We start from the raw sequence: 115,733 nt of genomic DNA on the forward strand, positions 1-115,733 counted from the left end.
TGTGCACTGATTGCATTTTTCCTACACACATGCACACACACACACTGAGTCTGTCAGCTTGCTGGATTTGCCACTTTTCTCCTGATTTGAAATAGTCTTTTCTTACTGGAAAAAATACTTTTGTACCACTGCCGATAGCTTCCCAAATACTGGTAGTATTCAGGGAGCAATGACAGGGAATGGTTTATTCACCCTGTGTGTTTCTGTTGCTGATCATACCTAGAGACTGAATCCTGTTTGAAATAGAGATGTGTTTCCTGACTGCCTGTGTGCCTAGAAAAACAGGTATCTGAATGGGAAAGGCTGAACAGGAACGTGTGATATAACTGTAGCCTTTACACTTTTTACTGGATTTTAAGTAGGAAGAATTTTTCTACAGTGTTACATGGCACGGAAGTCCAGGAGTTTCTGGTCAGCACCTGCTTGATGGCTTCGGAGCCCCAGATCCCAGGAGTCAGCCTGTATGGAGTCTTCTTTCTCCCTGTTCTCTGCCATACCTGAGCTAACACCACTGAATGTTTCATCGCCTGTCACTCCACAGACGCCAGGTAACACCCTTTTGTTGGAGTTTTTAAAGCACCCCTAAGTGCTTTTGCACATAATTATTTCTACAAAAACTCTCTTCAGCTTCTCCATTCTATGCCTACTTCACTCTCCTTTTCAAGTCAGCTTTTGCTGAGTGGCAGCTGAAACTTTGGCATGGAAAAGGGCACCTGCTGTTTCTGCAATCGCTGTCTACCACCCCTACCCAGAGAAGCTTGTCAGCTTATTATATTGTCCAGTGGGGGGCAAGGATGGCCTTTGGTCAGCACCCAGCATGCAGGGATCTTTCTCTGTGCAAGCACTTCTGAGCACAACAGCAACACAAACATATTGACAAAACAGTACTTGAAATAGAAACAGGATTCTGCCACAAACACTCTCAAGAGCTCCTTTCCCCTCTCTGTTATTGTGAGGAGTTTGATCTCTCTCTATACACTGCCTTCACCACATGTCTTTCACAGCACACTCAGGGGGTTCTGGGTAATTTCAAGAGTTTCAAGTGCACTCCTCCTATGTTTTGAATGCAGACATAATAGTAACATCTCCTCCTTGATTTTCTTGAAGAGTTTTGTTAATGCATTTCATAGTGATTTGATTTGCTGTTTCTTATTTTTAGGTGTCTTTCTGGCAATAAAGATGTATTTTCCCTCATGAGAGAGTGGAGAGTGTTTACTCCCCAGCTCTTTAGATCTGCGTCACCTTACCATCTCTTTCAGGATAAGCCATTGATATCAGGGTTGGGGAAACATAGTGCATTAAACTTTCTGAAACAAGGCAGGAGAAAATAATCTGGGGTGTGATGGTTCAAGCATGGCGTGACAGAGCACTTGTGCTATTTCTTGGTGTGGAAAGAAGGATTCAGCAGTTGTCGCTGCTGAGGCCCTCAGAGACACTTCTCACTCAAATCTGGAATTGGCATCCACAAACTGTTTCCCAGAAAACCACTGGTGGTTACACACATGGCAAACTATAGCATATGCCTCTTAATTCTTGAGAAAAGTACTCAAAATCCTTTATGTAGGGATATAACAATCCAAATTCCCTGAAAGGAAGGAGAAATGGGGTAAAATGCAGCATGGATAATGAAGCAAGAGGACCAGATGGGACAGCCACCCTGCCAGCAAGAAGTGTGATCAGTGAAAGGGTCTCCAGAACATGTGGTACACCATAACCCTGAGCATCAAACATCACCTGACCATTGACCAGATGGCAGTCAGTTCTGTGGGGAGGCTTCGTCCTGAAAATTGCTTACTCATTGCTCCACATCTGGAATAAAAGCAGAGAGCCCGAGGGAAGTTTCATCCCCAGAGGTTCAAAGGCCTTCACATAAAACATGACTGGAGGTGCCATCAAAGTTCTTCTTGTCCAGCATTTGTCTGGTGATCCAGCTTCCCTCTTGCCACTCCAGACTCCATTTCCGTCATCTAGAACAGGCAATGCATCATTCCTTCATGTTCATATACAGATAATGGCCCAGAAGGCGTAGCCACTATAGTAGCTTAGATTTGGTTCCATCTGAGGTGTTTAAAAATAATTGTGGTTTCAGATTAAGCCAAGCTTAGCTTTTGTCCCAAGTATGGACCTCAGACCAACTCAAGTTACATGTAAGCTCTTTGTAAGGCTGGTTTTGAACTTTCCAGTAAGAAAAAGTCTTGTTTGGATACAGAACCGTGTCACTGCATCTGCCTTGATATGAACTGAAATGATCACTAATCTCTTGAATCTAAAACATATTTTTTGCTTCTTGAACTTAAAAACGATGGAAAAAAGGGTTTATTGATAGCTGCTGTTAGGCAAGAAGAGATCAAAATGTGTTAAAACAGAATTTCTTTAGCAGTCTGCCAGAGCCTTCAAATTTTTTTCACCTAGTAAAAATTTGGGATATTAGCAAAGACTGATTCACACTGTTACTGTAGGCAATTAAGGAATTTTTATAATGTTTTGCCACTTTTTGAAGTATCTTAAGCCGTATGTAATTCACTGTAGTTCTAACATCTGTCATTTCCTTGGGAATACTTCACTTGTCAGAAATTAAAATGCATTACTACTACTGAGATATTCTGATTTCAGATTGTCATTTCCAATTCTAAATATAAAAGTAATTACCAGCACATATGACCCCCCACAACTGAACAATTTTATCATCATTCCCAGAAGTAACATCAGTACTTTTGTTTTTTTCTTGTAAAAGAAAAGCCTTTACCATAATGACACCCTGATAGTCAAGTGGAAGACATTACATAGAGACAAAGGAATTAAATAATTGCATCAGTGATTTAGCAATATTTTCTACATAAAAGAGAGAGAAAGAAAGAAAGAAAGAAGATAGTAATTTAAGTTCTTATGTGCAGTCATATAAGGCAGCTTTTGGTTTTGTTTCCAAACGCATGGAAAAAAATACCTAAAAGCAGAGTCTCTGAAAACTGAGTCTCTGCTTAGTCTCTGAGAACTGCAGCCAAAGCAAGCAATGAAGTTTGTGCTACTTGTAAATCTCAATAAAATAAATGTCCTTTCTTTTCATCCTACCAGTATCTCACTTTGCAAACTATACAGCTATTCATGAGGCACCTTTTAAAATACAAGCAGCATATTTATAAACAAGCTGGATTTCAGGGATAAATTTGCTAAATGCAAACCTCATATCCCTCTCCTGCAGCATTTTTTCAGCAGACCCCTTCCATTAGGTAAAATTTTCTGTTGTCATCATCATCCATCTTGTTTGGCCCTGTCAACTTGTATGCTCTGTATTGGATATCCTGTATTTGATACAGAGTATAGGATGTCTTGGAAGGGAGTCAACAAGTAAGAGACATTTATAGACTCTCCCTTTGTCTAGCACTCGTAGTCGGAATTATCTAAATAATTGCTGGGTTTATACAGCCTGTTCCTGTTCTGTAATTTAATTCCTCTGCACAAGTCTATACATTATAACACACCTCTGTATAGCCCCTTCAATGTTTTGCAGGTTCTATTTTTAGATGAGTATTAGTAAATGCATTGATAATGGTGATTAAATAAGTAAGAATATCTCTTCAGTACTTACTACTTGGTACTGAGAAACTGTATTTTGAGCAGATTGTTCTGGTTTATTCCAATAGGAAAGTACTTCAGAATAAAGCACTCTACTGCATAGCTAAATAGATCAATATTCAGACAGACACTATGTCCCCTTTTCCCATTTCATGCCCATTTGAAAGATAAGAGAATTTGGTGGGTTTTTGCCCAAATTCTTTTCCTCTACCTAAGGATAAGACCATGTGAAGAGATTGATTAGCAGAGAAAGAACCTTCTTGGATCACCAGATCTAGTTTTCTGTTATCTCTATTAGCCATGTCACACATATTTTTCCATAAAGAGACAAGTATCTAAGTTTATTTTTTACTCATATCAGTGATCATCTACTGGTTAGGAACATTGGGCTCATTTCGACTGGGAAATTATTCTTGTCCTTGTTTATTTCCAGTTGTTCCTGTATCAGCATTTAGGTCTGTTAAATGCAGTGAGGTCCTTTGGTTAGCTGCCAGAAAATGGGTTTTCCTTTCTTCTGATTCTCCTCTCCTTCTTACCCTTGTTCTTACTCCTCTTCAGAAAGGACAGATCATCACAACCATGTGCTGTGTTTTGGGTGGGACCTTACCAGTGGTTCCCAGAGGGTAAATAAGACTTTTCCAGTGTCTGCTGAAAGTACTCTTCCTGATCCAGCCACAGGCCCCTTGTTGGCCTTCCCACAGTTGCATCTCAACCTGCTTGCCCTGCAGCTGCTTAGAATAACAAAGTCTTGTTCCTTCTTCCTTTGTTTCCAGCTGATGAACTCCAGCTTACAGCAGGAATTTTAGCTACTTAGCGACCTTGTAATTTTGACTTCTATAAGGTCATTATTTCTTTCTTATGTCAAGATTTAAGGTCATCCTTTTGTTCCTGTACTGTTCCTACCTCCCAGCTGTTACCACCAAGAACTCATCAGCATGTTTCTACTTTTTCGGCCAAACTCTGAGGTATTTCTGAGTCCCATATCCAGTACCTAAGGAATTCAGTTCTTGTTTTTTCTACTACTGATTAGCTCCCCTCACCCCTTGCAATCTGCTTATCAGACATTTCCTTAGTTATCACATACAAATTAACACATAAAACTTAATTGAATCATGAGGGATACACATTAGGTTAGACTGACATAGTCTACTGTCAGGAGATGGCAAATCTATGTTGTGTTTTATACTATTCCCCATCTAATTCCTTCCCTTTAATTATTCTTTTAGAATTAGGGGATGAATATTGCCTAAGTTTCTAGTTTGACTGCATTCGGCATTTTGAATTCAAATTTGTTTATGGGAATTGGCATATTTTATCATCAAGTTAAGAATTACTGGATTCAGCTGGAAACATAATAATGTTTAATTATTTGTAAGGCTTTCTGTGATGTAATATGTCCACTTGGGCACCTATTCTGTTGAATAAACTTCTTATTTGCTTTAAAGTACATTACAAAGTATAAATGAACACCATTTTTCTGCAGTCATAATCTTGATTTTCACATTGTCTTTTTTTGTTGTTGATCTACTCTTTCATTTTTGTCTGATCAGTCTAAAGAATGCCTGTTTCTCTATACAGAGCAATATACAGAGAAAATCCAGAAAAATTGTTCCTCACTGTTTTTTCCATGGTTCTTCATTCTTCATCTGAGAAGGGAATTTCCTCATTCATATTGCAATTCTTAAAATGTTTTTAATTTGGAGAAGTACTCAAATATTAATCTACTCAAATGCATTCACACAAGCAAGCACAGATATAAACACTAGGGAAAAAAAACCAGCCAAAAATGTATGTGAATTAATTGCAAATCACATAGTACAATAGTACCTTTGTTAATACTAACACAAAAAGCCTTTCTCATTGCCATTCTAACAAGTGTGTCTATAATCACCTGAAGTGTTTAGCTTCACATGTCAGAGAACTAGAGGATTTGATCTAGTTGCTAGGTTTAAGAAAAGCAAGACATACAAAGGAAGAAGCTAGTGGTTTTCAAGACAAGATGTTGCCAGGGTTACAGGAATTTTCTCATGCAGTCCTCTCCACCACACTTGAACTATTCCAGAACTGTTTCATGTGCCTGCACACTGAAATAAGTGCACACACCAAGATCTTGAGAATGTCATTTATAGAAGAGGATTGAAATACAAGAGGCTGTGTTCAGTGCTGTTTTCAGCTCATTTTGTTCCTTATACCTTATCAAAGCAAATATTCTATGTCAAAAAAAAAAAAAAAATGAATGAGGTGATCTTGGTTTGAGGAAGCTAATTGGGTGGTTAAGATATTTTGGTACTATTTCCAGAATGACATAATTTGAGCAGAGTCTTAATAGTTCATACTGGACTTCATGGTAGTACTGAAGAGTTTCAGGAAAATAAACCTACTTTTTAGGTGTGTATTGATTCGCCTTATCAGCATCCAATCAAAACAAAATACTTGTTACAAAGCAGTTCACTGTAAAACTCCTTTAGAGAAAGACAAATGTTAAGATTTGAACCATGCGAACCAGGAGCTTCCCTGGCCCTGCCTGGGCTAACACCACAGATCCCTGTCCCCTGTGGCACCCCTTGCTACTTGGCATCCTGGTCATTGTCAAGTCCCAGTCCTGCCTGGCCCTGCATCTTGTGTGAACCTCAAACTCACATTGCAGCAGTGTCTCTGCTGCTGCCAGATGGATTCTGGACATGAGTCACTACCTTGCTTCCTCTGGGACTGTTGGTGGATCCTGCCACTGTCACCAACCCACCCTTGCTCAGACCCTGTGGGATAGTGCCCATTGCAGTGGGAAAACTAAACCTGAGCTCCAAAGGCACCAACAAACAACTGACAATCGACAACTCTGTGCAAAGAAAGCTCAAGTCCTGTGGGAATTAAGATGAGAATGAGTCTTCCTCTCCATTTGATTCTTCTAGACACCTCTGATTTTCCAGGTTGGGGATCAGTTCAACTGGGCACAGCCTGTCTGAAGCCTGCCTGGTACAGCTCTTCTGTTGGACTGTCCTTTGAGCAAGAAGAATTATGGTAGCATATGCAGTAGTTAGCCTTGCAAGCCAGCGGAGAGGTTTCTTCTGCCTGGGAAGGTGCATCTCTTGCTGTATTACAACCACCACACCATAGCAGCTACCAATACTGCCTCCGAGCTTCCCTGGGCATCCACAGGGCCCAGGAGAATCCAGCAGTATGTGAAGCTTGATTTCATCTCAGAAATATCCAAGAAGGTCTCTGGATGCTGATTGCTACAGATTCTTATCACACCACGGGGTGTAAGAAACTAACTTCAGTTTCCATGGGTGCCCCATAAAGCATCCCTTTCCTCAGATTGTTCTTCTAGTCTTTGCTTTGTTTTTCATGGCCAGTCACTAACTATCCAATTGATTGATGCAGAAGGCTGTGAGGACAGGTTGCTTTTGGCATCAAGCAACTTTTAAAAAAAAGAACTTGCATTAAGGAAAGCCGGAGATGAGGTTTGTCTGAGGCCCATACAGACAGAACCAAAAGACCTGTTAGACCCCCTAGTAAGGTTGAGAGCAGAATGATGTCATGTTCTGTATTGTCATTAAGAAAATGCACCTCAGCAGAGGGTTAACATTACTTGAGCATGTCTTACCCAGGTCTTTGTGAGAGCACTTAGTGCACTACCCAGCACACCTTAAGCTTTGAAGGGCTCACACAGAAAGGGAACAGAAACAGGTTCAGCCTGCTGCAGGCACCCTGCCATTGTGACTGAATTGTGGTGTTACACAAGTGTAATCCCAACAGCCCCAGTGCTGTTCAGGCATGGACATACAAATGAAATGCAGTGTTCAGAACAGAGGCATTACGCCTTGCCTTGCATCACAGCACACAGCCCAGCCCAGATGCCTTTTGCGCAACCTGGCCCCAGAGCCTCTGAATTCCTGACTCCACAACAACTCCTAGTGCTCAGCAGCAGAGCAGAAGGGCAGAACTCGAGCTGTGCATTTGCCCCTAAAGGCAGCTTTCCTGATTCCCAGCCCAGCCTTATTACAGAGCAGGGTTCCTGTAGGGCACAGAGGAGGGTTTCTGAATCCCTGGAGGAGGAGGAGGAGGAGATGAGGTCAAAGATTATGCTGGAGCGAAGAGCTCGGCAAGAGAACTCATTGTACGACCTGGAATTGCAGTGTTCACTGTGGAGACACATCACAGGCTCACCACCTCTCCTTTGTTCCTGTTCCAGCTGAGTACTCAATGTTCCAGTTCTCTCCTAATCAGCATCATCCTTTGTGAGCAACACAGAAAGTTTCACATTTTCTAGATACATCAAAATAATGCCTTGATTGAATCTCCTCCCTATAGAGAAGCAGAGGGAGAAAGACCTTCTTCCCTCTCTGTCCCCATACTAAGAGCCCTTTAGTGCAGCCTTATAAAAAATACTCAGAAAAAAATCTAGCTCACTGCCTTCAGAGCTGAAAAACAGGACAATCGGGAATAGCATAAAATCTATGCTGTCACTGCTTTAAAGTGCCCTTTAACAGACAGCTCTTAAACCAAGCATCAGAACAGAGGCATGTCCAGGCAGAGAATGACTTAAGACGCAGTGCGACAAGTTTACAAAACCTAGGCCACTTCATCTCATTTGTTCTGAAGTTTATCTCCATAGTCTTGGACTCACTAAGTAACTGCAAACACTCAGTGAACACAGATTGTCTTCTTAAAATGAGGGTCTGGTACTGTGTGACACTCAGCACTAGTAGAACCATAGCTAAAATACCCTAGTTGGATAGAGACAATACACGGCTGCTAGGCAATAAATATATTTTTGCAAGCAGTTCCTCTTGGAAGTCTTGAAAATCATGCAATATGGTTATTTAAACGCTTGGCTTGGCTACTGCAAAGAGACAACTTCAGATATAAAAAGATAGTACCAGTTTGTGGGAACTTTATTCCATGGTCTGATGGTCTTTGGGGCAGCATAAGAGAACCTGTTCACGGAACAAGGAAACAGGCAAGTAATCGGTGATCCTGACAAATTGCATAGCCATTTATTCTAATTAACTAAATTTAATTGCTGGAGTCAGAGAAACTGTCTTTCTACAACCAGCCAACAAAATCAATACCAAGGATTTGTCATAGCAAATTTAGTAGTGAGGCCTGTTAGGAAAGTGGCTGGACATTTCATATTAGAAGACCTGCTTTTGAGCTAATTATTCCTTACACAATTTCATCTGTCTGAACTGAAATTGTCCATATGTGATATCTAATTTTGACTAATTCTTCCAGAAAATTTTATCAAGAAGAGTACAACCATTTCCAAGAATCAAAGCAGTGAACAGGATACTGCTTAGCCGTGTAACCTTCCAGAGCCTTTATTTCTACCTTCTTATCCTTTGCTTCAGAGGAGGGACTTAAAATGCAGTAGAAAGTGGAAGCTAGCATCAGAAACTAGAACTATCCTTCCCACAGGGTCTAGATAAACTCAGCTAAGCTTCACAGTCCTCAGACACTCCACAGATGCTCTGGAGAGTTTGGCAGCTGAAATGCCCAGAAGTGCAGCCCTCCCTGAGGACAGTGCACCCATTTCCCTCACTGACACAACCCAGAAAACCTCTCAATGTGCAGAAGCACTGGGAAAATCCTCTGAACAGCTGCTGTAAGTCATTTGGGACCTACCTGGGATAAACAAAGAATTCGTACTTAATTGTACCTTCAGTGGCACTCAAGCAACCCGAGGGAGGGACCAGCTCTTTATGAATAAGGATGCAAATCAAAACAACAAGAAATAAAAAGATTGTCCAGGTCCAGCAGAGTCAGACCTAGGTCTGGGACAGGAAGAAGAGGAGGCTGGGGCAGAGGAGCCAAAGGACCAGAAGCTCAAGAGCTGGGGCCATGGAAACCTCATGAGGTTCAACAGGGCCAAGTGCAAGGTGCTGCACCTGGGTGAGGGCAATCACCAGTATCCAAAGGAAAGCTGGACATGAGCTGGCAAAGTGCACTTGCAGCCCAGAAAGCCACCTGTATCCCAGGCTATATCAAACACTGTGTGACCAGCAGGGCGAGGGAGAGGCTTCTGGCCCTCTACTCTGCTGTCATGAGACCCTACATGGAATACTGCATCCAGCTCTGGGGTCCCTGACCCAGGAACGACATCAGCTTGCCAGAGAGAGTCCAGAGGAGGTCATGAAAATGATCAGAGGGCTGGAGCACCTCTCCCATGAAGACGGGCTGAGAGAGCTAGGGTTGTTAGGCCTTGAGAGAAAGTTATGGGGTGACATCATAGCATCTTCCTAAAGGGAAAGGTACCTAAAGGGAGCTACAAGAGAGCTGGGGACGAACTTTTTACAAGGACATGTAGAGATAGGACAAGGCGTAATGGCTTTAAACTGAATGAGGAAAGGTTTTGATTAGATACTAGGAAGAAATTCTTGACTGTGAAGGTGGTGAGGCACTGGAACAGGTTGCCCAGAGAGACAGTGGATGCCCCATCCCTGGAAACATTCAAGGTCAGGCTGAATGGGGCTCTGAGCAACCTGATTTAGTTGAAGATGTCCCTGCTCACTGCAGAGGGGTTTGGTCTAGATGACCTTTAAAGGTCCCTCTCAACTCAAACCATTCTATGATTTTATGTTGAGACAACTACCCGAGTGGTGGCTCAAGTCCATATTCTGTGGAGGCTCTCACACATATCAGTGTCCTCTCCAAGGTGGTTTCCGTGTGGACAAAGTTCCCTGGGTGCAAGCCAGACAGAAACTTCAGTGCAGTCCAAGAGGTTCCTCAGGGCAATGAGGAATGCCAGGACAAGGGGAAGAACGGGGACTTGAAGGAAGCAGAGGATATGGCACATCACTAGGCAGGAGAAAATACTGCTGTGAGTGACAGAAAAAAGATTAATATTTCTTATAAAAGCAAAATTCCAATCAATACATATTAAAATGTCAGTAAGGCAAAATAAACACATTAATTGTTATTAATCCTCTTCTCTTCTAGCATGTGTGCTGACTATTCCGGGCCCACAACAGAAGAGGCAACCAATCTTTATCCAACCAGGCAAAGAAGCCATCAATAACTCTGTTGCCACAATGCCTAAGGGAATTCTCTCCTAACCCATTTAAGTCCCAGCGAGCTTAGGAGTAGCTGTCAGAGCAGACCTTGATGATCTTTCTAATAATCTTTTCAGGCCACTGGGGAAGAAATAAAACTGAACATTTTATTATCTGGCTTGCTGTGGGTTTGGGCTTGGTGTTTTTTCATTTCTTGCTTGAGAAATCCAGCCTTTCAAGGACTGTCTTCAAAATGTTTCTACTCATTTCCTTGGGTGGGGCCTTCAAAGGGAAATATAACCATGGTCATACATGCTCTACAGAAATGACTGTTGAACCATTTTTTATCCCTTCCCTGCTGAGAGGAACACTTCTCCATCCAAATGAGGAGAACTGATTGGAGTTCTTTTTAATCAGTCCTGTACCAGCTGCTATGTTGATTTAATATTCACTAGAAGAGAATTTTACCTGCTCTGGCTTACTTTACCCTGAGGTGGACAAAAAGACCTTGTATTTGCTCCACCTGGGGGAGCAATCCCATCTGAAATCATCACAGGTATTCCAGCAGGACTGATCTATCTCCAGCTTCAGCTTATGTTGTGCAAATGTTTAGCACAAGTTTATGTCCCAGAGCATCTGTTTGCTGCCAAAATTTAGTCCTAGTAATACCAAAAAAAAAAAAAAAAGAAAAAAAAAGAAAACAAAACAAAACAGGTGCTGCTGTGTTTCAGTAGTTGAGTAGTTGTCAAACATTTGGGCTGGAGATGTTGGGTGGCATACAAACACTAAGAGATAAACAAAGTAAACTCCGGTCTTTATTCACATTAGGGTTCCCTGTCATACCTGTCTGTTATGGGAGAAAGCCAGCTTATTGCCTGTTTCTCCTCTCCTGTGAATCTGAATTCTGAAAACGTATGAAAAAAATCCAGCAAAAGCAATTCAAACATGAATTAAATCATGCTTTGTAAAAAAAGTGACGAATTTGCATGGACCAAAAAGGCCACACACAGAGAAAACATTAGAATGCAGCACACAGGCAATTCTCTCTTTTAGTTTAATCTCAAAATAATTTAGCTTTAGTGTTCTTAAAAAGCAAGTGTCACTGTAGAATACTGAATCAGACATGCAGAGCTGTGGCTGATGAGAAGCTCAAACAGCAGTCCAACCTGGCATTCCTGCTATTTTGCTTCATCAGACAGAGCCCCTGATGTGTCTGCTACTTGTCTATAGCAGTCATGAAAACAGCAGTGTAATTACCACACCATCTCCCTTCAGCTTCCCTATCTGCACTGGTGGGAAAGGAGCCATGAAGCAACTGGAGACACACTTAAATTCTTAGAATCTCAAATCATTCTTCACAAAATAGGTTGAAAACCTGGAATCTTGTTTCAATCTATGCTAGCTATCAGATAACCTGATGTTTTTCAGGGCAGGTTTTTAGCTGTCTCACATCTTGGAGAAAAGCCATGGTGCAAGGAGTGTTCCACAGCCACATTTAGAAAACTGTGGTTTCAGACATAGCAAAGGACTAATCCCATTTCAGGCAAGTATAAGGAGAGGGAGGGGAGAACAGAAACCCACTTTCCTTTCTTCATCTCAAAATGCAGCATTTAATGGTGTAAGCACTGCAGTGGTCAAGTCTGGCTGAGAGCCCCTCACGTAAATTGTTCCATGGAAAAGAAAGAAGTTCAGGAGATGAAAGCCCAGGCAGGCATCACACCTGTGATTCTCTTCCCTTGGGAGGCACTTCTGGCTCTAGAGAGTGTAGGGGTCATCTTAAGGAAACTACAGCAAGCAGTGTGAATAACTTTTTCCGTGCACTAGTTCATTTTAGATTTGCTGCCATTTTTTTTATTTTGAGCATTGCTATAACACTTTGATACAAGAAAATAATCACTGATGGGAGCTAGTAATTATCTATTGCAGAGATCACAAGGAGAAAAGAAAGAAATGATAAAACATCGGCTGTGTCGTAGCCCATTACCTTGATGCCTTCAAATTCTCCTCAGCTTTCATCTCATTTTTTTTTTAATACTTTCTGCAACTCATCTCTGTGTGGCCTCCTATGGTTCCTGATCTCTTCCATCCAAAAGGCATATATTAAACCTCAGAACTGTGTCAGGCTTTTTCCCAATGAACAATTGTCAAAAAAAAAGAAGAGAAAAATATGACAAATCAACAACTTTTTTAAGTCACTGCATAACCTTACCCTCTGGCTTATCTTACTTCCAGCTCCAAACATCTCTTATTCATGTAAGAATCAAATAGGGAATATCTTTTGTTTTCATACAATGTGTCTTCCTGGTCTTATTGCAACACGCATTTGTTGTCATCCTTGTAGAAATAAAAAGTGCAGCTGTTCATTATAAAAACATGAAGCTTTAGGAGAAAAAAGCCTCATGGGGCTCATATATCTCTGTTCCCTCTAGTCCTAGTCACTCCCTATGATCCTTGGGGTGAGGCTACAGACAACATGGCTGTTTGAAGGACACTATGACCTTATCTTTTCAAACCCCAGGTGGCTACACTGCTCCCTGATTAAGGCCATAAGGTGTCCTTCCTTGCAGCTGTCTTGATGCACAGATGCTTGACTCTCTCCACAGGACTGGTTTGCTGGTGACAGGACAGACCTGTGTGCTCTGTGCCCCAGCCCCTGAAAGCCACCAAATGAACCAGAGCAAGGATTTAGATATTTAAGCAGCACACACTCTCTAGCCCTGAGCCCTGTGAATAATGACGAAGTTTAAATACCAAAGCTCTCACAGCCTCATACCTTTGTCATCATGAGTTATTTCACTTTGATAAACTGTATTAGTGCTTCTGTGTCTCTCATGACCAAAGCCAGCCTTGATCTAAAGACTCAGTAATTCTTTTGGTGACACTTATGCCCAGATTTTCACAGTGTGCTAAAATCTTTGTAATATCTGGATCCAATTATATCGAAGAGGAGATCTGGCCTCTTAATGGGTGTATCATAGTGAGACTAGAGAAAGTCTAATGAAATCCATGCTGGGATATTTCATTATCTTGCAGGCAATAAAGCCATCAAAACAAAGCCATTCATTATCTTTCCTATTAGGGAAGAAAACAAGTGATCTATATCATTTAGATTACCTCATTGTCCTCCCTGTTCAAAAATGATAGCAGCATAATGAACATTAAAAAAAGCAATGTATATTATTCACTTGTTTCTTTCCACAGTAAGAAAGCAGTGCCTTAGAAGGAAGAATAAGCTTGAGGGCTCAGCTGCATAAAAATTGCCTATTTTACAGCTCATTGCATTGTTAAGTAACATTATAGTGTAATTTGGCCTTTGGGATATAGTTTTACATAGGGTAGACTAGCACTTGCAAATTTTTTAAAATATTCTTTTCCCCCAAATATGTTACACATAACCAAATTCAATATTTGGATTTTCAAATCTGCACTAAGTGGAAATGACTATGAGCATACATGACAGTAGGCTGCTTCTGGACTCCAATTCAGAAAACATAATTGTTTCTAAAGTGATATATTAAACACTTCAGAATTGCTCATCTCTACTGTCTATCTTTTTAAAACAGATTATAGGGTCTTTATGATAAGAGCTCTGTCACATTGACGCGCCATAAGGCTGTGATTGTAGTAAGAGATTTGGGATGTTAAAAAATTACAATTATTATAATAATTTTTGTCCTGTTTTCATAAGACAAAAATTATTTCTGTGACTGCAGCATTTTTCCCTATCCCTTCTCAGTTTGTCAGTTCTCACAACTTCCAGGAAGTTTTCAAACAAGCGCAACACAGAAACCTGTGTCATAAATGCTAAATTCCTCAAAATCTTGTGGAAATAGGCTAGAAATGCCTAGGTAACAGGCAGTTATTGCTGCCAAAAGAAACCAGAGAATCAGGGAAGTGCATTGGCTCCACTGCTACCAAAGCAAGCCTTGGTAGGAGCACTTCTGGCCTGAAGTCACAGGCAACTGCTCTGGGCTTTCCCCTCATCTCTGATGGCAACGAGAATGCTTAAACAGGGCATTTAATGTGCTCCAAAACCCACATCTTCCACAGCTGTCTAGAACACTGGGGACAAATAAAAAAACACCTCAGCTGCAGAATCGCCATTGGCAGCATGGGAAAGACACTCAGTATAGACACTGTAATGAAGACTACACTAGAAGTAGACCAAGGCAACAGTGAGGTAGGTTTAGCCAGTATTTGAATTCAACAAGGCTAGGATTTTACATCTAGGGAATGCCTTTTCACAGTTTCCATGGCATTTTTATTTCAATTAAGCCAAAATGAGATTCTGGTCTCCTTGGCTGTGGGAAGTAAACCAAAGCCAAAATCTATTGCTTAGAGGCAGTAACTGAAATCAAATGGAAATTCAGAAGAATGCATCATTATATTGCCCATTTCTAGATGACTAAAGAAAACAGCATATAAAAGAGCAGAATCATAACTTTTACTTCCAGACTGGATTCTCTTACAAATAAATAGCTAAAAGTCCTGTTGGTAGTAAGGACAACCAGACTGTGTGAAAGCAAAAATGTTCCAGGTTCCCCCTAATAAGAAATTGCTCTACAAAGAACATGACCAGCACACATCATTTCTTTAAAAGCTCACTTGCAATAAGGTATTTTTATTTAATAGAAGAAATTAAAATTAGGAAGAAAATAGTGGTATTTCATCTCACAAGGGGAGTGGAAAATCTGGATTATGTTCTGGAATTCAGTTCTTAATAAACAAATGGATTATTAAATAATTATTAATTCAGGCAACTAAAATGGTTATCCTGTGGTAGCACCTTAGTCTTGTATTACAGATTCACCATAATATACAAATCTTTAATTGTAAGTTGGCAGTAAAAGGTCCTTTGTGGTAACTTAGCTTTAAATCAATTAAGTTCTTAATGCCACTGTAACATGTATTTTCCCTACCATTTTCAGCTTAGCTGAAAGGAGAAGGCCAAATTTTGCCTTCGGGCACCTGAAGGTGGAAGTAAGGAACGGGGTTTAAAAAACCTCTGCCTTGGACTTCCAGAGGGTGGCCTGTTCAGGACACTGGTTCAGAGAGTTCCTTGGGAAATAGCCCTTAGGGGTCCATGAAGGCTGGACATACTTTAAATAAGGAAATCTTAAAGGCACAGGAGCAGCTCATTCCGATGTGCTGAAAAACAAGCCAGTGGGGAAGACTAGTCTGGCTAAACAGGAAGCTTTCTCTTGGACTCAGGGGGGGAAAAGAGAGTTTACGGTATTTGGAAGAAGGGGCAGGCAATTCAGGCAGAGTACAAGGACGTCGTCAGGTCATGTAGAGAGAAAATCAGAAAGGCAAAAGCTCAGCTAGAACTCAATCTGGCCACTGCTGTGAAAGATAATAAAAAGTGGTTTCATAAATACATTAACACCAAAAGGAGGGCTAAGGAAAATCTGCATCTTTGGTTGGATGTGGAGGCAAACACTGTAACCAAGGGTGAGAAAAAGGCTGAGATGGAAAGGCTGGAAAATGCCTTCTTTGCTTCAGTCTTCAACATAAAGATTTATTAGCCCCAGGGCAACTGGGTGAGCTGGAGGACAAGGATGGGGAGTAGAATAGACCCCCTGCAATCCAGAGGAAGTAGCTAGTGACCTGCTGTGCCACTTAGATGCTCACAGGTCTATGGGGACAGATGGGATCTGAGGAACTACAGGCCTGTCAGCTTTTCCTCAGTGCTGGGGAAGGTCATGGAACAGCTCACCTTGAGTGCCATCATACAGGTCAACCAGGGGATCAGGCCAGCCAGCACGGATTTAGGAAAGGCAGCTCCTGCTTGACCAACCTGACCTCCTTTTATGACAAGGTGACCTGCCTGGCAGGAGAGGGAAAGGCAGTGGATGTGTCTACCCAGACATCAGTAAAGCCTTTATAGGTCTCCCACAGCATTCTTCTGGAGAAGCTGGCAGCCCATGGTTTGGACAGGTGGACTCCTCACTGGGTTAAGAACAGGCTGATGGCTGGGCCCAGGGAGTGGTGGTGAATGGAGAAACATCCAGCTGGTGCCCGGTCACCAGTGGGGTCCCTCAAGGCTCATTATTGGGGCCAGTCCTATTTAACACCCTTATCAATGCTCTGGACAAGGAAATCAAGTGCACCCTCAGTCAGTTTGTAGATGATACCAAGTTGTGCAGGAGGGAGTGTTTATCTGCTGGAGTGTAGGAAGGCTCTGCAGAGGGATCTGGATTTTTGGGGTGAAGTAGTGTTTTTATTATATCAAGATATATTGCTGGGGAAAAAAACCTAAATTTCAGGTACACAGGCTCTCCTTCAGATGACCCAAAAGCTTGTCAAAACACTTCTACATAAATATTTCCATTTCATGAAGACAGTTATATCTGCTATCAAGTTTGCTTCTCCTCTAACTTCACAGTCAAAGTGTTAACCCATGTGCAAAGAGTCAGCACAGCAGAGGGTATTGGTTCAGACAGCAGCAGACACTCATTCTTTTATCAGATTTATGTTCCTGAACACTACAGCAAATATTACCAGAATTTTTTAAGCCTGTGCAGTAGGAACAAAAATGACATAAATTAGCAGCCTTGTAAATTAGGGCTCCTTATTGTTAAAGAACAAAACAAACAGACTGAGTCTTTTATCTTTTTCACGCTCACATATTCTTCTCACACAATGAGACGACCAACAGATGTTGAACAAATCATCTTGGAAAAAGCAGTTTCAGAGGACTGCCACTGGCACATTTTGTACCTAGATTTTTACTTTGCAGTCATATTTTAAGCTATGATCTTGGCTGAACTTTTACATTTTTATGTACATAAAAAGTACATAAGCATGAACTTTGTGTGATTCCTCTGACCCGCCCTAGTAAGCTTTCTGTCAAAAGTCTCAAATAACACAATCGCCGTTCCTCTACACACTTCTCCAATTAACAAGCAATCATGTCTTTGTTCCCCAGCAAACTCAGAGTAAAGAGCAAATCATTACATGTATAATCTCATCCCTAATTCAATTAGTTATGTGAGTAGCAAACCTCCTACTTCATGCCCCTCAGGAGGTCTGATTCTCTCTAGCTCACAGTATTACACTGCTCTCTAACTTCATGTAGTTAGAGGAGAGCTCTGTATCTTCAATGAGTTGGAGAGAAACCTTTGTTGGTCAAAACCTTTCTTTCTTAAAGGTTGTGTAAAACTGAGGAGAGACTCTCAAGAGTGATATCCCTGTAAATTTGTAAACAAATGTCTGGCAGTAAGATAACATACACAGAAAGACCTTTAGATTTTGAACCTGCTTTATATTCCACTATACACTAGTACTGACCAAACTTTGTAAAAGATGGCACATTATGCTCCCAAGACTAAACACAGGGAAAGTACATTAGCCAGCCACAAGCCCTAGAAGTCAATGTTCAAAATTTTGGATGCTTTCTCAATTTCTCAAACCTAGAGACTCAACCAAGGCATATTATTAGGCAGCTATGTCAAGAAGAGTTCAAGCTCTTCCAGGCATTGGAACGACACTGAGAATAGTTTTCTTTTATGTGTACAGGCTTCCTTCTATCCCTTTTTGGAATAAACTAAATTAAAATCCTGGGTAGGACAGATGATGAGTAGCATATCCAGCAAAGATAATAAGCTAGTGCCTGAGGCTGGCACTAGCAGAAGTACAAGCTGGCACAGGCTCTCACAAGCCAGCAGGAACAATAACTGGATGGACAAAGCAATGATGCAGCAACTTCCATCCATAGGAGAGAAAAAAGAGGTGAGGTGCTATCACTCCTTCCTGTTCAGTCTGTGCCACCCCAGAGAACAGGGTTGAAGACTTACTTGCCCAAAACCAGAAAGACTTTGTTATGGCACTGGTTTAACAAATGAGAGTCCTGTGCTCTGGCTCCTTTTCCAATCACAGTTTCTGTCTTTTGTTCAGTATCTACTTAAAATTCATACACAGTCTAAAGACATGGGCTCAGGTGCTCTCCCTCCCTCCCAAGGAACCTCTTGTTGCCTCACCATATGCTGGCTGTTTCTCCAACACAGGACCAGTGAGGAATTTGGCAGATGGTCCTGATACTATGAGAGCTATGAATGCTGGTACTGAGAACTGGCTTTAACCTTGTGGAGTGGGCAGCCCCCAGAGGAGAGGGGGCCTGGCTGCTTCTGAAACTCAGGAAGAAATTGGTCATGTCTCCTACATCCTGGGGGAGTGCTCTGGGAAAAGGATTATTATTTGTCGAGGGAGGAAGGCACTGCACAATAACTCATGACAACAGACACTGCTGCTGCTGTGTCTTGTGTGGAGCTGGTCCCAGCAAGGACGGTCAGAACATTTACCCAAGCACCCACACTGGGGACACACAGGGACAGGCGCCTGGCTGGGCTTCAGCAAGAAAGGGTTGCTAAATTCCAGACTTTGACTAGCACGAAAATGGGTTTGCGGCCCAAGAGAAGAATGAATTTTGTACTCTGGGGAAGTTCAGGCTCTTCAGGGGTGAGACTGTAATACTGTCCCTTCCTGGCTCCGTGGGGTCCCGCGTGCCCCCACAGATGCACGGGTGGGTTCAGTGCTACAGTCGGCAGCAAAGAGTCGAGAAGGGCATTTGTGTGCGTTCTGCCAGGAGCATTTATTGCTGCTACGCTGTCGAAGGGTGCAGAGGCAAATCCAAACACGATCCCAAAGCTCAGTTTTATCTGGGGGTGGGGAAAAGGCGGGACTGGGGAACAGGGACCAATGGGGAAGCTCTGGGGGAGCGACAAGGGGTAGAGGCTGACAGGCAACCGGGGAATCCAAACTGGGACAGATTAACATAACAGAACAAGCATCCTGGGAGAAGCCTTTCTGGTCACCCTAACATAAAGTGGTTCTTGTGGTACTGGGGACTTGTCTTACTGAGAACTCTCTGTCCCTTGTAATGTATGTTCACTGGCCCACCACAAGACTGCTCAACTGAGCACCCAAAAACAAGGGAGACAGATATATCTAGCTGATTAGTAACAATGAGCTGATGGTAATGACTGATTCCCAGTTCAGCACCTATACATCAGAAATAGAATCATCTCACCAAACGTATGTATCTCAGACATTTAGGCCAGGCTCTTTAGTAAGGTTCATGCCAAGAAAAAAACAATACCCACAGGTGATTGATCTGATCTGCTAAGGATGACTGAAAAGTTCCTGGTTTGTCTGCCAAGTACAAAAGGAGCCTGCGGTGAGGAGCTCATATATAGGCATCAATATTTAGGTGCTTATGTAAGCCTGGCCCACAAGGCCCACAAGGACTGTCTGTGATGCTGCATTTTGCAGTGTCTCATCACTCAAGTAGGACACTTACCAAGCTCAAAGAGGACTCAGGTCAGGGGACTCCAGGATTGTGCTGCCTGGTTTCTGGTCTTAGTGAGAACACGTCCCCAGCAACTCAGAGCATGGTGCCTGTGTGGAAGCTTGAAGAAGCTTTCAACAAGAACGACAAAATGAAACAAATCAAAACAAAACAAAACAAAACAAAGCTGATAGGAAGGTGAATACAACACCCATACAGGATAGAAAACATTTTTGGGTATCACAGGAACATGCCATGGTTTGAAAGCTTTCTATTGGCACACACTCACTGGATGCACGTCAAAGGCATCTGTGGCAGTGTTCTTTCCTTGGGTGGGTTCAGAACCGAATCACACCAGGTTTTTGAACGAATCTTCGAATTTTATTTCCTCTGAAAAGATCTGAGGTCTGGTGCACAACAACTGCTGTGGGAAATCAATCACATGAAGTAAGACAGTTTGCTCCAATACTGCACTATTTCTCCAAATTGCAAATCTATACTGAGGCAATGAGGAGCATGTTCTAAAGGTAGCAAAAGTGTTATTCAAACAAAAAGACGCCTAAAGTCGTGGTTTTATTGCTCTGATTGACTCTGTGATATCAGGGGTTTATTGAAGCTGCTGTTGGATGAGGACATGTTATGCAGAAGCTCAGAGCAAACTATCCTAACTACTCCTTTAAACATATGGAGTCTTGGATTATGCTTTAATCCAAGACTTGGGTCAGTACTTAGGTGTCTTGGTTGGAAAGACAGGTGTCTGCTAAGGAAGGCAGAAGCCTCCCTTGGAATGGGAGATGCAACCCCCTTCCCTCCGAGTTATTATAATTTTGAAATCAAGGGCTTTTAGGCAAAGATGTGGGAAATAGGAATAACAGTTCTTTGCTATTATATATCTATATGTGTATAACCAGTCAAACAAGCAGCAATAACCATGGCAGTAACAGCGAACAATCACAAACCCAGTCCCAGCCTTCGCGGCTGTCGGGCCCTTTCCCCTCGGGTGCAGTTCCGCTCGCAGCCGGCAGGGGCGCTGGCGGCTCCCGGTGAGCAGGGCAGGTGCGATGGTTCCCCCGCGGCTGCAGGGGGCGCTCCGGAGCGAGCTCGGGGAGCACGCGGCACCGGTGCCCGGGGATCCCGGGAAGAGATGGGACAAAGGCTTCACAAACCCCTGGGCAGCCGATCCCGGTGTCCGGCCGGACCCTCGGGAACAGCAGGCTGGAACGGCAGGGACGAGCACAAATCCCGGGTGGCAGACGAGATATGTCCAAACGGGGAACCCCCCGGCGGTCTGGGCAGGCAGGGCGAGCACGGCTACAGCGCAGCGAAGGCTCGAAGCAGCGGCGGGGCAGGGCAGCCACGGCCCGGCTCCCAGCGGGGCAGGGAAGGCGGGCTTGGGATCCCGGGGCTTCTCCAGTAGTGAGGAAAAGCAGCCGAAGAAGCAGACTCCTTCTCTCTCTCGAACGAAGAAACCGACTGCCCCCACACCCAGGTGAAACAAGAGTAGCCAGGCGCACCCCACCCCCAGTGGGTAGCTCTTTGTTTTCCTTAAGTACCCAGCGATTTGTCCTCTTAGCAACAGTATGGGGGGGGGGGGGGGAAATTACTTTAACAGAAAAAAACTAGAACTCTTAAAGCCCCAACATTAGGTTATCCAAACTATGCTATTGTTAACTTCTCTAGATTCTTCCGTTAACTTTCTTAAATTATTAACTTAGGGTCCATAGGAGTAGAAAAGATAGCCTTACCTTTCCAGGAAAATTCCCGAAACACAGAATGTTGTCCACACTTCAGGAATAGCTGGTTTTCTAGACTCTGATCCAAATTTGTGAGAGCATGTTACCAGGAGTCCAATAAAGCAACCAATTTCTCTAAATGAATTAGGATGTTACAAGCAGAGAAAATATTCCATATACAAACAAATCATCAAAGTGTAAAGATTAAAGTACACAATTTTTACAAGATGAAAGACATTTGAATAGACTTTATTCTAGCAGTAGGTCAGCTAGGTCACAGCAGGATGTCAAATCCTGCAATCCATGAGGTATTTTAAAGAGCAAGAAACCAGACAGTGCTGAAGATTACTTACTTTTATACGAATAAAAAACAATAGAACTGGTCCACTTTTGTGTTTTAATGAAAAGTTAATTCACATTAAAAAAAAAAAAGGTTAAAAAAAATGTTTACAGATAAAATCAAGACAATCAACCAGAGACTGGAAAATCAGCATTTCTGGAATTGCTATTCAGAGGGAATTTCCAACTGAGGCAACACAGACATTTTCTTTGGACATCTAATAGTCACTGATATAAAGATTCTGAATCATTTTAGGGGAGCTATACAAATATGAGCCTTCTACATAGTAAAACACATGTAGACTCTTTTAATAGAATTATTTTAGATGAGTTCTTAATTCATTTCACCCTGTTAGAACATGGTAGTTACCAATTCAGACACAACTGAACATCTGAAAAATCTAGACAGTACCCAATAAAGGGAGAAATATCTGAGATACTAAGTTCACTGTCATCAAAAATACAAAGGCTGCTACCTGGGAAACTGTGAGAAATCCTTGAACAAAGTCCCAGCCAGTGGGGACAGGGTGAAGTGGTAAGAGGGAGAGTTTGTCTGGAAGTTATCACAGAGCTAACAGCTACCAATTCACTTTGCTAGCAGGGAAAAACTAAGCACTGTATGGGATAAGATGCCGAGGCACAGAAATACACCACAACTCCCATGCAGACATCCCAGAGAAGAAGCCTCCTACTTGTGTGCAAGGATGAGGTGTTATTCAGCCCTAGGTACATAAACAATTGTATCATTTGTTTACTTTCCCTGTCATGTTGCAGTGAGTTTCTGCAGGATGCTGGAAGAGGCCACATGTTCTCCCAAGGGCAATATTATTCTGCTTCCCCCTTGCTCCACCTCACTCCCTTTCTCAGCAGATTTTGGTCACCTCATGTATGCAAACAGTGAAGTTGTGGGAAATGAGCTTCAGCCAGTCCCACATAGGTTTGCACAGCTCCTGTTCACTTCTGTGCTGATCTGGCTTTGCTGCCAGCTCAGAAGTCCTCTAGGCTGGAATCAACACTCCCTACTGTCATTGATACACACAGGGTTTCAAACTTTCATTTGTATTGCCATGGCAGCTGTAACACAGCTCTCATGAGGAGGTTAGCTCAGGTTGGTAAGTCATTTGTTGCTTTTACACTTGACTCTCCCTTATCTCTTCCACATCCTTTTGGGCAGCAAGCCCCTGCCCTTGTGATTGTTGACAATCTGCCTTTTCTTTCCCAAAACCTTCCTTTAGCTTGGGGCTGCAATTCCTGCTTACACAGGTTCTTGCAGAGATCTCAACCTCTACTTTTAAGGCATTGCTAAAAACCTCCAGTGTCTTCCTGGCAAGCCAGGGCTTAGATGCCTCTAGAGGGTTTCAGGAGAAGTATGCCAGAGTCCCATGAATCTCGGGTCACAGAAAGTCTTCTTTGGTACTACTCTGAATCAACAGTCACACTCTGATATTAATACAGCTTCAGAAAAACAGCAACCTAATGCATCTGGCCCACCCTCCCACAAGAACTGCCTGGTGAGGAATAGTCTATTTGGTCAAGCAAATCCTCCTCAATAGATCCAACCTCTGCAGGCATTAAACCCTAGCACATGAAGGTTATCTCTGAGCAGGTAAATAAGGGAAGGAGGAGTGGACGCATACAAAAGATCCAAAAGGATCTGAGGTCTGGTGCACAACAGTTGTTGTGGGAAATCAATCACATGTAGTAAGACAGGTTGCTCCAAAACTGCACTATTTCTCCAAATTGCAAATCTATACACAGGCAACAAGCAACATGTTCCAAAGGTAGCAAAAGCGATATTCAAACAAAAAGAAACCTCAGCTCCAGGGTAGGACATGCTAAGTACGTTAGGCAGGTGCTAAAGGACCCCACCTGTAAAACTGACAGTGAAACAGGAACCCATGCTGCTGAGATGCAATACTTGACTGGAGATACTCACTTTCTCACAGACAATAAAACTGGGACATGATTAAATGATGAATTCTCTCCTTAACACCACAGTTCACAAATGGCACCATGATTCTTTAGTAGATACCCAAACACTTCCGAATAACACCATTTATTGAAAATGTTTTGAAAATACATTTGCACATTACAGACAATCTTAGGAAATCCTTCACTTTTCACAAAGCAGTGGCCAGTGTCTCTCATGGGGGAAGACATACAGTGACACCAATTCTGCTGTCAGTACTTCTAAGGCACATATTCACGAACTACTTGAGGAAAGTGCTGCCATAAAAATACATTTTGTTTCATTACCATTAAAGCTTCTTTTAGTGAAGAGACAAATTTACTGTGTAACCTGAGATTTTCGAGAGCAATGCACAGCCCTCAAACTCGCTGTTTTACAAAGCTGTAATAATGAACATGGTGCTTTTCATTTTTGTGCAGATACTGACTTTTGATGAATTAAAGAAGCCACTTTGCCCAAAACCAAAATGAAACACAATGGTCAAAATTCAGAATTTTTCTGTAAAGTATGTTCCAAGCATCTGGAGCCCATCAGTTCAGCTGATGTGACACGTTTGATGATGCCCCACTGCTGATGGGATCCAGCCTTACACCTAGAACAGCACCTCTCACCTTACTCTTCTGTCCCAGTGGCTCAGGCTCCAGCCCTGGTTTGCAGGGCTGCCTGCAGTTGTGATGCAGTGGAATAACCTGTGATTTCTAAATTAAAATACATCATTCCAATCTACAGGGGAATAAGTGCCACGACGATGGAGTGGTCACAGGATGCAGGAAAACAAGGGTGAACCTTACTTAATTTGCTTCATACATATTTACTGCAATTAACTAAGTGTGGCACAGCTGGAGCCCAGATAACACCCCAAGTTTATGACTGGTTCTTCTACGACTTTCACACAAGTGTTCAAACTAGAGTTTAACATATGAACGTATTTACTTTCTCTCTTACAAAACACAAATACAAAACCACCTTCTATTATCACTTCTGTAATTTTTGTAGGTCAGAATTACGTTCAGTATTATCAGGCTTCCAGGAGAAATAGAGCAAATGAATTTATATGAAATGAAATTGCTTATCAAAACGAAGTGAAAAATTTTGTATCCAACATTAATTATTATAATCACAAAGAGCTGAAATACAGCAACCATTTTTCATTTGTACATATTGAACAGCAAATAAAGTAAACAATTTATATACAAGCTTAATAGGGAAAAAACCTGAAACAGTTTTCTACTGCTCAAGAATACGACAATCTTCCCTTAAATGTTTTAGTGCATTCCCCCTCATTCCCAAGAACTAATGCATTTTGTCTTCCTGTTCTAAGGCAAACTGAAACCAGTCAAATTTTCCTTCAAATCAAGAACAGCTGCGAACCAGAGAATTGATACATATTCACCTGAGATCACTCTGAAATACAGGACAAGATGAATGATGATTAACAGCTAAGGTGCACAACCGTTTGGTAATTTTTGAAGAGAAACAGCATTTATACAGAACAGTTTTTGCTACAGAACAGTAAAACTGTCATCTGTAATGAGAATTATTGAAAACAGTAGACAAAGAAACAGTATGAGGACTGCAAGCAGCTTACTCTTCTACTTTTGTCTATTCAACATTGTCCTGTTCCCAAGTTTCTGTAACATAAAAAGAGGGAGAGGAAGGAAAAATCAATGCAAAAAAAAATCAATTATTAAAACTATTTCATCTGTAACTCAGTTTATTTCATGCTTCTGTAATTTTCACTCAAATTTGTTGACTGATTTCAAAGTAGTCCTATGTAAATAGCACAAGTAGTTGCATTTCATCTGGATCAAACAGCAAAAAGCAAAACCATGAAGCTAAATGCAGTCTACATGTGTATCCAGCTCTGATTAATGGGTAGAATTAATCACGAGATAAAAATAAATGAGACAATGCTTCTATCATTCTTTTATATCTGGATTTAGTTATTTAATCCTTTCTAGAGTAATTCTGTTGAATACAATTGGTATCCACTAGTGACGTGTTCCAACAAAATCAGCTTGGCTACTGATAACCATTTAAAAGCATCACAACAGTACATTCACCCAAGCAATGAGCAAGTCACTCTGAGACTGTAAACAGAGAACTACCATTCATAAATTCCATTGAGGGAAGCAAGGGCTTTTCCAGAGGGACTATCCTGTACCTTGTGTTGCTCTCAAGAAACAGAACCATTGTGATATTTGGACATGGGAAGGATCCAGGAAAGAGTGAAAAGGAACATTTTGTCTACTTATTTATTGGTTATTTTGGGACAGGCATCAGTACTGTATGTACATGTACCAGGTCATTAACTCATTTAACATTCTGTTCTTCACTCTCATAGTTTGGGGATGGATAATTATCTGTAACACATGGTACATGAGAGCGAAAAAATTCAATTGAAAATCACAGAAGAAACCCATGCTGCATCTAAGGACTGAACTCCAATTTCTAGTATCTCATGCCACTACTTTGATCAGGAGACCATCAGGCAGAAATGCATCATTCATATGTAGCCTTAATTGTCTGCTTGGCACAGCTGCTTAGCATCTACACCATGTGAAACATAATCAGAGGGGAAAGCTGTGCCCTCCTTACAGAAGTGCTCAGAAATACTGAGAAGCTGAATGAGTGCCATACCAGCCCCAGCTCTGACGAATCTGCATAGGAAAAATAAAGTAAGACTAAGTTTCAAGTCCAGATCCTGCAGAGATCAGGTGTCTCACAGGAAATACAACCTCCAAATTGAAAGGAAATGTATTACTACCATGCTTACAGGTGAATAAACAACCAATCCAACACCACTCTGGCAAAGCCTATGGCAAACAAAGCTACAATTTTATAAAACTTGTTTGTATCTCTATCACTGCAGATTAAAACCAAGCGTTTATGTTGGGATATCTTTGTGGTATCAATGCATCAGATGTAATTACAGGTGAATATTAATGCAAAATTCAAAGTCATCTCTATATAGTGTACTTGAAGTGAATCCAACTTGTAAACTGAAGACATGAACTGTCCCCGTCCCCCCCCATAATTTAAAAATGTATTTTTAATGTATCTTCAAACTCTAACACATCTTGGTTTTGTACAGCATCCTACACATAAGATGTACCCAAAACACTTAGCAGATTTTAGCATCTCAATTGCAGATTTAAGCAGCAGAAACAAAAACAATTAAATGCTACAGACAAGAAAGAAGACATAAGCTCTCAGATGGGACTTTAAACAAAATTACAAGAATTAAGTCAACTTTATCTCCTGTTTTAAGTCTAGAATAAATCAGTGTCATAAAGGAGTACCAAAACATTTCAGCTTACCTCAATAGCATCATCCATTTCTGTGCTCTCATACAATCGTTTCAGCTTGTGTCAGAATAAGGAAACTCTTTTTCTGGAGAGCTGTCATCGCTTAGGTCACTGTAGCTGTCACTGTTGGAACCAATAAGAATTCAGAAGGATCTAAACCAAATATTTTATTACAAGCCCTCCAACCCATTATGCATATGAAAAACACTTTCCTCAAATGCAACCCATTTCCAGAAAACTTCTTTAAGCTCATGCTTGAAGTACGGTATTTTAGAACACCTTCCTCTAAAGGAATGGGGTGAAGTTTGGAGTTTAAGACCTGATGCGAAAGAATGTTCTACCTAATAAATAGTATGTTCAATTTCTTTTTGCTTGGCTCCTGTACTTTCGTTCTCCATTTTGCTGGTACTGTGTGTCTATGATTGTGGTTAACAACATAGAGAATAACAGGTATTCAGAGCTAAAATAAAAGGAATTTCTCCCTTATGGTAAAGAAAATCATTGTTTTAACAAAAAAAAAGTTAAGACAACTTTACTAGCTCAGAATTCTTCAATTTACACTTAAATTATAATTCTTGATCTTCTAGTCAGAATTCAAATAATTTTCATTGCACCAAGCAATATCCTGACAGCTTTTCTAGAGGTTTTATTCCTTTTTGCTGTGTCCTGCAAGAAGCAGACTGGTTTTCACAGACCAAACTGCCATGCAAGTGATTGTTTTGTAAGCAGCGAGAACAAGGAAACTGTGAAGAACAGGAACACCACAGTGACTGAGAGAAAGAAGTGCCCACAAACCACATTTTCAGTCAGTATGGTGTTTATTGGATCTCCAAGTTTATCTTAAACCCAAGTGCACTTCAGAAGTGCCTCCAGCCTCAACCCCTTCCTACTATACTAAACTTCTACAGTCTGCTTCCCAGATACTTGAATTTCCCCAGATGAGAAGCCAGCAAAGGGAGCCCAGGAAACTGACAAATACATTTGAGCAACAGTAATTCTGGTCAGTCCTGTGACCCTTCAGAGCACATGGTTATTAGCACAGTACAGGTGGGGATCTCAGACCTCATTTGTGTGGGAACATTGTGACAGCCTTGGGTACCAACTCTACCGCACATCTGTCTTGTCACATCTCCCTTTCACCACACACCCCTTCATCCTCCAGACAACAGGAGCCCACTCATGTCGAGTTCTCCATCTCTGGGGATCTCCTACTGAGACATCAAGCACATGACCCACGCAGACAGAGCCTTATCAGTGGATCCCAGTGACTGCCTGCTGGGTAGTGCTTCAAGGGAGCCATGCAGCCCCACAGCTGGAGATCTTTGATCGAGACTGCACTGTGGAACAGTGAACAAACTGCACTCAGCTTCTCTGGTGCTTGTTACTGAGCACTGCTTGGTAGCCTGAATTTCACCCCCTCTTCTTTGAGAGAAAAGGAAAACCAAAGAAAGAATAGGTAAAAAACCAGACACTTAAACAGAGTGGGACAGGAGAAATGGCACCAACAGTCACCTTGTTTAATTTCTACTTCTGTTAGGAAAGTCTCCCACAGTTACAGCAAGTCACTGTACCAAATTTGTGTAAAACAACACAGATATTCTGGCTGTCCTAACATTAAGACTTTGTCTACAGCACTCTGCCCTTTCTCTGCATGCCACACACACTGTTGATGTGGTTCTTATAAAGAGTGTGTCATATCAGGCTAGTGTGAAATGCTCAATTTGATCATTTCACCAGCTGGTGATCAATTACACAGTTCAAGTGAGGAAAGTGTTGTTAACAGTATGATCAAGCAGGCCAGATGCACACAGACAAACACAACATCACCAATGTTCTACTTACTTTTTTCTGAAAGTATCCATGGAAACAGGGAACAAAAATTCAGTATTATTAAAACAGTTTTGCATTTTCACATCACAGCAAAATAGCAAATACTGTCCACAGAACAGAGAGTAAAACCAATTGTAGAGAACTGCATAATCTTATGACAGCCCTGATTTAAGTCCAAAGTCTTCAGAGAACTTCTCTTTTTTAATTAGCTCTGCTGTCCACTGGCAATAGCAGCCCAAAAACATGCCAGAGCTCTGTATACAACACAGTATGGGAATCAGATGTTCAAGTAAAAGTGCCCATGGACCAGTGAGGTGAGTGGAGAACTGCCAAGCTTCATCTCCTGGAGGCAGTAAGGCGCTGATCCCCACCCAGCACTCTCATCACAGGTCCTCCCCCACTCAATGACACAGGTTTTAGAGGATTTGCCCACAGAAGCAGTCATACAGCCTGGATTCCTCTGTGATTTCACTGACTTACCACCCCAACTTCCTAAGCCTGTTTTCAGTTTGCCGAAGCTGAGGCTCACTTGGCCACTAGCACAGAGGCTGAAACACTTACTCAGCTGGTGACAATTTTGCTCCTGTTCCTACACTGCCCAATTTCTGTACAAGATCTGACACCACATCCCAGAGAAGAGCTGTCATCATCACATTCTTGACTTCTGCAGTAGTACCTCACAGTCTCCCCTACTTTAGGGCTGCTCTATGGGGTGTAAGTCTCACAAGCAGGCCACAGGGCAAGAAAGGTAGGGGAAATACCCAGGTTAGGATCAGCCCTTGGGCTTCAGACTCAGGTAGCTGTCAGTCTCTCAGTTTCAGCTGCTTGAATGATATCTCTAAGCACACCCAGAACCTGTGGCATCATCTTAAAAATAACAACTTGGACCCCAAGGAAACCAGAACTTCAAGAGTTAAGCTGCCAGTGGACTTGAAATCAAAGAGGGACTTGTGAAACTTGGCATACCTACATCTGTGTGTTACAGCTTCAAACCAGCACTGGTGTCAAGTTTCTAAGATTTATTCTGATGTCAAACATATTAAAGTCACGTAATCTGAAGGAAAACGGCAGGTGGCATTAACCATAAACAAGCCATCTTTTCTCTTTGGAATAAAAATGTGTACTTTGTTCCAAATTACAATGAGTTGTATACAGATACTAAACACAAAACCCAAATCGATGCTTCATGCTCACAGTTGGTAATATTAAGTAACCTTTAAATCTGCTTGCTGTGAAAGTGGTAGGGGTGAGAAATCAAATAGACCCAGCTTCCCTTTATGAAATTCTTTTTCACACTGAGCCAACTACTGAAGAAATATACTTACATTTGCTTCAGCAAGTTTTCTCTCAGTTTGTGTTCAAATAAATTATCTTCGGCAGGAGCCTGACACCCACTTCATTTTATTTGTGACAATTCTTACAACAGTGGACTCCAACAAAAAGAAGCTGCTGAGCATATTTGAGGCCACCAGTCCTAAAACCTAACCCAAATGGGTTGGTTTTTTTGGTGGGGTTTTTTTTGTTTTGTTTTTTTGGGTTGGTTTTTTTTTTTTTGGTGGGATCTGGAGTATAAAGAAGTGGCCAAGGATAAAAAAAAATAACAAAACTCTATGCAGTGTCACTGCATCTAATCAGTCACTTTAGTTTTTAAGATAAAGAATTTTGGTCACTTTGCTCCTGTAAAATGGGTACTCTTTGAACATTCTGTTTTTCACTTGGAAAATCCAGATCAATATTCTTTAGAAACAAAGCATTTGGCAGTTTCAGGGGAGCTTTTCTTTCATTCATTTTTAATGTAAAATTGACAAATAACTCCTTTTCCAGAAACATAAGGAATTTAAACAATTATTCAGTAATGCTATGCCCTGCAAGGAGCCAAGCAAAGTGCATTTCTTCCTCAGTGCAAATTAAAAATACATGAAGTAGAGATAAATTTAGTGCAGGCTGCAGTTGTTTAAGTTGTTTAGCTTTTGAGGACTCACTGAAAGGAAATCTGTAAATTACTATCATTTATTTCTCCCCAAAAGCTGAATTATTAAATCGTTAAAACATTATTTTGAATAAATGCATACTTGATTGTGCAATTGTTACAACTGCAGTCACCCATACCCTTGGTGTGTATTTTTATGATCATTATGTGGTCATAAAAATCATAGATATAATTTATGGTCATAAAAATTATATATATCATTTATTATGATGGTCATGATGATACAATCATATGCTTCCATAAAACATCATTTCATTTGGGAGTCCCTCACCACATACCCAAGACTCCCCAGTTCTGACCTGCCAGCCACCTGCACTCACATAACTGGACTTAGGATAACATCTTCATCTGGGATAGGCACCAGCAGCTCCCTACAATCACTGGAGAGAAACAGGCACTTGCAGCATGTAATGCATAACTGACCCACAGAACAGTTATAATGAGCTATTTGCTTCTTTAAAGTGCATTTTCACTTAACAACTAAGTGACTTGAGGTGAGTCTAAAAAGACTTGAGGTGAGTCTAAAAAGACTTGAGGTGAGTAGCTCAGAAGGGTTTTCACTGTAAACATCTAACATTTAAATGACAAAGTTAGCTGACATAACTAACCATTACTAAGTACCGGTATGGCTCAGAAAGGATTTCCTTTAAAACTTTTCCACAGTTTTCTGTAAGAGCTCGGAGGGTAACAGGGTCTTCGTTGCCCCAACAGGGTCTTTGGTGCCCTCACCTGGGACCTGCACCACTGGAAGGTCACTGGAGCCAGAGCACTTGCCTTCTGTGGTGATTGTGTTACTGACTCCTGCTGGTGAGGATGCCATCCCTACCAGGACAGCTCACACCCCCGGCTCCTGGATTGCCTTCTTTTGTGGAGCAGCCCTTCCCTTGCTGCTCTCTTGACAATCTTCAAATCACATTTCCTTCAATCATATGTCTGGATTTGGCCAATGCCAGAAGCATGATGCTGTGCCAAATGTGTTCTTGACTGGGGACAACATACAGGGGACATCAGGCACCAGAACATTTCACACGGGTTGTTTTCTGTTCTGTTCATAGGTGCTTTCCTCCACAGCTGATCTGGGAGATTAGCTGGACCATGATAATGCAGTAAGCACCATATGGGCAAATTTTCTGAGTTTTTTGGTGTTTTATTTAATGCACCACTCCTTCTGTCCTCTGGCCACTTTTGTTCCTTGTCTCTGAACACAGCTCATATGTCATCTTTCATTAATAACCTGCCCAGAACTCAAGAGTCCTCTGTGACTAGATGGCATTGGATTGGTGCCTCACATTAGCATATTCACTAATGCTTTGCGAAAGTTTCTTCTGGCAGCAGTCAGAGCTGCCCACGCTTACTTGCCTAGGAACACCTCTCACTTCCTACATTTCCTCCCATGTACTGGACATTTGTGTTTAAATTATTTATCTTTAGCTTATCCTCTTCCTCCAAAGATGTCATTATATTCAGCAGAGATGACTAAATTCCCTACATATTTTTTTGTTATTTCTTTGTTCTGAATAGCGCTTTCAGCTCTAATTCAAATGACATTATTTGAAAATATAATTAATGCACTCTGACTTACTCTTGCAGGCCATTAATAAAGGTGCTGGTTTTAGACAAAGAAGAAACAAAGCCTGCTGATGCTAAACTGGATAAGGAAAAAAAAACAAACCAAACCAAAACAAGCAACATGGCTTTATTGTACACCAGTGGTTTTGCAACCCACATTACACTGTTCCCAAAGATAAGTCAGTTTTTATTGATTTTTTCAAATGAAACTATGTAAGTCTCAGTAAAAGCCAACAACATTACATGTGAAGTTCTCCTCTTCATCCACTAGTTTCCTGTTAAAACCTTTTGTTTTCTCTTATAAAGCAGTGTATTTTTGGGTATTGTACACTTCAAGTCTCATGTGGTTTTTTCTCTGTCCTTGAAAATGCAAATGTAAACTAGCAGCCTCCCACCATCTTACTCACTTCTCTATGAAATGGTGACTTCAGTATTTCCATGGAAAGGTTTGGAAAAGGTCATGATCTAAAACCATTCACAAGGAAATGAAGTGCGCAGCATTGTTTGATGGTTGGGCACTCGTGCCATAAAGCACAAGAGGCTGAAACCACAAAGACAACTTGGGTGCCCAACTACCACTTCAGGTAAATAATTAACAATTAATCATCAAGTTACTCTGATCCTTTTGGTCAGTTCTTGACTGCCTCTATATACACCCAAGTTTCTGGGAACTAAATTTACCCCAGAGAATGCATTCCAGTCTCAAACTAGGTATGCTCATGCCTATGTAGGCCTGTATCTGTACCAGACTAGGCCTCACAAAAATTTAAGAGGGTTTATTCACTTTCATTTATTTAGGGCACTCTCCTGGAAGTTGTAATGCATCTTTAAATTTATTATTAGCTTTGCTTACAAGCTAGGGCTTCTGTCCAGGTGTCAAATATTCTAAAATTGCACCCTAATTATGGGGCTGTTAAATGTTCTGGAGTAATAGTTTCCTGTTAAGACACTCATGCTGAAATACCTATTTCCTTTTGTCTCAGGACTTCATCATTCACTCTCTTTTTAGTGTTTATGGTAGCCTTGCATAGGTAATCTGCTCAACTTGCTGGTCTCCACAAATTCTCTTGCAGCTTCCTTTGCTCTAGTCAACAGCACAACCACAACTCATGTGGGCAGTGCTGGCTGAGGTGTGCAGAAAATCCTCTCCTCAGATTTCTTTCAGCCTTGTTATGACATGCCTTAGCTTTACAACTCAATGAAATCATCAGCATTCCGGGGTTTAAGGGTTTACACTGGCAATCTTTCCACTCAGCAGGTGGGTATGTTAGTATGACTGGGTGTGCTGTAACTAGCACTGACTCCCTCCTGAACATTCTTCCCTACAAAATGTTCTCCTTTTGGCCTCAAAATGCTTTCCTATTCCAGTGCTCTTTCTCAAGCCACAGGGGTTTTGCTTGATTGCTGTGTAACTAGGTAAATAGCAAAATCTGTCATTTTAGATACTAAGTTTTGGGGTGTGGATTTTTGTCTTTGCTAAATGTTTTAAGATTTGGTAGAAGTTTATTCTACGAATACGAAGAAAAAAGAGATGGGTATACATTTTGAATGGTTAATTCAAGTAAGTCTAAGTGGGGCACATTCAGTAATGGCTGAAACTTTAGGTCAAGGTTAGATAGCATAGTTGCTATAATGCTAAGGGATATAAATTAGCAGGACACATGCAGATCACTCATTAAAAAAAAGTAATTTTTCTATATCTCAGAGAAATAAATAGGTTTACTTATGAGACAAAGCAGTGTAAGGAAGTATACTGGGAGCTATGAAGCAAGATGAATTGTGAGCCAGAGTGCCCACCAAGAGGGTAAGACTGAAGATAACTGTGATGGAAGACTCTACCTTGCCAAGCACCACAAAAATTTGATCTGTGTATTGCACCAGCAAAGATTTTAAAAGGTAGCTAACATTCTGACCACTACTAACAATGGCAGGCTAAGGTAACAGGAGTGTTTCAATCCAGCCATAGTTCACAGATCAGAAATTCATTCTCTTTGTATGTACGTCATTCCACAACTGGGCAGAGTGAATAAAGGAGTAAGGAACCAAAACAGATTGGTCTGGCCTGGCTATTTTCCCATTACTACTCAAACTTGAATAAAGTTTCTATTTCTCTCTTAACAAATGGACCTCATTTTAATAAAACACAAGACTCAGGAAAAAAAAAGAAAAAAGCCCAATCCACAGCATTAATAAGTTTGGTGTCTTGTTTAGAGGAAAAGCCAACATGCCAAAGTTGGATCTGTTCAATGTTATTATTCAGTCATTTTATGATTTTTTTTTCATTTTTTGTTATTGTGCCCAAGGCTTCCCTCTGACTTATTATTGCTATTATAATGAAATTGTAACTGCTATTAATATCATTGAAATAAACAAGAATTAGTTAACCCTGGCTAAAAAAAAAACACATTGCCACATTCAATAAACCAAAGCCTCTGTGTCTAAGAGACCAAGGACAGAGTTTTGGCTGAACCATCCAGTTCTGACTGAGATCCAAACCCTGTAAGTCTAAAGGTATCCCAACTGTTTTATTTAAGGCCTGTCTCTGAAAGACAGTATTTATTATTTAGCTACTGCAAAATAAAATCAGTGTTTTCTTTGTTATTGCTATCATCATTCAAGTACAACTAGGTAAGAATTTCACTTCATTGCTTGATCCTCTAGCAAATCTCTTTCCCTATGAAGCCATGGAAGTTAACACAGGAGGCTGCTATCTTCATTTGAATTTACTAAAGGTTTTTTACTTTTTTTCTGATTGTAATGTGGGGTTCTGGCTTTAGCCCTAATAACCTCTGAAAAGGAAGAAGTGAGGAACTGTACTTCCTGCTTACAGGTTACTTTACACCTGGGTTTATGACAGGCACACACAGCAGCAAGCAAATCAATACATCCTTTTCCTCTTCTGGGCTTCTGAACTGAAGGATGGGATAGTCCCTCCAAAAATGTGACTGTCAAACTGCAGGCAAGCAACAAAGAAAGATTACCTTGGAGACAATTTACATCCACGCTGCAGGTATGCATTCAGTGTCCCAGTTGCTGCTAGCAACAGTCCAAGGTACGGAGGTGAAGGCTTCATAGGTCTTGAGGAAAATTCTGGGTGGAACTGAACTCCCACAAAATATGGGTGATCTACAAGACAGACATGAAGGAAAATTACACAATTTAGGAAGAAGATAGTAGAAAAACTTTCAGGAAAAAACCTTATTGAAGATTTCAGGCAGGTGTCCAGAAGCCAGAGCAGCACATGTCAATTTAAGGGTGAGGCAGCAGCAAACTTCTTTCCACAAAAAGCAACTGACAATAGAGGCAGAAGGTTAGTAGGTCAAACTAAGGAAAAATCATCCTGTGATTCATAAAAACTGAAAAATAAACCTGTACCAACATGTAAGGGTGGGAGGAAGGGGGCACAAGTGGAAAAGTCACAAAGTTTACACTTATTTATTTCGATTCCCAGTATCTATTTAGGCATGTCTATTCAGAACAATATGCTGCTTCATCCACTCTTACATCTTCACCTATTTCTCATGCAAAGCACCTTTTTACTACTGCTTCTGCTTCCTTTCTGTCTTCTTCAAAAGAATAGAGGAGGAAGAAAGTTTTTGTACTCTTTCATGCTGGGAACCTGTTCCTTCTCTGTTTTAAAGGAGCTAACATTAACCACTTCTAGTTTTGTCCAATGCCCTGGCACTAACTGCAGATTCTTGTTCAACAGTTTCCAAAATAATTCCCAACATTCAAGGAAATACTCTGCAGTACAGAGTAAGTGATGAGAAGAAATCAGGGGTTTTCTTCTAGGAAGGTAATGGTATGGTCTAATATACTGTTCTCTCTGCTGCTGTATATTAAAGAGAACCTGGATCCTAGATTTATCCCATAACTTCAACAACAAAGCACCAAATATTTCCTGTGGGGATATTTTGCTTAAAAGTATGGCCTAAGCTAGCTGGTGTACTGTTATTTCTATGCTTCTACTCCAACCCACTCTACTCCCTATGATGATTGTTTTTCTTTAGTAACCCATCTCCTTGCAGCCCATTGTGAAATGATTTCAGATTTTACTGCTGCTTTTCTTTCTTCCACAGTAACGTGCAATTTAAAATTTCTGCCTGATTGATTTCTCAGTGCTCTCTACAGAAGTTTTTTCATGCAGGGCAGACAAAATAACCTCCCAACACCAGCACGTGTAACAGAGATAATCTGTCAGGAACAAACTAATCCAAGAACATCCATGACAATTAGTAGTTCACGAATTCGCATCTATCCTTTGCTCTCAGATTACTCTCTGTGGCACAGTTCCTTGACATTATATGTCAGTGTCCATATTCCAACCCTGGTTCAAAATCACAGCACTGTTCTTCAACATACCATGGAATGTACTAAATGAATTCTCAGGTGCATCATGCCACAAGTAGCACTCCATAGGCTAATAATGTATTCTGATTATGATTTTATGTTTCTGTGCATGGAATTTATCTTGACCAATGGCAATTAGGGGTCACATAAGAAAGGGGAATAAAAAAAACTTGTAGTCTGCATCTTCAGGTGCCTGATAATTATCTAGCCAACAGTGACTTAACACTAAGGAGTTAATCAAACATCCAATCAAAATCAAAAAGATAGTTTTGAAAAGCTACTCTGTGTACCATTCAACAAACATATGCAGTGTAACTCTTTTTTTATTTCAGAACCTTTTAGAGAAGACATCAAGTCTTACTTGGTAAAGTAGTACTTCCAACGTATCAAATACTCATCTCTCTGAATCTTCTTCTTCTTTCACTTCTGTGAAAGAAAGGAGCTTGCTTTCTATCTGACTTTCATACTTTCATTTATATGATTCTAACCAGAGGGTAACTGAAAGAGACAAAATGATTGGATGGCACGTTGGGAGGTCTCTATTCCCTACCTCCAGCTCAAAGCAGGGACAAATTCAAAGTTAAATCAGGTTGCTGACAGCTTTGTCTAGTCAAGTTTTGAAGGTCTCTACTGCAAGAATGAAGATTTCACAGACTCTCTAGGTAATATACTCTGTTATGACAGCTAAATATTGTGCCTACATGTTGTTTAACAACCTATAGTTTATACAGTTTTAACAGATGAATAAGTATTACAAACAAGTAAGACACTCACTCTCCAGTTCAATAATTTCCATCCTGTTCCCTTCTGTATCATGGCCAACAAATTTCAAACCTTTCTCTTCAAAGCAGTGAGTCAACTCAGGGTTCACCTGAAACATTGAAAGCAATAATAATTGTCGTTCTGTTTATTTTTGGATTTAACAAACAGTAGCAGTTAATTGTAATGTTTTTTTACATGCATACAAGAATGAAAAGAATTGGGTAAGGGTTGGGAAATTTTCCTTTCCTGTTTTAACAACTCTGGCATAAATTTGTAAAAGTGGGCATGTTTATTAAATAAAGATATTAATCAGTAAAAGTTACTATGCAACATTCAAAAATTAAAGCCAGGGTCCTTTCTGCTTGCTGCCCACCTGAATCCAAGCAGCCTGCATTCCCCCTTTTTTAAATGGCCCACTAGATGTAGGTGTAGACTGACCTCCCCTTCAAACACTGCATTTCAGTGGTTTATGACAAAAGCTGTGATTCAGCTCTTCCTTCAAACTGAGGAGCTCTGCAGTGAGCTGTCTCATTTCCTTGATGATGTTCTACCCACTCAGTTAACAGCCAAACTTTGCGCAGGTTTACCACCATCACACTTTCCTCCCTTTTAAGGAAGGTTAATACTGTCTGAATCAGTTATAGCATGCACCTATCTGATAGTTCACATCCCTTTGGAGACACTGATGGAGTCAGACCCCTTTTGAGCTACCTCAGAGATAACTCCAGAAGTCCACCTCTTGCCTGTCTCCTTGAATGACAATATTTTGAAAGTATTCAGGCACCTTTTCTCAGATATTTGCACACAGAGGAGTGGTCCCATACAAAGGAGTTGGATGGCAGGAAGCAAGTGATCTGAACCAGCCTCTGAGCTGCAGATGCCTGAAGTCTCCCCACATTTAGACCACAAAAGAATGTGCACTACCCAAACATAATCTGTGCCTTTAAATAAGCCAAACTGGCCAGCACATTTAAGCATTACAAGCCTTTACTTTTCAAATATTTCCCAGGAGGCCAAGCCAGGTAATCTCTAACACTGCTTTCCAAGACCATTTTTCTAGATACTGCATCTTCTCTCCCACAAAAACTGCATACAACATTATTCCCCTCTACTGAACAACTGCAAGAACACCTCAGCAATAGCTTGGGTGGTGCCAGGCCCCTCAGCACAAGAAAGAGATTGACATGAGTCCATAGGAGGCCCAACCACAATGGTTAGGGGCTGGACCACATAAGAGGAGACTGGATGAGCTGGATTTGTTCAGCCTGGGAAAGGGAAAGCAACGAGTGGATCTCATGGCTGACTTCAGCTATCTATAGTATAAAGAAACTCTGCTCAGAAATGCATAGCATATGACTGAGACCAAAAGAGAAACACTCAAGGAAGTCTCCTATTAGATACAAGGGAAAAGGTTCACAATGAAGTGGTTAAGCGTCGGAACGAATTGTCAAAAGATGCTGTGGATTCTCTCTTCAAAGAGATTCAAAATTAGATGGAACAAAATCCTGAGTGATCTAATTTTACAGATGGCTCAGCTCCAAACAAGGAGTTGGACCAAAAGACTTATTGAGAGAGGTTTCTTTCAATCTAAATTATACTTTCTAACCACTACTAAATTTTGGTTTATGTTTATGTAAGAAATCTCCCACTAGCTTTTTTTCTGCCTACCAAGGGAAACACAATATGTCAAGCTTTACTTTTGAGCACAAAGTACATTAGCAGTGCTTACCTCATATCGATGCCTGTGTCGCTCCTCTACAAACATTTCATCACCATAAAGTTTCTCTGAATATACAACAAAAGAGAAATTAATGCCAATGTGTTGCTTTAATAGTTACTACAATTATTTCTTGTAATTTAAACCTCAAAAAAGTCACATTTAGCACATGTTAAACATAACAAGACATTATTCATCTCACTGCACTTTTCAGTTTTTCCTGAGTGATGACCAGTCTCTTTTCATTTACTGTTACCTGAGTTTATTCAGGATCCATATTCAACATTCCTTGACTCGAAATATCTTAGGCAGACTAGAATCTAAATAGGCTTTAACTAATTTAAATTGTAAAGCTCAAAGAAATAAAAAAATGTCTGAGTGAACCAGCAATGTAAAATCCCTTTAGGGTTTTACAACAGTTGCACACAAAAGATTCAGGGAAGGAAGCCTTAGCATCTGTTCCATTTTAATAGATTATGCATGGCACCTGGCATAATACCTCCAAAGAACAAACAGAGAATATTGCTTTTCTCTGTTTTCCTGATCTCATTACCCAAATGACTCTTGCAGTCCTCTGTGCGTAATCTTGAACATTCCAAATTTCACAGCAACAAGGAGCAAGTCAGAGGTAGGCAGTAAACCAGATCTTAATCATATCTCTCACTTATCATCATGGCTCAAACTTTGCTCTCAATTTATCCTAAGATCATTAGGATTACTACCTTGCTAGGGGGTTGGTACAAGAACTAGACTGCCAGGAACATCTTCAAAAATTGCAGAATAATAGTACTGCCATTTAAAAAAAAAATGGTGTATGTCTTAATTTTAAGACAAATTACTTATGGGATAATACTTTTTTTCAAAAGTATTATTTCCATTCAAGTTGTAGAGCATAACAAAAAGAAATCAGATTTCCTGATTGAACTACCAGAACTTTTTGACTCTTTCTAAAGAAAGATCTAAACAGACCTAAACAGCTCATAACATTGGTCAAGAGTTACAACACATGTTAATTTTTATTAACTTTTCCAAGAAGTGCTTAGGCCACAGAACAACTTGGACATTGTGATATGCACATCTGTATCACATGTAAGCAAAGCATCACCCAGGTTCGTTAGATCACTACTATGGCCATCTCTAGGAACACAGATTTTTCATTAAATGTGCATATTTATTACACTTTGGTCTCCTGCTGAAGTAGATGTCATTTTTACACACTCAGAAGGATATATTCCTTAACTTCAACATAGCTAAATAGAGAACAGCTCAGCTCAGTATCAGGGGCAGGGCAATAAAAGAAATATGCACATATTTAATCAATAGACAAGAAACTACATTTGACACAATTGCAGCATCACCTGTATTACTACTGTATAAAGGGCTGATTAATAGGAGACAAGTATTACTTCAATTTTAAAATACACATAGATCAAATTAAACAATTTGTTCTATATTCTGGGGTTTTTTTATTTTGTTATCTGAAGCATCCTGTTACAGCAAATCATGTGCCTTTCCTGCAACAGATACTTTGCTTTCCAAAACAAGACTGCTTCCAAGGCCAGGCTAGAAAATAGGAAGAAAGTGCTCTGACCTTCCCAAGAATATAATGAATTAAACTGCCATGAAATGCATTTCAGTTTTCTCAACATTTTACTCATTGTTTTTAAAAAAGCATTAGACCCTAACTGACAGTTTCACTGGGAGTTACGGATGTCTCTCATTTCTTTTTTACATTCCAATTCTCAATAAATGTAAATAACAGGATCAGAATGAATGAGCTCAGGGAAGCTGTCACCCAACTGTTTGCTTTAGGTTATAGCATTTTTGATTTTCCAGGTTACAAAGTTCCTATCCAAAAGGCAAGTCATAAGAGCAGAAAAATAACTTACTTAAAACAGAATTTTCAGTTTTGAAAACTGTCCTCCTCTTCCCCAGTCTCATTGTTCCTCCCATATCTCCAGGATTGTGTTCTGGCATGTCAATAACCTGTAGAGAAAAGTTGTATAGACACTGTTTCATTCAACAAATAAAAAATCCCTAAAACAAGCTTGCCTTGCAAGCTGCACAGATGTGTAAGTGGAACTTTATGTATTTTACCTCCAATTCCCAATTATTATTTCTCTTTGGTTTTTCTAATGCTTTGTTCTTCAGTACTGGCAGTGTAATAGACTGACATTGTTAACCAATTGGTGACAAACTTTTTCAATTAATGTTAAGGTTAACAAAAGCAACTTACTAATTTCTTATTTTAATTTTTGGGGTAGAAAAAAACCCCTTCCTTTTAAATATAATACCCAAATGTTACCAGTAGGATAACTCTGCCCAAAGCTATTCTTTGTGCTAGGAGTCCACAGATTTTTAAAAATTCAAATTCACAGACCAAAAAAATCCACCAAGTGATAAAGACACCATCTCTGGAAAAACAAAGTCCCTGAACCTCACAGTGTTAGAGGCTGAAAGATTATCCTGAGCAAATATTCCTGTAAATTCTGCCATTTCTTATATTGCTCTTTCTTATGCTAAGAGGCCCAAACAGCTGTGTTATCAAGTGAGAAGACAATCTCCTTCTTGGGAAGTGGGAAGAGGGAAAGGACAGGCAGCAGCAGAGCGAAGAGGAAAGAGGACACTTGTAGAGAGACTGTAATGTTGTAAAAGCAGAGTATGAGAAGAGGTGACTCCAGTATGTGTGTGCTATTTCAGATTAGAGATGTAACTAATTTATCACAGGAAATGGAAAACAATTCCCCCCCTGCATTCACCTCTACTAAAGGGTTTCTCAGCTTGCTGAAGAGTTCACGGAATACTGGGTTGCCTTGTATGAAGAATATGCTTTTAACATAAAACTTAAAGACAAGGATATACAAATACTGGGTTTGAGGACTGAAGCAGATGGGTCAAATGGCTGCTACGTGGGTCAAGTGAAACCCAGGCTGGTGGGATTCAGGGTACATGAGAAACCACAGCTTAGTGGAAGAAGTGCACTTAGTTTTGCTCAGTTTGAAAAATCCTGCAGGGTCTCACAACCCAGTTTAGAGGAAACCCATCCAAGAGAGGTAAAACAATTCAAACTTGTAGAAAAATGAGCCGAAGCTTTGACCTACATACTTGTATTCACATATACACGGTCAGTGAGGAATGTAATTGACAAAGAAAAGTTCTAAAAATACAAATATTCACATATATGGGTAATCTAGAATGGATTTTTATTAACCTTAATTTGCCCTCTGTGAGTAATGAAAACAATTTCTGATGATACACTTCATAAAGTGAAGTTATTCAATATAGGAGGGATGGTGGAAAGTGCTTAACCTTTGGCCTTGTGCCAAAGAATTTCAGCTGTGTAATTATCTCTGTACAAGCTTATACCTTCAAAATGTTATTTATAAGCTATATACTCATTATAAAATGCTATGAGCAGGAGTTGTGATCAAACCAATGGGATATTACAAATCCTTCAATTACCACTCAAATCACAAAGGTGAGGACTGTGGCAAGACACTGAGCTACCCACCCTTCCACAAATTCAAAAAATATAAGAAAACCCACTAATTGAATCCTTATTATTTTAAAAGTATGAAATTTACTGAATTTATTTTATTTCCTTTCATTTAATTTCACTTTTTTCCTGAAGTAATGGCCACCAAAAAAAGAGGGTATCAGAAACAGAGCATCTGTTCTGCTGAAGCCTTCTGTCATCCTCTGGGTCAGACACCAACGTGGGGCTGCAAGCCCTGCAAAATGGCCTCATAAGGAAGATTCAGGTGAGTTTCAACACCAAGTGTGTGTGTGTGTGTGTATGTGTTTTCAGCTCTCCATCTTTCCCAATACTTTTAGATTTATAGCAAAAAATGGACAAGGTTTGACATATTAACTTTTGTAGTCAGGTGACAAAAGGAGCTACTTATGAAGTAACACCTTGGAACTACTTTGGCTGTGTGGCTCAGATGAACTCCAGCAACTACAACAGCACAGCCCTCAATGTTTACGTATTACTTGAGTTTCTCTGCAACAAAGTCTGTCCAAGAAGCTTTTGAAACCAAAGTGGCACTGCTGCTCTACACCCCAAAGGAAGTAACGAGAATCAGAAAAGCAACTCCTATTAATGAAATATTTTGCCATATTATACAGAATTTATTTGATCAGAAAAAGGTGAGCTTTCAAATAGTGGTCATTTTGAATAACTGTGCAACTGAATAGATTCTTCAAAGAGCTTATGCTTCCTGGCACAGAATAAATCAGCTCTTCCTATGCATTAATTCTTTGAAGGGTAGAGAACAACACAGAACAGGCACCACAAGCAACAAAAAATATCAGTAGGGAGGATGTAAGAATAGACAAGGCATCAATTAGGTCTTTTTTACCCAAACCTCAACTGACAACACTACAGGGATTTTACAGAGAACATGTATTATACCAGCCAGCAAACATGAAATTAAGAATGAATCACTGTAACACCATACAAAGCACATTCTAGATATAAAGCAATTTGATCAGTATTAAATCATGTTACTAATGAATAGTGACTTCAACTATTCATGAATAGAAATCTTCTTTCAGATATCTACTGCTTGGATTGTTTCATTGCTGTTAGAAAACATATAAAAGCTAATGAGAAAACCTTTCAAGCCCTGACACAACATAGAGCAGCCAAGGCCCTGAAAGCCCCACACCTATCATTTTAGTAATCACCCCAGGACCATTACATTTTATCTTTGTTTTGCCTCATGTCTTGCAATGCCATTTTGAGAAATACATCTACTCTGGTTACCTTGGCAGGGGAAGAGGGGGTGTGGGGGGTGTCTGGTTGGGTTTTGTTTGCAGGCCTGGTTTTTCAGGAGTTGGGGAGGGAGACGAACATTACTTGATTTGAACAACTCATTGCTGAACAGCTTTGGAAGCATGTTTTTACAAGTTTGGGGTCTGGGTTTTTTTGTCTTTTTACCCTGCCCTTGACTGGTGAGCAAAAGATTTATCAATGCTGAAATAAATTACTACACATGTAAGTGCTGATCAAAGCATCCAGAGATGCCACGACCCTGGAGATTAACTGAACCCTGAAAAGAGGCTCTAAACACTCAGCACACAAGAGATGTGTAGAGAGAAAGTTGACAGGAGCAGGGAATACAGTGACAGGTACTGATGAATACTAATCCCTGCTGAATACAGCTGTGAAAAAAAATGCAGCAGCACAAACTGACAAGGACTCAACCCAAACTTAAGGAACTAATCGTTTTATTGACTCTTCCATCATTTCTCTGCAGGATTTGTCAGGACTTGCTAGATTTGATCTGATCAATCAATCACAAGTTCATCAGTAAACAAACCCAGACACCTACAAACGGGATGTTTGTATTAACATCTACTCTGTTTTAGAAACCAACTTAGTACAAACATTTTAAAGAAAAAGCTGACAACTGCAACACTACTACCAGTGGCACTGAGAGCTTTCAACTTGGCAAGGAAACCAAAAAGACAGACTTTCCCTGTTCATTAAAAAAGAGGGTTACATTTTCAGTTACTGAAAGAATGTGCAAATATTACATCTGCCTTTTCCCCCAGAGATATCCTAGCTCCAAGCAAACCCCATCACTGCCCACCCATCTAAAGCACTCAGCCCACTAGGACTGAATCAGCTGCCAACAAAGCCACTTGCAGATTTCAGACTACTCAGTGCTCCATTACTCTGACTGACATAATTCTGTTTTTAAAAAGATGACCACCATCATGTATAAGATCAAAGCAGAAATCATCAACAGCTGATCCGTGCAGTTACATACTGATATGAGTAACCAGCTTGAAAAGTCCTGTTCTCTACTCTCTTTACTAAACTACAGCACAGTATCCAAACATTCCAGCAAATACCAGTTTAAATTTCTTAAAACTCCTAAAATCCCATAGAATACTACTGTCAATTATTTTCCAGTTTGGGTGATCATCTTCTCCACAGATTTGCTGTTTCCTATTTTAGAATTAAGTAACTGCCATGGACCATTTATTTATAAAAGTCTAAAAGCTCTCTAAGGATTCTCTCTGAAAAAGCAGAAATTCTGCTACAGAATGTTTTGTAACATTTTCTCTAGAAGAATTCATAAAGGGTGTGGCTTCTTTTCAAACAGTGCTTACTCACTTGTATGCAGAGTGCAGCGAACTGAGGAAGTTAATGGAGATGTTGATATGCAAAGCCCATACAGATATTGCTTAACAGCATTTTGAGAACTCATTCAAGTTATTCCAAATGTATGTCACAGAGTCAGCTGAAAGACTTAATCAAGCAGAAAGCTTCAGACTGTTAGCATTAGTGAAAAGCACAGGACTGGATAGTGCTGGCTATAGAAACACACTGGAGTGTCAGTCACGCCATGCCACGAAGGGCAGGATTTGCCACAGACTTGAATAACTAAAAAGAATGTGGAAGAATGTTCTCAGACTTCAGACTGGCCCATCTCACATTATCATTAATCACTGAATACTAATTTAATTTCAGAAAGATCAGCAAATCTGTAGCTAGGAAAAATCCTTCATCCTATCACATACATCTTTAAAAAATTAGAACTCTGTTACTGTTTTTGAAGGGGACTTAACCAGCTGCAATTCCTAGTAGGTGAAATTTTGCCCTTACCAAATGCCCTTAAATCTACATCAGGTATATCAGAAAGAGGAAAGCATGAAGCAAGTCTGTGTCTCTGAGCATCCTAAAGCATCCTAGAGAGTGAGATAGAGCCTGGTGCTCTCATCATCAAACATCCCAGCCACAGTGGTGAGACAGGAACAATCAAACACAGCCTGTTTGAACAGTACTGTGCTTGGATGGTCTCTGACTCAAGAGAATTATTATATCCTGCAGGCAACTGCCATGGAAGACAGCGCCACGGACAAGCCCCATTACCTAAACCACAAAAAGTAGCCACACAAGCACGAGATTGTCCCTGGTAGAGACAAAGAACAGCACGTGTTTTACCCTCAAAACTGTCCAGTGTTCTATGCTTGCCCTTCCCCGAGTTATCATGCCTGAGCAAGCATCCATTCCACTTGTTTCTCGTTCACTAATAGAGCTGTGCTAGTTAGAACAACTTCATTATCAGTTATCTCTGCCTTCTGCAAGCAAGACAGAAGGAAAATTGCTTACTTGAAGGAAAGTAAGCAGGAAAACAGATTATTTCAAGTGTCACTGCTCCAGACCTTCACTGAGGAGAATTACTGAGATCAGCTTTCAGGAAATGCTCAGTGCCATGTCCTACACTATCCTAGTACTTCTTGAAGAAATTCTGTTCATCTGTCGTAAAAACGACTATCCTCACAGGGAAGATGAGAAGAACTAGCAACTGTTCTTCATCCCATTTCCCTAAAGTAATGACACCACCACCAGACTTTTAAGAAAGACTGCCTGGATTCCAACCACTGATCCCCCTCACAGAATGGTGTCACCAATCATTCTGATATTCTGTCCACCTTACAAATGTGCTCAGTGATGATTTGGTACTTGATAACCAGGGACACAGAAACTGAGGCATTTCTTTTAGAAAGCAAGTGAATGGGCAGCAAGTAGAAAATTACAGATTGACCCATTTTAATTCTTATTCTAGTTGGAAAGTACTTTTGTTGTAGTGTAAAACTTCCCAGATAAATGTAGAGCTGAGAACAAATCCCTGAAGGAAGTCCTGGATCAGCTGAAAGACATCCGTGGACTATTTATTTTATTTACTGGATATGGAAAAACATCCTCTCAAAAGCACAAAATTCCTATTTGAATAGGAAAAAAATATATATATAAGGTACCTTAGTTGAAAAGTTGAGAAACAGACTGGAAGTTTTCAAGTAAGAGCTCTACTCACACAAGAAAAAAGTGCAAATGCTATCTAGAGCGTGAAATCCATGTCAGTTTTAAGAACACAAACATGAACATCTGTACTTTTTGTGGTTTTGCTTCAGTTTTAAGAGAAATTACTTTTTATGTTTCAGCCTGATAAATTATTTTTACATTATCAGACAACACATGCTTGATTGAAGATTAAACAACTTCTAGCAGCTAAAGTGATTTCACCAACTAGGTTTACTTGCATCTGATTAATATATCATTAAATTGAGGTTTTGAACTGAAAGAAAAAAATACACAATCACACTGGTTGGTACTGACAAAAGAAATTGCCTTACTTAAAATTTGGAGTAAATTAATGAAACAGAAAGAAAGGATTCTAGCTCCATAAGGATTTCTCTGCTACAGATATGTAGGAAGCAGCCCAGCACCACTCCTAATTAGGATATCTTGCTTCATATTATGCCCAAAGATCAGTGGCTGACCGTCAGCTTAATGGCTGATTGATCACCTTTTGAAACAGACATCAGAATTTAAAATCTGACATTTCCATATTAAAAAGAATTTTCTACTAGTTGGACTAAATTGGTATCTCTGATGAACATTCTATGAAAATCAGATGAATAGAAGGATAAACAATACATTTATGCAGAAAAAAATGCTAATTTTTAACTCTTTTAAGAACAAAATACCCATAATACAATTCAAGATCCCAGGGAAAAGCAAAGTAGTGAGAAAATATCTTGAAATGTGTTAAAGACACCACTGAGCAAGCATGCTAAACTGCTACAAGGTATTTTGCAGGCTGTATGTCTTTGGGAAAAAAATCCCACTAAAGATAACTTCAGACAGTTGTGAAAGTAAATCTTGATCTACACCCAGTGCCAAAATCTTGCACCAATCTGATTGCTTTAACAAGCAGCTCAGCTGAGTCCACTCTGGAAAACCACACAAAGCAGCCAGCTCATGCCAACCACTGTAACCTTTAATTGAAGCAATTTGTTCTCATACACACGTCTATTTTCTCTTCAAACTGTTCTTTTACATTTAAGCTGCAACTTTTTAGAAGTGAAAATAGATGTAGATAACGAAGCAATGTAGATAATGAAGGCTGGAGTAGTTCTCATATTAATTTACAGTATAGTCATGCCTCTTCCTACCTTCCACCCCATTCTTTTCTTCATTTACATCTTTGCATTTTGAAACAGCATCTCACTAAGGATCACAACCAGGAAGAATACTGTGCAAGCTAAAGTAACTGGTGTGGAAAGGCATGCAGGATCACTTCAACTGTTTAAACCAATTCATAACTACCATGTAGATATCTTGAAATATTTTACATGCATTTTTGTATTGTCATCCTTCTCTCTTCCTCTTTGAACCCTCCTGGTTTGGTTTAAATCCTGTGTCATGCCAGATGTCATGCCAGTTCCCTCTGCTACCTACTCCCCATAACAAAGCATACAAAATGAAAGGCCCTCTAGAACTGAACCTGACCACTCCATTATTTAGGTCCTCCCACTCAATTTACTAATTTGAGAAATTCTAGTAATGTTAATCTTATGGATTAAGAGCAGAACAGACATATTATAACAGGGAATTTCTAGGAAAACATCACTCTGGCACAATCACTCTAATTTTAATTACTATTCTTGTCTTCCATTGCATGCCCAGAACAATAAATGTACTTTGACCTATCGGCTCCTTCATGTCTGTAACTTTTCCTAAATTACAGAGAACATGAATGCTGGGTGTCTTGTTAGGCATACAGTACTGACATTTATTCTTCTGGAAAGCTCTCCAGCAACAATGAATGGGATTTTCTTTCCCCTATGAATTCAATAGCAGATTACTTCCATGAGTCCTTACCCTCCCTCCCACATATACATCATCATGTCTCTCATTCCAGCTGAAGAACTGGGAGAACTAAAGGAAGAGCTGGATATCATATAATGGCAGTCAAGGTGCTGACTTGTAATTCTAGGATTTTCTAAATCCTATCGTTTCCTATTGTAAACTATATTAGGAAAAAAAGATAGCATAGGGGGATAATTACAGTGCCACAATTTTAAACAGATTATCTTGCAAGTAAGTACTTTGGCATTTTCCTTACTGTCTATCCAGTAACAGTAAACATCAGCTTCAGAAAACCAAAAGTAATGATATATCTTAATATCATAGCAGAGATTAATTACCTTGATTACCTCTGCCAAGCATTTCAGGGATGCTTTGAGACACATGCTCTACTTTACAATTAATAGCTTCCTGCTTCCACTTCGGAAAAGCTTCAGTTGGCCAAAGACCATTGTGTCTGAAAGAATCTTAATTCTGGTAAAATACACTAATTTTTATAAAATTCTGAAAAAAACCATTTATGACCTACAATCCAATTTTTTTTTCTTTCAAGTAGAAACCATGATGTTTTCCTTCTGAGCAGGATCCCTCCTGTCTCACTTTGTCTGTCCTACTTCCTCCAAAAACCTGATAAACATCACTGTTCAGATCACAATTTAATTCTGCACTTCCTGTGATCTTTTCCACCAGCACATTAACTCTATTTCCTTCACCATGAAATGACAAGAATTCTTTGGAATTTGCTTTCCTTAACTGTGTTTATAGGGTACATCAGGGGGTCAAGTTCAGACAGCATTTAAAAGGACAAGTGGCTTGACCAGTTGCACCCGTGCCACCTAGATCAAACACTAATCGCTTCCTCCCCCAAAAGGGCACCAGTCAGCACCACTGGGATGCCTGGATTCATGTAACGAGGTCCAGAGTTAACATGACAGTACTGACATGCCTTTGCAGTTCTTGTTTGCCAACAGAGCATAAAACCAGAATTGCAAATCTTCATATTCATTTTTAGGGATGAACATGGTACACGCTTTTAAAATATAAACCAATAGGAAGAGCTACATGTGAGGAAGTAAGAAGAGAGAAGCAGAGAGGATATGTGCATGCATATGGCAAAAAGGTCAGAGAGGAGGAGAAATGGATCTTCAGATCACTTCTTATTTACCAACGAGATGGTGAAAGCCTATAGGAAAAATTTTACCAATATTGTTTCCAATAAAGTAACAACTATAGAATCAACTTATACTAATGCAGATCAAGCAGGCATTTAATTAGCATGACATCAGCCCAACACACCCAGCAGAATTCCAGACACCCTCTGTGAAAAGTGTGGGTGGCCAGGTACAGATTAATTCAACAGATAATGCAGTGATCTACTCAAATGCTACAAATGTTTACTAAGCAACCAAAAGACATTGCCACACAGCCAAAGTTCCAGGCTGTGTAACCACAGTGGCAAACAGCAGGCACCTAGCACAGCCAATCTCACAAAGACGAAGTTTTTCAATGGTGCCCATACAAAAATCATTTTTATCCTTCACCTGCACCCCAGATAGTCTCCAACAGCGGAATGAAGAGTCAGAGAGCATGAGAAAAAACTTACTTTAAAAGCACAGATCTACAGTGAATCACTGTCAAACCCATTGCAAATGCAGTTCTGTTGTTTAGTGCCTAACTCTCCAGTATGGAACATCATATTATCACATACCATGAAGGATGGAAGGCAAATAAATACAGAATTAAGAAAACAGAAAACCTCACTAACAAGAAGGTCTTCCTTTCGGGGAACTTTCATACTTTTATTCTATTTCACGTTAATTTTCTTCCATCAGATTAATTCCGAGGGGGGGGGGGGAATGGGAGAGGGCAGAGAATTTATTAAAAATAAAACTTTAGCTACTAGCTTCTCATTCATTTTTAATAAAAATTAAATACTTCACAACATAATGTACAAGCTCTTCGCATCTCATAAAATACACCCTCCGATACAACCATTCAACTGATTTGAATCCCTTGGTTTTTATTGCCCATGCACTTCCAGGCACATGTTCAATTCCAGTACTCACTCCCAGGTGTCTACAAGGCTATTAGGAAAAGGGTGGAAGTCCTCAGCTGCTGCACAGACCTTCCTCTGCAGCTACCAAGCCACTTTACAAAAGCAAGTGTGTTTCATTTCCTCCATTTGGTATGGGAAAAATAAGGTAGATAAAACAAATTTTTTTAACCTAGCAGAATCAGGACTTCTGTGATATCTAATCTTGTTCCTACACTTTAGAAACAAGGCAGCTAAGAATACAGAAACCACACATTCCCCAGTGAGCTTCTAACAAGGCCAGTGCCTTAATATAACTTCATCCCTTATCTAGGTAAAGGAAGCTTCTACAGAAATGGCATTCATAAAATTGGAGAAGACTTCACGCAGTTTTCAACATATGAACTCCAGTAACGTATTGAATTATGCAGAAATCTGTGAACAGGCAACCTAGTTCATGTTCCTTAATTTTTAAATTTTTCAGTAATACATAATTTCTGCAAGCTTGTTTTAAGGCCAGTGGGTGGAGGAGATGTTTTGGAGGTGTTACATTCATCATTAAGGGATCTGGACAATCCCTTTCCAAACTTCCTTTCTTTACATTATTAACTTGTCAAACAGGACAATGGTGAGGAAGTTGTCACTAGTTAGACTGCTTCCCCTGTGTATGGGAATCATCTCACATAACTTCAGCTGCATAACCTTTAGATAAATAATTTAAGGGAACCACCTGAGTGCTTCTCTCTGTTGGGACCAGAACACAGACAGGGGCCAATACATTCCAAATCACACCAAAACATGTGGCAGCTTGAAATGCTCATCTAAGCCATGTGGTAAGGAGTGCTGTTCTGCCCTAACATGTACTACACGCTTGCACAAAAACAGATTTGTGAATGTCCCTTCAACATCCATTCTTTGTCAACACTATATATACCATCCCAGAGCATCCTTAGTTCATTCTGAAGTGACACACAATATATTGCAGCATTACCAATGCAGACTTGGGCATACAGCTCTACATTAAATACAATGTTCTCTGCTTGTTAAATCAAACACTGAGAGACACTCACCTATGTCCACTTCATCCAGAAAAATGTTTTGTACGTAACATAAATTTCCCTATTTGTTTTACAATTAGCTACACATAATTCGTTTTGTAAGTACTGGAAAGGGCAAAGCTTTTTTGATAATTCGACATGCAATTCTTCTTAGAAAAATGCTTTTTTATGAAGAAAATCTTAAGAAAGGAAAAAGGTGGGAGGTTATTAACAGGAAGAAGGCATTTTTCACAGAAACTGAATGTCTAAATGAAGAAATGCAAATACCTTTAAGTTAAAGATACAAATACCAAATCATTAATCTCATCCCCCAAATATTTAAGAAGAAACTTGTAAAAGGCATCAATAACTGAGATTTTTAATTATTTTCATTTGTTTTCATTTAAGGACAAAAATGGCATTGTGAAGTTAATCAATTATCAGGACTAAAAGATCAAACTCATACTCAGAACTATGACCATGGCATAAAAAACATGAGCATTCTGCTTGTGTGCAGTGTCAAGGAGTTGAAAGACATTCCCAAGCTAAAACCCATCCTCAGGGGAAACTTGGATGTGCCCATCTCAAATTGGAGTGTTAAAAGAAGTGGTTCCAAAACAGACAGTAAAGAATCACTGGAAACAGATGGTACTCATTCAATTTTGAGGCAGTGGAAGGGTGAAACAGCTGATCCAGTACCTGTGGTGAGTTAACTGCCCATTGGCCTTGTCACCCAGAGCTGCCCAAGTGGCAAATGCCTCAGTGGAGACACAGAGACCCACAGTCTGAACTACCTGATGGCCATGCCAGGCAATGTAGCTGATGCTTTAACAGAAATGTAGAAGTACAGGGCACCTCGGCAGCTATAACAGTTTGGGACACTGCCAACATAGATTTTGTAAAGGGAGAGACAGGTCATGGGCCAAGTGGGCCTTTGGTCTAGATGGAGCTGTGGTCTTACCCAGTGTGCTCTTCTTAAAGTAAAGGGGGTACCATAATATGCCCTGTAGAACACACACATTGCCTTTCTGTGATATAATCATAGGTGTGCTTAGACTCATCAGCTCAGTTTGGGTTCTAAGAGAAAAGCAGGGTTCTCTCCTTTTAATTCCTTATCACAAATAAAGGTCCTCCCAAGCGCTGTTTGTCACTTGACGTTCAGGTTTTGCTGAGTTTGCAAGTATGTGGTGGAATGAAGAAAATAAGTTCACTGACAAAAGGATTTTTAGAAACTTTTTCAGTTGTTTGCTTAAGTATTGGCTCTCTTAATGCCTCCAAGAAGACAGATTTTATTAAATGTCTCATTACTTAAGTTTCAGCTCAGAAAATGCAGGTAAAAATGAGTTAAGTTATATGAGAAGGTAATAATATAAATATATTCACCCCATAACGGTGTTAATGATACTAAATCTCAAAAATGGTAATTTACTTTGTAATAGTGAATTCATGTATTTTCTTTATAGTATCACTTACAATTCCACATTCACAGTGAGAGAAACAGCAAGACAACACAAACCTTGCAAGAACTCTAATTATCTCTACTTAGAATGGATTATTCTGAGAAAGATTAGAATATTTCTTTGCCACAAGACAAAAAAGTTGTGCACAAAGTCAAGCTGTGCAAGAAAGCACTGTCACTGATCTGTGTTGATTGCAGACGCAGCATGTCTGCTGTGATTTGTCAAAATTAATTTTTCATTTTACAGATTGAGCAATACTGAGGTTTTGGTGTTTTTCCCAGGCTCTTGGGCAACTATTGGGCTTCCTTCTCATCAGTGAAGACCAAAGTTAACAGTTTCATGGCAAGGTTACGTCTCTGATGCCTACACAGGCTCTCCCTAATTAGCCAGGCCAAATGACAATGTCAGTAGAAGCCACGGCTAATAAATCCTATTATCTTTCAGCTGAAATGCAATAATCACCAAGTGGTTTTAGACATATATTTTCCTTATTTTCAAATTTATAATTCCAGACTCTTCACAGCTAGATATTAGGGCTTTTTAATACTAGGATCCAGTGGGCAATGGAAGGTGACTGTGCAGAGGTGCTGGGAAAAATAGACTTTAGTAATGCCTCAGAGGAAAACCAATGTTTCTCCTTTTTTGACATTTTGGCATAGCATGCACAGGTATCTTGGGGTTACACATCAGTTCCAAACTGATGCCAGCCTTAAGGCTGAGCTCCACATGGCATCTGGTGCACAGCCTTACAAGCTACAGACACTTAAAACTTCCTTATAACATTCTCTCCACGCTTGATTTTGAATCCTAATAAATTACTTAAGGCTCCAATTTGTTACAGCTTAGCTCTGAACTCCTGTGTATTACAGGAAGAAAAAAAAAAAAAAAAGCAAAATCCTTTTGTGTTGAAGTGAAGACTAGTCACTAAACTGGCTTTAAGGTAAACTCAACTTAATTGATAGTTGGTTTCCCCACCAGCACAGCCGAGAAGTGACTTATGGCTGAGGTGGATAATTTGTTAATTTCAGTTTACAACAAAATGCAAATTTACTTCTTCAGAAGTTCTAGTTTACAGATGTTTATAAATTCCTCACTTGATGCAGTTGTGTAAACTGAGAAATTCCAAACTGCTACTGCTGTTACTTATTGAACTTAGCATAATTTGATTTTGATTTAATAATCAAATTGGGTAATTAGAAAATCTAAAATTAAGATAGGTATACAAGCATTATCCTTTCTTGACTACAATTACTGTAAGTAGCAATAACTTAATTTCTTTCAATAGGCCATAATCACTTATAAAATAGTTAGAAAACTGATTGCTCTATACTGTTAGTTAGACAACTGCTACTCTTCTCATAAGCCTCACTAGTCCCTCTAATTTCTTCAATTTTCCCTCATATCCCACTCTTACTTGGTCAAAACAGAGGATGGGGGGGAGACTTTTCTAGCAGCTTCTTGCTTCCATTGTCCTAAATTCCCTTATCAGAGAGATCTGAAAGTTATTAATGGTAATTTTGACAGTTTTCCTTTGGAAGTAATTTAGCAAACATCTATTATACCTAGATATTGATACATCAAAATGCTAATAGGTGAGGGATTTCTATGCCAAAGGTAAAGCCATTAGTTTGTAGCATCATTTTTGTTATGTTTCCCATTGGTAATGAAACATACCCCAGAATAGCACTAACAATCTGATTTTACATGGCATGGCTTACTTGTAGACTACTGACTGAGAATTAGTAACTTCTGGAGCTCTACTGGTGCATGTAAGTACCTCTTTCTTTGAATCAAAGAGAGAGCTCCACAGTTCTTACCACTGTCCTATTTATTCCCCTGCCTTTGCATTTTGTGCTGCTGAGTCTGATCAGGCCAGCAAGGCTGACCATGCAGGTACACAGCGCTGAAGGTGAAGAAATTGAACAGAGATTCAGATGTTTCTAGCCAAAAATGACCTCCATTTCTTTCTCCCTAAGGGCACCTCTCATGGTTGCTGCTGTTTTCCCAGACGTACCTGTTCGCAGAGGAACGCAGGCGGTCATTATCTAGCACAAGCGCCTTTAGCTCAGTGTTGTGGCACTATCTCAGTAATTCCCTTCCACTTCAGCAGCAAAGTCAGCACAGCTCCAGCAGGGTCACAGGGACTAAAGGGTCACTGCAGCACAACTCTGATAAAAGACCTCAATCTCTGATTTCTAGGGGCTTGAACATTGTTAAATGTGCTGAGAGCCCCCTGTCCCTACCCGGTCTACACCCACAGAGGAGTGCACACTGGTCCATGGGGTCAAAACACCAGAATACTCATTCTCCTAGCTTCTGCTGTTTAATAGAAAAGCCAAAATTTTTTTAGAGAACCTAGAATCCAGGATTCCCCATCTTTCCCACATGCACACAAAGCGAATCAAGAGCATCCTATCATGTCACCATACCATCATCTCAAACTGTAGGCTTTACAAGAAAGTTACACAAACTCAAATGGTATCAGATTCCTGTCTGTCAAATCAACTTTAAATAAATCCTAAGGATACAAAATGGATTATACCCTTCCAGGATCAAGACAACCAGATACAACATTTCTGACTCACTAGTAGGATTATTACATTAACAGACAGTAGTCCTGGATTCACATGAAAACAGATTATGACTATTTCTAGCTAAAAAGTATGTTGGGCAGGGGAGTTTCTTAGCAGTACATTTCCCCTTTTGAGAAGAGGCATCTCAGTGTCATGTAATCCCTAAATTATGTGCCCATGTGCCTTATTAGATGCACCTCTAGACCTCTTTTAAATAATCCATCAGGTTTGCATTGTTGAGAGCAACAACATGCTCTGAAAATGAATTACAAACTTGATTCCAACTCTCCTCATCGATTCTTTCTTCAGGATGAAGAAAGGTTTTCAGATAAAGCTGTGACATCTAGAGACTCCAGGCATCTCCAGTGTCAAAGGAGAGCTGAGAAAAGACCTAATCTCACCAGAAATAACAAACTCACTAGTGCCTCTTGTACAGCATTACCTTAACTTTGCCCTACCTGAAAACTCAACCACAGTCACTCCTCCATAAATCCATGTATGTTTTGCCGGAATGGAGATTTACACATTTTTGAACACTCTAAAGAATTTCGAGAAACAAATCCAAGTTTAGTATGGAACAAAAAGGTTTAGGGTTTTAGCAACTACATAACTGTAAATTTCAGCTGTGGCAGTAACAACCATATTGCACTGCTGCACAAGTCAAGGTTCACAAAACGGAAGGATAAAATCTGTTATTGAAACACATTCTCCCTCAAAACTATCTTGTGCAATATAGAATACCTACCTCACAGGGAGTTTCAGCAATAAATTAGTCTGCCAGATGTGTATGTATGGCAGCAACAGCTGACACATATAGCTACAATGAATAACACATCACCAATTTAAAGCTGACTACAAACAATGCATCTTATTAAATCATTCATCCCCGTAGCAGTCGCACCCAGTCCTGGTTAGGGAGACACCTTCAACAGCTCATTAGGTATATGTCACAAGGGAGGGTCTGCAAGAGACTCTTGTCAGGATAACCCATATAGCTCAAGTTTAATTTGTGAGATGAGACAACCCTTTTACACATCGCCACTACAGGTTTTACAAACAATGACAATTTTAACATAGGGAATGCATCACCTGTGACACATAAAGGATTTTACAACTCATCCAACTTCCATCTAACAGTTCCATCCCTCAAAGCAATGCCATGTTCTCTACAATGGCTGTGGTGCAGTTTGCTGAACTTCTCACCCGTAATTAATTCATCTTTTTCAGAAAGTTTGTTCACTGGATATTCTTTTTCTCTCAGTCAGTCCTTTGTCTCCTCCTAGACTAACAGTAAGAACCAACTGACAACACTGAGAAGTTCTATCACAACTCCCCTATTTCCACTACAGAGCTAGTTCCCACATCTGCCAGCCACCACACATCTTGAAAAAGTTACCCATGTGTTAGACTGGCTCTCAGTATCCCAACTTTAAAGCCTTTTCCTTTTTGCAGACAGGTCAAGAATGTCTGAAGATGACTGCCTGCAGTTGCAGGACTGATTCTCCGCAAAACTCACCAAAGCCCTTAGAGCTGAAATGAATACATCCCGTGATAGTAGCAGACATCTGCATCTCCATGGTGTTCATTATTTGCAAATTATCTACAGTACAGTGCATCCCATATTTAACTTCAGATGCAGCGTGGGGATCAGTAATTTACACAGGCACAGACACATGTACATTGTTTATACTAGCCCTAGTTCTATACAAATTCTGCTCTGCTTTTTCACTCAATAAGAACCAAACTTACTTGACACCTGTGCAGGATTTCTTTGCAAATCAGATAGGACTCGTATGTTCCACAGAGTCCCTGATCCAACCCAATTTACTTTAATTGTCCCATCATCTTTTTCCCACTACAGAAAACAAGCTAAGTCAACAAAGGGCTTTGATCTAGCAATGGATGTCTGCAAGCTTGAGATGATGCACAAGCACTACATAAGTAGAAATAAGTGAACACTAAGCACAAAGCTGCTTCCTGCTCTTTCAAGTGCTCAGCATCCACAAAGGTATGTTCTCCATTACAGCAAACTTCACCTTGACAGCAGGTATTTCAGTACAGTGGCCAGGCTGTAACATAAACCTCACAGAGATTCCTCAACTAGCTTTAAAGCTGCTGGGGTCACATACGAGTAAGCCTGGTGCTGCTACAATAAAATATACCAAAGAAGGTGGAAAAATACTGGAGGGTTAGGGCGTTAATCCATCACCAGGGGATTAAACAAGATAATGTGAGATAGTTGCTGCCCTCAGGTGACGGCCCCACCCCTGTGGACAGTGCCCTGTCCCTTCCAACAGTGTCAATGAATGGCATAGAAAACCACTTGCAGACCAACCCAATTTATAGTCCAGTACGTTAAGGTAAACAACAAGCACAGATCCACATAACATTCAGCCATCAGTGGTGGCAGGAAGGATGTGACAAGGGCAAAAGAGACAGCACCTGAATTACCATCCCATTTAATCTATCGTTAAATGCACATGACTGTGATGCCATAAACTTCACCCCTCCTACCACTAGTGGTGTTGCCCAAACTTCAGTCATCCTTGCAGCTTGTGTTCTCTTAAGTCTCCAATGTGACTGGAATTGTTTACTCCAAATATGCCAACAAACCAGTTTACTAGAGAAATATTCACCAGTGGCCAGTCTTGAGTGAATACTGAATCTGCACACACCATCACTGAAAGAAAATTACACACAACCATCACAGGGACATGTGATGTGCATCCCTAAACAAACTTAGAAGACATCACCCACTTAGTCCTCTTTTTGCTAATGGCTTTGTGTCTAAACTAAAATAAAAATGTCAATTCCAAAAGGATACTGTGCTTACTAATACGACTTCTCTAGCCCAGGGCAAACTCAATTGAATTATGTCATGGAATGATATATTTTCATACATGCAGGAATAATATATTTTCATACAAGCGAGAAAGAGCAGCAAGGCACTGTAACCAAAACTGGATTGCTGCTTCTATGCTGGAAGTCAGCTTGCACAGACTTAAAAGCTCCAAGTGCTGTTCTTTAGCACAGATAAATGCTGCTGTCTGCTAGTCACACATCATCTAACAGCAGCAACAGTAACATACTATCTTCCTCTACTTTTGTTCAAATTCTTAGTGAGCAACCAGAATTCCTTACACCTGGATATCATTCTGCCATTGCTGGGCTGTGCTGCGTAAGACGGACGTATTTCAGAACAGCACTTAAGTCCTACAAAGAGGTCTTCTGGAAAAGACAATGTACTGGGGCCTGTCAAACTGAGTTCTGTGGCTGATTCCAATACAGAGTTCAGAGATGCCACAAACTATTGGAGGAGGGCACTGCAGGCTAAATAAGAATGAAGAGAACAAAGAGTCAGGAGATCAAACTCTAAATCCCAGTTCCACCAGTCTTTCACTCAAATAGCCTCATAGATTACAGTGCCTTGTGAATAAAGCTGATTTGAGGATACTGGATTCATCCCCAGATTTCGCACACAACTCTTGAGGAAATCACCCAAATTTCCAGACGCTAGTCTCTCACTTTCATGGGAAGATGTTTCAGTCAAACCGGTTACGCTATTTTGCAATTAGGTGGTGTTCTTTAATCAACCCTTAGCAAATTAACAAGGCTAATGTGCTGAATTTCCCGAGTTGTGATCCCTCGAAATGCAGCTTTTCCATACTACTAAGCATCTTACTACTACATTTTATACTCAGGGAGGTGCCTTAGGTACAAAGAGAAGTCATTTGAATACTTAAAACAAATCTTGCAAATACTGTAATGTCAACAATACAGAGCAGGCACACCAGCTTGCCAGCACTGCTTCCAAAAGGGATAAAGCAGTAAGGATGGTGAGGCTACAAGACAGGAGCTGCAAGGAGGAATTAGCAGATCACCTGGTCATGCAGTACTACTAAAATTTCACCACCTACCAAAGGTGGAAAAGAGGATGAAAGGAGAAAGAGACAGATATTTCTTTTTCATTTTGTTGGCAGAAAGAAAAAGAAGACAAAAGGACTTATGGTTATCTTACTGTCATGAATGACCACAGAGTTCATGCCCCAGTTTGATGTATGGGACTCACCCTAACCCATACAATGCATTCCAGGCCATGAGTCCCACACCTGCTTGCACTGCTACTCCCATATCCCACAGCAGCAGGAGAGGTTCTGCAAGTATAGACAGCAGAAGCTCCTGAATTTCTGTAGAGCCAAAAAGCAAACACTGGAGAAAGTGTATTTCCAGCTTTGTCCCTCAACAGGACTGGACAGATACTGGGGGATGCCTTGCCTCAGTTCTGCGAACCTCAAGCTAATGCCAAGCTTTTGCAACGAATATGAAATCAGTGTATTTGTTCTCTCCACAATCTTGAAATTAAGTGTCAAGAAACTTGACAAAGTCTTCCACTGTTAAAAACCTGTAGCTGGATACCTCTGTGTAAAATAACATAGAGATTGTTCTTATCAACCAAATGCCTCTGAACTATTTAAATCTGCAACACCATCAGCACCCAGAGTGGTAAACGAGTGGTACAACTTTGGACATGGCATCTCAGGCAGAATAGGAACCAACGGAATGAAGTCAGGAAGAAATTACCAGATCTAAGCAGCAGAACTCACAAAGGAAGCCCAAACCAGCAAGGATTTCTGAATCAAAAAAAAAAGAGGACAGGGAATTTTGCTGATGTCAAAGGCCATTTTAAGAAGGAAGATGATAGGTCTGTTCTGCCTATCTGTGGAGACAAGGAGAATCAAAGGGCTTAAGTGCAGCAAGGCTTGTGGAAATAAAAAACCCACAAGGAATAGACCAGATAAGGAGGTTGTGGATTCCCCATTATTTAAGGTACTTAAGTTCAGCAGGCATCCAGCACAAATATTGGTGATCCCACTCCAGGTAAAAGGAAAGCATTAATTATATGATCTCTAGGGACTCTTCTAATACTCTTCTGACACTTGGAAGTCAGTACAAGTACATTCAAATGGGCAGCTAATGCAAGGTATCTATGTAATTCATCTACCAAAGTTTGCCTGGTCTTCTCAGGAAGACTCTTACTATTATGGAATCCTACCTCCATGCACCTGCAGTTCCAAAAACAACCCTTCTATCCTATCCATCTCCTACAGACCCACAAAGCTCTTGGTTTAGAGGTGTAAGTGATGCAATGACAACTGGTTCTCAAGAAGTGATGAACAGGGTGAAAAATCTAGTCAGTGGGTCTGGAGCCAACCATAAAAAAATTACAACAGACAGCAGGCAGATTACAAACCACAAGGAGAAACCACAGCCAGACCCAGCAACTCAGTAGTTGCAAAATTAACAGTGTTGGGTCATGAAGCATCAACCACAGGCTGATTATCAACTCCAGGATGTTCCACAGAGAATCAATGGAACATGATAAAACCACTGGAGCATTTGGAATGGCACATTCAGAACCTGCAGAACACAATACTCAGTTATAAAGGTGTTCCTGAGAAGGGACTGTTTTTCTGAACCTTACATTCAACTCTCTCATTTAGAACGCTTCTGGCTTTTTCCATTAACATCATGGAATATTTTGATTCTTAACGCTAGCAACCAGAATTTTATTCCAGAGGAAATTCATCTCTTTCCAGTGCTAAGAAATAGTACAAAATTTGGGTAAGTGTGATTATCTACTCATACAAAGAGTGAGTAGCTTCTTAATATTTTATTTACATATCTGGATATTTTTAAAAAACCCCTTATATTTGCAATTTTCCAAAAGACCACTGTAATAACAAATGCTATACATATCCCCGTAGGAGTCTTCTTCACAACTCTTTGAGTGTAGTTCATCTTGAAGTGAAGAATACACAAATTCAAGCAAGAAAACCTCTCCAGCATCACCTATAAAGACCAAGTAAATATACATCAAGTGCAGTGGAGGATGATGACACATTTCAGAGATAAAAAAAATATTACTCATTTCTACTGCTAAAGTATCCAATTCCTTTGACTACTGAAAACACAATAACTAGTGCACTGACTCAATGACACATGCTAGTTTCATAATTAGGGTGGAGCATGCAAGCAACTATAAAGGTTGCCCCAGTCTGAGACTCTCACTGCTGGATACATCTGAAAGCTCCGGACTCTGAGTGAGGTAAGCATAACCCAAATATATTGGGTCTTTCAAATCCTTAAACCTAACTTAGATCATTTCCTTTCTTGGGAAAGTTGATCAATTTTACAGAAGAAAAACCCCAACTCTTTTCATCTAGGTTAAGTATTATTCATTAAACGGTTAACTAAACAATGGAAAGAGTGTCAGATATATTTCAAATTCTGATTGTTATTGTCTGCTTTGTTTGCAGTTATTCTTCAAGACAACACCTGAGAAAACATGGAACATCTACTCAACGAAAACCTTCTGAAGTATTTTACCCAGTATGCTTTACAGGAGGGCAGCACCAGTGCACTGTCCATTGATGGGCTGAAGAATCTCCTTCAGAATCAGTTTGCACAGTACCTGAAGGTAAGTTTTGCTCTCACTGTATTCACTGTGCTTCCATGAAATGCATAGAAAAAGGAAATACAGGCAATGATGTTCAGGGCAGATTACTGTGCCCAAATGGTTTCACTAAATCCCTAATTCTTAAATAAGGTTTGGCTTATAAAACTTCATTTACAGTGATGAACAGTAGCTCCAAACAGATATTTGAGCACAGAGTTTTAACAAAGTCCTATGAAACAAAATGGAAAAAATCTAAGAAGCTGTTCTGTTTGGGTTTGGTTTTTTGGTGTTTTTTTTAATGCAAGCCAAATTTCACCTGAAATATTGTAGCTGAATCTTATAAAGTATTTTTCATTTCAGTCTAATTAACTAATCTTGAATCTATACAATATATAGGAAAAATATCTATAAATCAAGTAAAACAGTAGAACACATTTAAAAGCAAGAGACCTCAGCCAATTTCTATCTAGGTTAAATTACCACCATCACAAAATAAAAAAAGTTTTGCCATTCCAGAATGATGCCAAGTAAAGTAATGAGATGCCACCAAGCTAGAGAGAGAAATACTCACTTCCTTTAGCTTGAAAAAAAATATATGTTCTGATTTTAAATATATCCTCTGCCAAATCTTTCCTGAACTGCATTAGGACTCAATTTAGATTCTTTTGCTAGACAAATCTGTAAATACTGTGGTTTGGATATCTCACAAAAGCAATTTTTGCTGAAGATCTGAAATAAGTGGCACTCCCATAGAAAAATACGTATTTTGAGAACTACAATAATCCAATTTAGTCATTTCAATTAACGTGAAATGGCTTATTAACAACAGACTCCCCAAAAAACTGTAATAAAACACAAAGGGTTTTTTCTTTCCCTTAAAAGACAGCTTAGAAATTAACTGCCGAAAATTAATAGAAATGTGATGGCAAATTCAGAAAAATAATGCTTTTTGTGTTAGCTGAAGACAATTCAGCATCATACCCATTTTCCCAGATATGTGGAAATGGAACTGTTCAGAAAAAGCAATACTGATGTTTTCTATCTGGACCTCAGACATTTTCAAGCAACCAGTCTGTTTGCAGACATTTATGGCACCATAATAAATCAATATCAAAACATAACAGGATGTTACAAAACATGCAGAGATTCATGGTATGAAAAAAAGAAAACATTTTAAGAATTTAAATTATAACTCCAGATTTGGTTGATATTATTTAATTAGCCTGATCAGGGTTGTTATCAGAATATTCACTGCATACATAAGTGCTACATGCACTCTTACCAGACACAACAAATAAAAGAAGCTACTAATCTAAACTAGATTTAATACATCAGCAAGATTTTTTTCAACAGTGAATACAGTATTCCTACTAAAGAGGGGGGAAAGGGAGGGAAAGAGACCCTCAGATCCTGGCCCAAAGCAGAAAGACAGTAGCAGTATGTTTTTCAAATAGTGCATGCAGGGCCCAATTTAATACCTAACAAAGGATTAGGTGGCATGCATATTAATTTTTACTGGTGATTATGTACCTGCTGCAGCTATTTCACCTGCTCTGTTTCCCATATTCCAAATTTACCCAGAAGACTGAAGTAACCCATCTGAGTAACACTTCATATTTCTCAAATGGTTATTTATCTTTGTTAACATTTTTGGCAGGCAATAGCAGACACTGTCCTACTAGTTTAACCAGTCAAACTAGTAAACACAACACCACCAGTAACACCTTCAAGTAACACTGTTATTGACTGAGTCACTTCTTGGCAACACTCTTCATAGAAAAATGCTCATGGAGATCTAATTATTTCATTCTTTCTTTTTTTTAATTCTCTTCCCATAAAAACAGGATCAATTCTCACTTGATAACATAATTAAATCGTTGGACAAAAATAAGGATGGATCTGTCAGCTTTGAGGAGTTTATGATGATTGTAAAAAGGATAACTAGCACAGGACAGTGAGGCATCTGCAAGAACGAGTATCACTGCTTTGAAGAAGAGCCTGGCATTTGTTTACATTGTGTGTACATCTAAACCCACAGATTTGTTATTATTTTGAAGCATATGGAATAAAGATTTAACAGATAACACAGTATGTCTGTATTGTGTTTCCTCCACAGTCACCAGCCACACATTCCAGATGAAATGCCTTCCAACTAGCTCAGAACTACTGTTTCTATTTCACGCTACATTTGAGACATTATTTAACAAATCCTGCTTCACCTGGGCTATTATTTGGACCTCTAGAGAAATTCAAAGCACACAGTTTCTAAAAAACACAGTAAGAAAGGTGCAGCATTCCATTTCAGGAGTGTTTCCTAGTGTATACTATTCAATTGTCCTCCCAGTTCAGTTTCATCATTCACAAAAGATGACACTTCATACAACAAGCAGTTCAGATTTTTAGAAAATGAAGTACTTATCTTCAATAGCAATGTAACAAGGCCAAGTATGATAACTGCAACATTAGATGCTCATTTTAAATTATATTTACCTAAGTATGTACTTTTTTTGTTATGACTCTGTAAATGGGAACACGAGTATTTATTTATAAACTGTTGTTGTAGTTAAAATTCATTAGCTTTATTTGGTGCAGTCTTAACCTTTTCATTGCATGATGCCTGTAACAGATGTGTTTTCACACATGTGATTCATGGGCATTATTATTTACTTCAAGAAGAAATTAGTGAAAGAGAAATATGAAGAACAGACATTTTGAAGACAAGTAATCAGTGGATTAGGCACTAATCCTACTAGATAACGAATTTTGGACTGAATTTTAACACCAACATCATCCATTATCTTGATAAATCACTTAGATCTCAGAGTTACTTAAGGACTTAAAGACTCAGCTTAATTACAAAGCCTGTCAAGTGCATTCAATATCCCATACTACTGTGGTTCCTAACCCTGAATTTCTCCCCCATTAAATGAGAAATATAGTACTCCACACCAGTGATGCACGAATAGAAGCCCTAAAAATATGATCTTTAAACATGCTATGAATGTCCTAACATGCTCCCAGGCCATTCTTTTACAAAAGCCCTTTAATTCATGAAATGTATTATTTCTTGGAAGAAAGAAAATCATATTTATTACTTTTTTTCTGGTTTATGAAAATACTCTAAATTAAGAATATGCTATGATTTCAAAATTAAATACACTACATGCACATCATGTTAACTAAGCTCCACTAGGGACTTTACACACACACCTAAGTACAGTAACAGAATTTTAAGAGGTGCTTTTGCATGTGTGAGACATACATACCTTTTCATCTCTTAGACAACCTTAGAAATTTTGGAATTCAATCAGGTTACTGACACCCTGAATAAGAAACATGGGCACCAGGAAACTAACATGTTTTAAGAGTGTCACCTACTGGCAAAATATACTTCTGCACAATTTCTTGAACATACAGAAAATGCAGTTATTTTACCCAGTGCACTTAAGTCCAGGTTCATGATCCTATACAAGGTGGTCATGAAGAACAACAGTCACAATTAAAATTAGTTTTTTAATCAAAGAAAAAAAAAAGGAAAATTATTTCCAGGAAGAGTCTTTTTTTATTTCAGAACAGTATTAGATGCAGTTGCAAAAAAATTGAAAAAGAACATAATTAAAAGGATCATTAAAAAAAAAAAAAAAAAAACCAAGTTTAATAGTAGAGGAAGATGAGGGAAATGGAACAAAACAAATAACTCTTCATCCATCCAGCGAATCCACTTCACTAGCAGTTCAGACTATACAGTTTCCCTTTTAAAGGAGCTCTTTTTGAAATTACCATTTGCATGAGAAAATTCATACCAAGCTCTATGCTCAAGCAAATGCATTACTTTTCTGAACAGCCATCCTCTCCTGCAAAGAATACTAAAAATTTTAAAAAGGCTAGAAAGCAAAGCAGAAAGCTTAAAAATACATAATGGGAACATCACCTGCAAATAACCAACCAGGATGAGAACACGAACTTGGGCTGTGCTCAGAGCTCACGTACTTCCCTCATCTTCCCTACCGATCTAGGGCAACACTCCAGGCTTGGGAAAGAGTGGCTGGAAAGCTGCCCTGGGGAAAAGGACACTGAGGTGCTGCAGCATGTCCAGAAAAGGGCAACAGAGCTGATGAAGGGTCTGGAGCACAAGTCTGATGTGGAGCTGCTGAGGGAGCTGGTGCTTATCCTGGAGAAAAGGAGGCTCAGGGGTGACCTTATCACTCTCTCACAAGTGCCTGACAGGATGTTGTAGCCAGACGGGATCGGGCTCTTCTCTCAGGCAGCCAGTGACAGGATGAGAGGAAATGGCCTCAAGCTGTGCCACGGGAGGTTCAGGTTGGAAATCGGGAATAATTTATTCATTGAAAGGGTTGTTAAGCATTGGAATGGGCTGCCCAGGGACATGGTGGGGCCATCCTCTCTGGAGGTGTTCAAGACATGACTGTACGTGGTACTTAGGCCCATGGTCTAGTCAACAAGGTCGTATTTGGTTTAAGGTTGGACTTAATGATCTTGGAGGTCTTTTCCTATCTAAATGATTCTGTGATTCTGTGTAATACTGAGTTACGTGAGTACTTCATAACTTGTAGTTTTTATTTGCAACAAAAAGGTTCAAATTTCCATAGATGCAGACAACAAAGGAAAACAAAGGAGACTGAAATATTTTCTAAGCCCTTTAGAGGAAAAGATCAACTTCAGTAGTACAGTTCTGAGTACCTGAATGCTTAGCAAATTAAGAAGCAATGTAAGCAGCTGCATAGTTTATGATGCTCCTCAGTTCCCCTGCCAAACTACGTTTCAAGTTTTGTCTCTTTTTAAAAAATAAAAGGGAATGTAACTACTGCCTCACCAGTACCTTTCTGCTCCCTCTTCAGTTTCCAAAGGAGGGGAAACCAAAAGAAAAGTACACTGCTTCAGTCCTAAATTAGCACACAGTGGCATCACAAGATATTATCAATGCTGATATATTCCAATTAACTTTCTTGGATAATGAAACATCTACATCAGTTTGGTAGCTCACAAGCTTCAGTAATCTGCTTCTCTCCCAACTGTTTTTATTGATTATATAGAATATCCAAACAGCTTTCGCACAAGATGGACTCTGCTAAGGCAGATTATTTAGCAGCTCTAATTACTGGCAGTGCAAATCTCCCACTTGGAATGATTTACATCTGTTTCTTGTCCAGAACTGAGGTGTCAAAGATCAGATTAAGATGCTGAAATATGACTGTCGATAACCAATTTCAGAACCTTACTGTAGCTCAGAAAAATAGAATATCCATTATACATACTGCAATGATGACACTTCCATTGTAAACAATGTATTACTCTTCTACAACACATACCTTCACTCCATTATTTTCTTAACTTTATGTCCACATAATTTTCTCTTTAACATATCTACCTTACTTGCCCTTGAATGCAAACTGCAAATCACCCAAACACAGTTAAATAAAACTGGCACTCAAAATGCTCTAGAAACAAGGATGCCCCAGAATCAGTTTTCTATTTTGTCTCTTCTTACAACCTAGAATTTTACAGTAAGCTTTCAACATCTTCCACATTTTACAACATATTGCTGTTATGAAATTGACCCCTGCAGTGAAAGAGTACATGTTTGTACACATTCAAGGAGGAAGGAAGAAAGCTCTAACTATGGCAAGGCCACAGATTTGATGCCAAAAGCAAAGTTTACCTTCACACACCTGAGGATTTCTCCAAACTCCACCAAGTTTTAGCAGCAAGTCTCACATTGAAACTCTGAAGGTCTTTAATTTACCTTCAAAAGTTCAGACTAGATTCTCTTTTCTGTGGAAACAAGCAACTTTGACAGACAGGGCAAACGCTCTGAAAACCCTCCTATTTGCAAATTTCAGACTAAGCAGACATGAAAAAAAGTATGTTTTACTTGCAAATCCCAACAAAATTCTTTTGAAGGAAATTCATACAGAAATAGTAGGTCACTGTGAGCAACCCACCTAATTTGTCTCTAGAGCAGATGTTTACATCTCACACCAAGATAATTGTTTTATTTCTCATATTTATTTCTGTTCATCTTCTTAAAAACCGTCTTTCACTGATCACTTCTAAGTTTTACTACATTAATAGTGTGACGAAATCCACTCTAAAATCCTACCATCAGCCTATGATGCAGAGAGCCTTGCCATATCTGGGGCATTGAAATTTTTGTCAAAAAATAAGATGCATGGGGAGGAGGGGTGTAGTGGTTATTTATACTATATATGTAAAGGAAATATAAGAATTTTTTTAACCCATTCCATTTAATCCTTATCTTGTCATATCAATTTTTATTTTGGTAATAGCTTTGTGCTACACTTTTCAGTTCCCTTTTATATTTTATTCCCTAGTAAAGACAACCTAATCATTATTGTCTACTCCCAGCATGAGTTTACAGACAAGGAAACTATTAGAAAAATAACAACAATAAAGCTAAGGCAATTCACAGAAGCAAACAAACAATAGCAAGAGACTATCAAAAGAAAATACCTTTTTAAATAATATTGAGTAAGGACTGGCACCATGAGATACCACCTCATGTCCTACCACATAAAAATATAGATAGATTTTAACTAACACAGAGGTAACTCCTTTTTTAACAAAGATGTATGCTCACAAAACACATGCAGGAAAAAAACAGTACTTACAACGGGGTTTTTTGTGTCTGGGTCAAATTCTGTAGAATTTGCATCTGGAATAGAAGTTCAAAGTAAACACAGTACATTTGCTCTACATGCACTACAAACTCATAACAGCTCTGTGGCATTTCAAGGCCTGTCCACATCTATGTTACAATGTCATGTGCTGAAACGCATCCTGCGCCACGTTTGAAGCGACCACAGGAAGCATATGACCTCAGACACATACGTTCCCTTTCCTGCTTTACAAAACACTTTCCTCTCAGCTCTTACTATTAGAAATTCATTGATAAGTTAAATCTCTTCATACTACTACTGCAATTGCTCTTGTTTGGCTACTCTGGGAAATGAAGGCAAGTGAGAAAACCACTTCTCACATTTTACTCCTCACCGCCTGCCCACTTCAGAAAGAGACTACAGAGGTAACTCTAAGCACACTTTCTTCTACACTCTTTAGATCAAGAAGCAGGTTTCAAGCAAACTGCATAACAAAGAGTTCTTACTCCCTTGCACAGAGAGGTAGCACAGGGTACTTAGCTGAAAATCATCTTGCTGCAAGAGCTAAGTATCTAACAACCACAGGATCTGTAAATGGTTCTAAAAATAGACATACATTTCACATAGAGAATAAAAATTCTTCTAAATAAATCATATCCACACTAGCATACTAAGCTCACCTTCCCAGTTCAAACAGTTTCTTGCAAATTCCACAACTGCTAACTGCATTCCCAGGCAAACTCCTAGAAGAGAAAACAAAAACTCCAGAACTTACCAGGACAAAGAGTAGGACTAAGTACTTGCTGTTCTGTCTTAAACTTGACTGCTTTGAAATCTTGGTATTCATTGCATATACACAGACTTACAAAAAGTTAAACCAAAAGTGGCTGCTCAATGTAAAACTCACACTTCAAACTTGGCACACTATAAATACATGTGATACAATTATGTGCTTTAAGCCCTTTCAAAGGTATTTTTTTCCTCTCATCTATTTTACCAATAATTACTGCAAAGACAAACAGAAGCTGAAAGCCTGGGTATATCCAGATTCAAACTTTGCTTTGGCAACTACTCAGACACTTAAAAATAAGTAAGAAATGTGGAGTAGGAAGCAAAGCCTCAGCAGCACTTACACAAACAGCACTTAGCTTATAGGCCAGTGACGCCTTTAGACTTTCCCATAACATAAACCAGTAAATAAAAAAAAAAATCACTTAATATAGCAAAAGTGGTCCAAAGATACCTGTGATTTCTGCACACTGTTTAATAAAGGGAATGATACTGATTTAATTACAATGAGAAGCAAAGACTCTCCATTTTTGTACGTAGCAAATTAAACCTTTGCAGTAGGGATTGTCTTTTTTCCTTCCTTAAACAGCAGACGTGGTACACAACTATGATCTTGGGGATTCTTTACATGGCAGATAGTCACAACAGCACACACACTTCCCAAAGACAGGATCCCTCCCTAATGTGGGGATTTGGGGGGTTTTTTTATCAAATCAATTAGTTTGCTATACATCTCCTAAACACAGTCATTTCTCACACTAATGATCTTACCAAGAAAAGGTTTTTTCTTTGTTCTTGCCCAGGAGATAGCTTGGAGTTTGCCTTCTGTTCCCCTAATTCCAAAACCTCCTGGGACCAGAATGCCACTGTAATGACAGCCATATATAAAAGAACCAACATGTAGAATAAAGCCAGCAGAGTAATCCATACAACTTGAAGGCTTTTGAGATTATAACTACGCAGGCACAATGCATGAAAGGCATGTTTTATATGACCACTCAGAATACAAAATTAACTCGAAATTTGGAGATTTGTTTCATCTACCCACCCTGATTCTCATCTGACCAATACCACACTTCACAGTGAAATTCCCGCTGCTTAAATAAATACTGCTCAAATAAACTAGCTACATATTCACTACTTAGAATCTTAACACCCAAAGTTTAGATCTTCTAATACCAAAAAAACTGAATGCATCTACCCAAGAAACAACATCCCTTTAAAAATACAAATTGAAATCCTGGCAATGATTCTTAACAGAGACATTTGCAGTGTGTCACTAGCATTTACAAGCACCTCTCAATATGCTGAACGTTGACAACAAAACCTTTGTCAACTGACCTGCACTGTAAAGAAAGTCCAGATATCTCAAAAAGCAAAACAACAACAAAAACCCCCAAAATCCTTAACCAACAAACTAAAAACTACTTTTCCAACGATATTAGGCAGAGTTTGAGGATATGGGTTGATATTTTAATTTGCTGAAGCTTGTCACCAACCATGAAATCTATCCTTTAGTGTAAGTAATAGAAGTTTGGATGCATTGAGAAATTATTTGATTTATTGAAGCATTTTCATCACATGAAAGAAATATCATGGTCTGCACCTGGGATACAGAATGCCCAACGTCACTTACTCTGCTTTGCATAGTTTGTGCCATGCCTGGTGATATTTCACTGAGTTCTCTGCTTCTGTAGAACGTTCAAGTTCTGTTGAATCTATGTACTAACAAAAGAAAAATACGCAATGAAATGGTTTCTTCTTCCACAGAAAGAGAAGCAGACAGTATATAATCAACATTAAGAGAAATTATTAAGAGTTTCAAGTGAATTGGCCAATAAAGCTGTAACGACTTCACTGAAGACCCAGTATTTGCTTTTAAGACCGAGTGTTTGCTCTAATTGCAGCAAGCTGTGCCCCTTTCTTTGCACATACCTTAGGAGTTCTGCCTGCCTTCAGCTCTGTCTGGCACCCTCCAAGCAGGCAGACTTACTAGAATGCTTTGTAACTGTGAACCCAGGTTATCTTCCTATGGCAACCAGGGCCAAACAAGGAGTGGCGCTGACCTAACTTATCCTGTTACCCCAATGGGATGTGGCCAGGACGTTTCTTTCCTGGCTTTTGGGTGCCACAGCTTATCCCATCTTATTATGAGACTGGAAAAATCTGTATTTTCTGTGAGAAAGGAGTTCCTGAGGCCTCTTCGGGAGAAAGAGAGACAAACTCATTATCTATGCCCTACTAGAAATACTACATTAGAATCCCCAGTGCCATTAAAAAGCACCGCTCCTGAGGCACCCCTAGAGCGAAGTGAGGGGATAATGCACTGCATTGGGGACACAAAAGATCAGAGTCTGATTCTGGGTTTTGCCAGTCTTTTTCTCAGATTAACATAATTAACCACATCCTGATGTAGAGTCCATCCTCTATAAAAATGACATCATCTGAAATGGCAGAACTCACCTGTGTGCAGAGAAATGCAACTGACAAGGAGATTGCTGAAAGTTTCCCAGACAGGACTGCTTTCTAGCAAATATTTTCTACTTTTTCCACATTCCAGAAGGCATCAAAAATACAACAGAAAAATAACTACTTTTGAATGTTGCTATTCTATACTAGAAGGATATTACAGGATAAAAGGACAATATGATACTGCAAGGTTGGAAAGAGAAACTAATGACAGTTGGAGTTAATTGTATTTTCTTTGCCAAACATACTGAGAAAGCATATTTATCAGTTCAAGAAGTATCAACATTTCATCATTCAGATTAAGCAGTTCCTTCAGAGCAAGGGATTATACTGAGAGCCTTTGGGCATAAACACTAAAATGAGGTTTGGACACACAGGTAAGTACAGTGGGAGTTGTGTCTGTTAACATTTCAACACTGCACTGGAGCTCAGCAACCATCAGTTCTCATGCTTGTTAATGCAGAAGCCCCACCAAACTTAAGACCAGCTGCACATGAAGCTTGCCATGCATTTGCAGACAGGGCACCTTTCACCTTTTTTGCTATAAGCAAAGCTATTTTTCATATCATAAAAATTTCCCACTCTGCAGCTGTCAGTACAACACACTACAGTGACACAATAGCTCAGAAAGGACCCTGGGAAGTCTCAAGCCCCCCTCCCTGCTCAAAGCAAGTCAAATTAGAGCAGGCTGCTTAGGGTCATTTCCAGTCAGGCTCTAAAAATCTCCATGGATCAATTCTAGCTGTTCCCACTTTCTTGTTTTTTCATGCACAAAGAAACAACTTTTTGGAGTATTTGGTACTAATCTTTTAGGGAACAAGGAAAGGCTGACCACCTGCCACTTCCCCAAATCCTAATTTTTGCGCTATTTTAAGATTGGTACATTTGCCCTTCTCTAGTCATAATTAGACTGGAAAGGATCTCTAAGATCATTGAATCCAACTGTTAACCCAGGATTGACAAGTTTACCATAAAACCATGTGTCATGAAAACAAGTGAAATCTAACTTTGATAGTAAATACAAATTTGCAGACAAAGTCTGCTTTTTCATCAGATCCAGTTTTGGGTAACTTCAGTGTTCCTTTCAGATAAGTTTAGTTACAAATAAAATAATTAAACCTGTAAACATGTGTTTTTAAAAATTAGATGCTTGGCCAGTCTATTTATCTGCATGATCCATTTTCTAATTTTCACATGAATTAAAACTGCCTCACACAATGGGAACTAGTAGGTTACCAAAGAGTGATACAATAGTAGATTCAAAGTATCCTTGAAAGCAGAAACCAGAAATATCCTCACCATTAAATCCAGTTTGTAATTAATTGCCAGCGCAGAGTGTTCCAGAGCTTTGAAAACAGATGCATAGCAGTCACTTAGTTTTGTGTACTTGCCAACGAGAGCTATGGAACACACCTTCAGCAACCTTTCGTATCTGACAAAAACAAGTTCTTCAGTTACTACACCAAATTTCACCAAAGAAAACCATTTTAACAGTGTTTGCTTTTTCTTTAACTCAACAAAACATCTCCTAAGATTTCTGAACTGCCAATGGTTTTAAGCCCAGGCCATTCACATGTGTTGATCAGCACTATCCCCTGTCCAGTTTCGTGACTTCATAGTAGCTAAAAACTAAATTAAAGCACTTCTAGAGAAGGCAGCAGGATGTAGAATACCTGCAAGCCATTTTCTTCCACTTCATTAGAAGATCGCTTGGCTGGTCATCAATAGGTAAATTTAGCCTCTGTTTAAAATACTTAATGATGCCTTGCTCCTCCAATAGGATTGGTACTCGGTAAGTAGAAGAAACATCATGAATAAATATCACCTGAGAAAAAAAAAGCAGAACATAAAAAACTTACATAAATTTTTCATAGGAAACGTTCATTCTATTTTTGGATATTACATGCATTTTTTTATTCTACACACATTCTGATTTCTAAATACCTTCTTTCTGAATGAGCCAGACAGCACAGCTAATATTGTAGGCTCCACTAAATCTACAAGAACAAAGTTACTCGAAAGGCAAAAATGTGTTTTATTTCTCCTTCATAACATCATACAGGCTTGTCAAGCCTATCAATGCATCAGTTTCAATGCAAACATCTGGCCCCACAAGCACTCATGCTTGCTAGCACTTCCTCCCCCCTCACAAACTTGAACAGTTATTAACCATGATAGCAAGAAAACAAATTAAATCTAACAAAACAGACCCAATTTGATTGTGATAAAATCTCCTAAATATATTTTGTTAGTGAAGTAGGCTATGTAATTACTGAGTACAGCCCATTTAAGGACCTTTTTGTTAAGAACACATTTATAAACTGCATCCAAGCTGCCAGCAATTAAGGTGATTGTGCTTGGCTTACCTGAGATCACAGAGCTCAGAATCCTGAGCACAAGTGTTCTCTTCCCTGACAGATATGAGCAGTAGAGGACACTCGCTTTGTTACACTTGAGCTGCTTCTGTTCATCACATAACTTTGAACATGTGCGTGCTGCCCCATGCCTCCCTATGTGCCCATTCAATTTGAAATGCCACATAACCACTTGCATCTGTCCTACCTTTAGTATTACTCATTATATTGAAGAGCAAAATGCTCTCACTTGCAAAACTATTAAAGAGCAGTCAATTAATCAAAATTAATATTTGAATAGCAATTAACTGTGAATTATTAAGGGAAAAAATCACACATGAATTACAAAAGGACATCTACCTACATATTGGATGCATGCTTAAGGGCATAAATAGCCTACTACATGTTATCACAGTAAGAGTGCCCATGTGACTGTGACCATCTGCGGACATAAGCAAATCAGTTAGCTTTAACCACACTTTGTTCATCCATTATGATCACCTGAGATGATTTATGGGCAATAACCAACCACAGTTGTGAAAACTATGCAGTTTCATGCTATGTATAACAACTAACCATGCACTCAAAATCTATTCCTTTTATTAGCTTTTACACAATATGCATTTAAATCATAAATGACGGTTTGACATAAAACTTAACATAGATACTCCAGATATTTTGAAAATGCTGTAACATCCATAATAGCAAGACAAGAATTATAACAACAATTACATAGTTATGAAGCAGTCTGAAAACAGAAATGCACAGAAATATTTGTATACTTTCCCACATGTAGTATTGAAGTACAGACCTGCTCAGGCTCCACATGACAAAACATGGAAATCTTCTCCTTCACGGCCATCTCTATAGGTTTTGCACTTCTGCAGACTATCTGTCGTAACAGAAGGAAAAACTTCAAATATTTACTAGGCAAACCAATAGAACATCCTCAATACTTCACAGAGAAAGTAATCTCCTTTGGAAGCAGAGCACAAACAAATGTGCCTTTTTCTACTCTTTCCCCTCTTTTGGAGCTCTATGATATATCATAGCTCATAAATATCTACCTAGCCAGGCAGAAGTACATCAGTCACTTGCCCATACGGACCCATTTTCATTCATCTTTCACTGACATTCTCTGTCATACTGCTTCCTCGTGTTCTCCTTTCTTGCAGCTACTATTGTAATACTCTTTGCCTCAAGTCTAGCAGCTCTGTAAGTACTAATATGATGAATCAAAAGGAATACTGTAATCATATTGGGATCAGATTTAAATTGAAAGCAATAATACTTAGCTTACATGCATAAGTATTTCAGCATCTTTTTAATTTACACATCATGACAAAAAGGAAGCCAAAGAAGAGAAAACTAACTCATAATTGTATGGAGTTTTTACTGGTGCAATTATTCTGCTAGTATTTTGCTGATACATTTAAACCCGAGTAATTTTAGAAAATACTGATAATTTTTAACCAACGAAGAAAGTAATTATATGTTTTGGTGTTTCTTGGAAGGGGTCATTTTTTACACTATGTACCTCCAGGCAACTAAATCAAAATGCAGGACTGCTCTATCAAAGTGCCTATTGATTACTCAGTCTACTCCCTTAAGTTATTTTGAAACCTGAAAGTATAACAGAAAGTAGGATGATCCTGTTACAAGATTAGTTCATTACTTTCTCCATCCCTCTAGCAAATTCAACTACTTAACGCATTAAGCCCTTTTGTTCAGAAACTTGCAGCTGACCTTTGATCACCTTGTTAATGCAGCTTTACTACACTGCTACTGATGGAGTCTAATTAACTTACCCTACCCTCACAAGTAATTCCAGAAACAGAAGAAAAATGCTAAGTATATGGGAAAATTAGCACACATTCAAATCAAAATGTAATTAGGAAACAATTCGTACATCCTATTCACTTAAGCACAAGTCATACTTAAAAATTTTGTACAGTTTGAAGCTGAAGGTATAATTCATAAACCTTGATAGTATGAGCACATGACTAAACCCACTTTGAAATCTATCGTCCATCTTGTGGAGACAAATTTAAAGTTAATGCAGACACAGAAATCAAAAACATCACAATCAGCATGAAAATAACAAAACTACAGTAACAGTGGCAGAGATGCACCACAAAGGAACGTAACACACAGAAGACGAGGAACAACTGAATCCAACCAGGCAGCACTGACAAGCACATACTCAAAGTGCTGCATCAGAGCACATGATCTCTGCAGCTCCAGCGTGTTCATTTGGCACTCACAACACCCCACAGAACAGGATGAGCCAGGCTCAGCTTGGCAGCACAGCTCACCAAGGAAGCTTTCCTGGCTGCTGCTGTAGGAGCTGCCCCATGTGCTGCCCTGGCAGCAAGGATTTAAATATTGTCCTGAAGCAGAGCTCAAAGACCTTTATGAGGGCGCCCAGAGGCTGCACCTCGAGTGAGATCTGTCCCTGCTTCAGGTGTCAACAGCAGCAGTCAAAAGCCAAAAATGATACTGTGCTCCTGGCAGTCCCAGAACTGGCCTGTGCAAGGACCCAAGATGCAACACAGTGACTATGTTTGTCTATTCTCCTTTTATTATACACACCCACTTAGCAGGCTTTTTTTTAAAAAATTGTTTTTTGGAGGGGAGGGAGAAGTCAGGCCTTAAAGGCCTTCAAAAAGCACTTGCAACTTTCCCTATGCAATTAGCACTTCAAGAGGGATTTTGGAAATTAGGCCCTGAAACTTGGAATACAGTACAGCATTACATTAATAAAGGTCTCTCCTTCCACAAGCTGGTTACAATTACCATGTCACAACCATCTGACACCAAACACATCTTTCACATATCCTGTTTACAAATCCATTCGTTTTTAGTTAAAAACACACTCATTCATAAATGTAAAATGCAAGAACTCAAAAAAAAAAAAAACCCAGAAAGAAGAACACAAAATTTAGTTCTGTGACTATCTTCTTAAGAATCATTTTTCTGTTTTGAGGATATACACATTGCTTCTTCTTAATAATGCATTAAAAAAATTCTGAATGTTAGAAGACAGAAACATTCTAGGTCTTCCTACAAAGTGAACTGAGATTTCAATTACTTTTAGCAGTGAAGAACTATTTTTGTAAAAAGATGCCTTAAAAAGAACATAGCTACAGTCCCAAGATATTACAAGAAATTAGTTGAATTAAGTTAGCTTAGAGTGATTTTGAGTAATATGATTTCCTGTGGCTTTAATGGAGCTATGCAGCACATACTTTGCATTTTTTATAGAAGTATCTCCTGAGAGACTACGGCTTGTTCTATGAACACAGGTTATGCCAGGACATTTCTAGATGACCTGTAAATAAAATTGACTCACCAAATAATAAATATATTATATTATATATATTTTTTTATAAGTACTTATATATAATAAATATATTTATATATTTATATATATTATATATATTTTTATATATATATAATATATTTATATATAATAAATAAAATTAAATAAAATTGACTCACCAAATCTGGAGACAAGCCTAGACCCCTCAGTGCTCGAACACTGTTCTGTGTTGGTTTTGTCTTCTGTTCACCAGTAGCATTAGGCTGGAAAGGCACATTTTGAAAGCTCAAATATCAACTAACATCTACTAACAAAGAAAGCAGCTACAGATTAAAAGAGAAAATCATTGCAAGTAACAATATTTGCAAGAAATAAACATATCCAGAGAGAGCCATAGTATGCCAGAAACAGAAATGGCACCACTGTTATTACTCCTACATGAAATAATGTGAAGAAATCACAGGGTCCCAATTCAGGTCAAGTTTATTTTGTTGTTTTTGTTTTCACAGAAAAATTTCCATATAATTGGCTCAGGTAGAAGAAGAACAATATTCCAAAAGTTGGATTTGGCTAATAAAAGGAGACTGTCCAACACAGCACAAAGCCTTCAGTGACTGTCCTTGGAATATTCAGATGTAGTAAATAATTCTGTTCTCAATTACATAGAATTAATCGTACCAATTGCTGTTCAATCCTCTAATCCACAGCTGTAGTTGGTATCTTTTTATCTAGAGGGTGAAATCTATCATCATTACAAACCTTTGCTTACCAAAATCTCCCCAGTGAGTAGTGAAGTAAAATTTAGAGTTCAAATGAAAAAGTACTTTTAGCCCTGTACAAAGAGTTACAGTGGTCTTGACTTGGCTCCAGCATGAAAGGGTTAATGAGACAAGTAAACAAACATAAAGCCAATATGGAGCAAAATTTATTTATTATAATAACTTACCTGTGGCACTAGGCTAACATGGATATTACAGAAGTTCTCTCTTTTTGCTTTGAACTGAAACTGTCTAAATGCTTCAACAAATGGCATTCCTTCAATATCTCCAATGGTTCCACCCAGCTGAAAAGGAAATGGATATGTCAGAGTGGCAGAAAGCAAAAACAAAAGAAAAAATATCTCTTACCTGTTTCAAGATGTTTTCTGAAACTTTTATCTCAAACCCCTGACAGTTGAAATTTGCAAGCATACTCTACAAAGTGTTTTCATCTACTCTGCACATTTTGTTTCTTGTGGAAAACATTAAACAACTTTCCAGTTTTGTTATGTTCACTTTACACCAGATACATAAGCTTCCCATGGGAATATGTGTGGTGCTGCTGAATAATACATGCTTCACACTGCCTTCAAAGTGGTGAACCAGTAACCAACAGTTAAGCTGATGTGAAGATTTTCATATGGAAAAACTTTATTTCCTGTCAGATTCACAAACGTTTGTGATTAACAAGAGACAGACATTTCTCAGTATTATCACGGCTTTCCAACATCAATAATTGTTTATTACCAAACCAAAATGCAAGACTAAGTCCATGCTGAAATTTATTTACAAAGACAGAAATCAGATGCCTTTCGAAGACACAGTGAGCTATACTAGACTAAGCACTGAATAAAGCAGCTTTGCACACAAGTCTGATGAAATAGTTTTATTGCAGAATGATCTTTTTGTGCCACCAAGTGGTTTTTGACAGAATTACATATTCCTGTTCATCCAGTACCAGAAAAACTGACAACTGCATTTGTACATCACCCACATGTTTAGTCTAACTCCTTCAGGATTTTATAACGGAAAAATGTTACAATTATTTTTAGAGTACTGAAGAAAAATAATTTTATCAGGCTGGAAGTATAAGTGTGTAACAAAAAAAACCCAAAACAAAACAAAAAAGCTGAAGTTAAAGGACTGATATGGCCATCACTTATTAATGTTCTTGTGTGACTTTTGTATTTACTTTTTCATATTTGTTTTAAATGAAATAGTTGACTCTCACTGTGCACATCATAAAAAGATCTATAGCTATACTGGTAAGTGTACTTCAATAAAGGCAGATTCTTCTGCATAAGAAACACTGAGCTGGGTCACAAAGTTTATGGCACTACTGATTACAGTGGTCACTCCTGGCATTAAATCTGTGACATATTCTTCTGTCAAATCCTTAAGTATCATCTTTTTCCATTATTATTCCATTATTCTGTGATTCTGTGATTTTCTGCTGTAGTAGTAATACTAGCAATTACTGGCTTTCATCCAGTTGTCTCAGTGCCCTACAAAGGGTGGGTAAAACTCATTGTTTCCACTGTGCAAAACATCAGCAGGTTAGGTGATTAACGAAGTTGCCTCCAAAGATCTTAAAGATAACATTAGAAAGTGGGAAACTAACTTACACATTGTTCAAATGCATTCTTTTAAGCATGACTACAAGCAACAAGATGAATATTTGAAGTTCTATGGAAAGCTAGAATGTGAAAGGCTGTCCTACTGACCATAGGAGATTTCAGGTACTACACAAGTTTTCTCAATACTATTAACATTATAAAGCTTCAGTCAAACATCTGGATCTTGGAATAGACAGTTCACATTACAGTAACTGTCTGCTTTAATTCTCTAAGTTAATAAACTCTTAAGCAGCTCAATTTCAGCCGTATTCTAGAGTGGATTTAGTCAAGTAAATGGAAGCTGTAGAGATAAGACTATGCCTATCCCTTTCAGAACAAACCAAAGAATATAAAATGTGTCTTGAATTTCTGCTCTCCATAAAACTTGAGTCTGACCTTTTCACAGTAAGGAGCAAAGAGAAAGCAAACAAGCTCGTTGTGTTCACTGCAGATATACAACCTAGAAGGTTCCATACTTACCTCAATTACACAAATTTGTGGCTCTTTTTTGTCATCATCCACTGGAACTTTTGCCTGATTCATTACCCATTCCTGAACTGCATCAGTAATGTGTGGAACAACTACAAAACAAAACCAGAGCAGGCAAGCATAGCTTACTTTAGGCCCATACACTAACTTTTGCATGCAAAAGGGGTAAAGAGAACAGAAAGCCAAGAGGAAACTACTAAGTCCTTTCTCTAGTTCTTCTTTCCTTGAGCCCAGAAGCCAAACATTACAGGAATATGCCCATATCTTTTGGAAGAGAGAAAGGAGTAAGGTGGTGCAGCACAGAGCAGCCTGTTTTAGCTGATCCCATCTTTTGTGAAAACTGAATAGACTAGTAGCCCACAAAATTAAAAATATTACCTTGAACGGTTTTTCCCAAATAATCGCCATGTCTTTCTTTATTAATGACATGCTGATATATCTTTCCAGTGGTAATATTGTTATCTTTATAGAGATTGATGTCCAAAAATCTCTCATAATTTCCTAAATCTAAGTCAACTTCTCCACCATCATTCAATACAAAAACTTCACCTGAAAAAAGAAAGTGAAAACAGTGAAAACAGACAGAAAAACAATAAAATAATCAGAAATTATTAAACACACAGCAGGAATATCACAGACATCTTAAAATAGAAGAAAAAAATTTTAAATTATATATGACAACAACACATCAATAAAGCCCATACTGGAACTCAATCTGCACTGTCATTCTATATGATTTAATATCCAAGTCATTAGTTTTACATCTAATGTCTATCCCTCAGACATATCTTGTTTTGCAAGTAAATGTAAATTATATTGCCAAAATATTTAATCAACATAAATATTTAATCAGCATTTCAACAGCAGAATAATCCTTCATAGGAAGAAAACAATCTCTAGGAATCATAAATTGGAAACAAATAAAATATTAACTCACTTGCAGGAGACAAAAACTATGCTTTTATAAGCATGAATTATTATGCATGTACAAAGTGTTTCACTATAAATTCTTGTTGTTTGGATCTATTTTAATGATTAAGGCTTGCATCAGGAGTAAAGTTATGATGAACATAAATGCTTCTTCAAACATGATCACCGTTTCTGAGTTGGCTGTTCCATCCAGTATATTTGGTTCACTATGTCCACAGCAAGGGTTACTGCTGACCCTGAAAAATCTACTTAAAATACCCTTCAGGTTCTGACTTTTCTTAGCCCTCTAAAGAGTCTCTAAATTCTGAATGTAGTCAACTTCCGACAGAACTAAAGTTGCTAGATCTTGAGGTAAGGCTGGAAAGCTCTTCAGAAAAACTGTAAATATTTTGCCATGACCCAATAAATCAATGGCTAAACAAGTTATGTGACTGATGCATAAAAAAAAAAGTGGACTACAGAAATATATATCCCACCAAAGTACAACACTACACTTCAATGAACTGTGTAACGAATCACCCCAGTGTGTGCAACAGAGTGGAAGAATTATGCCTGACTCTGTGAGGCACTTGATACATCCTCTACACTAAATCATCACTTAAGCCAACAGAAGCAGAGTGGAATCAACATTTCTCTTAAGCAGGCCTTGGAAGAGAAGAATCAAAAAAAATATTATTAAAAAGCCTCTACAGTTAACTGGAAACCACTAAATTAATCATATCAGTCATATTTCTGTCAAAATGTTAATGAAGGAGGCTTGCCATTCTGGGTCATGTAACTTCCATGTACTACCCAGCAAGCGAGTGTTTCTTTACAAGTAGTAAGAAAATTTTCAGTGAAAAAAAGAATTACATGCCACAGTGTTCCCTCCTCCCTGTACCAGGTCTAGGGAAGGAATACATCCTCCCAATCTCGAGTCATCACAGGAGTCTTACAGCCCACTCAACTGCCTAAGTAGCAGCAGATGTGCTCCTTAAAGTGCATTAAATTTTGCTTTTTAAGAGAGGTCTGATGTGCTCTGCTCGGTCTACTTAAAAAGCAAAGTAGTGTTTTTTCAGTTAAGGAGATACACGTATTTATCTTCAGTACCAAAAACTGTGGTGTGGACTAAAAGTAAGCAAATAAAATCCAATACATAAAAATAATTAGAAATGTCTTCTGGCTGAAGGCACTTTCAAAACCATTACTTTTAATAAATGTACAAGTAACAAGCCACACAGCAGAAAGAAAATTCAATATTATAAATGCAATGTCTTGTAACCATCAGCAATAGTCAATACAACCGACATGGCTTAGAGAGCCAACCAACCAAACTCGGCATCTACTTTAAAATCATATCACTAGTAGGCGCTCTAAGCTTCACTGATGTTTTTGACTAGATTCTTTTTTCCTAAAATGAGAACTTAAGCTAACTCATGAAGGCACTTACATTAGAAAGCACTGATACCCAGAGAACAGCATTCTCGAGTAACTGTTAAGGACTCAAGTTTCAAGTAAGTTTTATAGCACTGTTTAAAAGGGGTTTTCAATAAAGTTGAACTGAAGATAGCACTAACTGAAAAAGGCTTACAGCTAGGATTTTCCCAGTAAAGTGGTATTTTAGAGAAAGGAAGCATCTGCTCATAACAGTATCTTCAAAAAAAACAGGCCTGTGTTTCTTAACTTAGAGCAGTGTCCTTGAGAACACACAGTAAGCAATAAACTTTCAAAATAATGATAAAACAACTAGTCAACACCATACTATTGGTTTCTAAAAAAAACCAAACCAAAACATGTTATTGTAAATACCAATATTTTTGTGACAGAGAACAGCACTAATCTTCATACCATGTTCGTATGGTGAAAAGGTTCCAGCATCTATGTTTATGTAAGGATCAATTTTGATTGCAGTGACACGTAGACCACATGATTTCAGAATGGTGCCAATGCTGCTTGCAATGATCCCTTTGCCAATGCCCGAGATGACACCACCAGTTACCAGGATGTACTTCATTGGAAAATCAGCACACACGCACAGACCTTGAGCTGGAAATCTAAAACAACGAAGATGTACATCTGATGAACATAAATTCATGTCTGGGAAGATTACAACTCAATCTGCAAAGAATCTAAATTGAAATGACCTTCAGCAATATACAATAAAAATGACCATTTTGGAATCTGGGAGCAGGATTCACCTGTCCCAGCTTAAATACTAATATGTAAGATAAACACCTATGTTGTCCCTAAACAGGTTCTGATGAGGCTGATCAACACACAGAGTTGAGGTATTAATTTACAGTTCTATACAGAAAGGGCTGCTGGGTGTGAAATGCACAAAAGGACTACCAAAACTTTTTACTATTTATACATTTTAGCAAACAAAGGCATGCATTTTTCCACCCATCTGAAACAGGATGATGTGTATCTCATCTGTAAATGAATTCACATTCCATTCAGGTGGCTGCGGAGGCTAATCACTGAACAATTTTCGAACAATGGCTCAACACAGAGCAAGAACTCTAGAGTCAAGAAAATCTTTCCTTACTTAAACACCCAATTGATCCAAAACAACATGCAACAGCACATGATTTAATGGCCCTCATATAAATATGTAGTGTAAATCAAAGCACTGTGGCTCTTCAGCTGCTGGTATCAAGCAGTAGCTAGTCAATAACATTTTAATGCTCCCCTTTACTATACTGAAGTAAAATAAATAAGGCCTGGATCTCCAGCAGACTGAGGTCAGGAAGGTAACAATGGTTGTTATCGATGCTCTTACATTTCTGGTAATAGGAATTAACAAACTCTTTGCTTGTCAATATGGTCAAAAGGATGACCATAACCAGCAAATGTATTTAACTCAGGAGAAAAAGGAACATCAGGGATTAACTTTTCCCTGCCATTTAATTTTAATATGTATTTTTTTTTAATAGCAAAGATTTTAAGACTTGGACCCTAATACTGTGGGGTATGCCCAGTCTACTACCTTTGTTTCAGGCTATTCCTTCAGACCTCAGACAACTTAGTTGTCAACATTTACATCATAAACCTCTAAGCCATTTTCAAAGCTCTTTTCAGGAAAACTGGGGGTATAATTTCAACAAGGGTATAAATCTTGAGTACATGCCACTTTAGAACTCTTAAACCTTGCTTACAGGAACCAAAATGAAAAGCTCGCTCTGATTTTAGCAAAAACAGCGATTTCGCAGCAGCTTCAGGAAACGCGTTTACTTGAAATAGATACAGAGAACTCCAGGCGGTCTGACAAGCCACTTGTAAAAGATGAAGGAAACAGAGTTAGGAGAGGGAGAGCTGAAAGCGAATACTGGAAGAAATCATTTTGCTGGGAAGTGGCACACGAATTACTCTCTCCAGCCTTATCTACAGGAGCTGCCGCCTCCAGCAGGGATTTGTGGGCGCTGCACCCCAAACGTGCCGCACCACGGGAGCGCTCGGGGCGCTGCGGCCGAGCAGGAACAGGCCTCCGACTTACGTAGGGGTTAGAGGCGGCTGCTCCGACCAGAGCCCGGCAGCGCAGACGAGGAGCGGCCGCTGCCCACCGCGGGGGAGCCGAGCCCGAGCGCACCGCCGGGGGGGAGGGGGCGGCACCCGCCCGGGGGGCGCAGCCCCGCGGCAGCGCCCTGCAGGTACCGCGCCTCGGAGCGCAGGCCCGGCAGCCGCGCGGGCGCGGGCACGCGCGGGGACCGGAGCCGCTCCCGGCGGGACAGGTGCCGCGCGCCCCGCTCCGGCCGGGCCCGCCCCTTCCCGCGGCCGCTCCCGGCGGAAGTGGCGCACGCGGAAGGAGCGCGGAGCGGCCGCCCGGGTTTCCGCAGCAGCGCCGGCACGGCCCGAGCGCGGCCGCCGCCCCTGAGCCATGTTGCGCGGCCTGGGCAGCTGGCTGGGGCTGGAGCGGGCGGGCGAGGAGCAGCTGCTGCCCGCCGGCAAGAGGGGCAGCCCCGCGGAGCAGGAGCAGGAGGAGGAGGAGGCAGGGCCGGCCGGCCAGGAGCAGGGCGAGCTGCAGGGGGACTCGGAGGCGCTGCTCAGCCAGGCCAAGGGAATCGGCAGTGAGTGTCCCGGGGCTGCCGGCTTTCAGATACAACTTAGGAAACAAGGCTGCAAATGTGTCGTTCGGTTATCGCCTCTTTCAGAGCTGTTATTAAAGGAGCAGCACTTCTTTAAGTATCTGCTCTGTTGGCACTATGGGAGGAGGTCTGTCTGTAGAGAGAATAGGTCTGTCTACGTAGAATAATATACTTCATTGATTGCTGTGGGGTTTTGTGATTTTTTCATATGAAAATAATGGGGATTGATGATTTTGTTGAACATGTGTGCACTGTTAGAATCATAGAATGCTTTAGGTTGGAAAAGACCTTCAAGATGATCTCGTTCCGACCCCACTGCTATGGGCAGGGACACCTTCTGCTAGACCAGCCTGCTTAAAGCCCGATCCAGCCTGGCCTTGAACGCTGCCAGGGATGGCGCAAAGCTGTAATTTGCTATAAGTAAAATTCCTGCTTTACCGTAGTGGATTCTTGGATAAAATTAATCCGAAGTACAGATCTAAAGGTTTTGGGGTTTTTTTAATTGATGCTCTGAAATTCTCAATCAATATATTTCTGGGACGTTAGTCTGAGCTGGTTCTTACTGTGCTTTGTCTTGGGCAGTCTGAACGGCAGCAGTTTAGTCTGTGTAGTTTGGTCAAATATGCCTCTAGTTGTGGTAAAGTGATTCTAATCTGCTAATTGCTCTGATTGTTCAGGAAGGAAAAAGGGCTTTGAATTTCAGGGGAAGAATAAATATTGACTATTATCTATATAAAGATTCATCCCATAATTTTCTCTGTAAGTGAAAATTTGATTTAGTGGTCCATGGGTTCATTGTCTGTGACACCAGGGTAGATTGTGGTGGAAAGGCTTTCTTGCTGTTTTACCACATAATCCTAGAAATCCTAGAAATCTGCATGGCCTACAACCTGGGTAGCTGTATGAAAAGAATCCCCTGGCAGATAAAGAACTTTACTGGTAAAACCGAAGCCTTATAGGCATTATTTTTCAGTCATTATCATGCCATTATAGAAATTATGACTGTTTTGCCAATGTGAACTAATAAAAGAAATCTTGCTAGATACACATTCTTAATACAGGCATAGGCTTGTAAGATGGAGGGTGAGTTTCTTAGTCATTTGAAAGTGTTATTTTCCCCCACTAATCCTATTTTTTTAAGACTAAGTACCACCCCTTCAGCAGCCTTATGAGTACCTTAGTTCAAAAGAATATTTGCACTTAGTGAAAATAAAAAGCATTTTGCTCTTCAGCCTGCTTCCAGGACTGGCCAAAACCACTTCATGCAATAATGCCAGAATATCACAGCAAATATCTCTACATATTTTGCACCTAAAACAATTGTATATGAGAGAGTTTCCAGGGCTACATGAAACAACCAATAAAAGCTGGTATGAAGTAAGCAGTCCAGTAGGCTGCTGCTTCCTCTGCTCTCATAAGGGGAATAATACATGTCTATATCTAAAGTATAGAAGTTAACCTTTTTTTTTATACTTGAATCATGTGATGGGTTGTAAACCCTGATAACAGGCATAAAAGATGCTAGTCAGTACTTGAAGGATGTTTGGTTATCCCCATTCTGTGACTTGTAAGTGAAAGTTACATGTAAAAAATTGTCTTGCTTAAGGATTGGCTAGACCTCTGCATATTTTGGTATTGATTTTGTGATATCATAACAAGAGAACATTTTATCCACTACAAAGAATACTCAGCTTTCCAAAAGGTGACATCAGTGTTCCAAAGTAACTCATTCTACCAGTGGCTAACAACCACATGTGTTAAAGGAACTTTTTTTTTTAATTCTTTTTTGCATTATAAGATTATTTTTTCCATTTCTAACCCATAGGGAAGCTGGATTTTTTGAGAGTTCTTGAGAAGGAAGGTGGTTTTTTGTTTGAAACAGAAGTGCTTGGTTTGTTTGGTTTTTTGGTTGTTTTGTTTTGTTTTGTTTTTTGTTTGATAACCCCCTGTATAAAAGTCAAAGGTGATTTTCTGGAATAACTGAAATATGTGACTCCTATTGAGCTGACCAGCAGGTAGCACCCCCTTGATCCCTTTCTGCAGGGCTGTTCTCTAGACACTCCTGTGCCAATTTATATTCATCCCACGTGCAGAATCCAGCATTCATTCTTGTTAAATTTCATTCCATTGATGTTTGCCCAAATGTTCCAATCTATCTAGATGCCTCTGCAATATTTTTATTTACTGCAGCACTGACATAATGTGTGTACTGTAACTGAGGTACTGCAGTCGTAATGAACCATTCAGATAGGATAAAGTGCTTGTGACATCATGTCATCTGAGAAATAGTACCAGTGTTTTAAAATCACTTGTCTATAAGCTGATCTTTAATGTTTCTGAAGGTTTATGATACACATCTTGCTTCTTGCAAGTTTGTTCTCCTTAATTAAAACAGAATAACACAGTGCAGATGGCCATGCTATGTATACGTAGTTCTTTCCCTGCCACCTCTCATCACTTCAGCACTGCTAATATAAGAAAAGTGAGTCTTTCAGAATATTTGTCGTTGTTCTTCTGACACTGAATATATTCAGAAAAATGAGCCAACAGGGCCACAGTGCTTTTCATGGAGATAAAGAGAGGAAGACAATGCAAAATAGATAAGGGCAAACATCAAGAGCAAGCTTCTGTGCTAAGACTTTCAAATGAAGTGTTACCTTCCTGAAATTTTTCATGGATTTGCTGCCTCAGTTTATGAGACTTTATTGTGCATGTCAATTTTCTTAAAAAATAATATAATTCTGTTTTAATACTGTGGCTAAGTTACTTTATAGCGTAATGTCTCCAAAATACTTACATGAAATCAGGAAAGACACATTGCTTCAGAAAACTCATTGGAAAGGAGTATTTCAAGGACCATTAAGAATGTTTGATTTAGTAAACAAGGTTCATGTATAAATACTTGATTTACAGAAAGTTGTGATCATCATCATCGTCGTTAAAGATTGTAAACTAGAAATGGATAAATAGAATTTTAGGAGTTTTTTGTAGGCCAGAAGCTGTGTTATTTTGAAAGAAACTTCTAAGTAGGTATCCAAATGTCTAAAGAGAAGGAAAAATAAATGTAAAAAGGGAACTGGATGTAAAGAAATCTATTCTCGGGTCTTTCTTTTTTTGTCTATGAAAGGTTACCTCTTCAATTTTGCCTCTGCTGCTACAAAAAAGATATCTGAATCCGTTGCTGAAACAGCACAGACAATAAAGAAGTCTGTAGAAGAAGGAAAAATTGACAGTATCATCGATAAGGTAATTTATTTCTAGATACTGGATCTGAAAGATCTGTTTGCTTACCATTGTTACATGTGGCAAATCTGACATTTGGTAACATTTCTTTAAGCTGTCTTTAGATATTGCCTTTCAAGAGATATTATGTATCTCCTGTCATGATGATGTGACTGAAATGTTTATTCATGGTAGACTTGTCAAAAAATCGTCACCTTGCTTTTCTCAGTGCTGCACCTGTGTTTGTTCAGTTCCATCAGGACGCTGATACGCTGGAGAAAGACCAGAAGAGATGATGAAAAATGCTGATGTAGGTGGAAGGGCTGGAAGAATTTGAGACAGGCAGTTGGGGAATACCTGTCTCAAGATGTGTGGACTGGTTTCTTTTTGCTCCACAGCTTATTTAGTTGGAAAAAGGGATGAGGTAGCTTGCATCTTAAATGCATCTCTGCAGCAGAAGTCAGAATTAGCTCGGCATTGTGGATGTTGTATCCTAAGACCCTAGGGGTATACAGGTACAGTTTCCCCAGAACCAGTGAGCTAATGGAACACCTTGTTACTGTCCTGTTCTTTTCCCCACCCTGACCCTGCCACGTACTTCTTGCCCTCTCTGTTCCTTTCTGTCAGCTCCAGTTGCTTAACTTGTGCCAGCAAGTGTTCTTCCAGTGCTTTAAGCCACAAACTTGGCAGAAGGCAAAGAAAAAAAGAAAAAGGCAGCAGTAAGTGCCATGTAGTGTTCTGTGTTTGCTATTGAGAGTAGCTTGGAAGGGAAAGGAAAGGGAACTGGCCAAAACCATCCCAGCTGTAGTAGGGTTGTGCATCCAGGAATGTCTCACATAGGCAAACCCCTTTTCCTGCTCCCATCTCTCAGACAGCCCTTCAGGGAAACTACAGCATTGCCTGGTTTTTTTTAATACAGTAGAATTCTGTTTCTTGATATAATTACTGTTCATCTTGTCTTCCAAACAAATCATCGAATGACATCAAATGAAACTCTATTATGATCACATTTTACATTTTGTCTTCAGATTTCATTGACAACTGTCTGTATGATAATAGCAGAGATTTATTTCTTTCTGCAGCATAGCAGAGTCTAATGTAATTTTGATCCACGTCAAAGAGGAAAAATCAAGTAACAAGGTTATTTGTTAATTTAATACACTATCAAGAATGCTCCTAAGAAACTGTAGCTAAGTACCTACAGCGTATTTTATGCCTAAAATACCGTTTTCTTTTTTCTGTGAATGTCTTAGAGTAATATGAATTCCCTGTTTCAATTAATAAGTATTACATATAGGAGAAACAAGATCATAGTTGTATTATAATAAAGCTTTCTTCTTATACCATATAAATTGTTTTATTGCATAAATAGAAAGAATTCACATAACTTAAAACCAGAAGGAACCACAATGATCTGTTGTATAACTGACACTATTGTAGTTCTCTCACTGGTAGTAATCTTAAACTGAAATACTGGGACACTGAAGGGAAAAAAAAGTATAGGAATTTTATCAGGATTTAGCTTGAACACTTCTGTGCATTTTGGCAGCTTGTTGGTCCACAGACCTCACTGCATAAAATTTGTATTTTGTGAGTGGTTTAAGTATTCATTTCTAGCTTCATCTTTTTTGCCTCTGCTTTCAACCACAGAACATTTGCATTCTTACTTCTAGATTGTGGCATGCCAAATTCTGAGACCATTCTCCACTTTTTAAAATTCTAAATTCAATGTAGGATATTTCTAAATACGATTTCTTTAATAAAAATTTGTCAACAACATAAATGGGGAAGTATTTTGTTTCAACTAAGCAGTTTGATTCTGAAATCCAACTTTACAGTTTTGGAAGTCCAGTTTCTTGAAATGGATCTATTTCTTAGGCAACTCTTGAAACTTCTGTAAGGCCAATGGTATCTTTCAGTGTTTAGTGCTTTAAAAATACTTTTAAATAAGTCTGAACAGTCTGTGTTGTCTGTATTTGATATGGTAAAACAGTAAGGGGATATGCATAGTATGCCAATGTTCAAGTTATCAGCTAAGATTTTCCATCTTTTTTCCCTGTCCCCTGAACTTGATAAAACTATAAATATAATTTTGAAGCATACACAATAGTTTTAAATGTAAAATTAAATGCTTCAGTAAAAGGAAATGTATGATTGACATGAAAGACCTTTAACTTACAAGAAGAGCCACTATGGATATAAGAATATGCACTGTATTTGAAAGCACTGACTGAACATAAAATAAGAAGAGTGAATTTTTATTTTTTTTTTAATTGTGATTCCCTAATGTTTATTTTAGACAATTATTGGAGATTTTCAGAAAGAACAGAAGAAATTTGTCCAAGAGCAACAAACCAAAAAATCAGGTAATGTATGCTTTTATTGGGGATGCCTGACATCACATAAGTGAGACCTTCCAGAAAGCTGGATAATTGAGCTATATCTGAAACTAATCTATCGAAACACGATTTAACGAAACCCATTGTGGCAGAATTTAATGCATATGGTGGAATAGAAAGATCATATTTTTAAGTGAGGCTATTATGTTATCTAGTTGGCTTAGATTTGCTTTTTTAAGCAAATTCTGCTTTATGAAATAAACTCAAAGATCACCGTGCTAGCAAAGTTGTTTTCTCACATTGTGTTTCATCGTTGACTTTTATCTTTTTTAATGTGTTACCTGAATGCAGTAATTTCTGACAGTTTGAATATCTAGTGACTGCTAATCTTGAAAATGAGCTGGTTTTAAATGGATTGTGATAAAATTTTTCATGGTGTCTGTACTTAGTATGTTAGTCTGGTTTGTTCTTGCAAGATTGCTTTTGGGATTGTGTTGTCTGTATTTCTGTCTTTTTGTCTGTTAGTAAACTTGGGCTTCTCTTAATATATTTCTGAAAGCTTCATGAAAATAGGTAGCTAGATTGGCCAAAGGAGGAGTAACAGATGAAAGGAGCATTAGCATCAGATACGAATCCATGTGGGTGAAAGATCTTGCTGATACCAGCTGCACGGGCAAATAAGCATTGTTAGTTTAAGGGCACAAGAATTACTTAACTGCTACAGATGCATCATATTGTCTCTGTAGGCTGAATTTGCATTGACAGTGAAGAGATTAATAAATATCTATTCATCTATGTTAATTTGTTTTCCTCTCTGTACAGCCTAAAGAACTATTTTGAAAGTATCTGCATAAAGATACAAACCAGCTGAACTCAAGTAGGCTTCCTCAGTGTATAATGGGTTGTAATTCGTAACAGATTCATAACATTCTTCTCCATTGTTAAAGAATTGGTGTCTTCTGGGTGTAAGTTACTTTGCAAGCTTAATTTAGATAAAGTTTACACATTTAAAGTGAATCTGGGTATACTATTTGCAGGCAAGTTAACCAGTTGTACAGCACTACCTCAGTAGCTAAACTAAGAGGCACCAAGTTCTGACTGGTGCAAAGAAATCCCCACAGTTTTATTTTTACAATAACAGAGATCAGCAACTATTTAGTTACTACTTCTTTATCTCTGATAAGCAAAGATCCATTCCTAGGGTTTCTCTCTTATGCCATGGACTTAGTTTAGGAAAAGGCACAGTAACGTGTCCTACTGGTGTAACTCTGCTTACTTTTGGGACGCTATATGTTACCTTATGTAAGGTCTGTTATTTGGAGTGGGGTTTTTTCTAGTGATACATATGCAATTATCTTCCTCCTTTCAACACTAGAAGCAGCAGTGCCTCCCTGGGTAGACAGCAATGAAGAAGAGACAATTCAACAACAAATACTGGCCTTATCAGCAGTAAGTATTTAATTTCCTCTAAGCTTTGAAATTTTCTCTTGGAGAAATTAAAACTACTGGGGTTTTTTAAGTAAGTCTATTAAATTGCATGTTTTCAAGATACTTTTAATATGTCTGTCACTGCACTGATCATGTGCAAGAGTAAATAGTTCTATCAGTTTCAGCTTGAACCAAAGCAGATCCTCAATATAGTTTTTGTTTTTATAAAGGCTTTACAGATTTCTTTGCTGCTCTTGTGTGTGAAATAAGTGTCCTTTTTCTGATATCATTTAATGACATTTAATATGTTCTTCAAAGGATAAACGGAATTTTCTGCGGGATCCTCCAGCAGGTGTGCAGTTTCATTTTGACTTTGATCAAATGTACCCTGTTGCATTGGTGATGTTGCAAGAAGATGAGCTTCTTAATAGGATGAGGTTTGACCTTGTTCCCAAACAGTAAGTAATTTCTGCTGGTAACTGTATCATCATGCTTTCAATGTGTCTGTAAATACTCATAAATTACTCCCTGTTCTTTTCACTTCCTTCAATTTTTTATGTTCTTACGATGTGTACATATACTTTTATCTGCTAGTGCCTAACACATGGGATATTGCATGTGCATTGCAGTTTAGCAGTTGGAGGTAAGAAAAGAAGTATATCTGTGAGACAGAACTAATAAGGACCTGTTGACTTCAATGTGGGAGAGGCCTTCAGTATTTCATTGCCCAGTGTGCTAAATTAACTGATTTTTTTTTTTCCCCCTAAAGACCCATAAAGCAACAATAAAAATGTTCAGATCTCTTGGTGTAACTGACATCCCAAAAAAGTGATTACAGATAGTCAGAGACCCACCCCCCTCCCTCTCCAAGAAATGGTAATAGAATGTGTCACCAAAAAAGCAGCAATGCAAGCAAGAGAAACTGGATTTGGATAGGAAATGGGAAAAGCTCTGTGTTGCAGAGCTTTATTCCAGAGCGGTTTTTCCTTGTCCAGTCCCAGACTCTCCTCCCAAAGGTTGTTTCACAAGTCAGCTTCCTATTTAAGTGGGATTCCCAACATTAGTCTCTTTCTTTAAGGAAAGAAAATCTTCCCTTGTTACATGTTCTGTCTTAAATCTCCTCCTTTTGTAAACCTTCCCAGCTCTTCGTTCTATTTACCTTCTTCTCTATTGTCAGTTCTGAAGATCTTTCCCTATTATTTGATGCTCTGTCTTCAGCCTCTGGTCATGCTATCCTTGCCTTTTCTACCACATTGCTTAATTTTTTTTTTTGTCTGTTCTTAGTCTCAGTGGTCACTGTTTGCCTGAATAGCTGCAAAGGTGACTTCACTCGTTTTTAACCTGCGCAAGTTCCTCCCCACAGATGTTGTCATTTCTGCCTTCTGTTGCCTCTGGGTTAAAGTTGGGTCTTTTTTTCTTGCTGGAGGGATTTCGAGGGAAATGTTACCTGAGGCAGGGGATAGTGTTCCACCTATCAGAGCTGGTCATTTCCACAATGGCAGTTCCTAGTTACTAAAGGTTCTGTGGACGTGCTGAAAGACATGCAGGTAGTGAAATAGTACTGCTGCAATCTAGGAATGGCTTCTGCCACCACAGATGTTCCAGTTCCACCTGATGTCTAGGGAAGATGTAGACAATTATAGTTTGACAATAATAGAGTGTTTGGCTTAGAGGGGAAGAGAATGGGGTTGTTTGGCTTGTTGGGTTTGTTTACATAATTTGTCAGGAGAGATGGAACAGTATAATATTTTTCCATACCATGTATTGCTGCATGCTGTTAAGCTTTTCCTAAAGTTATAACATTACTATTATATGTTCAAGTCAACTGCAAATGCCTTGTGAAAGATCAAGAACTTCTAAAATGATGGACTTTTTAAGGTGTGTTAATGTCACAGATTTCTTTTTTAAGTTTTTACTTAAATAACAGCTGTGTCTACTCCTCCTCTCTGCATATTTAATTTTATTTCACTGCTAGATGGTAAAAGGAACGATATTCCAAATGTAATAATCAAAATCTGTTTGTTCTCTCTAGTGTAAAGGAGGAGGTGTTCTGGAGAAATTATTTCTACAGGGTGTCCCTAATTAAACAGTCTGCACAGCTCACCGCGCTTGCAGCTCAACAGCAAGCAGTAGGAAAGGAAGAGAGCAAAGGCAAAGAGGATAGTGAACTGAAAGGTATGGGAAACATTTGTTTTAGCACAGTTCATTAACTTAGTGTCACGCTGTTGCCTAAAATCGGGAAAAAAAATTTCAAACAATATTAAAATTGGCAACATAAAGATAAAAGATAAAGAAAGCTTTTAATGAAAGCTTTCAGTTGCTCATATAATACATATCTGCATGTGCAGCATCAAATTTTCACAATTTTTATAAGTTTAATTAATTAGCATATCTAGCAAGTACATTCAGTAGGAGAACAGTTGCCCTGGTAACCCACCTTTGGATCTGCTGCACTGGAGCCCCTCCAAGGGTTCTTAGCCCTATATCTTGTTGTATCTACAAAGTATCTTATTACTTCAGCCCAGGTGCTGGTGCAAAACAGGATCTCCTTGTTAGAAACCCTTTGTCTTGAAAATAAGACCAAACAGAATTTCAATACTGTGGCATGATGTATGAGAAAGGGTAACTACTGTCCTAAAGTGTGAGGAAGTGCTAGAAACTGTACAACTATATATTAAGAAATCTACAAAGCTACAAATATTTTTAAAAAGCTAAAAATTTTTAGACATCAACAAATGCTCATTGTATACATCAGGTGCCATCACATTTTTATCCTGGATTGCCTATTAAATCAGGGCTTCTCTCACCATACTTGGTGTCTTTGTGTAGACTGGGGAAGAGGAGGCTCCTGGTGCTTTTAAGCTGTTCTCCAGTTTCAGCCAATTTTGTCAGAAGAGTGGAAATCTCAAGAGGAGAAATGTTGTACTTAGCTTGTGACAGCTCATGACCGTTATTGGTCCCAGGTGTGATTTTTGACTTGTCAAAAAGAAGTAGGAGATACCTTTGGTTCAGTTGATCAGACAGCAAGTACTAGCCAACCCAGCCAGCTGGCATGTGGCTTGCTCTTGGCTTTTGCTCATCCCTCGTGCCAAACAGAAGTTAGCGAGTGATACAGGAGTAGAATGACTGTGATGCTGGAGGCAGAGACACATGCAGGATGTGGAAACAGAAAAAATGGGGACCAGGAGGCTACCTGGGATACAGCCTTGAAATGAAAAAGCTTTTTCAACAAAGGTATCTTCAGTTACATTGATCAGTTTCTACAGGTGATTCTTACTGACCCTCTTATGAACCACTGGACCTCTTTGCATGTTAACAAATTCTGCAAGCAGGAATATTTGCAGCTTAAAGAGTACAAAGCAGTTACTGACAGAAATGCAAAAGATAACCAGTAGCTCATTAAATCTAGGCTTAACCTAGGTACACTCACCACCCTTGGTAAGACACCTGAAGGATCTTGGCAGGCTGGGTAGGCATTGGGCAGGAGGAGAAAGCCTTTGCTTCACCTTGGAACTGTTCTCATATCCCCAGTATCAATGAATTGTCATCCATGAAATCCGCTAATACTTATGTCCTGTTGACACTGCTGGCCTGACTGACAGCCAGCTGATCACTGCCAAGTTAACTTCTTTTTCCTTCTTTTTGAATATAATATCTTTCTATATAGGTATTTTTCCTCTTGAGTTGCCTTTCTTATTCTTTTTACAGACTTTTTCACAGGTCTTTTGCACAACTTGTTTTGCACACTCTGAGCTAAGGTTACTCAGGTGGGCCTTGGCTCCTTGGACAGGCAGCTGAACTGTGGGGTGAAGGGGAGGCTACAGATGGCATTACAAAGCTGGGCTTCCATGTTGCATATGTGCCTTTGTTGTCAGTTTGTCTCGTGTTTCTCAAGGATTTTGTTTGGAATGTGCCTGTGTCAGCTTAGGCAAGGTCCCCATGTAGAGTGAAAAAAGTAGTTTTCTAAAAAGTAGTTTCTTGAGTTAATATCCATGCAATGCTGACAGGACAGACTACTCCAGAATCTACTGCAGACCAAGAGGCACCCATTCCCACTACTTTTATTCAGGACAGTTGTTTATTGTCCCAAAACTATGGCTGTTTTAACTGAAGTGTCTCAACTTTACAGGAGATATGGCATCTGACCCTATTGAACAATAAAAATGTTATGTTTGAGTCATTCAAACCCTTGGAAAGTACCATTCAAAGTGAAAGTTGCTGGATTCTAGTAAAATTCCCTTTGAGACTAAAGCAAAACATATCTTCATTTAAAAAAAACAAAAAAACCCCACCAACACTGCCTTTTGGCCTGTTGCAGCTTTTCTACAGTTCAAACCACCAGTGTGGGATATGCAGATAGATTTTCTGTCCTAGTGACTGTATGTGCTGTAATGGCAAAGATACATGTACCAGACTGTAGTAAATGCATGTTTTGTTTGACTCAGAAATTGCATCAATTTGGGAAGCTCTGAATATTACGTGTTATTTTTGGTTTAAGTAACCTTTTTGAGGGTTGGATTCCCTAATTGGAGGCTAAAACTGGAAGTAATTGCCTGTTGGTAGTTCTTCATAATGTTCAGGGTTTCTTCTCAAAGCTGAGTGTCTATAAAACAGAATTAGCCTTCCGTTTCTCTGTCTCTGCCTTAGCTGCTCTTTTCAGAAAGTTAAATTAACGTGGTTGATGTGAAAGGAAGAGAGAAGAGACAAATGGAAGATATTCCACGTTCTAGTGTAAAGGCTATGTAAGATCTATAACAAAATGCCAAGTTCTAGCCCTTCTCTAGATATTAGGTAGCTCTGTAGATGTAAACTGAGTTACCTTGGGATGAGAGCACACCAGCAGTGGAGAAAATGATGCCAGGCCAGTATGTCCAGAATAATGCTAATGGTGCATCAGTCACACCTGACTGGGGCATGGGCCAGTGCAGAGCAGCCGTGTCCCATCTGCATGAGAGCAGCAGGTGGGGCCTGAGGCACCCCTCTTGAACAGCAAAGAGTTACTGCCATGTCCCGCAGCTTCTCCAAGCAGGGAGTGCTAGAGCCTCTTTGGGTATGGTGAGAGATCCTCTGGAGATGGGGAAGTGGAAGGAAGAGAGAAGATGGGACAGAGGAGTGGGCATTGAGTAGAAGAGCTATACAAGCAGTGACAGCTACCAATTAGGGAATGATTTTAATTAAAACTGGTCTTAATTTTAAAAATTAAACACAAAAAAATTCCCCATTCAGAAATTGCTGAGTTATCAGGAAGAGTCCACCTGGGTACCCTGGAGGAAGCAGAGCTGCAAGCTGAGAGCTGCTTTGCATGTTTGAGCAAAGAGAACTGCTAAGCAAGCACTCCACCAGTACCACAGCCTCCCCTGTATGTTAATTGTTCTTGCAGCCACCTGGGTCTTCATTGTAAGTCCTCTCTCGTGAGAGTTAACACGAGGAAGAAAGCTGGGGTGTTCCTTTACCTGCCAGGGAAAAGATCTAACCTTGCTTGTAAACAATCGTTGTCTTCCTAGCACCATGCTCTAAATACGGAATGCACAGTGAGTTTTCTTAGGAAATTGGGACCAGCTTCTAGGGTTTGTTTGTTAGTGACTTCCTTTGGCTGTGTGAAACAGGCCTTTGCAGAACACTGTTCTCCTGTGCACTTAGCGTTGTGCATAGTACATGTGCAGTCTGGTGTGCCCGAGAGCTAACCAGTGCCCATGTCAGTAGTAGTACCCAGCCAGGGGAGTGGGAGAACTGTGATAGACAGTGACTGGATTTCATGACCAAGTCTATGCATTTGTAGCTTTAAAGATCTTGGGATGTCATTTTGAGGTTCAGAGAGGTCCTGTTCTTTAAGTGGAGTCATAATGAGGAAATGGCTTGCTAAATTTGTCTTAATAAAGAATAGAAAATTGCTTCTCTTTGTTTTTGAAAATGGTTCACCTGTGGCTAAATTCAGCCTTTAACCACAAGGATTCCTTAAAATACAGTATTTCCTTGTATATTTAATAGCTATGCAAATTAAATGAGATTTTTATATATTTAAATGTAATCTACCTTTTTTTTCCCTCCCTTGACAGAAACAGTACGGCCAAAAACACCACCTATTACAATCAAGCCTCAAATAAAATCACAAGAGGTAAAAATGCTGTTATATTTTATCTGGTGTTTAGTATGTGAAGCTGTTCCTTAATAAGTAATTATGCATCTTCTTGAGTAAGTTCTGCTATGAAACCATAATAATATAGTATCTGACAGTCCTAACCTGCTGCTGTTTTGCTGTATTACTAATTTTTAGCATATAGGCTTGAAACTCATTTTCAGTAGCAGAAACAGTAGTTTATCTGAAGAATGCTTTCCTTAGTATCCTGCACATTATGATAAGATGTGATTTTACTCTCAAGAGTGAAATTCTCAAAATGTTTGGAATAGAAGGTTAGCATTGCACTGAGACACTAGCAGTACCTTCATAAAAATATATTTGTGTGCCATGTTCTGTCCAACTCTTCAAGCAGTGGTCAGGCTGAAGTATTGGAAATCTAAATTATGCATTGCAATAGCAACACTGTTTTATTTCACTTTTGCTTGGTACTGCAAAAACCTTTACTTTAGACACATAATGACCCTTGTTCATTTCTGGATTGTAAAGTTGGTGCCAAAGAACACTCTTGGCAGAAGCAGAGCTGTGCATTCACTTGCCAGCAGGCAAAGATTTCCAAAGAACAGTCCTCTCTTAATCTCACTTTGGTCTAGAAAACTGTTACTGAATTGTGGTCAAATTTTTAATATTTAGGTCCTGTTCTAAACTACTCAGGAGTTTATTATTGTTTCTGAAGATTACAAAATCAGAATTAAAGTTGTTAAGAGAACACAAAAAGACAACCTAGAATGTAAAGCAGAACATTTTCAGTACAGCTGTCTTACCATTTTTGTTTGTACAAAAATACTCTTAAGGACAAATAGCCAATAAAGAAAAATAGTTGTGAGAGTAATGCCATAAGTTTGGGTTTTGCCAGCTCTATTTAAAAGCAGTCACGAGTAGAAGTATGTATTGGTGCCTTTTTTCACCCTGTCTGGGTAAGTTTATACTAAAATGTCTTGTTGCAGGATGAGGAAGAGATTTCCACAAGTCCAGGTGTATCAGAATTTGTGAGTGATGCTTTTGATGCCTGTAATCTGAATCAGGAAGATCTCAGAAAAGAAATGGAACAACTAGTGCTAGACAAAAAGAAAGAAGAGACTTCAGTAGTAGAAGGTAAAGCTACTATTACCTCTGTTTCTTACATAAAGCAATTCTAAGACAGGTTGATTTAAAAGAAAAAAAAAAGTTGCAATTCAATTTAGGAAAGTAGATCTGTGACAGTTTTTTCCAAAGTGTATGAAATGACCATCAGTGAGATATTGCAGAAATTAATGATAATCTTCCCCATGGTCAAACCACATCTTACACAGAATGTTAACTGTGAGTGGTTTAAATCCAAAGTACCTAAGAATTTTAGATTGCTCTTCTATGAAAGGGAGTGTGGGGTGTTTTTTCTGTTTATCTCCTCCTTTCCTTGCCTTCTCTTCCATAGGTTCTTCTGCATATTAATTTTTTTTTCTTTAATTGACATCCTTGTAGGTAAAGTACAGTATTTGGAAGTCAGACTCTGTTTTTTTTGTTTTGGCACCAGCTAAAAAGGCAACATTTGCACCAGACTATGAGCCTGAAGAGGCCTCTGCCTATAAAGGTTTACAGTTAAAATGTAACAAATAGTTCTGAGAATCATGAGAAGAGATTAAATGGAGCTTAATATTTAAAATAGTTCAGATTTTATAAAATAAGTATAAAGAGCATAAAAAGAGTCTGTGATGATGTGGCTCTGGCCATACACAATTTACTATGTCAACACTTGTATATGTAGATGCTTATCACAACATTTGCAGAACTTTCTTAAAATGTGCTTTGGATTTTGCTGAATCATTGTTTTCTGATTTTTTTTTTCCTTCTGTTCAATACATAGCCAAGCTTGAGGAATTGTAATGAGTAATATCACTTTCTTGCATCTAGTTCTTTGATGGAAGTGTTTCAGTAGGTCATGAATGTGTTACTTGTTCAGAGAAATCTCAGCTGGCCGTACTGACTTGGACTCTGGAATTGCGTACCTTCTTATCTAGGCTGAAGTACCAACCAACATGGAACACATCAAACACCCATCTCCTCCCCCACACTCTTGCCTATGATAGGTAGAGCTAATTAAAACAGAGATTAACAACACAGGAATGCCTTCTGACTAATTTTTTTCCGTGAAGTATGAAATATGGTTACCTTTAACCCTGATTAAATGACCTTGCCTAGCTACAAAAGTCAGTGAGGAGAGTACCTTCTTCTTTGTTTTAAACTAGCCACAGTATTTGATCTTGATTTTCACACTTCAACACTTCTACAAACTTCTTTTTTTTATGGAGATTTAGAACTGGAAAAGGAGATTCAGTTGATAGTAGAGTAGAAAATTATCTTGCAAAGAGACATGCATAATGACTTAGCTGTGTATTTGCTCTTTATATCTTTATTATAGTATGCATATAGAAATATAGCCTTGTATATTAATTAATTCCTACTTGTGATCAATAAGAAGGTGAAATTTCTGATCTTGAAGTTTCTTTCATTTTTAAGGAGACTAGCCCATGAAGTTTAGGGGATATAAGAGCGATTCAGTGCAAATTTATCTAGTTTTATATAAATAAGCAACATTCAGTATTATCAGTTAAATTCTTACATATCATTTATCTCTTGTAGAAGAAACTGCTGATTGGGAAAAGGAATTACAACAAGAGCTTCAAGAGTATGAGGTGGTGACAGAATCAGAAAAGCGTGATGAAAACTGGGATAAAGAAATAGAAGAAATGCTGCAAGAAGAAAACTAAACATTTTCACAAAATCACTATAACCCAGAGCTTTTTCGGAGGACTGACATGGATTTCTGCTTTCATATTTTGCTTACAAAAATATCTTCAGAAGACATAAAAGAATCTAAAGTCGTTATAATTCCATATGGGAATACAACCAGTATTTCTGTTCTTTATATGAGCAGTTTCTGAACTTCTATATTCTTCAAAAGAAAAAAAGAGAGGCAGACACTGCAGGTTATATCTCATAATTAAAAGTGATAACATTAGTAGATGAAGCAATGGTTCAGTTTGAGGCATTTTTAGGTGATCAAGAAGCTCTTCAAAGAGATTTCTAAATCTAAGAATCGCAATTTTTTTTGTCTACAGCCTTCTGTTTGGGATGTAAAAATGGATGTTGTAAGTAACTTAGTCCTTGAAAACAATTCTCTCTTGACATTTGCACTCTGATCCCTGTATAATCTGTAAATGTGTACTATTTTTAAGGTACTCGTAGCTGGTAGATTTCACATGTATTTAACTTCCTTAATGTATGTAGCCAAAGAATTTATAGAAAACCTTATCAAGTAACTTTCAAGGATTTAGTAAAACATACTAATGCAGACTCCAAAAGAAGCTGATTATTTATCAGTCAGGCAGCAAACATTTAAGCATTTAAATTGGGATAGAGTTAATAACTGCTTGAATTAAATTTGGTTTTGTTAATCATACTGAGATACTGCCTCTCCCACAGAGAGGAATGGTTTAATGCATTCTTTCTGCAGAAGGCTATTATGTTTCCATTTAATTTTACTGTCTGAGCTGAGAGCAAATTAAATGCTTCTCCGTATTTTAAGTGCTGAAACATTTATGTAAAAACTTTTGCTGATTTGGACATCTTTATTAAATACTGTAAATATGTATAAAATTGGCTCATTTATTTGGAGGGAGGACAGTGAGGAGCAAATATACTTCAGACATAGATTTTAAAAATACAGTTTTTCACAGTGCTTAAAACATAGAATTTAAGTTTAAAAATAGGGGGGTTTTCTCTAAAAGGTTTTTGATTCTTCATAGGCATCTGGATGTTTCCTGTGGTTATACCAGTAAGTCAGTATCTTTAAATAGATAAACGAAAATTTTATGTTCTGTTTGTCACCTCTTTCATAAACTTCTATGACAAAGCATTCATGAAATTCCAGATACAAAGGAAAATAGGTAAAATTAAGTAGGTCAGAGCCATTAAGCACAATTGAATTATAGGCATGCTACGTACAGTAAGCTCTGTCTTAATGACATAATTCCGCAGAAAACTTTTGTAAAGAGACTGAAGAGATTATAGCTGTAATTACTCAGTCAATAGTCATCTGTGGGAAATGAAAAGAGCTAAGTAGTTTCAACTGCTGTTACTGTAAGAAAGGACTATTTAAAATTGTCTCCATTAGCAACTTGGACAGAAAGTTCTCCTCTATTTCTCACTGCGAAAAAGGAATTGTTTTAAACCTGCATACATTTGGCTTCTCAAATTAGTTTATTGCCATACACTTTCTCAACTGCAAACCATTTTAAGCACAATTTGTGCTTTTATAGTGTTTTTCACTTAGTTAACAGATGCAAGGTAAGTCATGGTAAATAAGAGGTACTTAAGGAGCTTTTTATATCTGGGATTAATTAAAGACCACAAAAGTTAAATCTGTTATGCTCATAAAAATAAGACTATTCACAGCTCAGTGGTTACTCTTGTCAAATACAACTGCTGTAGATTTAAGCTGGAGGTGTTAGGATCTGTCTACTGTACAGTTTGACATGACACCTTCTAAAAAGATGGGCAGTTCTATTCTGATTGTGGCAAATCTTCCCTGGATGACTGAGAGCTCCAAAATAACTGCTCCAAAAGTCCACTTTCTTAAAAAACAAGCCTGATCATTCCTAGCATTTTCAGTTGTATGATGACCTTATTTGCATGGAGCCTCAAGCTTCATCTTTCTTTTCATGTATGCATAACCTATATAGTGGTCATAGATATTAAACTCCATTTCTCATAAAAGATGGTTCCTTCATATAAAATTGTCATTTTTCAAGTCTTGTGAAAAGCAAGTACATCTATAAAATAAAAGAAACCAACCCACTGTTTACATTTGCATTTAAAAAGACAATAATGTAACAAGGCTGAATCTGACTTTAGCTCTGATATTTAAAGTCTCTTATCAAAAGTCATATTAATATTTTCAGATCTGGGGATCTGGTTTTAAGCTGGAAAACTGAAGTAAATTCTCCATAATCCTGCAGTTTTCAGGCCTGGCCTATGCCTTTCATTTAGGTAGGTGCTACAAGTGCCTAGCAGTTCTTACTGTACATGGGAAGAGGGAAAGTTTCTGCATTCCACTTGCTACATGAGATGAACACAGGTAGACCTTTTCACGTTCATGGTGAATTTTGCATGCCTTTGTACCCAAATGTGTCATAATAGTATATTACATGAGCAGGTGTGCTGGTCTTTTTTTAACAACATTGTTCCAAGCGCTGGAATGGTGCAGATGCTAAAATCCAGAAGAACAACACTGTGAAATCAGTGACCAATGAAACCAAAAATGAATGTAAATACCATCATCCTGTGGATACAGTGTGACAGAAAGTACAGTTGTTCAAAACATTGAGAAGAAGCAAACAACCAATCAAAAGATTGTTAACAAATTTTCTTAGAAGATAAACTTGCAGATTTTTTTAATTAACCTTTGAGAAGCAGGGCAAAGATCACCCAGGAATCATGTAGGTTAGCTTAGAATAGCTCTGAGATACCAACATCTCCAGTTATTCTATGTGCTGAAGAATCACCTTCAGCTATTCATTTATAATTCCAGCTGGTATTAGTTAATACCTGTATGGAACATTTTGTTTAATAATCTGTCTGGAGGAGGAGGAAAGATTGTAAAATTCTGGAATAAGAAAAGTGTAGTGAAAAGTTCCGCTTATTCAATCAATTGCAGGTGATCTCTTATCAAAGTTAATCAAAGCTTTCAGTTTCCTGAATTGTATCAGTAAACTTTGAATTTTTTTAGTTTGTTGCCTCAGTATTTTATTTTTCCTTGCTGTTTGGTGATCTTGGTGTTCAGTGGGGTGATGTATGTAGTACTGAAGTGCAGGATGTCAATTTTAACCTCATGCATTTAAAGAATAACCCTATGTGCAGGAGCCTGTTGCAGGACTGTGAGATGCATCCTTAAACTGTTGGCCACTCACATATTATTGACTTTTACTTTGCAATATCTATTGCATAGAAAGGAGCAACGTGTGTCTGGTTACTTCTCTGTGCACTGCCAAGCATTAGCAGCCGCATCGGGCCCTCAGTCCCAGGGCTGTGTCAAGAGTGTGGGTGTACCATTGATGCCTTTTCTCTGGTCCTAAAAATATGAGCCAGACACAGTTAGGGTGATAAAAAGGGGTACCTTTGTATAAGGATCCTCAGGTGCACAGCTTGTTAGGTGGAAAATGATGAAGATACATACCCCGTGTGGCGCATGTACAATTTTTATAGATCCCGCGCATTAGCATATTTGACAAGAGTCCCCCAGTTAGCAACATGCCCTGTGAAGTAATCCCTCCCAGTTCTAGTATCATCTAAATTCTCCCCCCATTCAGGGGAGACCAGGCCCTGTTAACAAAAATATGTCTCAAAAAGCTGGTTTCAACCGTGGTTTCAAAGGAGAACCAAGATAGCACAGGGGTCCTGGAATTTTTGTCTTTCTGCCTAGGAAAATGCTACAGCAAACTACAAAGCTGCAAATATATGTGTAAACAATACAGAGAATATATAAAAGAAATATAGGTAAAAACCAAAACAGCATCATTTTCCTCTTTTTAAGAGACTAACAAGACTCTACCTTGTCTAGTCTCTATTTCCACATTTAACCCCAACACCAGTTTACACAACCAGCTATCCCACCAGCTATCACAAAGATGCCAACTATACAGCTATTACGAACGCTTCTTTTATCCAGGCCCAGTTTGGTAACCATGAGGTGAGGGTATGGAAGATACGGTCGAAATTCAAGGTGTTATTTCTGGAAGCTACTTCATGTAAAATTTGAGTTCCCTTCCAAATTTCAGCCAAATCCTTCCTAATTCTTCCACTCTGGGCCACATAAGAACAACAGGTGGTATTAATAATAGCACATACATGTCCATGTGCAGCAAATAGGAAACTGAGAGCTATTCTGTTCTGCATAACCACGGGAGACAGACCATGAACTTCTTCCTGTAAGGCCAAAATTGCAGCTGTAGTATGCTGTTCAATATGTTCAATAATGGCTGAGATGTTTACAACTGCCCTCTCCAGTTCAACTACTCCGAAAGAGGGAAGCAGAGCTCTGACTATACTATGGAAGAGTGTGGGACATGCAATAAGGGGATTAATAGATCTTTTCCTCCTTCTGCTTGGATTTTCAATATGATCAAATATTGTTATATTTGGAATTACAGCCCCAAGGGCACAAGCCTGATCTTCATCTATGGGCAGGATTTTCCAGGCCTCATTGTCACATACCCAATACCAGCCTGTCCCAAGTGGTAGACCTGGTCTCCATGATGTCAGTTCCCTCTTTCTTACAGTTCTTGGGTTTGTTCTTTTCCTGAATCTGGTCTTGCAGCAATATGAAGGAAGAATGACCTTTCCTGTGGCATTTACGAGTGTGCAGGGAACAGTATTGTTCCCACAATCTATTAAGCTGCTCAGGGGTATAGGAAGCAGAAGGATCTCATTGATTCATTCCCACCGTTTGGTACAGTTCACTTCCATTAAAATGCCAATCAGTGGCCAGTTACTACTCCCATTGAGAGGTGGCACTTGGGTACAAATCCAGCAATTGTTGTTATTAAGAGCTTTGGATACATTTTGGACTAAAGTCCCACGCAGATCATGGGCCAACCCTGAGTCATGGTTACCAACTGGGCGGATGACAGACATGTAAAGAACAGTTTAAACCATATCATCCTGATTTGTATCAGTCTCTGTTTTTCTGATGGTTTCGGGAGCAGAAGCCTTCTTCACTCTGGAGTAGTGGATCCACAGTCCTTTGCCAGCAACCTTGACCGCAGTAAGAGTGGTTAGCAAAACTTGGAATGGTCCTTTCCACTTGACTTATGAGGGTCACTGTCCCACCATTTAATATAGACCCAGTCTCCAGGCTGGAATGGATGAGCAGGTGTGTCCAGTCCTACCAATCTAGATAACACGATAAGTCTCTGGAGCTTCTGCAAAGTTTAACTTAAAGCTGCTAAGTACTTCCGTAAATCATTTCTACCCTTCATGTGAATTTCCCCGTGGGTATGTGGAACCTGATACGGCCTGCCATATAATTCATTGGGACTTATGTTGTCTCTCTGCCTTGGTTGTATGTGGAATCTCAGTAAGGCTGTAGACAAGGCCTGATCCCATGTTTCTTGACAGATCTTACTGATCTGGGTTTTAAGTATTCCATTCATACGTTTGCCACTTACTTGGGGCCTGTATGGTGTGTGTAGGTCCCAAGTAATTCCCAGAATCCTGGTAACTTCCCTGACCACTGTTGCAACAAAGTGTGGTCCCCTATCTGATGACATCCCCAAAGGAACCCCAAACCTTGGAATTACATGTTTGAGCAAAACTTACCACCTCCCTTGCTGTGTTGGTGCAACAGGGGTAAGCCTCAGGCCATCCACTGAAGGTGTCAACCAATACCAATACATACCTGTATCCCTCCTTACATGGCATCTCAGCAAAATCTATTTGCCAATAATCTCCCAGGAGATCTCCTGTTTTCATTATTCCTAACACAACTCTTTTGTTCATGTCAGGGTTGTTCCTACAATAGATTTCACGCTTGCTTGTTATAGAGTGTACAGTATCAGCCATTCCTCTCCCTATTACTACCTTCCTCAGATTTTAAAAGATTTTCTGCTTCCCAGTGGGTACTTCCATGCTCTTGCTGCACTACTTCTTTAAGGAGCAGGGGTGGAACTACAACCTGTCCCCCTGGGGTGACAGCCCACCCACTTTCTTTAACCTCAGCCTTAAGAAACTTAATTAACTTGTGGTCGTCCTGAACGTATTTGGGGGTAAACTCTGACAAATCTATTTCTTTCTGTGATATCACTGCAAGAATGCCTTTTTCTGCAGCCCTTTTTGCTGTTTCATCAACAAAGCGATTTCCCAGTTCAGGAGGTGTTTTCCCCTTTTCTGCAATGCATAATGGCTACCTCTGAAGGCTTCCAAATACTCTGCAGGAGCACAAGGATCTGTTCAGCATGCTTAATTTCATCACCTTGAGCAGTTAGTAGCCCCCTCTCCTTCCAGATGGCTCCATGAGCATGGGCAACACTAAAGGCATATTTAGAGTCAGTCCATATATTCACCTTCTTTCCCTCGGTCAGTTCTAGAGCTCTTGCTAGTGCAAGGAGTTCAGCTTTCTGTGATGATACATCTGATGGCAAGGCCTCTGCCTCAATCACCTTATCCGTGGTTGTCACTGCATAGCCTGTCACTCGCTTACCATTCCTCATGAAGCTGCTTCCATTGGTATGCAGTTCCAGTCTGGATTCTCCAGAGGCACATCCTTCAGGTCTGGTCTGCTGGAATAGGCCTCTTCTATTGTCTGTAAACAAACATGCTCAGGCATGTTGTCAATTAATGTAGATGACAAAAACATTGCAGGGTTTACAACAGATGTTGTTTTTAGGGTAACATCATCTTGTTCCAACAACACAGATTGATATTTAAGCTTTCTGCTCAGAGATAGCCAGTGTCCCCCCCTTTTGTTCCAGCACAGTTATCACTGCATGGGGTACATACACGACAATGTGCTGCCCAAGGGTGAATTCACGGGCCTCTTGTATCAGGATGACAGTAGCCACCACAGCTTTCAAACATCCAGGCCACCCTTGGCTAACATTGTCTAGCTGTTTTGAGAAACAGGCCACAGCCCTTCACTGGTCTCCAAGGTGCTGCGCCAGTACCCCCAGAGCAACATTCAGTCGCTCATGTGTAAAGAGTTCAAAAGGCTAAGGTAAGTCCAGCTGCCCCACAGCTGGGGCTGACATCAAGGAGCATTTCAGCTGTTTAAATGTAGCCCATGTGCTCTCTGTCCACATGATGGTTCCTTTTTTGGCTGCTTTAAGGGCTCCATACAGAGGTTTTACCAGTAGCCCATAATTTGAGATCTATAAGCAACACCAATCTACCATTCCCAGGAAGGCTTGCATCTCTCTCATGGTGTGGGGCTCTGGAAGATGGCAGATGGCTTCCTTCCATTCCCTCCTGAGTTGTCAATGTCCACAGAAGATTTCTAGCCCCAAGCAGTTTTTCTGGCAACCTGTGCTTTCTCTCTCAAGGCTTTACACCCACTTAGTCCCAAAAAGTTCAACAGACTTACAGTGAGCTGGATGCAGTCATCTCGCATTTTAGCTGTTATTAGGATATCATCAACATACTGAAGAATAACCACTCCTGGTTCTTGTCTTCTCCACTCCTCCACTTCCTTTGCCAGCTGGTTTTCAAATATTGTTGGGCTGTTTTTGAATCCCTGGGGTAGAACTGTCCAGGTGAGCTGGGTTTTCCTCCCTGTCTCAGGACTATCCCACTCAAAAGCAAACAGTTCTTGGCTGTTCTTATGCACAGGAATACAGAAGAAGGCATCCTTAAGATCTAAAATGGTGAACCACCCTAATTCATCTGTCAGTGTGGTGAAAAGAGCGTAGGGGTTTGCTACAATTTGGTGTATATCCTCTGTTATTTTGTTAATTTCCCTTAAATCCTGCACTAATCGATAACTCTTACCATGAGCCTTCTTTACTGGCAGGATGGTGTGTTATATTTGGATTCACATTCCACTAATAACCCAAATTTAAGGAACTTCTCAATAATAGTTGCTAATCCTCTACAGCCTCCTAACTTCAAAGGGTGTTGTTTCTGCCTTACCAGTGTAGCCCCTACTTTGAGTGTGATACTCACAGGCTCAGTTCTTTAGGATCTCCCAGGGAAATCATTGGCCCACACTATTGGAATGACAGCATCTTCAACTTCTTTGGGAATTTCTCCATAATTCTTCTGTATGAAAATAGCAGCTGCTTCGACAAATTTAGTTTCAGGAATTATAACTTTCACTCCCCCTTCTTTGGAAAATTTGATTTCTGCTTCTAATTTCTCTAATAAATCCCTACGCAATAATGGCTTTGAGGAATCTGGCATATAAAGGAGTTGATGAGTCACCCAGTGTTTTCCTAACTTCAATTTTAAAGGTTGGAAGAAAGGCCTTGATTTCCTTACCCCTGTGGCACCGATCACATGTACAGTATCTTGACTCAGTTTCCCTTTTAAAGTATTTAAAGCAGAATATGTTACCCCCATATCCACCAGAAATTCGGCATCATCTTTCCCCAGCTTAGCTACAACTGAAGGCTCCGCTGGGGGTGACGCCTTCAGTCCCCATCAGTTCCCATTCACAGCTAATTCAGGAGCTGGGGGCATCTTTTTCACCTGCATCAGACACTCGTTCTTCCAGTGTCCCTTCTTCTTACAAATAGCACATTTATCTTTGTCTAGAGGAAAAGGAGGAGGAGGGCCCCTTCTTCGTGGGCAAGATGACGTTCCCTGATCACCCCTTTTCTTGTGCTGGTGTCTATCCCTATCTGCTGAATCTCTATTCTGATACACTTCCCAGGCTGCATTCAACAATTTACATATGTCCTGCGTCGCAGCCATCTTTTTCAGCTTTTTTCTTATGTCACCTGCAGATTGGCATATAAACAAATAAGCCAGGTAGGTCTGTTCTGCAGGTGCTTCAAGGTCTAAATATGTATATTTTTGTGCAGCTTCTTTAAGCCTATTCAAGAAGTCTGTAGGGTTTTCTTTTCTGTCTTGTCTGACTTCATATAATTTGGACCAATTCACTGCTTTAGGGATGGTATGTTTTAGGCCAAATACTATCCAATCCTGATAACGTTTTAACTTTGCCGTTTGTTCTGCCACATTAGGGTCCCATCCTGGGTCATTTAAAGGGAAAATATCATTAACTGACCCTTGAAGACTTCCAGCTGTAACTAGAATCTCTATAATAGATATAACAGCCTTATTAACCATTTCTTTTTCTGTTTCATCTAGTAATGTGTCTAGCACTACATTCAGATCTTTCCAGTCTGGGTTATATATCTTAATAGCCCTTCTCACAAGATTAGCTACCTTCTCTGGATTGTCTCTATATCGTCCAACCAAGGCTTTCCACTGCTGCACTTCTACCAGTAAAAACGGTATTGTTATGTAAATCACACCTTGATTCCCCACAGCCTGCTTTGAAGATGTTTGTATGGTAGGCTCCTCCCTTTCTGATTCCCCTTTTTTAGATCTGGTTTGTTCTGCCACTGGATCTGGTGCTTCTGTGGCCAGAAGAAGCACTCGGGCTGCTTTTCCCCTCTTCTTTCTGGCTACAGTGGCTGCAGCAGCTTTGTCCTCAGTTTCATCTTCTGAAGAGCTACCTGTGTCAGAACCACCCTGCTCGCTTGTAATCGGGGCTGTCCCGCCGGTACTGGGTGTCACATCGGCTGAACGCCAGCTGGGGACAGCTCCCTCAGCTCTAGCGGGGACCGTGCAGCGGGCCGGGGGCAGCGCCCGGGCCCCGGCCCTGTCCCCACCTCTGGGGCAGTCGGGGACCGTGGCAGACCCGTCCCTGTCTCCGGCCCTGTCCCCACCTCTGGGGCAGTCGAGGACCGTGGCAGACCCGTCCCTGTCTCCGGCCCTGTCCCCACCTCTGGGGCAGTCGGGCACCGTGGCAGACCCTTCCCTGTCTCCGGCCCTGTCCCCACCTCTGGGGCAGTCGGGCACCGTGGCAGACCCTTCCCTGTCTCCGGCCCTGTCCCCACCTCTGGGGCAGTCGGGCACCGTGGCAGACCCTTCCCTGTCTCCGGCCCTGTCCCCACCTCTGGGGCAGTCGGGGACCGTGGCAGACCCGCCTCTGTCTCCGGCCCTGTCCCCACCTCTGGGGCAGTCGGGCACCGTGGCAGACCCGTCCCTGTCTCCGGCCCTGTCCCCACCTCTGGGGCAGTCGGGGACCGTGGCAGACCCTTCCCTGTCTCCGGCCCTGTCCCCACCTCTGGGGCAGTCGGGCACCGTGGCAGACCCTTCCCTGTCTCCGGCCCTGTCCCCACCTCTGGGGCAGTCGGGCACCGTGGCAGACCCGCCTCTGTCTCCGGCCCCGGCTCCGCCCCCGCGGCAGGTGGAGGTGGCCGTGTCGGGTCTCCCTCCCACCCCCACCAGTGGGGGTGGCGGTGGGGGTGGCAAGGGGGGGGTTCCCCTCTCCCCCCGCAAAGCCGGTGCCACCATATCCACATCGGGCACGTTGGATTTATCAGCACAGACTGGGCTAGGAAGAGGCTCCTCTTTTTCATCCTTTCTTTTCTCTCTTACGGCCATCTCAAAGCAGTTTTTCTCAGGTTTATTTGCCTCCGGTCTGTTTATGAATATTGCAAATAATTCTACATATCTTAATTCGTCCCATCTCCTCTGAGACCTAAGATCTAATAACAATTCTGTAATTAATTCATCTTCTAGGCTGCCAAAGCGAGGCCAGCTCCTTCCCCCTCGTAACCTCTGCAATGGCCAGATCTGTGTCGAGAGGCGAATCAATTCTTCCATGATAAGAGGTGTTCTTTCCCTGGTTAGCAAATGCCAATGTTTTAATATTAGATCTAAGGGGCAGTCACGGGGTATCTGCGTGCCTTCCTTGGAATATGCACACCCCATGTCCTTATTTACAAACAGAAAAACTGCTGAGAAAAGAGCTGCTAGTCCCAGAGTCCAGCCCAGGATTCGAACTTATATTCCCCCCTCACCAGAGCTTACAAACTGATCTCTATAATACCCCTGGAGCCTACAGAGAAAGCAGGAGGAGCGCGCGCAAAAAGCTCCCTGGCTGGGATTCCAGCTGCCCCACTGACCCTTCAGCCACCGGAGCTTTACCCCCACACCGCAGGCCGAGCTGTGCACCTGCAGTCTTCAGGCCCTGTGAAGAGGAAAAGGGCATCCCCCTCCCCCCCACAGCTTCCTTGCGGGAATGGGATCCCCCGCTGCAACCCCCCTGGCTGCTCCCCCGCCCTACCAGGACCACCAGAGATCTCTAAATACAGAACCCCCAGATGCTAGCAATGAAATACCCCTTTTATCGTACCTTCCTTCTGTGCAGGATTCTTTTGGAACATCGACAGTTTCGCGGTTCCCCGGACCGCCGCAAAGCCCCCGTTGTAAAATGCCAACAAAAGTCCGTGTGGGAGGGGTGGGGGAGCGGGATGGTTCTCAATCCGAGAAGCTGGATGCAGAAGTCCCTCCTGTCCCACCGAAGAGTCACCAGAACTGATGCCTTTTTCTCTGGTCCTAAAAATATGAGCCAGACACAGTTAGGGTGATAAAAAGGGGTACCTTTATATAAGGATCCTCAGGTGCACAGCTTGTTAGGTGGAAAATGATGAAGATACATACCCCGTGTGGCGCATGTACAATTTTTATAGATCCCGCGCATTAGCATATTTGACAAGAGTCCCCCAATTAACAACATGCCCTGTGGAGTAATCCCCCCCAGTTCTAAATTCTCCCCCCCTCCAGGGGGGACCAGGCCCTGTTTAAAAAAATACGTCTCAAAAAGCTGGTTTCAACCTTGGCCTCAAAGGAGAACCAAGATAGCACAGGGGTCCTGGAATTTGTTTTGTCTTCCTGCCTAGGAAAATGCTGAAGCTAAGCTACAATAAGAAGCTACAAAGCTGCAAATATATGTGTAAAGAACACAGAGAATATATAAAAGAAAGGAAGTAAAAACTGAAACAGCATCACCTTGATAAAGGGCTGGGTTTCAATTCAGCAGAAGTCTACAAGATGTATTGTCTGCCCTGATACTCTTATGTCTCACTAAGTGCTGACTGCTAGATCTGTAGCAGCAGTACAGTAGCCTAGCCTTAAATAGCATTATCCATTAGTAGATTTTTCTTCCAAAATACTAATTTTCAATGCTTTTCTCTTTTGGAGTGTTTGTGTGTGTTAGATCATAGTTCTAATATTTTAACAAAATGGCAAGTAAACCAATTAATTTCTTGCTATATTTTCTTTGTATGTATTACAGTTAACTATTGGAGAAAACAACAATTTCTACAAAAATATCAAAAGACATGCATGGCTTTGTTTTATTCTCAGTATAGCCCAGCATTTGCTATAGATAGATAGAGAGATAGAGACCATGCATACATATAAATGCAGAACCACATGTATCAAAGTGTCTAAATATATTAAAGAAATTATAATGTACTTTTCCGTTGTTAACTTTTAACTAGATACCATTGAGAGACAAGGGGCAACCAAAATAATTAGCATTAGTTTGTCACACTATCATTTGTAATGAGATGGCTCTCTGTAGATATTAAGAATGAAACCACTTGCTTCATTTCCTAAAAGTCTGGTTTTCATTATGGACAGGTTGGTGACATTTTCCTTTGCTAATTCAGGAATTCATGAATCTATGACAAACCTCTCCAGATAAACTTGGGAGGTATACTTAACACAAAACTACATGGGCAGATAGGTTGTCTCCGTGTGATTCTGGCAAAGTAGGGAAAGACAAGAAAAACGCCTTTAGTTAAGGGCTTTATATAAAATTAAAAGAGTAAATATTTGATGCCTGCTCTGATATATGATGCTCTAAAGAAAACCATGCTTAGCGGGGGTCTTTTTACTTGTATGCCTGCATAAAACCTTAATTCCGGGGTAGTTTGTATTTCCTTGTTCTCATGGCTATGGTTTCCATATGCAAATGTGAAGGCTTCAGAGCCAGATAAAACTGCAGCTTTCCTGTATTTCCTCTCCTTCCAAAGTAAACCCATTTAACCTCACAATCAAATAATGGTCAGAGAATGGGTTGATTACACCTAGCTTCTTGTCCCACTTACTTCAGAAATGTTTTAATGCTGGCCTTGTGCCCTTTCATGACTTTGATGCCAGCAATTTAAACATCAAACAGTTTTGGTTGTGCTGTATCATCACCACCTTTCATCCTGTATCATGTGTAACAGGACTTTCAGGCCCATCATGTGTTGGGTGGATGAAAGGTCCTGCTGTAAGGACATTACTGGGTGGAGAGGAGCCTCCACAGATATTTGTTGTGGATGTGGAAACAACAATCCCTTGGTGGGATGTAGTGTCAAAAAAATTAGTGGGCATGTACATGAAAAAGCAGGAACCATTGCCTAAGCAGGCGAAAATACTGGTGCAAAGGATCTTTCAGGTGGAGGAATGTTGTTATCCAACCCACTTGGGGTTTCTCTGGCTATGGATATACTTACTAGTCAGCTGACATGTCTGAGCACATGTTGAAAACAGAATGGCTATAAGCAATTAGAAAGACCACTAATAATGTTTGCCCTGAGTAAGCTAGCAATCTCTCCATCCTGGCCACTGCACTGTTCCCAGTGGAGCTGGCAAGCAACCCAGCTTTGGAGGTCACGTGCCAAGGGGTGTAGTAGGGAATGGTCTGCATCCCTTTGGCCTGGGGAAGAAAAAAAGAAGGAAGAAAATCACCAGCACATTTAAGTCACAAGTGCAAGAGTTGCTTCTGGCTTGGGTGTCAGGCCCCCAGTCCTGGGTGCTGTTAACACAGGAGAGGAGCAGTGTTAGAGTGAGCAATGCCAGGTTCACCAGAGCCCCAGACCAACCACCTGCCTCCTCACCATGGGCCAAGGCTCCCCTTCCTACCCCAGTGGCTGAAATCTGAATTCTATTGCAAAGTATGTTTGCACAAATATGCAAATAGATTTTGTTTTTAT

The 115,733-nt window shown here is 39.7% G+C and overlaps 2 protein-coding genes across 3 annotated transcripts; one reads left to right on the forward strand and one right to left on the reverse strand.

Moving 5' to 3' along the window:
• Positions 1-23,948: 23,948 nt before the first annotated feature.
• CTPS2 (CTP synthase 2) lies at positions 23,949-85,616 on the reverse strand. Of its 2 annotated transcripts, XM_032100715.1 has the most exons (20): positions 85,485-85,616; positions 83,837-84,042; positions 81,458-81,628; positions 81,071-81,171; positions 79,163-79,279; positions 78,396-78,479; positions 75,706-75,786; positions 74,214-74,365; positions 73,840-73,972; positions 71,708-71,796; positions 70,843-70,937; positions 69,963-70,025; positions 69,295-69,338; positions 41,308-41,404; positions 39,431-39,486; positions 37,714-37,810; positions 35,571-35,715; positions 29,043-29,048; positions 27,213-27,323; positions 23,949-25,523 (listed from the first exon to the last, which is right to left on the reverse strand). In XM_032100715.1, the coding sequence occupies exons 2-19, from the start codon at positions 84,000-84,002 to the stop codon at positions 27,254-27,256; spliced, it is 1,767 nt and encodes a 588-aa protein (XP_031956606.1). In that variant the 5' UTR covers positions 84,003-84,042; positions 85,485-85,616; the 3' UTR covers positions 23,949-25,523; positions 27,213-27,253. The 2 variants fall into 2 exon arrangements, with proteins under 2 accessions (XP_031956606.1, XP_031956605.1); XM_032100714.1 differs by lacking the exon at positions 29,043-29,048 and having other exon boundaries at positions 85,485-85,568.
• A 175-nt stretch (positions 85,617-85,791) lies between these two features.
• On the forward strand, positions 85,792-104,964 carry SYAP1 (synapse associated protein 1). Its single transcript, XM_032100723.1, has 9 exons — positions 85,792-86,055; positions 89,201-89,319; positions 91,595-91,661; positions 93,010-93,083; positions 93,381-93,520; positions 95,095-95,237; positions 99,119-99,177; positions 100,146-100,293; positions 101,818-104,964. Exons 1-9 carry the CDS (start codon positions 85,866-85,868, stop codon positions 101,943-101,945), a joined length of 1,068 nt encoding a protein of 355 aa, XP_031956614.1. The 5' UTR covers positions 85,792-85,865; the 3' UTR covers positions 101,946-104,964.
• The last annotated feature ends 10,769 nt before the right edge of the window (positions 104,965-115,733 follow it).

This window comes from Corvus moneduloides, chromosome 2, assembly GCF_009650955.1.
Source record: "Corvus moneduloides isolate bCorMon1 chromosome 2, bCorMon1.pri, whole genome shotgun sequence".
Lineage (NCBI taxonomy): Eukaryota > Metazoa > Chordata > Aves > Passeriformes > Corvidae > Corvus > Corvus moneduloides.

Bases quoted from the DNA above. Each gene is read 5' to 3' on its own strand.
- CTPS2 (XM_032100715.1), bottom strand. From the start codon at position 84,002: ATGAAGTACATCCTGGTAACTGGTGGTGTCATCTCGGGCATTGGCAAA. The intron at 73,973-74,213 runs GTATTCTACATC...TGTTTTTGTCAG, and splicing joins TGGAAGAAAATGGCTTGCAG to ATACGAAAGGTTGCTGAAGG. The intron at 69,339-69,962 runs GTGAGCTTAGTA...CTTCTATTCCAG, and splicing joins AAACTGTTTGAACTGGGAAG to ATGCAAATTCTACAGAATTT.
- SYAP1 (XM_032100723.1), top strand. From the start codon at position 85,866: ATGTTGCGCGGCCTGGGCAGCTGGCTGGGGCTGGAGCGGGCGGGCGAG. The intron at 86,056-89,200 runs GTGAGTGTCCCG...TGTCTATGAAAG, and splicing joins CCAGGCCAAGGGAATCGGCA to GTTACCTCTTCAATTTTGCC. The intron at 100,294-101,817 runs GTAAAGCTACTA...TATCTCTTGTAG, and splicing joins AGAGACTTCAGTAGTAGAAG to AAGAAACTGCTGATTGGGAA.